General features: G+C 38.8%; 7 protein-coding genes, 1 long non-coding RNA gene, 1 other non-coding gene and 1 pseudogene across 10 annotated transcripts; 4 read left to right on the top strand and 6 right to left on the bottom strand.

Moving 5' to 3' along the window:
* Positions 1–1799: 1799 nt before the first annotated feature.
* On the bottom strand, positions 1800–1906 carry LOC129629388 (U6 spliceosomal RNA). The gene has a single exon (XR_008703219.1). It is a non-coding gene; the product is annotated as a U6 spliceosomal RNA (small nuclear RNA).
* Positions 1907–12068: 10162 nt separating this feature from the next.
* Positions 12069–13003, top strand: LOC129628202 (olfactory receptor 51A7-like). Its single transcript, XM_055547631.1, is given in 2 exon segments — positions 12069–12546; positions 12549–13003. Coding segments are annotated over 2 exon segments (933 nt in total).
* A 4095-nt stretch (positions 13004–17098) lies between these two features.
* On the bottom strand, positions 17099–18040 carry LOC129628201 (olfactory receptor 51G2). The gene has a single exon (XM_055547630.1). It carries the CDS (start codon positions 18038–18040, stop codon positions 17099–17101), a length of 942 nt encoding a protein of 313 aa, XP_055403605.1.
* Positions 18041–29536: 11496 nt separating this feature from the next.
* On the bottom strand, positions 29537–30502 carry LOC129628902 (olfactory receptor 51G1-like). Its single transcript, XM_055548527.1, has one exon. The coding sequence runs from the start codon at positions 30500–30502 to the stop codon at positions 29537–29539; it is 966 nt and encodes a 321-aa protein (XP_055404502.1).
* Positions 30503–39668: 9166 nt separating this feature from the next.
* LOC129627797 (olfactory receptor 51A4-like) lies at positions 39669–40652 on the bottom strand. The gene has a single exon (XM_055547300.1). It carries the CDS (start codon positions 40650–40652, stop codon positions 39669–39671), a length of 984 nt encoding a protein of 327 aa, XP_055403275.1.
* A 14294-nt stretch (positions 40653–54946) lies between these two features.
* On the bottom strand, positions 54947–60470 carry LOC129628203 (uncharacterized). Of its 2 annotated transcripts, none has more exons than XR_008702740.1 (3): positions 59947–60470; positions 57354–57555; positions 54947–55535 (listed from the first exon to the last, which is right to left on the bottom strand). It is a non-coding gene; the product is annotated as an uncharacterized LOC129628203 (long non-coding RNA). The 2 variants fall into 2 exon arrangements; XR_008702739.1 differs by having other exon boundaries at positions 57354–57527; positions 59947–60466.
* Positions 60471–66253: 5783 nt separating this feature from the next.
* LOC129628204 (olfactory receptor 52J3-like) lies at positions 66254–67165 on the top strand. Its single transcript, XM_055547632.1, has one exon. The coding sequence runs from the start codon at positions 66254–66256 to the stop codon at positions 67163–67165; it is 912 nt and encodes a 303-aa protein (XP_055403607.1).
* A 26828-nt stretch (positions 67166–93993) lies between these two features.
* Positions 93994–94953, top strand: LOC129627798 (olfactory receptor 52J3-like). The gene is given in 1 exon segment (XM_055547302.1): positions 93994–94953. A coding segment is annotated over 1 exon segment (960 nt).
* Positions 94954–104567: 9614 nt separating this feature from the next.
* LOC129628205 (olfactory receptor 52E2-like) lies at positions 104568–105734 on the top strand (annotated as a pseudogene).
* Positions 105735–115796: 10062 nt separating this feature from the next.
* Positions 115797–116753, bottom strand: LOC129628206 (olfactory receptor 52E2-like). Its single transcript, XM_055547633.1, has one exon. It carries the CDS (start codon positions 116751–116753, stop codon positions 115797–115799), a length of 957 nt encoding a protein of 318 aa, XP_055403608.1.
* Between the last annotated feature and the right edge of the window lie 7976 nt (positions 116754–124729).

Below are 124729 nucleotides of genomic sequence, written 5' to 3' on the forward strand. Positions count from 1 at the left end.
GGACTGTCTTAGGCTGCACCTTACAGTACTTTCCTTGCAGTCACATACAACTTACCTGGAGTAGCTAGATTGCTTCCAGGTCCCTCTTCCAATTAACATGAGGCCTTAATATCCTCTCACTTGCCCTTTCTTCCAAGACTAAATAAAGTCCTCTCCTCTGATTTGAGTCTAGTGACTAAGATGCTGTCATCCATGGCCTGACTTCTGTACCCATGTCTACCTTCCTAGTCTTTGCTTAAATGAATACACTTTACTCTTTCAGCTGATGAGTCTGCCTATTTCCCAGTTCCTATCTCACATAGATTTCCAACTCTATCCAGCATTTTCTCTAACTGTGCATGAACAACTGGACGCTTTCTCAGATGAATGGTGAATTGAAAGTGGCAATGTGTAGAACTGTAGAAAGTGTAAAAGAATTGTAGAATGCGTACAAGTAGAAAGGTGAATTGAACAGTGGCAATGGATGGCTAAAAGCATTTTAGTGCATTTTTACATTTTCATAGCTTCTCCAAATTTAAGTTAAAAGTATCTTCTTATCAGGTAAATATATCACCAAGAGAAGCTCCCCTACCCGCTTCCCCCATTGCAATCTTTTTGTTTTTGTTTTTTATCTTTGAGCCCTTCCTATGTCAAAAAGTCATCCTTATTGAGCTGCATTAGGCATTATTGACATTTATTCATCATCCTCTCTAAGGCCCAGTTCAGTTTTCATGTTTCAGACACACTCATGATACAAAACCATATTATAAGACAATGTTATGTTAGGGCCCTACTGCACGTACCATGTAACCACACAGTGAAACAGAAATGATTTTAGGCTAGAGGCTTCTCAGCCTCAGTGTACCACATCTGTTGACCAACCTTCATCTACAGATCACTCTTTGAGCTGTCTTTTGAGTTTTGTACTTATGGCACACCAATTCCTATAGCTCTGCTATCCTCTGTAAACAAATGATTTCCCTGAGAAACTTCCTAGAAATTCCCAGAAGAGAGCCTGATACAGGATTGTAGTTTTAACTCACTGGTTCCCATAAGAACATGAAAAGGTCAGACTGCAATATTCCACAGGTTTTGGAGACTTGAACATAACTAGGAGAGCCTGCCTGAGAGATTAGAGAAAGCAGTTGAAGCTACCAATACATTATTTAATTCCAAATTAACTGATACATTATTTTAGGCTCATCACTTCTTAGTTTCTTTTTATTTTCTTACAGTCAATGAAGATGTTTTCGCTTTTTAATTTTTAAAATGTAAATTACATAGAGTAAGATGGATACATCTACACATGCAACAAAGTAGCACAGAAACAGGAAAGTGCTAAAATCTCCAAATCTGATTAAGAATTTGTCTTTTTCCAGAGAAGGAGAAATATCATATGACATCCCTTATATGTGGATTCTAAAAACAAATAACATAACTTACGAAACAGAAGGAGACTCACAGACTAAGAGAAAGAATTTATGGTTGCCAGGGGGAAGGATGGGGGGAAGGGATAGTTAGTTTGGGATGGACATGTACAGATTACTACATTTGAAATGGATAACCAACAAGGACATACTGTACAGCACAGGGAACTGTGCTCAATGTTACGTGGCAGCCTGGATGGGAAGGATATTTCAGATGAATGGATACATGTATATATATGGCTGAGTCCCTTCACTGTTCATCTGCGACTATCACAATATTGTTAATAGGCTGTACCCCAATACAAAATTAAAAATTAAAAAAAAACCTGTCTTTTTCTTTTTAGTACTGTTACTTTTTTTGTGTGTATTTTGAACCTTTCCTATTACATGTATAAACAAAGGGCTTGTTCCAAGAGCTTGCATGTCATCCTTGTTCAGGGGCTATTCTAATCTTCTCTGTATGGTTCCAATTTTAGTGTATGTGCTGCTGAAATGAGTACTTATATGCTTTTAGCAGTGGTTGGAAGTCAGAGTAGGTTGATGTAAGAGGATGCAAGGGGATTCAGACAAGGGTAAGGAGGCAGGAGTCCCTGATTAAGAAGGCAGAGCAGTGTGGCCCACAGGACCATGGGCTTTAGAATCAAGTCTGTTTTCACTCGTGTTTCCACCATTTATTTACATGCTGGGTGATACCTTAGACAAATTATTGTATGCCTTCTTTCAGATAGGAATATTAGCACCTACTTTATATGATTATTTGGGTAGAAACTAATGACACATCTGCAATGTTTGAGAGTACCTATATTTGATAGCTAATATCTTAATAACAGCAAATTGTCACATAATTAGGAGATGAGACTGATGGCAGAGAGATGTATTTGATAGTACTGTATGGTGCTCACACTAGAGGTGTTGGATGAGAGGGGTGGGAGGGAGGTCTAAGAAGGAGGGATATATGTATACTGATGGCTGATTCATGTTGTTGTATGGCAGAAATCGACACAACATTGTAAAGCAATTGTCCTCCAATTAAAAACAAATTGAAAAAAAAATAGTACTGCATGGTTCTCATAGATGAGCCTCTTCAGGTGGAGAGACAGCAGACTTACATATTTGTAACTTTTGTACCCAAGTGTTAACATTTCCCAGGAAAAAGTGTATAAATAACTTAATCAGAAAAATCAGAGTATATTTACAACTAACTTTGCAAATTCCTAAAATAGTTTAATACTAGAGTTGGGGTACATTTTCTATAAAGGGTCAGATAGTGAATATTTTAGGCTTCTTTAAAATTTAGGGTCATACAGTCTTTGTTGCAACTACTCAACTTGACATTGTAGCACAAAAAGTTACATATAAGACTTAAACAATAAACATAGATGTCTTCCAGTGAAACCTCACTTATGGACACTGTAATTCAAATTTTGTATAATTTTCACATGTTATAGATATTATTTTATTTTTTTCCTGGCCACTAAAAAAGGTAAAGCCATTTGTAACTCATCAGTTGTATAAAAGCAAGTTGTAGACCATACTCGACCTGAGAACCATTGTTTGCTGATTCCTAGTTTAAGTGAAGAAAATATTTTTAGATTCAAAATAAAGATAAGGGTTTTACCATGCAATTAAGACATGAAAATCTAATTGGCTTTGAAATAAAGTAACTTTTTTTTCATTGTAAGCAACAGATATGTTAATTGTTTCATATTACCTTCACATACATTCTTTTTTTTTTTAATTTAAATTTTGGAACATTCCACTTTTTCTGCTTATCTTGGCAAATCACACTGGAAGAGTGAGCCAGAAATTAATGAAATTGATTACTTTAAGGAGTGAGGGAAATGAGTAATGGGAGTCAGGGAAGGAATGATATCTATGAATACAACTTTTATTATAATTTTGACTTTTGAAATCATTTTATATATTCAAAAAATTAAATCAACATGAGAGGAAAAACTCAATTCAAAGAGAAGCATTTAAAATGAACAAAAATTATGGGGTGAAGGGAGGAGGAGCAAGTGAGAACCTATTCCACATAACTCCTGAAGAGAAGACTTTGATCGTATACATGCATTTAAAGACAAAAAGGACATACAAACCTTGAAATCTTTTTAATCTTTTGGCCACACCACATGGCATGTGGTATCTTAGTTCTCCAACCAAGGATTGAATTCGTGCAGAGTCTTAACCACTGGACCACCAGGGAAGTCCCTACAAATCTTGAACTCTTAATAGGTTTATTTTTCAGAGTACAAATATATAGCAATTCTGAAACTATTTTGTGTATATTACAGAACTAAGGAAATGAGTAAATATTTCAATAATTTTGAAAGCAAATATTTCAGTTGGGAAGCCAAGGAAGAATAGTGCAAGGCAGGATTAGAACTGGAGGCATAATTATGAATTCATAATTTCTAAAATACATGTTTTTGAACCTCTTATATGGCACCTGAAAGGATCTATAAACAGTGACACACTGGTAGCAATGAATGCATGCAACCAGCATTCAGATCTTGATTTTGAAATACCAGTTCTCACTGAAAACAAACAAAAGAGTTCCTTGAAGACATGGATGGTTTCCCGTCTGGAGAAAAAAAGGTAAAAGATTAGTTTAGAACATCTTGTTGTACCAGAAAAGAAGGAACTGCTCAATAAAATTATGGGAGGCAGGTCAAAAGGATATAGGAGCTGTCTGGATGGGACTCCTGCAGATCAAACCTCAGGAAATTTGAGCATCAAAATAAATGATGGTAATGAACCCACTGAATGAGAAATCATGTGTCCTATACATGCTACTATACAAAAAATACATAACTACTAAGGACCTACTGTATCTACAGGGAACTCTACTCAATACTCTGTAATGACCTACATGGGAAAAGAATGTAGGAAAGAGTGGATAAATGTTTATGTATAACTGATTCATTTTGCTGTATAGCAGAAACTAGAACAACATTGTAAATCAACTGTATAGCCATAAAAATTAATTAAAAAACAAAACAAAAACAAAGGGCTTCCCAGGTGGCCCTAGTGGTAAAGAATCCACCTGCCAAAGCAGGAGACACAAGTGATGTGGGTTTGATCCCTGGGTCAGGAGATCCACTGGAGAAGGAAATGACAACCCACTCCAGTATACTTGTCTGGGAAAGCCTAAGGACAGAGGAGCCTGACAGGCTAGTCCAATGGGTCCCAAAGAGTTGGACATGACTGAGCACACATGTATAATATTAAGATTGCTATGATATCTTAATGAACTGATGCTTTTATCATTGCAAAATGTTTCCTTTTAACTTGGTGATGCAGTTCACTTCAGTTCAGTTCAGTCGCTCAGTCTTGTACAATTCTTTGCAACTGCATGGATCATGGCTTCTGGTCCCATCACTTCATGGGAAATAGATGGGGAAACAGTGGAAACAGTGTCAAACTTTATTTTTTTGGGTTTCAAAATCACTGCACATGGTGATTGCAGTCATGAAATTAAAAGACACTTACTCCTTGGAAGGAAAGTTATGACCAACCTAGATAGCATATTCAAAAGCAGAGACATTACTTTGCCAACAAAGGTCCATCTAGTCAAGGCTTTCATTTTTCCAGTGGTCATGTATGGATGTGAGAGTTGGACTGTGAAGACAGCTGAGTGCCGAAGAATTGATGCTTTTGAACTGTGGTGTTGGAGAAGACTCTTGCGAGTCCCTTGGACTGCAAGGAGATCCAACCAGTCCATTCTAAAGGAGATGAGTCCTGGGTGTTCTTTGGAAGGAATGATGCTGAAGCTGAAATTCCAGTACTTTGGCCACCTCATGCGAAGAGTTGACTCATTGGAAAAGACCCTGATGCTGGGAGGGATTGGGGGCAGGAGGAAAAGGGGACGACAGAGGATGAGATGGCTGGATGGCATCAACGACTCGATGGACGTGAGTTTGAGTGAACTCCGGGAGATGGTGATCGACAGGCAGGCCTGGTGTGCTGCAGTTCATGGGGTTGTAAAGAGTAGGACATGACTGAGTGACTGAACTGAACTGGACTGCAGCACGCCAGGCCTCTCTGTCCATCACCAACTCTCGAAGTTTACTCAAACTCATGACCATTGAATTGGTGATGCCATGCAACCATCTCATCCTCTGTCGGCCCCTTCTCTTCCCACCTTCAATCTTTACCAGCATCAGGGTCTTCTCAAATGAGTCACTTCTTTGCATCAGGTGGCCAAAGTATTGGAGTTTCAGCTTTAGCATCAGTCCTTCTAAAGAATATTCAAGACTGATTTCTTTTAGGACAGACTTGTTGGATCTCCTTGCAGTCCAAGGGACTCTCAAGAGTCTTCTCCAACACCACAGTTCAGAAGCATCAATTCTCCAGCACTTAGCTCTCACATCCATACATAACTACTGGAAAAACCATAGTCTTGACTAGATGGACCTTTGTTGGCAAAGTAATGTCTCTGCTTTTTAATATGTTGTCTAGCATGGTCATAATTTTTCTTCCAAGGAACAAGTGTCTTTTAATTTCATAGCTGCATTCACCATCTGCAGAGATTTTGGAGTCCCGTAAAATAAAGTCTGTCACTGTTTCCACTATTTGCCCATCTATTTCCCATGAAGTGATGGGACCAGATGTGATGATTTTAGTTTTCTGAATGTTGAGTCTTAAACCAACTTTTTCACTCTCCTCTTTCACTTTCATCAAGAGGCTTTTTAGTTCCTCTTCACTTTCTGCCATAAGGGTGGTGTCATCTGCATATCTGAGGTTATTGGTATTTCTCCTGGTAATCTTGATTCCAGCTTTATCCAATCCAGCATTTCTCATGATATACTCTGCATATAAGTTAAATAAGCAGGGTAACAATATCCAGCCTTGATGTGCTCCTTTCCCAATTTGGAACCAGTCTGTTGCTCCATGTCCAGTTCTAACTGTTGCTTCCTGACCTGCATACAGATTTCTCAAGAGGCAGGTAAGGTGGTCTGGTATTCCCATTTCTTTAAGAAGTTTCCCAAGTTTGTTGTGGTCCACACAATCAAAGGCTTTGGCATAGTCAATAAAGTAGAAGTAGATATTTTTCTGGAACTCTTTCTTTTTAAATGATCCAATGGATGTTGGCAATTTGATCTCTTGTTCCTCTGCCTTTTCTTACTTTAAATCCCATGTGCCCTGGAATTTATGGTCACATTCACCATTTGTATTGGAATGCATGACATTTTCCCCATCCTTTTACACTAAACTTATCTGTGTCTTTTTATTTCCCATGCAGTGTATGTAGTCAGAATGTTTTTTAATCTTGTGTGACATGAGTTCTTTGGAATCTTGAGCCCAATATAGTTAATACAATGATTAATACTTTGATTTTATGTTTGTCATTATTTTATGTTTCCTCATTATGTCATCTGTTTTCTCTTCTCTGTCACAACTTTACTCACTTACTCACTACTTTTGAATCTTTAAATCAAATCAGTTTAAGTAAGTTTTGGTATTCCATTTTATTTATTCAGTTGACTGGCTATACTTTTTTTGTTTCTGTTTTTTGTAGTTGCTCCTTGGGTTATGGTATGCAACCATAACTTATCAGAGTCCACCCATGAATTAATATATTCTACCCCACCCAAAAATCCTACTACTGGGTATATACCCTGAGAAAGCCACTATTCTAAAAGACACAATGTACCACAATGTTCATTGCAGCATTATTTACAATAGCCATGTTGTGGAAGCAAAAAAGATGTGCGTCTATGGATGAATGTATAAAGAAGCTATGGTACATATATACAATGGAATATTACTTATTTATAAAAAGAACACATTTGAGTTAGTTCTAGTGAGGTGGATGAACCTAGAATTTGCTATATAGAGTAAAGCAAGTCAGAAAGAGAAAAGTAAATGCCATATATTAATGCATATATATGGAATCTAGAAAAATGATACTGATGAACCTATTTACAGGGAAGAAATGGAGACACACATGTAGAAAATGGGCTTGTGGATACAGTAGGGGAAGAAGAGAGTGGGACAAATGGAGGAAAGCACTGACATATATACACTACGTATGTAAAACAGATCCCCAGTGAGAAGTTGCTGTATAACACAAGGCGGCCTCCAGCCTGGAGCTCTGTGATGACCTAAAATGGTGGGTTTGGGGGAGGGGAGGAAGCCTCAATAGAGAGGGGGTATATGTATGATTATGGCTGATTTGCATTGTTGCACAGCAGAAACCAACACAAAATTGAAAAGCAATTTTTCACCAATCAAAACATAAATTTGAAAAAACAAAATAAAATATTATACTACCCCATAGGTAATGTAAGAAACTTTTAACAGTATACATTTGTTTATCTCATTTTGACCTGTATGCAATTATTGCTGAGTTCATATTTCTACCTTTGTTACAAATCTCTCAATGTGCTGTATTTTTTTTTAACCTTAAAAAGTAAATCCTCTTTCCTAGCAAATGAGAAAGGATAAAAATATTTTATGTTTACTCACATATTCACCCCTTTTAATATATGTCATTCTTTTCTGTTTAAGTCTCCATCTTGTGCTATTTTACATCAGCCTGGAGTGCATATAATTTTGGAATACTTGGTTAAAATCTAACAGGAAGTGGCAAAACATGTCTATTTCAAGGCTCGTCTAATCACATTTGCCAAAAATGGGTCAAATTAGTGAAATCACTGATAAAGTATCTTATAGTTTATAAAGTGCCTTCATAAACATTTGATATTTTGTGTATTATTTTTCCATTTTGTCGATGATTAAACTGAAGTAAAAGGTAGGTGGTATAATCTCAAATTAGATCTCAAATATTTTGATAACAAATAGCCTATTCTTTTGCCTATATTGCTTAGTCTCTGTGACTGACACATATCGAGCATCCTTCATCAATATGATTTCCAGCATACTTTTAACTTGAGTAGTTTTCTAATTGTATTTTGCCTCAATTGGTCTCTAGCTCCTATTGGGGTTCTTGGGTACCAGAGTTAATGTACTATGTCAAACCCTTTCTACTTAAGTTTCCTTGGAGATTACAGAGAGCTGGCGACTTTTTTATTCCACCCAAGGGGCTGCATCCCAGAGGGAAATAGAAGTAGGTGCATCTAGATAAATTAAATGTTAAGGTTGAAATTTCTTGCTCTTGTCATTCAGGGATATACTGAGCATCCAGTATTGGTATGTGCAAGTAGTTAAAACTCCTCTTGAAAACCCAAAGCTAAGGCTTCGTGAAACACTTCATATCTGAAGAAATGACTATGGGGAGGAAGAAGTAGCATGAGAGAGAGAGACTCTGAGTGTGTGTGTGTGTGTGTGTGTGTATGTGTGTGTAAAGGGAGTATGGATGGGGTTGTGTGGTCTGAAGGTTAAAAATAATTGTATTAAATCTGATATTAGCAGGATCCCATTTATTGGATAATATGAAAAGTAATAACAAGCCTTAATGTCAACTGAAAAAATAAAAAACCTTCTTTGGCCAGTCTAGGACTTGATGTGAAGAAGAAATGGTTAGGAAATTTTTGCTGAAATATTTAATAGTAGCTGATACTTACTAATATATTCAGTATGCAAAAACTATATCAGACTTTCTAAGATAACTATGTTAGATAGATATTATTGTTTACACCAGACAGATCTTATTTATCTCCCACCATGGCAGCAAGCCTCCTGCCAAGTCCAAAGAAACTGCATTTTGGAGATGGTAGTAGATATTATTGTTTACACCAGAAGCTTACCCAAGTTCACACAGCTGGTAATCTGCAAAGATGAGACATATACCCAGATGTTTCTGTATCAGACTTGAGGGTTTATTTTTTACCTTAAAGAATGGAAATTCTAAGAAATCTAGGCAATGTTTGAACTGATTACCATCTCTTTGAAATATTCCATGGGAGTATATTATATCCCACTCTCTTAATTTTTCTTCCTGTTGTCCGGATATTCTTGAGCAAGATGCTCTCAACAATCTTGCTACTCTTCAGGGTTTAATCTGAGATTTCAATTTTGTATTTTACACAGTTTCCTAGGGGATCTCATCTATTCCAATGTCCATAGATATCAACTACCAGTTCAATATTTCTGATTTGATGACCAATATTTCTGTTGAGCTGTTTTTCCTGAAGTTCAGACTCTGTATTCAAAAGCATAGTGTGTAAGAACAAGTTTACCACTGAAAATGTACGTGAATGGACTGAGCATAAATATCCTTTGTTTACCACTACAAAAGAAAGGGAGATGGCATGAAGAAATGATTCTATGTCTTATATTTTTTCCACTTGCATTTACTCACCTCCCAAGAAACTTTCATATTCTAGAAACTATGTTGATGGCAGATATGTGAAGACAAATAAAGTCCCATCTATGTTTTACAGTATTTAGCAGTCCATGTATATGATGGGGGTTTGGTTGGGTAGGTATACATGAAAATAGTACATTATAAAAGTATAGAAGAGACTATAGTAAAAACTGCACAGCTGAAATATTCCCTGGAAGACCAAAAGCAATACCCCTTAGCCAAAAAAAGCAAAAAAGGAAAGGGTTATATGCTTTTGGGAAATGAGGACTTCTTCCTGGGGTGGAAGAATCAGCGTAAAATTTGCTAAATAGGCAAAGTTTGACAGATTACATATGGAATGAAGTTTACAGCATTTGAAAATCTACTACCATCTCCAAAATGCACTTTCTTTGGACGTGGCAGGAGGCTTGCTGCCATGGTGGGAGATAAATAAGATCTGTCCAACTGCTTAGGGGCTCCAAGTCAGCAGATGAAGCTCGTTTACAAGCTGACAAAACAGAACTGCATAGAAAATATCCCAAAATGTTGATATATAATATGAACAAAGGGCTGCTGACTATTTATTACATTTTCTTGGTTATCCTCTAAAGAACTACAAAATGAAATATCAATTCACAAACTTTAATTTAGCCAAATGATTTCCAATGTCCCCTATATTTTCCCTTGGAAAAACTGATGATTTTTAATCTGTTGCAATTTGAACTTTAAAATAAATTCTCTAATGAGGTTGATGCCTCACATGAACTCTTGACTTCCTTTGTCTCTCCCTTTATTTTTGTGTTTTGCAATTATTTTTGTGCAATTGAAATGATTACTTTAATAAGTTGTATTTACATATGCATGTATTCATTATGCTTACTGAATACAAATGGGATTTATGATGGTTATCTTAATTTGTGTATTTCTCTGGTAATTCATATAAATTATCCAACACTGGGATATCTTAAAGCTCAAAAATTTCATAAGCTGTAAGACTGTATATTTTACCTTTGAAAACATAATCTGTGAACTCTTTAATGACATTGTTCAGTTGATAAGTTGTGTCCAATTCTTTGCACTCAGGCTCCCCTGTCATTCACTGTCTCCCAGTTTGTTCAGATTCATGTAAGAGACTTTAACAATAAAATCAAAATTTAGCTTAATGCATAGGTGGACTTAAAATTTTTACCTTACAAAGGTAAATGGAATGATTGGGATATTTTTCATTTTGAATTTCTTTGACTAATTCAGTCATAGAGATAAAAATATAAGATAATTGATCAAGAGAAGAAATAAGATGAATATGATACTAATGTATGGTTTCGACATTTTCTCTTGAAATAATAAATAATAACTTGAAGTGTGGCCCAAAGGTGTTTGAGCTAGAAACTATCATATTTTGTGGAGGAAAATGAAGGCATTATGGATACATAACTCCCAGGGGAGTATCTATGTTCCATTTCTCCTAGCTTTTCATTTGAAAACCACTATATCATCAATATTAATATATTGCAGATACTTGTTCATGATTTTTTGAGCTTAGAGTGGTGTTTATGCTCATGTATAAAATAGAGTAATAAATACCAAGGTCATAAATTTCCCAGAGGGATGGTATGGGGAGGGAGGAGGGAGGAGGGTTCAGGATGGAGAACACATGTATACCTGTGGTGGATTCATTTCGATATTTGGCAAAATCAATACAATATCATAAAGTTTAAAAATAAAATAAAATTTAAAGAAGAAGAATTAAATTAGTTTATAAATTTACTTTCTAGCATTTGCTATTCACCAAAAGACTCTGATGCTGGGAGGGATTGGGGGCAGGAGGAGAAGGGGATGACAGAGGATGAGATGGCTGGATGGCATCACTGACTCGATGGACATGAGGCTGAGTGAACTCCGGGAGTTGGTGATGGACAGGGAGGCCTGGCATGCTGCGATTCATCGGATCGCAAAGAGTCAGACACGACTGAGCGACTGATTTGATCTGATCTGATAGTGTAGATATCTACAGGGATCTCTGTGTAGGAGAGCTACTGAAGATCATGTGGAAAAGCTGTAGAAAAGATTCTGAGTATCTGTCAGTAACTCAATCAAAGCAGCTCTGCTTTGACATGAGTTTCATATTTGGCTAGAAATTTTGGAAAACCACCACCTTGGGATAAATTACTGTAAGTAAAATTCCTATGTTAGAGGACATGAACATATTTAAGGCTTTTTGATAAATGTTGGCAATTCTTTTTTATTAATATTATGTCAAATATATGCTTCTGTATATAGTGTAAGAAAAACTGCTCATCTCCCTCTGGTCCTCCCCACTCCTGTCCAGCACTGAGCTTTATCCAAAAGTGTTACTGCTTTTTGTTTATGTGATTTCAGATCTGGCCAAAGAGTTCATATTCCCACTTCTCATGGCTGTTCTCAATAACTCTGAGGTCCAGCTTTTCCTTCTGATTGGAATTCCAGGATTGGAACATGCCCACGAGTGGATCTCCATTCCCATTTGCCTCCTATATCTGGTTGCCATCATGGGCAACAGTACCATTCTCTTTATCATAAAGACAGAGCCCTCACTTCATGAACCCATGTATTATTTTCTTGCCATGTTGGCTATCTCTGACCTGGGCCTGTCCTTCTCCTCTTTCCTTACCATGCTGAGAATCTTCTTGTTCAATGTCATGAAAATTTCACCCAGTGCCTGCTTTGCTCAAGAATTTTTCATCCATGGATTCACAGTCATGGAGTCCTCAGTACTGCTGGTTATGTCTTTGGATCGCTTTCTTGCCCTTCACAATCCCCTGAGATATAATTCTCTCTTCACTAGCAACAGAGTTGCTAAAATGGGACTGATTTTAGCCGCCAGGAGCCTTCTCTTAGTGCTTCCATTTCCTTCATGCTAAGGAGATTGAAATATTGTCAGAAGAATGTCCTTTCTCACTCATACTGTCTTCATCAGGATACCATGAAGCTGGCCTGCTCTGACAACAAGATCAATGTTATCTATGGTTTCTTTGTTGCTCTCTGTACTATGCTGGACTTGGCTTTCATTGTTCTTTCTTATACACTGATCCTGAAGACTGTACTCAGCATTGCATCTTTGGCAGAGAGACTTAAGACCCTTAACACCTGTGTCTCCCATTTCTGTGCTGTACTCATTTTCTATGTGCCCATGATTACACTGGCTGCCATGCACCACTTTGCCAAGCACAAAAGCCCCCTTGCTATAATCCTTATTGCAGACATATTCTTGTTGCCACCCCTAATGAACCCCATTGTGTATTGTGTAAAGACCCAACAAATCCAGGAGAAGGTCTTGGGGAAGCTATCTAACATATGTAGGAGATAAGATGAGGATGAGATGTTGGATGGCATCACCAATTCAATGGACATGAACTTAGGCAAACTCCGGGAGATGGTGAGGGACAGGGAAGCCTGGCGTGCTGCAGTCCGTGTGGTTGCAAAGAGTTGGACACAATTTAGCGACTGACCGACAACAACAAGAGAAAAGAACTGAATATTTAGACAATAAACTGTTGACCAGTATTTATTGGCATCTAAAATATATTCAAGACTCTCCTCAATGGCTTAACAGGTAAAAGAATTCACCTGCAATGCAGGAGACATGGGAGATGCAAGTTCAATCCCTGGGTCGGGAAGATCTCCAGGAGAAGAAAATGACAATCCACTCCAGTATTCTTGCCTGAAAAATCCCACGGAGAGAGGAGCCTGGCAGGGTAGTGTCTATGGCGTCACAAAGAGTTGGACATGGATGAGCAACTAAGCACACACAGTGGATTCAGTGCCACAGCATTTACCATTTAATGGAAGACTGGGGGAGAGTGAAGAGCTGTGCAGTATGGAATTTATTATAAAGTCAGGAATACATTATGAATAGAGCATTTAATTTGACAAATAGTGATGGAATATTTATAAGTAGTATGAGTGAACCAGATTTTGGTACTTTTAAATGTCTTCAGAGGAGTTTGAGCCTCAGAATTCTCACAGGAAGTTGCAGTTCATTTCTTCCCTTTTCCCATCATTTCTGGGTTACATATGTTGCAAAGTTTAACAATTACAATATTAGATACAAAGGACTTCATCCTAGGTCCCTCAGAGCATTTTAAACTCTCACAGTCGCCTAAATCAAGGAATCTTTTCTGACAGTGACCTTAAAACATCAGCTTTGCCTAGCATTCCTGTCCCCTGTATCTAATATCAAATTATTGCTTTCTAATTTTCCACTGGTTAATGTTTACTCACTTAGCTCTAGCCATACTGGCACTGGTCTTTTCGTTTTTCCTACAACCTTTCAGTTTTGGGGTTTTTTTCTTTGTCTTTGTTTTTTCCCCCACCTCAGACCATTGACATTTATTCTGCATTTTTGGAATGCTTTTCCTTTCAATATTTCATATTTCACATAATTTAGAATTTTATTGAACCCCCTCATTTGGTTTCCTTCAGAGCACTTGGTGCTATTTGAAATGGTTACTCACTGATTTTTCTATTGTCTGTGTCTCTCAGCTCTGTAACAACCTAGAGGGGAGGAATGGGGAAGGAGGCGGAGGGATTGTCAAGAGGGAGGGGACATAGGTATACCTGTGGCTGATTCATGATGATATTTGGCATAAACCAACACAATGCTGTAAAGCAATTATCCTCCAATTAAAAATAAAACAAAAAACCAAAAATATAAACCAAGAAAAAAGTCTTTCTTTAATATTTTGCCCACTGTGTTTCTAGGATGCAAACTCTGCCTAGGGAAAAAAAAAACACACACACACACACACTCAACAAATACTTGTGGACTGAGGGAATATTCCTTCACTCACACAGTTTGGGCTTCCCTGGTAGCTCAGCTGGTAAAGAATCCACCTGCAATGCAGAAGACCCCAGTTCAATTCCCCGGTCAGGAAGATCCACGGGAGAAGGAAATGGAAACCCACTCCAGTATTCTTGCCTGGGAAATCCCATGGACAGAGGAGCCTGGTGGGGTACACACCATGCAGTCATGAAGAGCTGGACACCACTGAATGACTAAGCATAGCATAGTACAACACAGAGTTTTGTCTATTTAAATTCTGCTTGTTCTTTAAGAATCACCTAGGACATTCCCCTTGGAAAATTTTCCATTTTTTTTTGGAAGGAAGTGGTTCTCCTTCACCTCAGGGCTGTTTCAGAGGTTCTTCTCTGACTCCATGGTATGTTTTATCCTGTGTCATTAGGCTTTGTTTTAGGAATGAAAGTAACTAAAAATTATATGAAGCTAAAAAACATGCTAAGAATTGTTTTGAAACTTTCATATATATGTATATGTGTGTGTGTATATATGTGTGTGTGTGTGTGTGTATATATATATATATATATATATATATATATATAAAATACTTGGACTATGTAAAAAGCCTTGTGGGATAGACATTGTTGATCCATTTTAATAGAAAAAGTTCCTAAGTTCACAGTTAGAATGCGGAACTTTCTCAAAACTGACTCCAAGTTTACTCTACTTACTGGTATGTCACAATAACTCTTTAATTCATTATAAGATATAAGAGAACATGACTCCCACTGAAGGATTGAAATTGCCTGTAGATGGCATACATATTGTTTCCAGATGTGGAGTTGTAATGTATGCTTCAGTATTTTTAGCGGCTCTGTAATTGTTTTGAAGTTTCGTGGGGGCTTCCCAAGTGAAACTAGTGATAAAGAACCTGCCTGACAATGAGGGAAACACATAAGCAGTGGGTTCAATCCATAAACCACTCATGATACTCCAGGACATATTCTATTTGCTGTCTATAAGTAATCTTGGATCTTTCAAGTGATATCATCTAAGGTTTCCACATAGCTGTCATTGAAAACAGTTTTCTTATGCCAGACTGGATGAAGCACTGGTTGGCAGTGGGGCATGACACATGAAATGTTAAATGCCAAATGTGATAGGTAGCCTTGAATAAGACTAACTTCCAGTGAGAGAGAACAGCCTCCACATAAAGGTCCTAGTAGAGAATTCTATCCTTGGCCTTCTGTCAGTCTCTTTCTAGACCCTGAACTAAAACTATGCAGGAACACAACATCCTCATGCTTCCCTCTAGATGTTCAAAACTACCCTTGGTAGTATCTTATCCAGGCCTGCTTTCCTTGAAAATATCTCCAAGTCAAAATTACAAATACTGTTTGGACAAGTATTATTCAAAAAATCCATTAAAAAAAAATCTGGAGCAATGTAGTAGAGCTGCAGTGCACAAATAGGAGGGTGTAAGAAATTCTCTCCTTTTAGTTCATTGGCTTATAACGATAGGGTCAGTGCCTCCACCTCAGTCCACTTACCACCACCCACCCCCACGTTATCTACTCTTCTCGGACTTGCTAGGGAAGAGCAATGGCAGTAAGAACAACTTCAGATATTTTCCTGAAGACAGGGTGCTCTCCCTCACCTCTGTGTCAGGTTAGCAAATGCTGTTCTCTCAGGCTGGACCATCACTTTCCAGTTTGCCTGTCTAACTTCAATACATCCCTGAAGGCTGCCTTCTATGCCAACTCAAGGAAATCTTTCATTCCATTTCTTTCCCTAGCTGGAGGAAGATATCTTTCTTTTAGCTTCTATATCAACATTTTTCACTTTAACACAGTTAACATATGGAACACAGTTAACGTATGGTTAGCAAAGGATCCCAAAAGGTAGTGTCTTAAAAACATACATACAAACAAACAAACAAACAAACAAAAAAACAGATATTCATTTAACTTACAAATCTGCAATTTGGGCTGGACTCACAGTACATTGTTGTTTCACCAGGTACAAGTGGGAAAGACAGGAAGGTTGGGTGTTAGAATAATTTGAAGATTTATTGACACCAGTAGCTGATAATGATCCAACCAAGTCTGAGGCCTCAGCTGGGTCTATTGGCTAAAACACCTAAATGTGACCTCTCCATGTGGTTTGAGCTTCTGGTCAGTATGATGGCCAGGTTTCAGAAGCAAGCACTGAGTGAGAGCTATAGATACATATCAAATGAAAGACAGAAAAGGAAGGAGAGAGAAAGAGAGTGAATATCAATGAGTAACATATCACCTCTTATGACCCAGCCTCAGAAGTCTTATAGCATTGCTACCTCAACAGCCAATCCATTGAGCTTCTGAGTCTGACCCAGTTACAAGGGGAGAAGCAACATATTCCAACCCCTTTTGGAGGAATCGGGCATTTCTGGAAGAGAATTGGGGATGAGAGGTAACCCTGTGGCCTTCTTTGGAAAATACAAGCCACCATGTCATATTGCCATGTATTTCCTTGATACCACAGTGAGGGTTCCATGACAGCTGTGACTTCTTATTTGTTCAGTAAATAAATAACAATCCTTCCACTTCATGCACATTAGATATTATAAAGAATAGAAGAGTAATGGTACATTTAAAAAAACAGTGCCTCCAAGATTAGACCCAGCTAGGAACAAAAGGCGTGGGTCACACAATCGCGGATCTGTTTGGTCTTCACACTGTAGATGATGGGATTCATCAGAGGAGGGAAGAGAAGATACACAAAGCCTAGAATCACCTGGACCAGATGGGGTGCCTGCTTCCCAAAGCGGTGGATGACAGACAGGCCAATCATGGGAGTATAGAAAAGGAGCACAGCACAGATGTGGGAAACACAGGTGTTAAGAGCTTTGAGCCTTTCGGCCCTGGATGTGATGGACAGTACGGTGCGCAGGATCAGGGCATAGGAGAAGAGAATGAGCAGTGAATCCATACCCACTGTAGAAACGATGACAAACATGCCGTAAATGCTGTTAGCTCTGATGTCTGCACAGGCCAACTTCATCACTTCCTGGTGGAGGCAGTAGGAATGTGAGAGGACTGGGGAGCCACAATATGGGAATCTTTTGAGCATAAAAGGTAAAGGAATAATGAGTGCTACACTGCGACCCAAAGAAGCCAGGCCGATCCTGCCAATGACTGTGTGGGTGAGAATGGAAGCATAGTGCAAGGGGCGACAAATGGCCACAAAGCGGTCAAAGGCCATAGACAGTAGTACAGAGGACTCCAGGAAGGACAAGCAGTGAATGAAAAAGAGCTGGGCAAAACAGGCATCATGGCCAATGTCTCGTGCCCCAACCCAAAAGATGCCTAGCACTGTAGGGAGGGTGCAAAGAGACAGACCCAGGTCAGTCAGAGCCAGCATGGACAGGAAGAGGTACATTGGCTCATGGAGCGAGGGCTTTGTTTTAATGATAAGGATGATAGTGCAGTTGCCCACGATGGAGACTATGTATATAAAGCACAGTGGGATGGAGATCCAGGTGTGCATGTGCTCCAGGCCAGGAATGCCACTCAGCAGGAAGGTGGAGGACATGCTGCTGCTGTTCTCCAGGGACCTCAATGGCATTGTGTGTGGAGGGAAGGGGAAAGTTGGGGTTCCTTCAAATTCCTGAAATGAACTGAGGAAAAGCTAGTGACTGCACCTAGGAAGATATTTTTTAAAAAACAGAAAGGTTAGAATCAAATAGATTTAACTCCTCCAGAGATCATTTCCTTCTGGTCCCTGGTTTCCTCTCAACGTTTTTTTTTAAAGAGAAAATCTTTTCTTTGAAATTTTTTTGCCTTGCTTCTTCAGGCTAAGAGTTGTGAAGCATCACGACAGCACATATAATTCACTGTAGCAGATATCTAAGTTGGTTATACTTAATTTCATTTACCTCTTATGAGTAGGTATTTAAAGAAACACTTCCTCACATCCCTCTTTCCTGCTGGGGCTCTCACTAATGTTTCAACCTTTCTTCCAGCTTCTCTTCTTTTCCTTCTTAGTTCCTTTCCTATTGCATTATCTTTTTTTCTTCCTTCCTTCCCTCCCTTCCTCCTTCCTTCCTTTTCTCTTCCCTTCCTTCCCTCTTTTTTCCTTCCTTCTTTCTGTTTAATTTCCAGTTGTGTATGATTGGTAAACTTAGATACCTTCTCACTTTCTCCCTTGAGCTTCCTACTTTGGAAGCTTAGCTTGATCCAGAAAACACATAAATGATACTCAGCTCACAGAATTCCAGAGAGAACTGGAGGGTACACGAATGTCTGTCTGTAAAGTTACTCTTGGCTGCTGGGATAAGAAATCAAAGCTCTGATGCTCAAAATAGTCAGAAACTGCCATTCCTTATAAGTCTATGAATTCAACTACTGTGAACCTAGGTGGGAGGAGACCCTGGCACACCATCAACCATGGCCATGACCCCAATCACAAGGCAGAGTCCAAGTGCATCCAGAGAACAAAAGGCAACAATGCTAGGGCCTATTCTGTCAATGAGAAGATGAAGACTTAGAAGAGGATAGTTACAGGGTGGAAACCATGTGTTAATTTTAGCTTCCTGACTTCCAGGGCATTGATCTTTCCACTACTAATCCCACTACAATGTGAACTCAAAATGGGTGAGGGTTTTGCTTTGTTGACTTCTGTCAAAACAGTGCTTAGAAGGTACCTTAGGACACAGAAAGTGCCCAGCAATTTTTTTTTTTTTTTTTATGAAAGAGTTAGAGTTCAATTTAATTTAGCTAGCTGCTACTAACTTCATGTGTGTTTTATCTCCTTAACAAATCTGTGAGTAAAGTTCTATTAACAGTACCATGTTATGGGTGAAGAAACAGAGGCTGAGAAAAATTTGACATTTCTAAGATCAAACTCAAAGTAAAATGGCCAAAATGGGAATTGAATCTAGATCTAATTTTTCTCTAGATTTCAAGCTCTAAATGATGGCTACATACAACACTGTCAACTATCAGCAACTAGCATGAAATCAAGGCTTAATGGACCTTCAAAAAGAAGGTACTGACTCTTTAGTTGAATTAATAAATAAACTTCCTGGAGAAATACACACAATTGTATACACAGACATTTTCTTTCTTGCTACAAATACCAGTGAAATGAACAGTAAGTGTCATGAACTCACTGTTCGCTTGCAGGTCAGGTTGACTCTCAGTGTTCCTCAGTTTCTTCTTTGGCCGTGATCAGTGCTCAGCACATTATTTATCAAAGAATTCAGAAGAGCTGCAGTAAACTTACACGTCAAGTAAGCTATGTGGTGACAGGCAAGTTACCTGGTGGTTAACAATGAAATTCATAAAAGCTAAGGCAGAAAATATTTTGACATGAAAATGAGGTAGGATAGTGAAGAAGAAAGAACACATTTTTTGGACATCTGCTATATGCCAGCCACTGCACAAAGAACATGGCAAGTGAAATAGGCTTTAGACCTTAGAAAAGCTTTGCAAGTTAATATTATTGCCTCAATTGGCAAATAAGGCAAGAGAAGCTTAGAGAATTTGTAATGTGCCTTGAGTCTTACAGCCAATCAGCAGCAGAAATGGGATTCAAGCTTAAATCTCTGAAACTCCAAGGCACAGTCTGCAAATTCAGAAGTGTTTAGGTTAACAAATCCAGCCTGAGACATCCTGGAATGGGTAGAGATTAAAAGAAAAATGATAAAGAGAAATATCAAAGGTATGGATGCCTACCTCTATTTAGTCAAGATGGACTCTTTGGAATCAATGCTTGTACTTCAAAATTTAAGGGAGAAGAGCAGAACAGGAATCAGAAAGAGGATTTTTGAGGAAAAAAAGAAGTAGGGAACTTGAACATAAAAGAAAATTCAGAATAGTGAAGCCAGGAGATCTCTGCTTGGAAAAGATTGGCTGAAGAGACTTTAATAAGATGACTATGCTAAGCTCTTCTTAGTTAAAGTATCTTTAGAGTATTCATCCTCAGGATTGCCGAGAATTTGATTGTTCCTGACTAGACAAAAATCAGTTGTCCAGGGTAGAGGTGGGTGGCAGATTTAACAGATGGCCTTTCTGCCCCAGTTGCTCTGCTTGGAGATCATTCCTAGAGGGACTTAAACAATTGCAGTGATCACTTCTAATTCCATTAGTCATACGTTGTGGTCATTCCAGGAAATGTCCTTTTATATCACAGCCTAGCTTTTCTTCAGAGGATCACATTACTTCCTACCACTCTTTGCTTCTTGGAAATAATCTCTGACTCTTGTGTTGAGACTAAGAGGAAATATGGAACCTATAGTAACTTAACTCATCTCATTCCTACAACTCAGTTTTGCCTACTTAACTGCCCTGTCTCCCCAGATCTCAGCAATATTCCTACTGTTGGGGGTCACACATGTGACCCAACTCTCTGAGCAGGAAACTAAGGAGCTAAGCAGATATGAGAGAGGTGTTGTAGGGCTAAACCCAGACCTGAGGTTGCCTACTAAGTCAGCAAGATCTGACGGCAGCAGTCACCTCCTTCGGCAGGCACCCTCGACAGCCTTTCCTGTCACTTTCAGCCCCTTCTCTCCTCTCTGTCTCCAAAGCTCAGGCTGAGACTTTGGGGGCCTCTTCTTGGTTCTACAGTTCAGCACCGAACACCTGCTCATTATATTGACTCCTTACATACGATGGCTGGATCCAGAAGTTCCAGGCCTTATAACAGGGCACAAGGCTCTGGGGACATGGTGAAACTAGAGGGTGGATGTTTAACTTCCTGATTTTTATGAAACTGCATGAGGCCCCCATTGCAAAACTTTTAAGGATATTTAATCTATTTCCTGCTAGGATTGGCTCCCCAGCACTCATTATCACATACCCTGGGGATACAGAAAGAGAGAAGAGAGTGTCCCTGTGAGCTATCTAGATGGGAAGCCCAGAGGATATTATGCACTGCAACTAATTTTAAAGATCTGGTAAAAATTTTGAACAACCCTCACAACTTCACAGAAGCACAGTGAGTGTAGATGACAGTGTCTTGTTAATAACATATTCTAACTCTATAGTTTATGCACATCACATGTGCATCTTTAGTGTCCATCTTTAGTTTATTTCAGTCACTCAGTCGTGTCCGACTCTTTGTGACCCCATGGGCTGCAGCACACCAGACCTCCCTGTCCATCACCAATTCTCAGAGCTTACTCAAACTCATATCCATCAAGTCGGTGATGCCATCCAACCATCTCATCCTCTGTCATCCCCTTCTCCTCCTGCCTTCAATCTTCCCAGATCTGGGTCTTTTCAAATGAGTTAGTTCTTTGTATCAGGTGGCCAAAATGTTGGGGTTTCAGCTTCAGCATCAGTCCTTCCAATGAATATTCAGGGCTGATTTCCTTTAGGATGGACTAGTTAGATCTCCTTGCAGTCCACGGGACTTTCAAGAGTCTTCTCCAACACCACAGTTCAAAAGCATCAGTTCTTCAGCACTCAGCTTTCTTTATAGTCTAACTCTCACATCCATACATGACTACTGGAAAAACCAGAGCTTTGAATAAACACACCTTTGTTGGCAAAGTAATGTCTCTGCTTTTTAATATGCTGTCTAGGTTAGTCATAAGTTTTCTTCCAAGGAACAAGAGTCTTTTAATTTCATGGCTGTAATAACTATCTTCAGTGATTTGGGAGCTCCCCAAAATAAAGTTAACCACTGTTTCCCCTGTTTCCCCTGTTTCCCCACTTATATGCCATGAAGTTATGGGACCAGATGCCATGAACTTAGTTTTCTGAATGTTGAGTTTTAAGCCAACTTTTTCACTCTCCTCTTTCACTTTCATCAAGAGGCTCTTTAGTTCTTCTTTGCTTTCTGCCATAAGTGTGGTGTCATCTGCATATCTGAGGTTATTGATATTTCTCCTGGCAATCTTGATTCCAGCTTGTACTTCATCCAGCCCAGCGTTTATCATCATGTACTCTGTGTACAAGTTAAATAAGGAAGGTGACAATATACAGCCTTGATGTACTCCTTTCCCTATTTGGAACCAATCTGTTGTTCCATGTCCAGTTCTAACTGTTGCTACTTGACCTGCATACAGATTTCTCAAGAGGCAGGTCAGGTGGTCTGGTATTCCCATCTCTTGAAGAATTTTCCACAGTTTGTTGTGATCCACATAGTCAAAAGCTTTGGCATAGTCAATAAAGCAGAAGTAGATGTTTTTCTGGAACTCTCTTGCTTTTTTGATGATCCAACAAATGTTGGCAATTTGATCTGCCAGATCAAAGGCAGATCAAATCTGCCTTTTCTAAAATCAGCTTCAACATCTGGAAGTTTATGATTCACATACTGTTGAAGCCTGGCTTGGAGGATTTTGAGCATTACTTTGCTAGCATGTGAGAGGAGTGCAATTGTGTGGTAGTTTGAGCATTCTTTATCATTGCCTTTCTTTGGGATTGGAATGAAAACTGACATTTTCCAGTCCTGTGGCCACTGCTGTATTTTCCAAATTTGCTGGCATATTTAATGCAGCAATTTCACAGCATCATCTTTTAGGATTTGAAATAGCTCCACTGGAATTCCATCACCTCCACTAGCTTAGTTCGCAGATATGTTTCCTAAGGCCCACTTGACTTCATGTTCCAGGATGTCTGGCTCTAGGTGAGTGTTCAAACCATCGTGGTTATATGGGTCATGAAGATCTTTTTTGTATATGAGTGTGCATGTTGGTATATATAAAACCATATGTAACATTAAATGGGTTTTTAAAAATTTATTCTATTTTTTGGTTAATTTTTATTGGAGTATAGTTGCTTTACAATGTGTTAGTTTGTGCTGTACAGCATAGTGAATCAGCCACACACACACACAGATACACACATATGTATCCTACTATTTTTAAAATTTTGTTCCTATTTAAGTCACCACAGAGCATTGAGTAGAGTTCCCTGTGCTCTACAGTAGTTTCTCACTAGTTATCTACTTCATACATCGCAGTGTATAGCTATCAGTCCCAATTTCCCCTTCATCCCACCTTCTCCTTTCCCTCGTTGGTATCCATATGTTTGTTTTCTATGTCTGTGTCTCTATTTCTTCTTTTTTTTTAAATTTTATTTTATTTTTAAAATATTTCTATTTCTTCTTTGCAAGTAAGTTCATCTGTATCATTTTTCTGGATTCCACATATAAGTGATAATATACAATATCTGTTTTTCTCTTTCTGACTTACTTTACTCTGTGTCAGTCTCTAGGTCATCCATGTCTATGAAATGACACTATTTCATCCCTTTTATTGTTCAGTAATATTCCATTGTATATATGTATCACATCTTTTTTATCTTCTGTTGGTAGGCATGTAGGTTGCTGCGGAAATATTGCAGTTATGCTGATGCTTATTCTTGGGGTCCCACGTAACCCCATACAGTCCTGACTCCTGCCCATGCTCAGGGACTCCATCTCCTCTTCCTGCCTCTGATCTATTCTAAGTTCTTGTTCCTATACATCAAGGAGCTAATTGGAGAAACTAGTCTATTCTTGTACCTTTGTGGGAGTATGAGTTTCTGCAAAGCATGGTTAAACTTGAAGAGGAATTTTATGTGTTAGCATAGGGTTGTGAAGAGTTAATCATCTATTTTGGGACTCTTAAAGGCTGATAGAGAAGACATTTAGAGAGAAGAATTGAGGGTCATTTCAGTGTTTTTATTACCCACCTAACTAGCATCCATCACATTGGATCTCTTTGGGGAGTACAAAGGTATAAACATTAAGGACTGCCCCAGAATCCCCAAACCAATTCACTGGCCTGTCAGGTCCTTTCAGAATATGATTTTTCTTGCAGCCACATTCCACTGATTTTTCATCAACTACATTGTTGACACATTTTGAGTGTCATGAAGCAGTGTTTTCCAAATTATAGTCTCCAGATAATCTGGATCTGAATTGCTTGTGATGTTTTCTAAAATGCAGATTTCTGGGCCTCCCCTCTATTGTACAGAGTTAGAAATGGACATTTATGGCAATGAAAGAAGTTTAGGGATTTCATATATCCTTGTCTTTATGATTTGTTTTCAACACTGATTCCAAATTTTTCTATTCTTTCTATAATTCAAAATCCATCTTCACTTTTAACATGGAATTTGTTCCAAAACAGAGTTATACCACTTGTTTTAGTTTCCTAAACTGCCATATGAAAAGACCAGACTGAGTGGTTTTAAAATAAAAAAAAAATCACATTGTCACAATTCTGGAAGTTAAAAATCCAAGATCAAGGTGGCAGCAGGTCTGGTTTCTTCTTATTCTCTCCATTTGCAAGTGACCACTTTCTTTCTGTGTCCTCACTTGACTTCTCCTGTGAACATGAAAATCCTTTGTGTCTCTTCCTTTTCTTGTAAGGGGACCAGGCATACTTGGTTAAGGACCACCCTGAAGGTCTCATTCTAACTTAATTACTTATTTAAAGACCTTGTCCTTGAATACAATTGCATTTTGAGGTACTGGGGATTGGGACAAGTTAGGGACAGAGGATACAATTCATTCCGTAGTACTTGTTTGGGCATACATCCTACCACTCATTTTTTTCATCTAGTTAATAAATATTTTAGAACAGAAATAATGCCCCCCCCCCATACACAAGTAATATTTGTTTATAACCTCTGAGTCCAAGTACTGAGAAGAGAGAGATAGTATTATCAATGGATGCATATTGGCAGAAAATAGGTCTCCACCTCAGGTGTTATGGAGAGAAAGAAAGACAGATAAGGGGAGAGAGATAGGGAGACAGAAGGACTAGATTAATCTTTCAATAGCTTTGATTAGAAGGAACATAGAGTTTGATTGTAGTATAGGGAAGACAATACTGTCTGCTGTAAAATCTCAGTTATTTAGCTTCTGCAAAGGAAACACAGGACATGATGTGTTGAGAGACAAAACAAAAGCTCCTATTTTCTAGCCCAGAAAAGAGTATGGAGTTGGGAGAGGTAGAGAGAAAAGAGAAGAGTCAGGTGAACATTTTGTATCCAAAGATGCTACCTTGATGACAGACAGAACTTAGAGAGATTGCAGGGTACCTAAAGGGAATATTATTGGACTGAGACAAACTCATGCTAAATGAGTGTTTGGTTTGTTTTTTTTTTTTTTTTATAATTTTTTTAGTTGTTGTTATTGAACAATGAGAAAATAAACAATAAGATTAAAAAATGGGTCAAAGATCTTAACAGGCACTTCAACAAAGAAAACATTTAGAAAGCAAATTAACATATGATAAGGTTCTCCATATCATATGTTCTCAGGGAAATTCAAATTAAAACAATGATGCACCGCTGGGTACCTATTTCAATGGCCAAATCAGAAACAGTGACAACACTAAATGCTGGTAAGGATGCAGAGCAACAAGAACTTTCATATATCATTGGTGGGAATGCAAAAATGGAACAATGACTTCGGAATATAGTTTGCCTAAACCTACTCTTAGCATAAGATCCCAAACTTGAAAGCAATCAGAATGTTGCTGAGGAGGTAAATGGATAAACTCTGGTACATGCAGAAAATGTAGGGATAGTTATGCAGATTCAGAGAATAGACATGCGAATACAGCGGGGGTGGGGGAGGGGAGTGAGGTGAATTGGGAGATTGGCATATATACACTGCTGTGTGTAAAATAGACAGCTAGCAGGAACCTGAGCATAACACAGGGGACTCAGCTCTCTGGGCTCTCTGGTGACCAAGATGGAGGGGGTGGGGGAGGAGGGAGGCCCAAGAAGGAGAGGATATATGTATACATATAGCTGATTCACTTTATTATACAGCAGAAACTAACACAGCATTGCAAAGTAACTATACTCCAATTAAAAAAATAAAGTACAACTCCAAAACAAACAAACAAACAGGAAAAGAGCTGTCAAATCATGAAAACATGTAGAATATTTAAATGCACAATATTATGTGAAAGAAGTCAATCTGGAAAGGCTACATGCTATATGATTCCAAATATATAATATTCTGGATAGGGCAAAGCTACAGAGATAGTAAAAAGCTCAGTGGTTTCTAGAGGATGGGTTTGGGGAGAGGGATGAATAGGCAGAGTACAGGGGAATTTTTGAACAGTGAAAATACTTTGCATGATACAATAATAATGGATACATGTCATTATACACTTGTCTAAAGCACAGAATGTGCAACACCAAGAGTGATCACTGAGCTACTGTCATGCTGACCACCATATGCAAGATGAGGGTGTAGGAGGTGAGAAGTGGACAGTATCCATGCTTAAACCTGAATCCAGTGCCGGTAGGCCATAAATGTAGGTGACAGTTATACCTGAACAGGTCAGGTTTGTGTTATTCTGGTGCATACAGCATCTTAGGAAGAAGGGCAGGGAGAGGATGAGAGTCAGGTTCCTGGCCCCAGAGTCTACCTATTGGACTCTGGAAACAATAAACAAAGAGGTCCATCTCAGTGAATGAGAAATGACATCCAGTAGATAAGGTTGTGGTAAGAACTGAAGACTCCCAGAAGGAGAAACTACACATGAAGAATTGCTGAGTGAAGTGGGCATCTATAACAACATAACAGAGATTAAACCATAATAGCCAGGGCACTAAGGAGGGTAGCAAAGGCCAAACCAAATTCCAGGAATGCCAACAGAGTCAATAATTTATACATGGGTTCACAAAAGTGATAGTCGTACTTAAAACTGTATAACATCATTGAATTGCTTAGGGAAAAGAAAAGATGGGGATGACAAGTTGCTGGTGTTATTCAGTTACTAAGTCAAGTCTGACTCTGACAGTGCATGGACTGCAGCATGCTGGGTTCCTCTGTCCTTCACTATCTCCTGGAGTTTGCTCAAGTTCATGTCCAGGCATATAATTTCTCTGGAATGACCATTAAAATAGAGGCTATGGGTTATGTGCTGTCAGTCATGGAAGACTCCATGGTTTTGGCTCTGGAGAAAAATCTCAGACCCATTAGCTCATATATATTAGCAATATTCTGTCATTACTATCATGAATATTATTAGATACTCCTTCAAAACACATTTTCTGCCCAATTCTTACCACCCTAATTACTCTGCTGTTTGTTTTTCTCATCATTTCTTGGTGGGTGTTACTACGTGATTATTATCTCCTTTATGGTCCTAGAATTTGGACTCAGTCTATTTGGGCTGTTGTAACATACTGGGTTTAAAAAACAAACATTTATTTTTCAAAATTCAGGAGGCTGAGAAGTCCAAGACCAAGGTGTGGGCTGACTGGGTTCTTGCTAAGGGTTCTTGTTCTGGGTGTACAGACAGCTTTCTTCTCTCTGTGTCCTCACATGGTGGAGAGAGATCATCTCTCTATGTCTCTTCTTATAAGTGTGCTAATCTTATTCATGATAGCTCCATTCTCATGATTAAACTTCCTTCCAAAGACCCCATCTCAAAATATCATCACATTGGAGATTAGCCTTCAAAATATGAATTTTGAGGGTGGGGGGGGTGGGATCACAAAAGGGGCCTCCAAGGTAACACTAGTGGTAAAGAACCTGCTTGCCAATGCAGGAGACACAAGAGACATGGGTTCAATTCCTGGGTTGGGAAGATCATCTGAAGGAGGGCATGGCAACCCACTCCAGTATTCTTGTCTAGAGAATCCCATGGACAGAGGAGCCTGGAGGGCTACAGTCCATGGGTTGCAAAGAGTTTGACTTAGTATGCACACATGGGAGCACAAATATTAAGTTCACAGCACAGACTTTTTTGGAATTATTTCTTTTTAATTGGAGGATAATTGTTTTACGATATTGTGTTGGTTTCTAGCATACGTCAACATGAATTTTCTTCTGTTTTCTGGCAGTTGATTGTCTTACATCTTTCCCGATATTACAGGAAAGAGATAAAAATCAAACTGATGGCAAACCCAATACAATATTGTAAAGTAAAAATAATAATAATAATAAAAAATTAAAAAAATAAAATTAAATTTAAAAAAATCGAACTGAAGCATACAAAATGAAGAAAAACAATCTCTTTAAGAAATAGTCTTATCTAGAAAGATGAATCTGTTTTGATTAATTCACTCATTGGTTCCTTTATGTGTTGATTTATTCAATCCATATATATTAAACCTTTTTTGCAGTTCTGTGTGTGTATTGTGTATATGTGTGTGTGTATGTTGTTTGTTAAGGCTAGACATCAACATGAGAAAAGCATCTTGCAAAAAAAATAAAATATGCATGTGTTTCTCTCACTTTTCACCCTTGTAATAACAGGATAACTGAAGAAAGAAATTAAATGCCTTGAATAGTTATTCAGATGATGAATGATTTCCCTAAACCTTAACTACCTTCTAAAAGGCTCAACTATGATTATTGTTTTGCCATTGTTCTAACTGGAGAACTTACCTCAAGCTCCTAGAGTGTCTTCTTTCTCTTAACTTTGTGGGTATGTGCTTAGGAAGAAGCCTTATGAAAAGTTATTAACTGAGGCATAGGCATGGGTATCTGCAAGTCTGTTGCAAGTGAATAAAAGTGATAATTAGATAAAGCAACATAAATTAACCAAAATGCAAATTTAAATATATAAATCTCTGATCAAATTCCATTGACTAGAAGAATAAAAGATGAAATTTGTGTACTTTTTTGGATTTTTTTCCAAGTAATAATAGGCAATATTTGTTGAGACTTGATAACACTTCAGGCACTGTGTTACAGAGTTACATGAATGATCTCATTTAATCTTCACAGTATTCCTATAAGGAAGGTAATATAATTATTTACATTTTCATTCTGCAATTGAGGAAACTAAAGAACAGAGAAATTGAGTAATTTTCCCAAGGTCACACATGAAGTATATTGCATAATTTATTTTCTTTTTATTGATAATTGGGAGTTTGTTACTTTTCCCTAGTAGTAGTAGTGTTAGCCACTCAGTCATGTCCAACTCTTTGCCACCCTATGGACTGTAGCCTGCCAGGATCCTCAGTCCATGGGATTCTCCAGGCAAGAATACTAGAGTGGATTGTCATTGCCTTCTCCAGGGGATCTTCCTGACTCAGGTATCAAACTCAGGTCTCCTGCATTGCAGGCAGATCCTTTACTGTCTGAGCAATAGGGACAGCTGAAATAGAAAATATCTATGGGTTTTATGCCCCAAACTTCTCTTTCTCTAAACTAATCCTGCTGAAAACCCCTGAGTGATTTTATTAACTCAAACTTCTTAACAATGCGTTGGCGGATTTTCTTGGTCTTGATGCTGTAGACAATGGGGTTCATGAGCGGTGGGGCCAGCAGATACACATATGACATGAGGAGGTGTACAGTGTGGGGCAGATGTTCACCGAAGTGGTGCACAAGAGACAAGCCAATCATGGGGATGTAGAAGAGGAGCACAGCACAGATGTGGGAGACACAGGTGTTAAGGGCCCGAAGTCGCTCGTGGTGGGAGTCAATGCTTAACACAGTGCAGAGGATAAGGGCATAAGAGAGGAAGATGAGCAGTGAGTCCACACCAACAATGCAGGCCACGACAAAGAGCCCATAGATGTGATTGATGATAATGCTAGAGCAGGCCAGCTTCATGATCTCTAGGTGTAGACAGTAGGCGTGGGCCAGCACGTGGGAGTGGCAGTACTGGAAGCGCTTAAGGAGGAATGGCAGGGGAAGGATGAGCAGCACGCTTCTGAACACTGAGCTTAGCCCCATCCTGATGATACTTGCAGGTGTCAAGACTGTGGAATAATGCAGTGGGTTGCAGATGGCCACATAGCGGTCAATGGACATGGATAACAGGACTGAAGACTCCACTAGGAACAAAGTATGGATGAAGAAGAGCTGAGTGAAGCAGGCAGGGATACCAATTTCTCTGGCATCAAACCAGAAGATGCCCATCACAGTGGGCAGTGTAGAAAGGCAAAGGCCCAGGTCTGTGAGGGCAAGCATGGCCAAGAAATAGTACATGGATTCATGGAGGGTGACATCAGTACGGATGACATGGATGATGCTAAGGTTTCCTATGATAACTGTCAGATAGATGAAGCAGAAGGGAATAGAGATCCAGTCTTGGAGATCTTCCAGACCTTGGAAGCCCGTCAGGAAGAAAGTGGCTTTCTGGAGGCTGCTATTATATAGGATTCTCATGACTTTATAACCTTGAATTCACCAACCTGCAATATAGAATGGGATTTCTGGAGAATGACAGGGTTGAATGCTCACTCACCTGTCTTGGGGTCAGTGATCAGGAAGGATCTGCAGATGAATTGGCAAAGAATTGGGGCACCTGATTTATTAGCCTTTTCTGGAAGGTCTAGGAAGGTGATTGTCATAGATGATTTCTATAGCTCATGGATGCTGTGTGATTTAGGCTTATGGTGATATGTCTGTCTGTATTGGACTCTCAGTAGTTTAATGATGTCACCTCAGATGGCACCTTTTCCATATGTTCCTCCCTGAAAAAAATAAATCTCCAATTCAATCAGCAAAATATTTAAAGCTGCACCATCTATATGTGGAACTGGTACTATACACACCGTTCTGCATAATTGTCTTCCAGAATCAGCTGCATGTCAAGAGCCTTCAAACGTATTTGTAACCTGGCTGGGGATTGTCTTTCATTCCACAGTACCTGGCCTGCAGGGGAATGCAGGGGAAGCATTGAGTAAATATTTGTTGGACTACTTAAGCTTGTAATTTGTGACCAGAGTGATCCCTTTCCTGAATTTACATAAAAGCCTTTGATGGCAGAGGAGGCAAATGTTGATGTGCAAATTTGAAGTCTGGAACTGAGAAATGTCTAAAAAGGCAGTCTTAAAAAAAAAAACAAAAAACAAAAAAACAAATACTTGTAGGACAGGGTGCTTCAGGGCTTAGTTCTGAGAGATATTAGGAGAGATATGTGTTTCTGTCATCACGGTGGTTAAGCTAATGGCACCCCACTCCAGTACTCTTGCCAGGAAAATCCCATGGACGGAGGAGCCTGGTAGGCTGCAGTCCATGGGGACGCTAGAGTCGGAAACGACTGAGCGACTTCACTTTCACTTTTCACTTTCATGCACTGGAGAAGGAAATGGCAACCCACTCCATTGTTCTTGCCTGGAGAATCCCAGGGATGGGAAAGCCTGGTGGGCTGCCATCTATGGGGTCGCACAGAGTCAGACACGACTGAAGCGACTTAGCAGCAGCAGCAGCAGATGTAGAAATGGAGATACGGAGGTGGGAAACATCAGCTCTAAAACAGTGATAACAAAAGAAAAACCTGAAATAGTCAGGAAAAGTCTCTAATCTCTAGCCTAAGGAAAGTATATCTTAAGGCTCTCAGAGTGAGCTGTGCCTCTGGGGTTTGGATAATATGGCACAGAGGTATAGGTCTGTCCTATAATACCTGAAACCAGGCTCTCCTTTACCTCTGCCTTCTGAACTTTTATATAGTTATGTTTATTGTAAGCCACACTCTAATGTGTTCTATGTATATTAATGTAGTGCGATTAGTATATTATTTATCACATGCATAAAAAGCTTAAAATAGCTAATGTTTAATATGTTATCTTTCTATCACCTTCCTAAGTGCTTAGTGTTTATTATGCCATTCAACTCTCACAATGATCACATTATCAATAGATAGGTTCTATTCTAAGCAGCATATTACAGGTGAGAAAACCATGGCCCAGAAAGATGAAGTGACCTGGGTAAATTTACGGAGCAAGTAAGGGTTGAGTATGGAATTCAAACTCTGATAGGGTATTCCAGGGTCTACATTATTGTCTTACATCGTATTTCCTACTCCTGTAGTGGGACTACTACTAGTACTGTAGGGGGACTACTACCAGTAGACATACTACTACATAGCACTTTAGGTCTTACAAAAGTCAGATAATTAAAAAAAATCAAAATACAAAACAAAACTATACCAAGCTATATGTATTGACAACCATTTCAACTATGTACATGACAGATGAGAGGAAATGTGTTCCGGGGACTAAGTTCAGTTGGGACATGCTGAATGTTAACTTAAAAAGAAATTTTGGGGGATATTTCCTAGAGGGTATTATAGGTAGTGATCTTTGGGTTGAGTGGAGGCTTAAGTTATAGGACATCTCCCAAGAACATGCAGCAATTGCTAGGAGATGCAGTGTGGAAGAAAAGACAAGGCTCTGTTCATAATACTGGAAACTATTTTACATGAGAGTAGAACACAAAATCAGAACTAGAAAAGAGACAGAGATTGGAGAAAAGAAATAGGATAAAAATAGTAGTGTATAATGTTACTGAAGTCAAATCATTACTGTTGACTAAGAAAAAGAGATGGTGTAAGATGTGGGTTTTTTAAAAGGCATTGCACTTATGATGGTGAGTTCATTATTGATTTTTCAGAGAATATTTCCATAGATTGGAGAAAGACTATACAGGCTTACACTATCAATGAATGGGGAGGAATATGTAATAAGTATATGTTACTTGTAATTTTCCTCCAGGAAAAAAAAAATCTACGTGATAGGTGAAGGTGGGATATTTTAAGGAAGAGAGATGGAAAGTTGAGGGTACTCTTTCAAAAAAGCTTCTTTTATTAATCAATAAAATGAAGAAGCATTGAACGGCTAAGAATGAAGAAAGACAACATGTCCATGCCAAGATTTTGCCATTCAAACTACAAATCAAAACAAGTAGTAAAACAGATACTAATGTAATAATTAATATAATACTGAAATTAATGTTGCTTTATGATCCCAAAGGAGAAACAAACAAACAAAAAAGATATAAAGAGGCATTTCTAGCAAACACGAGAAACGCAGGAGAAAAGTGAAGACTTGGAGAGAAGATGGGCTGTGAAGGAAGAAGGGAATATCATAAGATTTGAATAGCATGCTGTTGGTGGCACAGACAACAATGCAGTCTGACTCCAGCACTGAGAACAGTGATGGAAGAAAAAAAGTTTCAACAAAACCTTAAAAATGAATGATAATAAAGAAGGGAAATTTTTCCATATGTTAAGTGGAGACACAAATAAGAGTTTAAACATATATATGACTTTTCAGCCAGTAGACTCAGTCAAGCTGGTTTCCATCCATTCCACATTGAGAGATTTGAGAGAGTTTGAGAAATAGAAGAGGTAGAAACCATCTATTTCATCCTATATTTCCATACAGATAAGTTTCATTCTGCCTGCTTAATGAAAAGTTGCTATCTTTTGGAAAATACTATATGGAAAATACTATCCATAGTATCCCCCACCAATTATTATCTCCACTTCCTCCAGATTAATGGATCAGAGAAGTGTCAGCTGACACTAGACAACATCATACACCCTTGAACCACCCTTCAGCTCTAATTTATTGGTGTAAAAGGATGTCATCCTAGAGTCTGCAGCAGAAATAGAGAAGAGAGGGGCTAAACAGATTTCAATGACATCTGACTCCCTCTGTCTCTTATTCTTCATATAATTGCACACAATAGTATTCACAATGATCAACATCTGTGTTGGTGACAGTCTGCAAAATTACTCCAAAGGACAATTATGACCTCATATTAGTGTAAAGTGTTACACTAAATATTGGTGTTACAGAGCATGATCAAATTCATTTTAATATTTAATTATCATAATATAGTTTTAAGGTAAGCAAAGTAGAGACTGCAATTTTAATTTTAAAGGTAGAGGAACTATTAATAATATTCCTAATGAGGAGGAAAGAGATGAAAGGCAGCAAGAAGTAAAATGGACAATGAAGATTACTTTTACAGGGTCATGCTGCTGCTGCTAAGTCGCTTCAGTCGTGGCCGACTCTGTGCGACCCCAGAGACGGCAGCCCACCAGGCTCCCCCGTACCTGGGATTCTCCAGGCAAGAACACTGGAGTGGGTTGCCATTTCCTTCTTCAGTGCATGAAAGTGAAAAGTGAAAGTGAGGTCACTCAGTCTTGTCTGACTCTTCGCGACCCCATGGACTGCAGCCTACCAGGCTCCTCCGTCCATGGGATTTTCCAGGCAAGAGTACTGGAGTGGGGTGTCATTGCCTTCTCCGTTTACAGGGTCATAGACAATGACAAAGTGAGGACTGACTATTCCCAGGCCATCTGCTTCTCAAAACTTCTTTGACTAACTTGATGTGGGGATTCAGAAGTAACCAAGATTGAGAGTTCAGTGTCTGATTCTATGTGCCCCAGTAATCTTTTTTTTTTTTTTTTTTTCTTTTGCATTACATACCTGAGCAGCAACAGCTGGAGAGAAAAGTGAGTTGGGTGCATTACTTCCAGCCAGAACTCAGGAAAAATGGTAGTCCAACTACAAGAAGATTTCCTGCTTGAAACTCAGGGTTCTTTTGAAGAACCCAGCAGCTTCTCCCTTGGGGCCTCAGCTGGGGTTGAAAATTCCCTGAAGAATTCTCAAAGCACTTGGCTAGAGAAGGAGGCTGTGAGAGGCTGAGAAACCCCAATCTTGTATGTAGGCAAGGGATATATTCAAAAGGATGTTTGTACTAACAGATTTCATTTTCTGAAATTGTGTAAGAAAGCACCAGCTCAGACTGAAGAGCAGTATTACACAAGATAACGTTTTGATTCAGATTCAGATAAAACATATAGTTGATCCTAACCTTATCTCTGATACTTTATATCCAGCAACCTAGGACATATGACTTAATGTCTAGAGAGATTACCTCCTTATATCTAGAAAAAGGAACCTCTTCTCTCTCTTTTTTTTAACACACAGACCCTGATACTATTAGGCATTCTCACATGTTTTAGAGTCAACTGCTACTGTAATTTGGTTTGCATTTATGGAAAAGGATTAGTCCTTATCCACCTCAGTCTAACATTTTTTTAAAATTTTATATTGAAGTACAGTTGATTTAACAATTTTGTGTTAGTTTCAGGTGTATAGCAAAGTGATTTAGTTATACATATATATGTATCTGGGCTTCCCTGGTGACTCAGATGGTAAAGAATCCACCTGCAATGCAGGAGACCTAGGTTCAATCCCTGGGTTGGGAAAATCCCCTGGAGAAGGGCATGGCAACCCACTCCAGTGTTCTTGCCTGGTGAATCCCATGGACAGAGGAACCTGGCAGGCTACAGTCCATGGGGGTCACAAAGAGTCAGACACGACTGTGACTAAGACACACACACATACATGTATCTAGTCTTTTTCGAATTCTTTTCCCATTTAGGTTGTTGCATATTAAATAACAGCTTTAAGTCTTTTTTTTTTTTTTTTTCTTCCGTTTTTTTAAAGATCTTCCCACTTCCACTTCTTTTAAAAAAATATCTACTTATTTAATTTTGGCTGTGCTGGGTCTTTGTTGCTGCACGGGCTTTTCTCTAGTTGGAGCAAGCGGAGGCTACTTTCTAGGTGCGGTGGGCGGGGCTTCTCATTGCCGTGGCTTCTTTTGTTGTGGAGCATGAGCTCTAGGCACTCTGACTTGAGTGTTTGCAGCCTGTAGTCTCCGTAGTTGTGGCTCCCGGGCTGTGAAGCACAGGCTCAGCAGTTGCGGCCCACAGGCTTAGTGGCTCCAGGGCACGTGGGATCTTCCCAGATCAGGGACTGAGTCTGTGTCCCTTACTTTGGCCGGTGGATTCTTTACCACTGAGCCACCAGGGAAGTCCCCAGTCTTCACTCTTAAACTACAGATTTCTTAATTATGATTGACCAGCTTCTTTTAGACTGATTTAAACAATTGGAGGAAAGACCTCAACAGGATGGCTTACACAATGGATTCTCAGTAAACATCATTATTAAAACAACTGGTAGAGTGATTCTAGTTTGCCAAAAATGGGCCTAATGTATAGTTATTATCTTTGTTTCTCAACCAATTTGGATTTGCATTTCCCTGATGATTAGTGATGTTGAACATTTTTTCCTGTACCCTCTGGTCATTTGCATATTTTCTTGGAGAAATATTTATTTAGTTCCTCTGCTTATTTTTTAATCAGGTTGATTGTTTTATTATTATTATTGAGTTGTGTGTTCCTTATATATTTTGGATTATCACTTATTAGATATAAGTTTTGCAAATATAGTCTCCCACTATGTAGCTGCCTTTTCATTTTGTTGATTATTTCACTGTACAAAAGTGTTTTAACCTGTCCTTCCACCTCTTGATTTTTCTTTTTCTTCTTCTTTTTTTTTTTTTTTTTTTGCCAGTTGGAAAGATCTTCAGGTGATACTTTCCCATTGGCTCATAAACAGACTTCCTAATGGAGTTCACTACATAGTCATCAGGGGCCACAGCCCTTTAATAACCTCTGAGAATTTTATTTGTCCTTCTCCTGATATCTTTCCTCTTTTCAATCATGGAGCTTATGATTTGGTACTTTGGATGCTACATGAGAATAAGTCACTTTTGTAGTTTCCTGCACAGCTGGGGAAGCTGGGTGTCAAGTCAACCATTCTCCTTTTCCACTGCAGGGGAAATCAAGGGACTGGGAAGGTCTCACTTTGCTCTAAACTTAGCTGTCTTAGGAAGGGGTGATTCATACAAAGGCTAACTGTTCTCATATACTCTAGGACATTGAAACTCATATATTTTTTTTGCTCCAATGGCATGCTGGAACTTTTCTGGAAATTTGGACTTCCACAAAGCTCTTTCATTCATGGGGTGTCTACCCCAATCAGTGTTTTCCAAGTGCTAAAGGACCAAGGCCCAGAGAGACTGGAACTAGTTCATAGCTCTCTTAGAGACCACACCATATAGCAAGGTCTGTCTGCCTGTTACGAATGCATGGCTGTGTGTGACCCTTCTAGGTTCCTTGAAATGTGGTGTTGAATTCCACAGAAGCACTTTGCTGTTCATGGATGGGTGGTTAATTTTTGTTTTTGTTGCTGGAGGGAGGACAAATAAAAGATGCCTTATTCCACCATGATTTTCAAGTCACTCTAAAAATCAATCAGTTATATAAGTTGATGCTAAAGTCAGTCTAAAAATCAATCAGTTATATAAATTGTTTAAAAATATTATTCCAAGTCATGATTCAAAGATTTTGAACATGTTTTGGGTTCACATTTTGTTCTATAAAACATGTGGTCCTATTGAATTTTGAATTCAATTCAGGAGCTCAACATTAGATATACATTTTTAAAAATTTAGATATAAGTTCATATTTGTCAGGACAATAGTGTAGTAAAAACAGTGCTCTTGTGAAATTAGGAAACTTTGTTCACAATGTTCTTGGGATAGTTGTGGTGCAGACATAATTCATGACTACATCCAGACAATTCTTTCAGCCTATTTTCTTTTTACATATACATTTAGAATAACTGAATTAAGAAAATTTTAAGACAAACCTGATATTCAATTTAAAAAGAAAGAAAGTCTTTAGCATTATAGTGAAAGAATAAGCAGCATTCTCTTTTACTGACTAATCACTTTCAATCAGATTTTAAAGCTAGGTGAGCCTCTGAAGGAGTGTTTGGTAAATCAGACTAATTTGGTGTTCAGTTCAGTTCAGTTGCTCAGTCGTGTCCGACTCTTTGTGATCCCATGGACTGCAGAACACCAGGCTTCCCTGTCCATCATCAACTCCCAGAGCCTACTTAAACTCATGCCCATTGTATCAGTGATGCCATCCAACCATCTCATCCTCTGTCATCCCCTTCCCCTCCTGCCTTCAATCTTTCCCAGCATCAGGGTCTTTTCAAATGAGTCAGTTCGCATCAGGTGGCCAAAGTACTGGAGTTTCGGCTTCAACATCAGTCCTTCTAATGAATATTTAGGATTGATTTCCTTTAGGATGTACTGGTTTGATCTTGTAGTCCAAGCAATTCTCAAGAGTCTTCTCCAACACCACAGTTCAAAAGCCTAAATTTGTCAGCACTCAGCTTTCTTTATAGATCAGCTGTCACATCCATACATGACTACTGGAGAAACCATAGCTTTAACTAGACAGACCTTTGTTGACAAAATAATGTCTCTGCTTTTTAATATGCTGTCTAGGTTGGTTTTCCTAGAGAACTCATCCTTTAAACAATTTTTATATTTTTGTTTGAAGTAGGTTAGACATCTTTAAGCAAAGCATTGAAAAATTAGAGTATCAAAATTTTATTTTTCGTTTCTTTTAGCCAGCATAAACCATTGTCTAATTCAAAGCTTGCAAACAGAGTTGTACAAGGATAGAGATTTATTTACTTTCAGAGAAAATTTCATGTTTGAAATCGTTTTTGCTTAAAATGGTTTGATTGGCAAACCAATATTCTAAAAATATTTGCTAATGAGTATATTCTGATGTGTATTATGTATGAGATTTCATATGAAATATGTATATAAAATTATAAACAATACAAAATATGTATATATGACCTTCTACATACAATTCCATGTTTGTTTATTCTCAAAAGTGTCTGATTATTAACTCTAAATGTTTTAGTTATTAAACAAAATATGTTTCAAGAAACTTTAAAAAACTAACAGAAAATATGTGCAGACAAAATTAGAGGTAATTATCTGATAAAGTTGAAGGTGATTAATATTATTTAGAAAAATATGCACTAAAAAGGTAAATGCATACATATTACATAAATGCCAAAAAAAGAGACTATTGCAAATAGTTATTTGAGAAATGCAAATCATGTTCAATAGTGGTAATCCCATCAACATACATGTCAGTCTATGATTGTATGAAAGAAAGGATTCACAGCCATTGCTAAAGGTCTGAGTGAACTATTGGCAGTTAGTTCCTGAGTTGTGAAACATCCTTCAGTAAGCACAGCATTCCCATCTGGCATTTTCCTGACTCAAATGTAGGTAGTACAGTCTTTTCAGAAATACGTTTACCTACTAATCCTAGTTGCCTGAAGGGCTAGAGTGATTTACGCATGTCTGATAGATAGAAGAGAAGAGGAAAAGAAGACCTAAGAAAGAAAAAAAAAGTTGCATGCATTTAAATATACATGCACACAGATTCTTAAATCAGAGAACATGTATATAGAGCTTTGGAGTTCAGGAATTAGGTATATCAACTGCATTATCATGAACTAAAAAAGGAAGAAACAGTCTGTCCTCTAGTATACTTTTATTAGCTAGGAAAGTGAAAGTATGGAAACGATATCTTTTTCTTTTAACATAGGCATTGAGATAGGTAAGTTCTCTTATTGGCATGCATTTTAAAATTCAAGAAGTAGAGGCTTTCAGTCATCACTGAAGTCTTGAATTTTTAAATGTTCAATCTGAGAAAAAGAATGGAAGTAATTTTCTCAAGATCTCAGGGACACTGAGGGTACTAAGCATACTCAGTATTAAAGCCATTTACTCTATGAGTTCTAACCATAAAACACAAGACCATTCCTCTAGATCATGCTTTCCCCTGACTATACATTCAGTTTATTTATTTACCACTTATAAGTTTATTCCCTTTCTTATTGCATTGATAAACTTCTTTTGAACAAAATTTCCCCATAACCTTTTCATGGATTTGATGGGTCTTCACACAGGACACAATGGGATTCATCAGGAGAGGCACCAGTAATAAAACATCAGCCATGAGAATGTGGATCAAAGGAGACACATCACTGGCAAATTGGTGGAGCATGGCCGCACTCAGCACGGGCACACAGAAGATAAGCACGGCACAGATATGAGAGATGTGAGTGATGAGGGCCTTAGGCTGCTCTCTGGGGGTTGCAATACCCAATACTGTCTTTAAGATCATCATGTAGGAAAAAGTAATAAACTGCAAATCCAAAATAGTAGAAAGGGTAGCACAGAGTCCATAGACAACATTGACTCTGTTGTCAGAGCAGGCCACCTTCATGACACCCTGGTGGAGACAGTAGGAGTGTAAGAGCAGGTTTTGATGACAGTATGTCAGCCTTTGCAACAAAAAGGGCAGTGGAAGAATCAACATAATATTCTTGGAAGTCAGCAAGACCCCTGTTTTGATGACTTGGGAGCTGGTTAAGATTGTGCTGTATCTAAGAGGGTTGTGGATAGCCACATACTGGTCAAATGCCATTACCAATAGCACAGAGGCTTCAGTGACTGTGAATAGATGGATAAAGAATTCCTGGGCAAAGCATGTAGCTGCATGAATTCCATGGACCCCAAACAGGAACAGTACCAAAGTGATGAGTAAGGAAGACAGGGACAACCCTAGGTCAGAGATGGATAGCATGGAAAGGGAATAGTGCATGGGTTCATGGAGGCTTGGCTCTGTCTTAATAAAGAAAAGGATGGTGAAGTTACCCAGGAGAGAAAGAAAGTACACAGATGAGAAAGGGATGGATATCCAGAAGTGACTCTTCTCCAGTCCAGGGATCCCAATAAGGAAGAATCTGAGAACTTCAATGTTGGTGTCATTAAGAGGAGCCATGACATGTAAAAAAGATACTTAACCAGGTTCTTGCCACAGGGGAGATGGAAATTTCCTAAATAAAGAAGATATTCCTTTTTTTGTAAAATGTAGGTCATAGAACTAAGACAACTCAGAAGCTTCTTAAGGTAAATAGTCTATTTAAACTGTCAGTTCAGGCTGTAAGAAAAGTCAAACAAACAAACAGAAAAACAAGAAGAATCTGACTTGCTTCTTCATTCAGCTATTTGTTTCATTTTGTGAAAGTCTCAGTCAATTTGGACTTTATATAACTAAAAATTCCAAACAACCCTTTGACCACATGAAGCTACTCATGGCTTAATTTAATAAAATCAGATCTCCAATTTTATGGTTCTCTTAACTTAGTTTTATAAAAACAAAATCTTGAAAGGAAAAGCAAAGTTTACTATGGGTGGGGGGATTCATAAATTAACTCATATCTATAATCAAATCTGTATATCTATGATAGGGTATAGATTTGAAGTAATGGCAGAACTGAAAATTCATAATTATATAGTTTTAAAGTTAAAAAGTTCCTTTAGAAAATATATAGTCATATTTTCCTGACTATACAGAACCGCTTTAACCATCAGTTCAGTTCAGTTCAGTTCAGTACAGTCACTCGGTCGGTTCCGGCTCTTTGCAACCCCATGGACTGCAGCATGCTAGGCTTCCCTATTCATCACCAACTCCTGGAATATAATTAAATTCATGTCCATTGAGTCAGTGATGCCATCCATCCATCTCATCCTCTGTCATCCCCTTCTCCTCCTGCCTTCAGTCTTTCCTAGTATCAAGGTCTTTTCAAATGAGTCAGTTCTTTGCATCAGGTGGCCAAAGTATTGAAGTTTCAGCTTCAAAATCAGTCCTTCCAAAGAATATTCAGGATTGATTTCCTTTAGGATGTATTGGTTGGATATCCTTGCTGTCCAAGGGACTCCCAAGAGTCTTCACCAACACCACAGTTCAGAGGCATCAATTCTTTGGCACTCAGCTTTCTTTATAGCTCAACTCTCAAATCCATACATGACTACTGGAAAAAACAGCTTTGACTAGATGGACCTTTGTTAGTAAAGTAATGTCTCTGCTTTTTAACATGCTGTCTAAGTTGGTCATAGCTTTTCTTCCAAGGAACAAGTGACTTTTAATTTCATGACTGCAGTCACCATCTGAAGTGATTTTGGAGCCCCCCCAAAATAAAGTCTCTCACTTTCCATTATTTATCTATCTATTTGTCATGAAGTAATAGGACCTGGTGCCATGATTTACTTTTCTGAATGTTGAGTTTAAGCCAACTTTTTCACTCTCTTTGACTTTCATCAAGGGGCTCTTTAGTTCTTTGCTTTCTGCCATAAGGGTGGTGTCATCCAGCCTGGCATTTTGCATGATGTACTCTGCATATAAGTTAAATAAGCAGGGTGAAAAAAATTACAGCCTTAACATAGTCCTTTCCCTATTTGGAACCAGTCTGTTGTTCCATGTCAAGTTCTAACAGTTGCTTCTTGACTTGCATACAGATTTCTCGGGAGAGAGGTCAGATGGTCTGGTATTCCTATTCCTTGAAGAATTTTCCACAGTTTGTTGTGATCCACACAGTCAAAGGCTTTGAGTCAATAAAGCAGAAGTAGATTTTTTTCCGGAACTCTCTTGGCAATTTGATCTCTGGTTTCTCCGTCTTTTTTAAATCCATCTTGAACATCTGGAAGTTCACAGTTCATGTATTGTTGAGCCTGGTTTGGAGAATTGTGAGCATTACTTTGCTAGCATGTGAGATGAGTGCAATTGTGCGGTATTTGAGCATTCTTTGGCATTGCTTTTTGAAAAGTTGTTGCTGAACCACAAAAACGCGAGGATTCTTGGTCTCCAAAAGAGAGGAATTCAATCCAGGGGGCCAGAGATGAGGCTTGATTGCTCAGAGTTTTTGTGTATTAAAGTTTTACTAAAATATAAAAGAAATAGAGAAAGCTTCTGACAGGGACATCAGAAGGGGGCAGAAAGAATGCATCCTCGCTAGTGTTAGCAATGGAGTTATATGCTTTTTAATGTTATTACAATGAATCAAAAGAATGTCTGGAGATTGTAAAGACCTTACTAGATTCACTCCCATAATTTACATTTTAAGATAACAGGATTAGCCAGAAGGTTTTTTCCAGAAACTGTTTTCCACAGGATACATTCAGTCAGTTCAGTTCAGTCGCTCAGTTGTGTCCAACCCCATGAATCACAGCAGGCCAGGCCTCCCTGTCTATCACCAGCTCCCGGAGTTCACTCACACTCATGTTCATCGAGTTGGTGATGCCATCCAGCCATCTCATCCTCTGTCGTCCCCTTCTCCTCATGCCCCCAATCCGTCCCAGCATCAGAGTCTTTTCCAATGAGTCAACACTTCGCATGAGGTGGCCAAAGTCCTGGAGTTTCAGCTTCAGCATCAGTCCTTCCAATGAACACCCAGGGCTGATCTCCTTTAGGGTGGACTGGTTGGAAGTCCTTGCAGTCCAAGGGACTCTCAAGGGTCTTCTCCAACACCACAGTTCAAAAGCATCCTTTCTTTGGTACTCAGCTTTCTTCACAGTCCAACTCTCACATCCATACATGACCACTGGAAAAACCACAGCCTTGACTAGACGGACCTTTGTTGGCAAAGTAAAGTCTCTGCTTTTGAATATGCTGTCTAGGTTGGTGATAACTTTCCTTCCAAGGAGCAAACATCTTTTAATTTCATTGATGCAATCACTATCTGCAGTGATTTTGGAGCCCCCCAAAATAAAGTCTGACACTATTTCACTGTTTCCCCATCTATTTCCCATGAAGTGATGGGACCAGATGCCATGATCTTTGTTTTCTGAATGTTGAGCTTTAAGCCAACTTTTTCACTTTCCTCTTTCACTTACATCAAAGGCTTTTTAGCTCCTCTTCACTTTCTGCCATAAGGGTGATGTCATCTGCACATCTGAGGTTACTGATATTTTTCTCAGCAATCTTGATTCCAGCTTGTGCTTCTTCCAGCCCGGCGTTTCTCATGATGTACTGTGCATATAGGCTAAACAAGCAGGGTGACAATATACAGCCTTGACATATTTATTTTCCTATTTGGAACCAGTGTGTTGTTCCATGTCCAGTTCTAACTGTTTCTTCATGACCTGCATACAGGTTTCTCACGAGGCAGGTCAGGTGGTCTGGTATTCCCATCTCTTGCAGAATTTTCCACAGTTTATTGTGATCCACAGTCAAAGGCTTTGGCATATCCAATAAAGCAGAAATAGATGTTTTCTGGCATTCTCTTGCTTTTTTGATCATCCAGCGGATGTTGGAAATTTGATCTCTAGTTCCTCTGACTTTTCTAAAACCAGCTTGAACATCTGGAAGTTCACGGTTCCCATATTGCTGAAGCCTGGCTTGGAGAATTTTGAGCATTACTTTACTAGCATGTGAGATGAGTGCAATTGTGCGGTAGTTTGAGCACTCTTTGACATTGTCTTTCTTTGGGATTGGAATGAAAGTGGAACTTTTCCAGTCCTGTGGCCACTGCTGAGTCTTCCAAATTTGCTGGCATATTGTGTGCAGCACTTTCACAGCATCATCTTTCAGGATTTGAAATAGCTCCACTGGAATTCCATCACCTCCACTAGCTTTGTTCGTAGTGATGCTTTCTAAGGCCCACTTGACTTCACATTCCAGGATTTTTGGCTCTACATGAGTGATCACACCATTGTGGTTGTCTGAGTCATGAAGATCTTTTTGGTATAGTTCTGTGTATTTTTGCCACCTCTTCTTAATATCTTCTGCTTCTGTTAGGTCCGTACCACAGGTCACCATCAATGAACATGTCCTAGCTTATTCCCAGTATTAGTATATTAACTACTGCCTAAAGCTTTTTGCTTCATATAGTTAAATACTCAGTTTTCCTTCCTTGAATCAAACTGATACATTTTTCTAAAAATTTCTATTGCTTTTCTCTGTAGGTACAGAATATAGTCCCATTTACACAAAATAGGTTCCTTATGAAAGTGAAAATTGAAAATGAAAGTTGCTCAGTCCTGTCTGACTGTCTGTGACCCCATGTACTATACAGTCCATGGAATTCTCCAGGCCAGAAGACTAGAGTAGGTAGCTGTTCTCTTCTCCAGGGGATCTTCCCAACCCAGGGATCAAACCCAGGTCTCCTGCATTGCAGGGCGATTCTTTACCTGCTGAAACACAAGGGAAGTCCAACTATGCTGCTGCTGCCGCTGCTAAGTCACTTCAGTCGTGTCCAACTCTGTGCGACCCCATAGACGGAAGCCCACCAGGCTCCTCCATCCCTGGGATTCTCCAGGCAAGAACACTGGAGTGGGTTGCCCTTTCCTTCTCCAATGAATGAAAGTGAAAAGTGAAAGGGAAGTTGCTCAGTCATTTCCGAGTCTTAGCGACCCCATGGACTGCAGCTTACTAGGCTCCACCATCCATGGGATTTTCTAGGCAAGAGTACTGGAGTGGGGTGCCATTGCCTTCTCCGCCAACTATGCTAGATATGGCTAAAATTATCTTATGTCAATAGACTGTGGCCATTTGCATTCTGGCTTTTTTATCACTACTGATTGAAGACTGCATTATTTTTAGAGATAGTCACTATTAGATTTAATTGAAATGTATGGAATAAGCACACATAGATTTAATTATTTTATTATGTATTTATTCTTATTTTAAATTTTATACAAAAATATGCATGCCTATGTGCATGCTCAGTCATGTCCAGCTCTTTAAGAACCCATGGACTTTAGCCTGCCAGGTTCCTCTATCCATTCAATTTTCCACACAAGAATACTGGAGTGGGTTGCTATTTCCTTGTCCAGGGAATCTTCCTGACTCTGGATTAAACTCATGTCTCCTGTGGCTCCTGCATAGAAGGTGGATACTTAACCACTGAGCCACTGGGAAGCCCCTATATAGTAATATGATGCCCTGCTAAATGGTTTATATATTTTTCCTCATTTATGTTATATACGATTATTTTATTCACCTTATAATTAATAAAACAGGTCTTCAGATCAGATCAAATCAGTCGCTCAGTCATGTCCAACTCTTTGCGACCCCATGAATCACAGCACGCCAGGCCTCCCTGTCCATCACCAACTCCCGGAGTTCACATATGTCCATCGAGTCAGTGATGCCATCCAGCCATCTCATCCTCTGTCGTCCTCTTCTCCTCTTGCCCCCAATCCCTCCCAGCATCAGAGTCTTTTCCAATGAGTCAACTCTTCGCATGAGGTGGCCAAAGTACTGGAGTTTCAGCTTTAGCATCATTCCTTCCAAAGAAATCCCAGGGCTGATCTCCTTTAGAATGGACTGGTTGGATCTCCTTGCAGTCCAAGGGACTCTCAAGAGTCTTCTCCAACACCACAGTTCAAAAGCATCAAACAGGTCTTAGAGAGGTACAATAATTTGTCTAAGGCCATGAATCTACCTATGAGACATAGAGAAAATGAATCATGTGGTTTTTGAGACATACAGGCTTCCCCAGTGACTCAGACAGTAAAGAATCTGCCTGCAATGTAGCAGACCTGGGTTCGACCCCTGGGTAGGAAAGATCCTCTGGAGGAGGAAATGGCTACCCATTTCAATGTTCTTGCCTGGAAAATTCCAAGGACAGAGGAGCCTGGTAGGTTACAGTTCATGGAGCTGCAAAGAGTTGGACATGACTGAGTAACTAACATTTTCTCTTTCACCTTTCTCACACATATCATCCAGACAGGGCATTTCTAAGACATCTCTGGACACATACCCTTATCAACACATACATTCCATTTCTCCTTGGTTGTTCTATAAGATTTTCTATCTCCATGGGCATCTCCTGATTTGCTTTTAACATCTAGCATATCTATTGAGAATACAAATAGAAAATGGAATGAAAATTATCTCAAATATCCTGAATGAATAGAATTATATCTTACCGTCTTTGAGATTATTTTTTTACCAATATGATATTAGAATCTGGGAAGCATCCTTAGACTTCCCTTTTTTGCTTTGTAAGCCCTGTCTTATAAAGCCTAGAGGACCCTTGGAGTTGACTACAAGCAAGCTCTGCCTGATAAATAACACCATACTTCATGGGAAATCTTAGGGGTTGACTCAAGGGAGATGAATCTAACACCTTATAACACAGGCTTAGACTAAGGAAATTAAGTATGATTAGATCTTGGAGACCATATTAAAACCCAATAGCCATTCATCAACTCTTGCTCTTGACTCATCTGCCAAGATGTTTCAGGATAAATTAACTAGGTATTTAGAATATCAAGTTCTGAAAAAGATCAAACTATCAATTTTGTATATTAATTTTCTTCTAACATGAAAGTATACTTCTCTATTAATATGTTTACTGCTCATTTGTAATTCCTCTTTTTGAAGTATCTATTGAATCCTTTTGTCCATTTTCTATTGGATTACCTGTCTTTCTCTAATTGATTTGCCAAAGTATTTAAATAAATACAGGCTAAGCCCTTTGTTGGTGATGTATAGCATATATCTTCTCCCACTTTACTGCTTGCCTCTTTAGTTTCTTACTCAATTCTATTTATTTGGTTGGTGGAGTTAGTCATGTTATGCTGTGTAGATTTATAGTATACTTACTTGTAGGCAGATACAGGGGATACTCTTTGGAACAAATATGAGTAAAATATAGGTCAGCAATCAAATGTAGCCAGCCTGTCTTTGCTGTATAAATCATATCTACTTTCTCAAATATCATAATCTTATGACATAATTAGAAATGTGGAAATTAGAGAGAAATGAATTCTCAGTGACTATATACTTCTTGTTTAAAATCCTTGCAAGCCTTCAAACCCCACTAATACACAATCACACTAAATTCTCACACTTTTATCAATAAAGAAGTGCTTTACTAAAGTGTCTCTTAAACTTTAATGTGAAGATCAATCACCAGAAGATTTTGTTAAAATGAATATTTTGATTCAATATATTTTGAGTGGATCATAAGTTCCTGTATATTTAATAAACTCCTAGGTGATGCTTTCATTGGTGGTCCAAGGACCACACTTTGAGAAATGCAACTTTATTCTCCTAACAAACACATGATTTTGGTAGATGGAAGAAACTCTGTCCATCATGTTGGATGTGCTTCTGAGTGATTAATTTTGTCTAAAGATAATAATCAAGTAAATGTGATTGATGAAAATTGTGTATCTTCAATTAGGTTGACTAGCATTTCTGTTGTATCAAAATCAATAGGCCGTCTTACATTTTAAAATGTATTATTATTTTCCTTTTGAATTACACTACATTTATTCATTCTTCTATTTATCTATCCTTTTTTTTTTTTTTTTTTTTAATCCTGGATTATTTTCAGGGATTCTTGTATGTCTGTTCTACCTTCCATTTTGATTATTTTCTCATTAATCTTAGTGTTCTAAGACCTGAATACAAATTGAATATAGATGATGATATGGGATATCTTGTCCTGTTAATCAGTTTTGAAGGGATGCTTAAATATTTTGTCACTGATTTTTAGATTTACTATTTATTTTGAGAGAGTGATTAATTTTAACAGTGAATCAGCTATCTTCTACTTCTTACCTTTTAAGAATCTTCTAAAATCATGCTATTGCATTTTATTGATTTTTTAAAACTTTTGTTGCAACAATGTCTTTTTAGTTTATTCATATTATAAAATATTTACCTGTATATTTTTTAAAATTCTGATAATGATCTAAGAAAATTGAAAGGAGAAAGAATTCAGCCCTGTATGTTTCAGAAGCTCTCACACTGGGAAAGCTCATGCACAGACACATAGAAGCATGTATACAGATACATTACACGTGTTTGATATATGGTATGTGTAGGATTTCAAATTACTAAGAAATAGTAATGCATTCAATTATTATGTTTTGATTGTTTCAGTCTACCTATATCCAACGTTTGTGGCTGGACTGGCTCTTGTGGTTCTTATTATGAATGCAAGATGTCCTCAGCAATAGGAAACTTTGGAAAAAAATAAAAGTTTTAATATTTACAAGCCCTAGGAATTGTATAGTATACCTGGGGCCACACAGTGAGGGCACTGGGGAGGGGGGAGGAGAGAGAGACACAGATCTGGAGTTCTGCTTTTATTGGGATTGGGGATTGGACAACAAGTTTGCAGACTCACTTTTTAATGGTGAATTTAAATAGAGAGAGCAGAAATTAAATTGCTGGAAAAGGAAAAACAAAACAAGGACTCAAAATGAACAGCTATGGAAATCAACCAAGATCTCTAAAACAGAGGAGCCAGATGGGGGTAGGGAGATGGTAGGGGTTTGGCTTGGCTCTTTTTCTAGTTATGTGGCAAATGTGCTCTTCAAAGAAGGGACATCCTTCTTTGAAAATGTCTCTTGGCAATCAAAGGTCAAAGTCAGGCACTGGCATTACATAAAGAAAAATGAACTGTCAGAGCTTACTCTACAGTTAAATTAACTGGGTTGATTGTACTCAGTTAAAATGTGTTACACAAGACCTTCTCATGGGGTCAATCATTTTTTCATAAACATGTAGTAAAGTGGCTAAAGTAGGCATTTAACAAAGAGCATCTAAAGAAACTAATGCCACAAAATTAAATATGTGGCATTAAATACTCATGCTTTAAATGGGCACCCACCCTGCTTATTTAACTTCTATGCAGAGTACATCATGAGAAATGCTAGCCTGGAAGAAGCACAAGCTGGAATCAAGACTGCTGGGAGAAATATCAATAACCTCAGATATGCAGATGACACCACCCTTATGGCAGAAAGTGAAGAGGAACTCAAAAGCCTCTGATGAAAGTGAAAGAGAAGAGTCAAAAAGTTGGCTTAAAGCTCAACATTCAGAAAACTAAGATCATGGCATCTGGTCCCATCACTTCATGGGAAACAGATGGGGAAACAGTGGAAACAGTGGCAGACTTTATTTTTTTTGGGGCTCCAAAATCACTGAAGATGGTGACTACAGCCATGAAATTAAAAGATGCTTACTCCTTGGAAGAAAAGTTATGACCAACCTAGATAGCACATTGAAAAGCAGAGACATTACATTGCCTACAAAGGTCCGTCTAGTCAAGGCTATGGTTTTTCCTGTGGTCATGTATGGATGTGAGAGTTGGACTATGAAGAAAGCTGAGCACCGAAGATTTGATGTTTTTGAACTGTGGTATTGGAGAAGACTGTTGAGAGTCCCTTGGACTGCAAGGAGATCCAACCAGTCCATTCTGAAGGAGATCAGCCCTGGGTGTTCTTTGGAAACAATGATGCTAAAGCTGATACTCCAGTACTTTGGCACCTCATGCGAAGAGTTGACTCACTGGAAAAGACTCGGATGCTGGGAGGGATTGGAGGCAAGAGGAAAAGGGGACGACAGAGGATGAGATGGCTGGATGGCATCACCGACTCTATGGACGTGAGTTTGAGTGTATTCCGGGAGTTGGTGATGGACAGGGAGGCCTGACGTTCTGCAATTCATGGGGTCACAAAGAGTCGGACACGACTGAGTGAGTGAACTGAACTCAACTGAGAGAGGATAAAGAACATGTATCAACTTGCAGTACATACTTTATTTCTTAAATCTATTCCCAAAGAAGTAATAGTTTATATTTAAAATAAAAATTATATCATTAAATTGATCTTTTTAAAAAGATCACTGTTATCTTGCATAGAGAAACAGTAAGTAGCAAAAAGTAGACATTTAAAAACTAAAAAGGTTACTGGGGTATTTCACTAAAGAAGTGCTGGTGACATACTAGGATGATTAAAAGAGATAGTGAGGAGATGTAATTAAGATACAGGTTGTGTTTAGAATCAAAAGAACATAGAATGGATAAACTGAATGTGAAGATGAGGAATTCAGTTTTGTTACAAGTATAGGAGCTTCCACTTGTCTGTCTCGATTGGAATTTGGTTCTTTTACAAAAGATGACATCATCAGGCATCATTTTCTTTTTTGTTAATTTTGATGGAGACCCCCTCAAAATACACAGCATTTCCTAATTTATGCCCATGGACAGTAATCAATTTGAATGAAATAAATTTGGTGATAATAACAAAAACATATTGATGATTATTTTTGACAAATATTAGGTTTTCTCAAACACATCTTAACCTTTTATGCAAGACATCCCACCATATATTGCCTACAGCCATGAAATTAAAAGATGCTTACTCCTTGGAAGCAAAGTTATGACCAACCTAGATAGCATATTGAAAAGCAGAGACATTACTTTGCCAACAAAGGTTCGTCTAGTCAAGGCTATGGTTTTTCCTGTGGTCATGTATGGATGTGAGAGTTGGACTGTGAAGAAGGCTGAGCGCCGAAGAATTGATGCTTTTGAACTGTGGTGTTGGAGAAGACTCTTGAGAGTCCCTTGGACTGCAAGGAGATCCAACCAGTCCATTCTAAAGAAGATCAGTCCTGTGTGTTCTTTGGAAGGACTGATGCTGAGGCTGAAACTCTAATACTTTGGCTACTTCATGTGAAGAGTTGACTAATTGGAAAAGACCCTGATGCTGGGAGGGATTAGGGGCAGGAGGAGAAGGGGACGACAGAGGATGAGATGGTTGGATGGCATCACCGACTCGATGGACATGAGTTTGGATAAACCTTGGGAGTTGGTGATGGACATGGAGGCCTGGTGTGCTGCAATTCATGGGGTCGCAAAGAGTCAGACACAACTGAGTGACTGAACTGAACTGAACTGATGAATGTAATTTCCCAACAAAAGTCCATCTAGTGAAGATTATGGTTTTTCCAGTAGTCATGTATGGATGTGAGTGTTGGACTATAAAGAAAGCTGAGTGCTGAAGAGTTAATGCTTTTGAATTGTGGTATTGAAGACTCTTGAGAGTCCCATGGACTGCAAGGAAATCCAACCAGTCCATCCTAAAGGAAATCAGTCCAGAATGTTCATTGGCAAGACTGATGTTGAAGCTGAAACCCCAATACTTTGGCCACCTGATATGAAGAGCTGACTCATTTGAAAAGACCTGGATGCTGGGAAAGAATGAAGGGGACGACAGAGGAAGAGATGGTTGGATGGCATCACCAACTCGATGGATATGAGTTTGAGTAAACTCCGGGAGTTGGTGTTGGACAGGGAGGCCTGGCGTGCTGCAGTCCTTGGGGTTGCAAAGAGTCGGACACAACTGAGCAACTGAACTGAACTGAACTGAACTGATGAATGTAATAATACATAATGTATTTTGTGGCTAACTTATTTTATTTAGCATACTGATGTGTAATGCTTCAGCACTTCAGTCCTTTTTATTGCTGATTGATTTTTTCATTTTATGGTATTGTGTAAATGGATTAAAGAGAGAACCTGTTTATTGACCTGTATATTGTTTACTTCTTTATAGCAATTATGACTTTAATCTCAAGTTCACTGGCACCAAATTGAAATTCTTCACATGCATTCCCTTTCAATATCCCATATAAATATAATTATAACCACACAGAGACTGCCTGATTAGTATACTCACAAAGCTGACCCAACTTTTATTAGCTATAGATAAGACAAATCCAGAAGCTTTAAAAAATTCCAAATCACTGTTGCCCTTGAGGAGTCTCTGACCCAGTGACTACCTTCCATGAGAGTGAAAGATATTATCAGGAAACATAGTAGTGGAACTTAGTCGCTCAGTTGTGTCTGACTCTTTGTGACCCCATAGACTTTAGACCTCCAGGCTCCTCTGTCCATGGAGTTCTCCAGGCAGGAATACTGGAGTGGGTTGCCATTCCCTTCCAGGGCGTCTTCGTGACCCAGGGATCAAATCTAAGTCTTCTGTGTTGGCAGGCAGATTCTTTACCATCTGACCCACTGGGCAAGTCCCAAGAAACATACGTCCCTGCTTAATTACCCATTTGTCTCAGGAATTTCCTTGTTCTTTTCCCCTTGGAGTGGTGGCACTGACCACTACCCCTGGGAAGTCCCGCTGTGTGGGACTTCCCTTACTATACAAGCTGTCCCAGTGCTGCCCAAGAAATCTAAAGTTGTGTTACTACCATTTTATGGTTAAGCCTTTTCCTGATCCTCAAATTCAGTACAATGTATATCGTACATTTTGTTTATCATTCAGATGGCTGATAACCATTTGATTTAATTCCCCATTCTATTATAATGCAAAAACTGATCCATTGGAAAGGACCCTGATACTGGAAAGGATTGAGGGCAGAAGGAAAAGGGGACGACAGAGGATTGGTTTGTTGGATGGCATCACCGACTCGATGGACAAGAGTTTGAGTGGGCTCCGGTGACTGGTGATTGTGTCCATGGGGTCACAGGGAGTTGGACACGACTGAGCAACTGAACTGAACTCAAAGACTGAACTGAACTGAATGATTTTATAATAATAATGTATCCTGCTTGAGGACATGTTTCTCCTTTTTAAGAACCTTCTGAATAATACTGTCATCTTAAAGTGTATGTTATGGGAGTGGGTCTGGTAAGATCTTTCTATTGTTAGTTCTAATCCCATTATCTTAAAATGTATATTGTGTTATTGAGTCTGGTAAGACTTTTACAACCTGAGACATTCTTTTCATTTAATATAATAACCAATTGAAAAAATATATAGCTTCCTTGCTAAGACTAGCAAGGTGGACACCCTCTGTCCCCCTTCTGATGTCTATATCAAAAGGTTTCTTTCTCTTCTTTTGCTCTAATAAAACTCTGCTACACAAAAGCTCTTGAGTGATCAAGCCTGGTCCCTAGTCCCAAAGCTAAATCTTCTCCAGAGATCACAAATCCGACATCATTCATCATAAGCTATCTGTGACTCTAGCCACAAGATTAAAAGACACTTGTTTCTTGGAAGAAAAGCTATGACCAACCTAGAGAGCATATTAAAAAGCAGAGACAGCACTTTGCTGACAAAGATCTGTAGGGAATACGCTATGCACAGGCCTGTACTATAACTAACAGGGCTTCTTTGAAAAATAAGAATTACTTTCTCATCACCCCCATGTGAAGGGCTGGGAACAGTAAAAAGTACATCATGGAAAAACACCTTGAAAACAAGATGTTGAAGTACTAATGTGACTGAGGGAAAACCATTAGTGACTGTAACCAGAGCCTTTAGGGAGTTGCTGAGGAAGGGCTAAACAGAGTCATGAAAGGCCTGAAGGTTTGACATTGAGGACTGTGCATTGTATATATCTTTATCCCTGATTTGAAATTGTAAAGAACAGATATTTCTAGAGCTCATTCAAGGAAGTAGATGTGAATAAAAGGCATGCAAGGTTTAGGATCTGGGCTTTTGAATGCTAATGGCATCAGCTCCCTGATCCTCACTTTATTTCTGAGTCTTATTTTTCCTTATTCTTCTGGGGCACCACTCCCTCAGGTTGGTTCCTTGTTGGGCTAGTCCCAACAAGATCGATATAGTAAAAGCTCTTGTTTTTCTAGTAGTCATGTACAGATGTGACAGTTGGACCATGAAGAAACTGAGTGCTGAAGAATGGATGCTTTCAAATTGTGGTGCTAGAGAAGACTCTTGAGAGTCCCTTGGACAGCAAGGAAATCAACTCTGAATATTCATTGGAAGGACTGATACTGAAGCTGAAGCTCCAATACTTTGACCACCTGATGTGAAGAGCTGACTCACTGGAAAATACCCTGATGCTGTCAAAGACTGAAGGCAGAAGGAGAAGGGGTAGACAGAAGATGAGATAGTTGGATGGCAACACTGACTCAATGGACATGAGTTTCAGCAAATTCCTGGAGATAGTGAAAGACAGGGAAGCCTGACTTGCTGCAGTCCATTGGGTGGCAAAGAGTCAAACATGACTTAGTGATTGAACAACAACAACAAAAAATAATGAAATCTGTCTCTGTTGGAATATTTTAGACCATCAATTTCTGAAACAATAACCCAAACTATCTTTTTTCATTAAAATTATTTTATTGGCTTTTATAACAAAAGATATATTGGTCAGGTTTTATATAAGAGTTGTTTCTGGGGACCACGTTTGGTTTAATATTTTTCTGCTGAAATTCTCTAATATTGATGCTGTTAGCTCCTTTCATGGATCCAAGATATCTTTTAGCAGTTCTAGTTTATATTCACAGAGAAAGAAATATGCTTTTAAGCAAGTGTCTTAAGCTTAACTTTGATTGTGTGTAAAGACTTGATTGGACAAAAAATATTTCATTGTATATGTACAGGGAAGTGTCACGTGAGTGTATGTTCCTCGGTTCTTTGTCTCGTCACAACAAAGATTTGGAGCGACAGACATTAAAGCCCTCGGAGCGTCACAGCTCTTGGGTCTTGGACAAACCGTGCTACAGCTCTTAGGCAAATCAGTGTTACAGCTCTATTTTATTTAGAAGATAGCAGGAGAATCCAAGACTTGAAGAGAAGAGAGTGGAGGAGTGTGTGGGGAGGGAGGGAGAGTGAGAGAGAGAGAGAAAAAGAGAGAGAGAGAGAGAGAGAGTGCATGCACGCGGGAGAGAGAGTCCGAGAGAAAGCGCTTTGGCTCCTCCTTTTATATGTTTTTTTCCTCCACCTGGGCCTGCCCTATGCAAATTGGGCTTAGCCAGGAGTGCTGTTTATTCTGTTTGTTCTGCCTGAAGTCTTCACTCTGGTCCTCGGACCTTCCTTGTCTTTTAGCCACCGCCATTTTGGAATCCTTTTCCCTATTCTACCTACCTAACATTCCCCCCTCAAGAGATGGGAGGCCCAATTCTTTGGGAATAGGGGCGTCGAGGTCTTTCTGGCTACTTCCTGCTGAACTGGGACAGCGAGGGGTATTGGGCCTCCCCCTTTTGCTAGTCTCAATCCTCAGAGTGCTTATAGCGGTGTCCAAGGGTGTGTGATATTTTCCGTGGTCAGCTGTAGTTTTATATCTTTGTTGAACTGGCACTGCATGTTGTAGCTGGTTGACCTGGGCAGAGACAAAACAGGTTAGACAATTGACAGTACATAGAATAATCATAAGCATCATCAATATAGCATAACAAGGACTAGTAGGGACATTGGTCAATTTTAAATTCACATGGCCAGGATGGCTCAAGTCCCTCCTTGTTCAGGGATCAGAAGATCTATCTCCTGTCTGTTTTGGAGTACAGTCTCTGTCAAGTTGTGTTGGCTCCTTAGAGTTATTCTGAGAAATCTTATCCCCAGAAACCAGATTTTGGGAGTGTTCATTAGAATGACACTCATTGGTAGTTCTGAATAGGTATATGAGATCTCCCAGGGGCTCACAGGTGTATTGAGTGTCCTCTTCTGTTTTCTTCCATGGCTTGACTAGTGAGTAGTGAATCCAGGAGTCATGTCCTGGTACCTTGACTGCTGTGGGGGTAGAAAGTATTACAGGATAGGGGCCCTTCCATGTGGGTTGGAGTTGAACCTTTGGAGACCCATCTTTCCAGACTTTAATTAGGACTTGAGTTCCTGGAGCATATAGTGGTGACTCTTTAGAATCTTTTGGGTCCTGGTTCATACCCCACAAGCGTATATCCTGTTGGAATTGCCCAATGGCCATGGTATAAGACTGGAGGGTCTGAACCTCTGGATCTAGGAAGAGGTCATTGACATAAACAAAAGGTCTCCCATATAGCATCTCATAAGGACTAAGGCCAACCTGTTCCTTAGGGGCAATGCGGGTGTGGAGGAGAGCTATTGGTAAAGCCTCCTTCCATCCCAGGGAGGTCTCCTGGGTTATCTTTTTTATCGCCGATTTTAAGAATTGATTGGCTCTTTCTACTTTTCCTGAAGATTGAGGCCTCCAGGCACAATGGAGATAATTAGTAATGCCCAATGCTTTCGAGACTCCTTGGGTGACCTTAAAAGTAAATGATGTCCCATTGTCACTTTGTAATAACCTGGGCAGACAAAATCTTGGAATGATTTCATGGAGCAGTTTTTTTTACCACCTCCTCAGCCTTCTTAGTCTGGGTGGGAAAGCCTTCAATCCATCCTGTGAATGTATCTATCATGACTAATAGGTATTTATACCCTTGAGAAACTGGCATCTGGGTGAAGTCCATCTTCCAGTCCTCTCCTGGGTAGGCCCCATGTCGTTGGATGGGCTGGGCCAGTTGGGGTCTTCAAGCTCCTTGGGGGTTGTTTAATTGGCAAGTGGGACAAGAGGAGACCACCTGTCTTATAGTTGTTTGGAGGCCTGTTCCTCTGAAGGACCTTTCTAGTAATCTTTGGAGGGCCTTTTCTCCTAAATGAGTAGTGGCATGTAAGGAGTTAACCAACTTCCATTGGAGGTTCCCAGGCAGAAAAAGGAGTCCCTCCTTTTAGAACCACCCCATATGATCTTCTTGAAAGCCCTCACTCTTAGCTTTAAGAGTCTCACCTTCAGTATATGAAGGAGTTTCTGGCAAATTAGTCTGTGGAACTAAGATGGCAATCCCTATTAGGTCATGGTTCTGTAATGCTGCTCTCCTAGCTGCCTGATCAGCTGCTTGGTTCCCTCGTGCCACTTCCGTGTTCCCTTTTTGGTGTCCTTTACAGTGGGAGACTGAAACCTCAGTGGGCAGATGGACTGCCTCCAAGAGTCAAAGAATCTGATCACCATATTTGATTGGGGACCCTCGCGTGGTCAAGTGGCCCCTTTCTTTCCAAACAGCCACATGTGCATGTAGCACCAGAAAGACATACTTGGAGTCAGTGTAAATGGCTATTCTTTTTCCTTTTCCCAGCTCTAAAGCTCGAGTCAGGGCTACGAGCTCAGCTAATTGGGCTGAAGTACCTGGTGGCAGAGGCTTAGCCTCTATGGTCTCAAAATCGGAGACTACTGCATACCCGGCTCTTCTTTTTCCATCCAAGACAAAGCTGCTTCCATCAGTGTACCAGATTTCCTCAGGATTGGTCAGAGGATCTTCTGACAATCCCTCTCGGGGTTTTGTCCAGTGGTCCAAGGTTTCTAGACAAGAGTGAAAGGGGAGAGAGCCCTCGGGGGTAGGTAGGAGGGTGGCTGGGTTAAGAACCTCACAAGGGGATATAGTGAGGCCTGGATTTTCCATCAGCATTACTTGATATCTGAGGATTCTTTGATCAGACATCCATAAATGGCCTCTCCCATTTAGGAGTTGTTTTATTTGGCGGCTGGTAAAAATAGTTAGTTTGCCCCCAAAGGAGAGTTTTAAAGCATCTTCTATCATGATTGCAATAGCTGCAAGATTTTGAAGGCAGGGGGGCCAACCTCGGGAAGTAGGATCAAGCCTCTTGGATAAGTAAGCTACAGGCTGGGGCTCAGATCCCAACCTTTGAGTTAACACTCCCAAGGCTATTCCCTCTCTTTCATGGACATAAAGTTGGAATGCTTTTTTCTGGGTCTGGCAACCTCAAGGCAGGTGCCTGAGTTAAGGCCTGTTTTAGTGTAGCCTCTGCTCCTTTTGAGGAGTTCCCCACATCAGTGGGATTGAATCATCTCGTCCCTTTAAGCTTTCGTATAAGGGCTGGGCAATTAGACCATAGTTAGGTATCCAAATTCTACAATAACCAGTTAGCCCCAGGAAAGCTCGCAATTGTTTTCGAGTCATGGGGGAGGGCAACTGGAGGATTCCTTGTACCCGATCAGAGGACAGCCTCCTGGACCCGTGTGTAATCTGCTCCTGAGTTATTGCTGAGACTGAGCACAGTCCCACAAGTAATAGGCTTCTTTCTGTTTCCATAGGTAGACTTCCTTAGGGGTGAGTCTTTCTTAAGCTTATCCTACCTAGAACTGTTGCAACCTGAGAGCCAGGCGTCCCCAGGTCAGGGTGCAGATCCCCAGGCAGACTGAGGCGTGACAGCCTCCTAGAGATCGAATCCCCGGGCAGGTCGAGGCGTGACGGCCTCCTGAGGATTGGGTCCCTGGGCAGGTCGAGGCGTGACGACCTCCTGGGACCCCTGGGACTAGAGGATCCCCGAACAGGTTGAGACGTGACAACCTTTCGAAGACCGATCCCTAGGCAGGTCAAGGCGTGATGACCTCCTGGGTCCCCCCGGACTGGAGTTTGGACGTCCCCAAGATCTTCAGTGTTACCAATGCTGGGTAGAATTAAGAGATTTGTAACTCATTGCTAGTTTGCCCACTGTGGACAGGAATAGATACGATATAAGTTCATCTTACCCAGAACTGTTGCAACCTAAGAGCCAGGCGTCCCCGGGTCAGGGTGCAGATCCCCAGGCAGACTGAGGCGTGACAGCCTCCTAGAGATCAAATCCCTGGGCAGGTCGAGGCATGACAGCCTCCCGAGGATTGGGTCCCTGGGCAGGTTGAGGCGTGACGACCTCTTGGGACCCCTGGGACTAGAGGATCCCCGAATAGGTTGAGGCATGACAACTTTTCAAAGACCGATCCCTAGGCAGGTCAAGGCATGATGACCTCCTGGGACCCCCCAGACTGGAGTTTGGGCGTCCCCAAGATCTCCAGTGTGACCAGTATTGGGTAGGATTAGGGGGTTGGATATTATAGAGTATTTCCCTCCCAAGGCCAACTATTTTCTGGTTGTCTCTCCAGAAGATTGTAGAGGCAGTCTTGTGGATCTGGATGGGGCTCAGGAAAATAGCATGAAACAGGAGGGAAGGGGGCAGAGCACAACCTTTGAAAGAATGACATAGCACAAGGGTATAATGTAAACCAATTAAAATCAATTGGGTCCAAGATGAAAAGTCAAATTCAAGTAAACCTTAATCCCCAATCTATAAGCCAACAGACACACCCAGAGGTGGCAAGACAGCTCCAAGGCACAAGGTCAGAAAAGGGAGGAGTGGGTGGTTCCCCAATGGCTGGGCGGATCCTCTCACTCATTAACATATGAATTCCATCCCCTCACAAAACCTAGCTAGGCCTAATACCATGGTTGCAGCCCTTGCCCTCGGCAATGGTTCACACCCTGAAGGGTGGCTTCTCTCTGGATCCTAACAAATCTACCTCTTACTGCTTTGTCTCTCAATGAATTTTTGCAATGAGACATCAGAGCCTGAGTTTCATTAGTTTTGGCCGGGCTTGAGTCCCGGGAGAGAGCTGAAGGACAGGAGGAAAAAGCAGTGGGAAAAACATGCCAAGGAATCCCCTTCATAGCCCGCCAGAAAATTTGCTAAATATCTGACCGGTGCTCACAGTTACATTGGTCTGATCCTTGGCACAGAGAAGAGAAAGGACAGAAGAACCTCCCCCGACTTGTGTAACAGCTACTGGGGCTCAGCAGATAGCGCCTTTGGGACATACTGAGGAGTAGCCTCTCCAGAGTCCCTCAGTTGTGCCCCTGCTGCCCACCTGTTCCCGGGAGGTTCAAGGAAACAAGAAACGAGAGATTGTAAAGGTCCCTCCAGCCATAGGAGCAAAGACTTCTTACCTTAACCAGAGGTCTTATGGAATCTGAGACTGGGCCACGTGAGCTTTCTGCTGAGTTCGTTTTTTGCTGTCCTGGTTTCCAGCACGATGGGCCTTCCCCTGTGCTGGGTTTCTTTGCCTTCCGCTTCTAGCGTGGGAGCTTCACTGAGTTGGGCTCCTGCTGTGCTTGGCCTCTTCCACGCAGAGGTTGTTTCAGCCAGGTTATATCCGAGTCACGGCACCATAGATGTCACGCGAGTGTATGTTCCTCGGTTCTTTGTCTCGTCACAACAAAGATTTGGAGCGACAGACATTAAAGCCCTTGGCGCGTCACAGCTCTTGGGTCTTGGACAAACCGTGCTACAGCTCTTAGGCAAATCAGTGTTACAGCTCTATTTTATTTAGAAGATAGCAGGAGAATCCAAGACTTGAAGAGAAGAGAGTGGAGGAGTGCGTGGGGAAGGAGGGAAAGAGAGGGAGAGAGGGAGAGAGAGTGAGTGAGAGAGAGAGAGAGAGAGAGAGAGAGAGAGAGAGAGTCTGAGAGAAAGCGCTTTGGCTCCTCCTTTTATATGTTTTTTCCTCCACCTGGGCCTGCCCTATGCAAATTGGGCTTAGCCAGGAGTGCTGTTTGTTCTGCCTGAAGTCTTCACTCTGGTCCTCGGACCTTCCTTGTCTTTTAGCCACCTCCATTTTGGACTCCTTTTCCCTATTCTACCTACCTGACAGAAGCAAAAATTATGAATTTGCAGGAAATAGCTTTAGTGTTTGTATAAAATGATAAATAAGACTGACAAGGTCAGATGAAAAATATTACTTCTAATTTTTTGAACTCAATGCTTTGTTTTTTAATCTTAAATATTGTCTTATGGAGATATCTAGAAACTTTATTTGTTGTTAAAGAGATCTAATTACTTCAATCTATAAACTAACCTTCTAATAAAAGTCAAATTATATGTATATGATTGACTCTAAAATTAGAAAATATTTAATATCTTTAGAGATTTCAGAAGGAAAATGGGTATAGAATTGGAAGTGATTCCTTAATCAGTTTTGCATGAATAATACCTATGGACTTGTTCTTGTGAGTTTAAACCCCAAAGAGACATACAGATGGCAGTCAGATGTATGAAAAGATGCCAACATCACTAATCATCAAGGACATGCAAATCAAAACCACAGTGAAATATCACTCACACCCATTAGAAATTCTCTCATCAAAAAGGTTACAAACAACAAGTATTGACAAGGATGTGGAGAAGAAACCCTCACAGGGTTTGAATTGTAAATTGGTGCAGTCACTATTTAAAACAACATGGAAGATCCTCAAAAACTTAAAACTAGAACTGTCATATGATCCAGCAATTTCACTTCTGGGTATTTACCTGGAGAAAGCAAAATCACTAATGCAAAAACATACGTGTACCCTAATATCCATTGCAGCATTATTTATTATAGCCAAGATATGGAAGCAATCTAAGTGCCCATCAAAAGATGAATAAAGAGAATGTGGTATACAACTATAAAGGAAAATTACTCAGTCATAAGAAAGACTGGACTCTTGCCATTTTTGACAACAGAGATGGACCTTGAGGGTACTATGCTAAGTTGAACAAATCAGCACAGAAAGACAAGCTTTCACTTATATGTAGAATTTTTTTAAAATGAAATATTGAACAAACAAAACAGAAAGAGATTCATAGATACAGTGAAAAAACAAGTGGTTGCCACATGGAAGTGGCATAAAGGGATGAGTAAAATAGATGAGGGAGATGGTGAGGCAGAAACTTCCAGTTATAAAATAAGTAAGTCACAGAAATATAATCTACAACATTGATGAAAGTGAAAGTATTAGTCACTCAGTTTTGTCCAACTCTTTGCGACCCCACGGACCAAAGTCCACCAGGCTCCTCTGGCCATGGAATTCTCCAGGCAAGAATAATGGAGTGGGTTACCATTTCCTTCTCCAGGGCACCTTCCCGATCCAGAGATCAAACCTGTGTCTCTTGTGTCTCCTGCATTGGCAGGAAGATTCTTTACCATTACACCACTTGGAAAGGTTATATAGTCAATATTATTTTAATAACTTTTTATAGAGAAAAATTATAATTAGGCTTATCCTGATGACCATTTTGCAATATGGAATCACTATGTTGTATACCAGAAACGAATATTATAAATGTTATATTTTAATTAAACAAATTTGTTGCTAAAAATAAAATAATAATGATAATAATAAGATTAACTATAATTGACCACTTACAATGTACAGGATACTGTTCTGAATGTACAATAAAATTTTAATTTATTCCCAAATTTACTCAAGAAGAAAGGCAGTATTTTGAGTCCCTTTTTATTATTAGGGAAACTTAGGCATAGAAATATGTAAGTCACTCAAAGTGACATGGCTAGTATGTGACAGGGCCATGACTTAGACAATAGCACTCTTTAGTAAAATCTAAAGCAAAAGAAAAAAAAATCTTTTCATATTTTTTAAAAACATTTTAAATTACATTAGTTTATTCTCTGTGTAGAATGTAGGTAACACATAGAACTGAGCCATGTATTCACATTCACATGAAGATACAATAATATATATCTTTTCACATATGTATAGATGAACTAACTGTTTTATCTCCACTTTTTAACTTTTATTTACATGCACTTCAGTCTTCTTCTATATCCTTTGGAGTTTTTGGCCTCTAGAGTAGAATCTTGAAGTTTGTGAGCAGTCCCTGAGGACTCAGTCCCAGAACAAAGGTGTGGTGTTTTCTTAGAAATATCTCTTGAATACTCAACCTCTAATATAAATATGCCCTCCATGCCCTGTTCAGAATGAGGGGTAAGTACTGTGCCACTTGATGCTGTGCATAAGACCTCTGCACACATGAAAAAGGTGAATCAGCTGCTGATTTCTGGTGAATAGATCTCTCTAGTAAATGGGGAGACACACGGGCAGAACAGGCTGAGAATGGATCATGTTGCCAGACTGCACTAGGTAGGAAAAAATAATATGTCTTTAAATGGTGATAAGCTTATTCTTTGGAGAAGGAAATAGCAACCTACTCCAGTACTCTTGCTTAGAAAATTCCATGGATGGAGGAGCCTGGTGGGGTACAATCCATGGGTTCACAAAGAGTCAGACACAACTGAGTGACTTCACTTTCACTTTCAAGCTTATTCTTTAAAATGCTCAGAGAGACCCAGGGCATAAAATATCATCTTGTCAATCACACTACATAAGATATATTTCTCTGGAAGTAGGAAGGATTCGGAGAAGGCAATGGCACCCCACTCCAGTACTCTTGCCTAGAAAATCCCATGGACGGAGGATCCTGGAAAGCTGCAGTCCATGGGGTTGCTAGGAGTCGGACATGACTGAGCGACTTCACTTTCACTTTTCACTTTCATGCATTGGAGAAGGAAATGGCAACCCACTCCAGTGTTCTTGCCTGGAGAATCCCAGGGACGGGGGAGCCTGGTGGGCTTCTGTCTATGGGGTCGCACAGAGTTGGACCCAACTGAAGTGACTTAACAGCAGTAGCAGCAGGAAGGATTGAAGCTAGTGGTGATCTACTGTTGAAGGTGGACTCCTAGAGTTGCTACAAAATAAACAAGGACTCTGTAGCATTGGCCTTGGCCATGGCCATCATTTTTCTACTGGACAGTGGCACCCACTGTTGAGTGTGGGATCCTAGAACTGCTTCAAAATAAACAAGGACTCTATAGCCTTGGCCTTGGCCATGGCCATCATTTTTCTACTGGACAGTGGCATTTTAATTGCCCAGTTTGCTTATGTATTTATAGATCACAAACAAGAGTCAGTGCACTCAACAGCACTAGTTCTCTCTCTGTTAGACTGAATTCACAAAAAAGGAAAGTTTTTTTTTTTTTTTTTTTTCACCATGGTATGTTTTCTATATCAAAAGAGAACAAATTAAAAATGTAATAAAGTGAAACAATGACAAGGACAAAAAGGAAGGATCTCTATGCCTTATTTTGAATTACAACTGCTGTAACTACAGTGGAGAAAAGATAGTCTCTTCAATAAGTGGTGTTGAGAAAACTGGGCAGCTACATGTAAAAAGAATGAAATCAGAGACTCCCTAACTCCAATACTTTGGCCACCTCATGTGAAGAGTTGACTCATTGGAAAAGACTCTGATGCTGGGAGGGATTGGGGGCAGGAGGAGAAGGGGACGACAAAGGATGAGATGGCTGGATGGTATCACTGACTCGATGGACATGAGTCTGAGTGAACTCCGGGAGTTGGTGATGGACAGGGAGGCCTGGCGTGCTGCGATTCATGGGGTCACAAAGAGTCGGATACGACTGAGCGACTGAACTGAACAGAACACCATATACAAAAATAAAGTCAAAATGGATTCAATACTTAAATGTAAGGCTGGGCACTAAAAAACTCTTAGAGGAAAACAGTCAGAACACTCTTTGTGATAAATCACAGCAAGATCTTTTTTGACCTATCTCCTAGAGTTATGACAAGAAAAACAAAAATAAACAAATGGTACCTAATTAAACTGAAAAGCTTTTGCATAGCAAAGGAAACCATAAACAAAGCAAAAAGACAGGCTGAAGAATGGGAGAAAATATTTGTAAATGAAGCAACTGACATAGGATTAATCTCCAAAATATGTAAACAATTCTTGTAGCTCAATATCAAAACAAAAAACCCAAACAAAAATTGGGCAGAAGTCCTAAATAGATATTTCTATCTTTTTTTTTCTTAATATATATATTTATTGAAATATAGTTGACTTACAATGTTTCAGGTGCACAGCAAGGTGATTCAGTTACTCATATACATACACATTATTTTTCAGATTATTTTCCATTATAGGTTATTACAAGATACTGACTATACAGTAAACCTTTGTTGCTTGTTTCATATCTATTTTTTATTTATTATTATTATTATTTTTTACTTTACAATATTGTATTGGTTTTGACATACATCAACATGCATCCACCACGGGTGTACACGTGTTCCACATCCTGAACTCCCCTCCCACCTCCCTCCCCATACTATCCCTCTGGGTCATCCCAGTGCACCATCCCCAAGCTTCCTGTATTCTGCATCGAACCTGGACTGGCGATTCATTTCTTATATGATAGTATACATGTTTTAATGCCATTCTCCCAAATCATCCCTCCACTCCCTCTCCCACAGAGTCCAAAAGACTGTTCTATACATCTGTGTCTCTTTTGCTGTCTTGCATACTAAGGCAGACATACAGATGGCCAACAAACACATGGCAAGATGCTCAACATTCTGCTGTATTTTGAAAGCATTTCTCAAGTATTTTTCTCCACACTTTTAGTTCACTGCAGAGGTAGATTCTTCTCTATTGAGACACTTATATCCCAGAGAGCTACCAAAAATACCTCCTCTAGTACCAAAATGATCTTAGGCTTTCAGATTTTTCTACCTACTTCCAGTGTATTGAACTGGTAGGAGGAGTAGCCAAGCAAGTGTTGGCTCAACAGCAATGGTAAAATTAACTCAAGTAAAATTAACAGCTGTTCTGAGAGTACCTGATAAACTATGGACAGAGAAGAGAAGAGTGTAAATAACACTAGAAAACATTCCACTTCTCCAACTGATACTCTGTGCAGTCTGTAACTCATGAACAATGGCTGTCTCTGCTCCTGGCCAGTCATCTCAAGGGGACAGTAATTTGTCTGAGAACATGTAACTGTGTCGTTTATGATCTGATTTGGTGTCTGTGAGAGGCTACTGGGCTTGGGTCAGAATTTTTGCATGTATGTCTCTATGTGAATAATGGGGAATCAGAAGAATTCAGGCTTGAATTGTACAAGCTCCTATACACCTATAATTTATTTTCATTATGAACCCTTGAAGGCATTTTTGAATGCCTCTGTAATGCATTAACTTGTTCTCATGTGTAGTCTTGATTTTTCTAGAGTCACTTACCAGAGTGGATTTCCCCAAATAGAATCACATCCAACTCTCTTTCAAAGTGAATGGCATGGTCTAATTATTGGCATTCTGCACTGAGCTTGCTATAAGCCTTCACATTTGGAATTAGAGCTCAATCAGCAGGCAGAATAAAAACTGAATATGACTCTGACCTGGTATATTAAATGCTAGGGGGAACGACTCCATACATGTGATTCAGTAACAGGCCTACTTACCTAGTAAACATGACATAAATTCTGTGCTGACACACTGAGCTAGGAATTGATGAAACAGATCATTCTCCCTCTGATCTCTCTCTCTCCCCCTCTATCTTTTACTTTTTATGTCGACAGGAGCAAGAGAACCAGATTCACTTTCTTCGAGAAGTGACAGGATGACATATCACAATGGGAGCACTTTTCGTCCAATCACATTTTTCCTCATTGGAATCCCAGGTCTGGAAGAGGTCCATGGCTGGATCTCCATGCCTTTCTGCTCTGTTTACCTTGTGGCTTTACTGGGCAATGTCACAATTCTATTGGTCATCAAGATGGACCAGACCCTCAGGGAGCCCATGTTCTACTTCCTGGCCATTCTTTCAACAATTGATTTGGCCCTTTCAACAACCTCAGTACCCTGTATGCTGGGTATCTTCTGGTTTAATGCTCATGAGATCAACTTTGGAGCTTGTGTGGCCCAGATGTTCTTGATCCATGCTTTCACTGGCATAGAGGCTGGGGTCCTGGTAGCAATGGCCTTTGACTGTTATGTGGCGATCTGTGCTCCACTCCACTCCACAGCCATCCTGACGTCCTGGGTACTCATGAGCATCACTTTGTACATTATAATTTTTGCAGTCTTGCTTACACTTCCTATGATCTATCTCATCTACCGGCTACCCTTTTGCCAGGCTCATGTAATAATACCTCATTCCTACTGCGAGCACATGGGAATTGCAAAACTGTCCTGTGGAAACATCCATGTCAATGGTATTTATGGGCTCTTTGTGGTCTCTGTTTTTCTCCTAAACCCAGTCCCTATTGGCATCTCCTATGTTTATATACTCCGGAATGTTTTCCATCTGCCATCCCAAGATGCACGGCTAAAAGCCCTAAGCACATGTGCCTCCTGTATTGCTGTCCTCTGTGTTTTCTATATCCCCTCACTCTTCTCTTTCCTCAGCCACCGATTTGGACACAACGTACCCCACTATATTCACATTCTTGTTGCCAATCTCTATTTGGTTATCCCACCATCACTCAACCCCATCATTTATGGTGTGAGGACCAAACAAATATGGGAGTGAGTGCTCCATATGTTATTAAAAAATAAAACACCTACCATATTGTTTTACTAAGGATTTTGATCTCGTTAGGAAAATTTGTGTGTTCTTGTTTTAACAAGTATCTCCTGCTGCCAGATTGCAACACAAGTTGGTTTGTTCCTGACTGCTGACTAATGAATTTTAGAACTTGTGGAAACTCACTGGAAATTTAGTTCAAAGGTTTATGGGCTGTCCTGAAAGGGAATTGTGTGACCCCTATTTGTATGTTATCATACATTGTCCTTGGTAACCTGAAATTGCTTCTTTTCTGGAGATGATTTACTATATTGTGTTTTTATTGTTCTGTAATTAGAGAAATGGGGTGCTAAAACTTTGACCCTGTTTCCTGTGTCCACTCACTCATTCATTCATTCATTCATGTTTTACTCAATTTGTACTCATTTGTGTTTATTGTATGTCTTCAATGATTCTTATCACTGAGGATAAATCAATGACCCCAACTAACAGGAACATCTATTCTTATGGAGCTTGCATCCTGCTGTACCCTTAAAAAAAGCCAGGCTCATAGTTTCAATAAAAATTATTATCAACTCTGTATCCTGAAGTGGAAAGGTCTGCCAAACATGTAACACTCAGTGTAATGAGAAGACAAAACACACGTAAAATTTAAATACAATTTCTCACTAATGTCATCTGTGCCATTTAGGTGATTTCTTTGCACTCTAGCTCATAATGTAAATGTGGTCTTGAGGTTTATTACGTATAGCATTGCTGTCTACACGATGCATGCTGGACTTCTTCCTATCACTTTACTGCCTTGTTCTCTCAATCTACACTTGACCCTGAAATATTCCATCCTCAAATCCAAGACCTCTCTTTCTAAACCCATGATCTATCCCTAATGCCTTCACTGACTTTAACTTACAAATTATCATTTGTACTTTAACGTACAAATTATACATCTAAGAATAGTCAATTTTTTATATGACCAAGGACTTTTGATTGATTCAATAAGATTTTCCAAGACCAAACAATAAGCTTTTGCATCATCAAACTTGTTACATTACTATTTTCAAAGAATCATTTTCTTTTTCCTTCTCTTAACAAATAAAACTAAAGTAAAAATATAATAAATATCTTTGGTTCTACAACTCACACATTAATGACTTTTAACATTGCACTCATCTCAGAGATAAAGCTTAATAAATATGTATACAGAATTAAACTTGAAATCATCTTTAACACTGTTTCAATACAGCTTCTCTGCTATTTTTCCAGAGGCAAAATTTATCATGTGTTTTTCTGACATCACAGTACATAAATTTTTAGCTCTACAACCAATCACACTATTTTAGTTATTAATTCATTTAGATTAAAATATTTTGTTTTATAACATTGATTTTATTTACCTATCCATTGATTAATAGGTATTCATATTAATTTCCAACTAGAAATATGCTGCATATTGTTTTATTTCTATAAACAATTTTTAGATCATTTATCCAGGGTTTATAATTTAATATAGAATTGTTGGTCAGCAGGACTGTTAATAATTAGAACATAATTCTGCTTTCCTGACCTTTGTTTTTGATCACTTTTTTAAGTTTCACATTTTCAAATATTCCTTTTTTCTAACTTTCATGATTCCCTAATTTAACTTTGTTTCCTCACATTAACTGCTGAAGTGTTTGCTTTCTAATCACACTAAATTCTAGCTTTACTACTTTACTACTCTGAACAACAAAAAAAAATTCAGGCTTATTTGCTTTTTTCTGTTGTGCAACTTTTAGGAATTGCAATTCCAGTGACTTAACAAAGTGCATCTAACTCCTTGGAACTCCTTTTCTGACCTCCTGGCTCCTGTCTCCAGTCTAGCATTTGATCTCAGGAGTAAAGCCAGAGTGAGAATCAGAAGGCTTGGCTGGTTGATAAAATAATACTGCACTTAACATGGATATTCATCAATGTCTTCAAATGGGAGATTTTTAATTCTCTCTACAGAAGTAATCTCCATTCATTTTCCCATAACACTTTGCCATAGGTTCTGTTGTTCCTGTTCCAAATTGGAAGAAGTGGTGGCAGTACAGAACAAAGTGGCTTGAATTCACGCAGTATCACAATAAGCCTGTGATTGCCTGCTGCACCAAATAAATGAGAACATGAAAAAGACATACTGTCACACATCATGAGTCAGATTGCAGCTTCAAGCAAAACTATGAAGATTAACTGATTCTGAGGATACCAACTCCTCAACCTCCCAGCTATTTCTGAAAATTAGAAACCAATTTTTATGGTTAGAGAGACCCACTTGCTGAAATGGAAGGTAGGCTTGAGGTGCCTTGGAAGGCATTCAGAACAATCAGTGCCTACCACAATACATGTATTTTTAAGTGTGTATGAAGTTATAAGCTCATGTGTAAGTGAAGACTGTACAGTATGATTCTGGAAACTTTAACAGGCTTGTTGAAACATGAGATAGGCTCAATATCTCAAAACTGAAATGTAGGCAGTAGAATATATCAAGGGACTTCCCTGGTGGTTCAGTGGTAAAGAATCTACCTACCAAGCTAGATAGGCGAATTTGATCCCTGGGTCAGAAAGATCCCCTGGAGGAGACAACCCATTCCAGTATTATTGCCTGGGAAACCCCATGGACAGAGGAGCCTGGTGGGCTACAGTCCATGGGGTCACCAAGAATCGGACAGGAGTTAGTGACTGAACAACACCACCACTACAATATACTGAATAATAGCACAGATTTGGAATCAGACATTTGGGTTCAAATTCTACCTTTGTTGTTTCTAAAATATTCCATAGTTCAAGTTTTCCATCTGTATAAGCAAATGAGCATAGTATCTATATCATAGGGCTATTTCAAAGACTAAAAAGATGAACAAAATAAAATGCACTTTGAAGATACCTCTCAGGCTCCCCTCATAGTCCAGTTGGTAAAGAATTTGCCTGTGATGCAGGAGACCCCAGTTCAATTCCTGAGTCGGGAAGATCCACTGGATAAGGGATAGGCTACCCACTCCAGAATTCTTGGGTTTCCCTTGAGGCTCAGCCGATAAAGAATCTGCCTGCAATGTGGGAGATCTGGGTTCGATCCCTGGGTTGGGAGGATTCCCTGGAGAAGGAAAAGGCTACCCTCTCCAGTATTCTGGCCTGAAGAATTCTATGGACTACGTCCATGGGGTCTCAAAGAGTTGGACATGACTGAGTGTCTTTCACTTTCACTTTCACTTACTTAATAACACATTAAGTAAAAGCAAACCTAGCTGGGACAATGGGATAAGGGCCTCTGATAAGAAGGTCTCATGGGAAAAAAAAATGTGAAAATGTGGTTGTGTATAACCTAAAATGTATAACATTTTAGGTTATAAATAAAAAATAAAACAAACATAAACTAATCTTACTTAACTTTACTCAAACATTAACAGGAATTTTGTCTCACCCTTGGACAAAGTGCAAATGTTGGTTTGAGTACCCTGTCACCAAGACGTTGGTCTGATATTTTTTGATACCAGGGAATAAGTTTCTTACAATATTTCAGGGCTGACATTCTGTGACTCATCTTGGTTCTAAGGCTTGCTCTTGGCTTGGTCCTAAGACATCTAACCAGCAACTCCTCAGGAATAGATGCTTCCTCATTTCCAAAGACCAGAAAAAGGGGTATGATCTTGCCTAAGCTTTTTCAGTTTATGTTCTAAAATTCACTCTAACTGAACTTATCAGTTATATGCACAAGATCTCCAAGAAAATGCCATTCTCAAATGTATATATCTTCAATTGTTTTAGAAAATATATATGTGTGTGTATATATATGCACTATATATATATATACACATACAAATGCATTTATATGTATATATACATATATATTTCCACTTCATATGATGTATTAAATTTTATATTAACAGGGATTTAACTTTAAGGTTTGTGTGATACAACTGGAAAGATGAGTCAAAAGAAACATTTTACTTCACACTTTGTAGTCTGTGCTTTGTATCTTAAGCCTTTTTAGACTTTTGCTTAAGTATTATCTAAAATATCAGTTTAAATGTAATGAGATATAATTTTCACACTCAAAATAAATTTATTTCAGTGAGAATAAGAACTATGTAAATATTAGACTAAAAACTCATGAAAAAATGTTACAATAATTGAGAATTTCAGACCAAATGCTACAGACTAGATGGCTTGAGAGATTTCTCAGTGTAGTTTACATAGGTCCAAGGTTTACAAAAGTGGTGTTGTGAGCTAAATTCTACTTTAATTAACTGCTTAAAACATGCCAGGTATTATACTGAGTGCCTGATATCCACTACTTAATTTATCTTCAAAATAGCCTATGCTGTTGGTACTACTGCTATCCCTAATTTTCCAGTTGAGGAAACAAAGATATAGAGATAATTAGTAAATCATTCATAGTTTTATAGTCATACATGGGGAATCTAGTATTTGAATGGAGTCAGATAATTTCCAGGGTTGGCTATTTTTACCACTCATTTGTATGACCTCTGTCATATGTATATATGAATAACTATAAAAGGGGAACAATCTTGGACAGAGGATAGTGGGTCCAAAGACTGACAGATTAGAATTCCTAAAGCTAAGCATTCAATGAACTGAGATACCTGGTCAGTGAAGGGAGACAGGGAGAGCTAAGGCTGAAAACAGAGTGTCCAATGCTAGGTTATTATGTTCTAACTTAGAATACGGATTTTATCTAGAAAACAGAAACCCACAGAACTGAACGCAAAATCTTCCTTAGAGGACATGAATATTTCTAACTACGGCATGTACAAATGATAATATCTGTGGTTTTGTCCCACATTCATAACTTTCTCTCTATAAATTCCTATCCATGTTACTTTCTCGTGTGTTTCTCTTTTTCTAAATCATAGTATGAGGATTTTGTTCCCTGGAGGCTCAGATGGTAAAGCATCTGCCTACATTGCGGGAGACCTGGGTTCAATCCCTGGGTTGGGAAGCTCTCCTGGAGAAGGAAATGGCAACCCACTCCAGTACTCTTGCCTGGAAAATCCCATGGACGGAGGAGCCTGGTAAGCTACAGTCCATGGGGTCGAAAAGAGTCGGACACAACTGAGTGACTTCACTTTCACTTTCAGAGGATTTAATCCCAGGACACGATTTATAAGAGAAAGTGGCTGCTGCTGCTGCTGCTGCTAAGTCACTTCAGTAGTGTCCGACTCTGTGCGACCCCATTAAGGGCAGCCCACCAGGCTCCCCCATCCCTGGGATTCTCCAGGCAATAACACTGGAGTGGGTAGCCATTGCCTTCTCCTAAGAGAAAGTAGAATTAACTCATTTTTTCCAAACCTACAAGCAGCTACAATCTTAATATAAAACTTCTGTCTTTGGACTATATGAAAAAATAGGCATAGATTTTTACTGCTTGATATTTATTATGCGTCTCACTTCTTGTGGAGAATGAAGCATCATGGATGGCTTTTCTTTTGAGTTAGGTGTGTACTGAATTCAAATGAAAGAGGCATGATCTATTCAAGGTGGCTGAGAGCTAATACCTTGATATGATATGCTTGATGCAGTAATCCATTTCAGGTGGGAAATCTTGCAACTTTTATTTTATTTTTTTTTACTTTTATTTATTTATTTTTTTAATTTTTTATTTTATTTTTAAACTTTACAATATTGTATTAGTTTTGCCAAATATCTAAATGAATCTGCCACAGGTATACATGTGTTCCCCATCCTGAACCCTCCTCCCTCCTCCCTCCCCATACCATCCCTCTGGGTCGTCTCAGTGCACCAGCCCCAAGCATCCAGTATCGTGCATTGAACCTGGACTGGCAACTAGTTTCATACATGATATTGTACATGTTTCAATGCCATTCTCCCAAATCTTCCCACCCTCTCCCTCTCCAACAGAATCCATAAGACTGTTCTATACATCAGTGTCTCTATCTTGCAACTTTTAAATGGAGATTATGTATCTTCAAATATATCTAGATCAAAAGCATTTAAAATCTATTTATAATAATGGTTATGTATTTGGTTGATAAAGTAAAATTTCTGCTTCTGGAAAGGGTTAAAGGGATTGAGTGAAATGCATTAAGGAAGCTTGATGAAAGTCTGAGGTAAGCACTGACTTAATATTGAGCGTTTATTTCCGGAGACAAACTCAAGTAGGCATCACAAAGTCTAGAAGCCTTGCTCTTGGCCAGCACCCTGACAGTGACCACTGGCAATTACCTGGAAGTTTCAGTTTTCTTTCTTTTTTTTTTTTTTTAATTTAAATTTACTTATTTTAATTGGAGGCTATTTACTTTACAATATGTATTAGTTTTACCATACATCAACATGAATCCGCCACGGGTGTACACGTGTTCCCCATCCGAACCCCACTCCCACCTCCCTCCCCGTATCATCACTCTGGGTCATCCCAGTGCATCAGCCCCAAGCATCCTGTATCATGCATCAAACCTGGACTGGTGATTTGTTTCTTATATGATATTACACGTTTCAATGCCATTCTCCCAAATCTTCCCACCCTCGCCCTCTCTCACAGAGTCCATAAGACTGTTCTATACATCTGTGTCTCTTTTGCTGTCTCGCATACAGGGTTATCGTTACCATATTTCTAAATTCCATATATATGCATTAGTATACTGTATTGGTGTTTTTCTTTCTGGTTTACTTCACTCTGAATAATTGGCTCCAGTTTCATCCACCTCATTAGAACTGATTCAAATGTATTCTTTTTAATGGCTGAGTGGATCACAATAAACTGTGGAAAATTCTGAAAGAGATGGGAATACCAGACCACCTGACCTGCCTCTTGAGAAATTTGTATGCAGATCAGGAAGCAACAGTTAGAACTGGACATGGAACAACCAACTGGTTCCAAATAGGACAAGGAGTACGTCAAGGCTATATATTGTCACCCTGCTTATTTAACTTAGATGCAGAGTACATCATGAGACACGCTGGACTGAAAGAAGCACAAGCTGGAATCAAGATTGCCAGGAGAAATATCAATAACCTCAGATATGCAGATGACACCACCCTTATGGCAGAAAATGAAGAGGAACTAAAAAGCCTCTTGATGAAGGTGAAAGAGGAGAGTGAAAAAGTTGGCTTAAAACTCAACATTCAGAAAACGAAGATCATGGCATCCAGTCCCATCACTTCATGGGAAATAGATGGGGAAACAGTGGAAACAGTGTCAGACTTTATTTTTGGGGGCTCCAAAATCACTGCAGATGTTGACTGCATCCATGAAATTAAGACTCTTACTCCTTGGAAGGAAAGTTATGACCAACCTAGATAGCATATTGAAAAGCAGAGACACTACTTTGCCAACAAAGGTCCATCTAGTCAAGGCTATGGTTTTCCCTGTGGTCATGTATGGATGTGAGAGTTGGACTGTAAAGAAGGCTGAGCACCGAAGAATTAATGCCTTTGAACTGTGGTGTTGGAGAAGACTCTTGAGAGTCTCTTGGACTGCAAGGAGATCCAACCAGTCCATTCTGAAGATCAGCCCTGGGATTTCTTTGGAAGGAATGAAGCTAAAGCTGAAACTCCAGTACTTTGGCCACCTCATGCAAAGAGTTGACTTATTGGAAAAGACTCTGATGCTGGGAGGGATTGGGGGCAGGAGGAGAAGGGGACAACAGAGGATGAGATGGCTGGATGGCATCACTGACTCGATGGATGTGACTCTGGGTGAACTCCGGGAGTTGGTGATGGACAGGGAGGCGTGGCGTGCTGCGATTCATGGGGTTGCAAAGAGTTGGACATGACTGAGCGACTGAACTGAACTGAATACTCCATTCTGTATATGTACCACAGCTTTCTTATCCATTCATCTGCTGATGGACATCTAGGTTGCTTCCATGTCCTGGTTATTATAAACAGGGCTGCGATGGGGTACATGTGTCTCTTTCAATTCTGGTTTCCTTGGCGTGTTTGCCCAGCAGTGACTGCTGGGTCATAAGGCAGTTCTGTTTCCAGATTTTTAAGGAATCTCCCACTGTTCTCCATACTGGCTGTACTAGTTTTAATTCCCAACAGTGTAAGAGGGTTCCCTTTTCTCCACACCCTCTCCAGCATTTATTGCTTGTAGATTTTGGATAGCAGCCATTCTGACTGGCTTGAAATAGTACCTCATTGTGGTTTAAGTAGCAGTGCAAAATACAGCTCTCTTTTCTTTTTTTTCTCTCTTACACACACACACATACACACACACACACACACACACACACACCCCTCAACTTGAGAATATATATAACATTCAGTTTATTTTTTCAACCTGATATTGGAAATATTGGGAGATAGGGAAGTATGGAGTTATACTAAAGGTAAAACAGAGGTAGGTGCTATTTTATCCCAATCTTGAACAACACTGCCTCGAGTTGAGGACTCTGAAAAAATTCAATCTGTTTTATTATTTTATATTATGGGGCTTCTCTTGATTGCTTCTTCATCATTTTCAAGGCATTGCAACAATACCCTTCTCCATTTCCTATAGACAATGACAGAAAGCAACTTTTTTTCCTATTAAATTTTGTAATTCTAGACAGTATTGTGATGCACAAAAATGCCTTCAGCAGATTCCTAACAACCTGAAGCCTTCTAGGTTGTTCTCAACCCACATTTTCAGTGTCTTAATCAGGAGGAGTTAACCTAGTGCATGTTATTTCTGAAGCAGTGATAGGAGGTTTCTTCTGTGGAACTGATGTAGAATGAGAAGTTAATGAGGAATTGACACATACCACCATAAACAACCCCAATCATAACAATCTAGAATGAGCCACTAAGAAATGGAATGGCCTTGGGAAAACAGAGATATCAATGAAAATCTATGCAGGTTTAATATTATCTTTCTTTTTGGGCTCCTTTGAGTACAGAGGTATGTGACCAGACTATATCTGCTCTTGGGCAGGCAAGAATGCCTCTGTCTTTGTTTGTGATAATATATATTTTTTTTAATTTTTTTAAATTAAAATACTATACATGTGTTCCCCATCCTGAACCCTCCTCCCTCCTCCCTCCCCATTCCATCCCTCTGGGTCATCCCAGTGCACCAGCCCCAAGCATTCAGTATCGTGCATGGAACCTGGACTGGCAACTCGTTTCATACATTATATTTTACATGTTTCAATGCCATTCTCCCAAATCTTCCCACCCTCTCCCTCTCTCTCAGAGTCCATAAGACTGTTCTATACATCAGTGTCTCTTTTGCTGTCTCGTACACAGGGTTATTGTTACCATCTTTCTAAATTCCATATATATGCGTTAGTATACTGTATTGGTGTTTTTCTTTCTGGCTTACTTCACTCTGTATAATATTTTTCTTAAATTTGTTTCTGTCTTTTGGACTGGATAGTAGGTATGATGTTGGAATCTTCTCTGTGTCAGTAAGGATGAATGAATCTTTAGAGAATTTTCACATTTTCTAATTATGGAAGTGTGTCCATTCATGCCTTTCACTTTATTTTCTCACTTGCCTATCTCCTTTTGGGTTATGCCTGCATTTTCACAAGTGTATCCTTGATTATTCACGTGTCCCTCTTCAGACAAGGACTTCATAAAGGGTATGGGAAATACTACATTATTTCATACTTCATGTTATGTTTTATAGTTCTGCCATGGATTTGATGCTAAAACTTTTGTGTTAAAAAATAGGATTAAATCTGTATAAAGATTATGTGCATTCTTTAAGACTGGTCCATTCAAATGAGATTGACTTCCTTTAGAATTTAAAAAAGAAACAAACAGATAAGTCCTACCATATAGGAAACCTTTCCATTTTCACTTAGTACTGAAGCACTTAGCTGATCATTTTTATAACCAGTTCTTATTAAATCTTTTTTTTCCCCCTGCTTCTAGGAGTGGCAACTTCTCCTTATCTGTGATTTGGAAGAATGTTTTATCACAATAGGAGCATTTTTCACCCAACCACATTTTTCCTCATTGAAATCCCAGGTCTAGAAGAGGTCCATGGCTGGATCTCCCTGCCTTTCTGCTCTGTATACCTTTTGGCTTTACTGAGCAATGTCACAATTCTTCTGGTTATCAAGATGGACCAGACAATCCAGAAGCCTGTGTTCTACTTTCTGGTCATCATTTCAACAATTGATTTGGCCCTTTTGATAACCTCAGGATCCCATATGCTGGGTATCTTCTGGTTTAAAGCTCATGAGATCAATTTTGGAGCTTGTGTGGCCTAGATGTTCTTGATCCATGCTTTCACTGGCATAGAGGCTCAAGTCCTGGTGGCGATGGCCTTTAACTGCTATGTGACAATTTGTACTCCACTCCAGCACATGACCATCTTGACATCCCAGGTGCTTGTGGGCACCAGTTTGTACATTATAATGTGTCCAAACCTGCTTACACTTCCCATGATCTATGTCATCTATTGCTTACGCTTTTGCCAGTTTCAATAATAATAATACCTCAAACCTACTGTGAACACATGGGAACTGCAAAACTATCCTGTGGAGATATCCAGTTCAGTTCAGTTCAATTGCTGTCAAGTCCAGCTCTTTGTGACCCCATGGACTGCAGCATGTTGAACTTCCCTGTTCATCACCAACTCCCAGAGCCTATACAAGCTCATGTCCATTAAGGTAGTAATACCATCCAACCATCCCATCCTCTGTCATCACTGTCTCTTCCTGCCTTCAATCTTTCCCAGTATCAGGGTCTTTTCAAATGAGTCAGTTCTTCGCATAAAGTGGCCAAAGTATTGGAGTTTCAGCTTCGGCATCAGTCCTTTCAAAGAATACTCAGGATTGATCTCATTTACAATGGACTGGTTGGATCTCCTTGCCATCCAAGGCACTCTCAAGAGTCTTCTCCCACACCACAGATCAAAAACATCAATTCTTTGGCTCTCAATTTTCTTTATAGTTCAACTCTCACATCTACACATGACTGGAAAAACCATACTGGAAAAACCATAGCTTTGACTAGACGGACGTTTGTTGGCAAAGTAATGTCTCTGCTTTTTAATAAGCTGTGTAGGTTGGTCATAACTTTTCTTTCAAGGAGCAAGTGTCCTTTAATTTCATGGTGGCTGTCACTATCTGCAGTGATTTTGGACCCCCCCTGCCGGGGTCCAGCCCCGGCTGATCCAGGGTATTCGAAGCGGGGACGGCGTCGGCGACTTATTTATATTTATTTATTCATCAAAGATTCAAAGAGTAATAGAATGAGGATAGCTCAGTGAGGAAATTCAGTGGAGAAAAGCGGCTGAAATAAAGATAGCTCAGTAGGAAAATTCAGTGGAGAAAAGAAGCTGAGTGGCTTGGTTTACGCGGAAAATCAATATAACCCGTGACACCAGGTTAGCTCTGACCACGGAGGCCGCAGGCGCCCTCTCGAATAGCGGAAGGTGCCCCACCTTAGACACCTTCTCGAGTGGGTCTTAGAAGCCCAGGCAAATAAATGGTCGCAGAGGACATCCACGCTCCAGATGGACGCTCAGCCGGAAGTTAAAGGGAAGAATGACATGGGGAGACCAAGTTTCAGTGAACAAGGCCCGCACTTTATTTTCCAAAGTAGTTTTTATACCTTAAGGTATGCATAGAGGATAATGGGGGAAGGGGTAGAGTCATGCAGCAAGCCAGGCTTTCTTCCTGCAAACTTATCATATGCAAAAGTTCAGGTGATTGACATCATCTTCTGGCCCGGAGGCCTGTTAACATTTTAAGAAACTTATCTTTCTCTAAAGGTGATTATTCCAAAGTCAGGCGCCAGCCTTCCAAAAAGCATTGGACAAAGCTGCATTTTACATTTCTATACACCCATTATATCAATCAATACACTGCCAAAGACACAGTAGGTAAGGAGTATGGAGACTTAGCAGCAAACATTGGCCCAACAAGTGAAAAACCCTTCACCAATACATTTTCTAATCAATCTTTTAACTACTCAAAGGAATCTGTGTTTAGGCAGTTTAGAACATCTCCTGCCTCTCACAGTTGGGAGGCTCTGAACAATCACATGTGGCCAGAAAAACCTATTCAGGCAGGCTAGAGGATTTCCAAAGGAGTTTGTAGGTTAAACACTGTCACATCCAAGAATTATTAACTGGAGCTGTAAGCTAACTCTTTTTTCAGAGAGAGGTAGTGGGAGACAGCCCCCCGTAAAGTCAGAGGTGTAGGTGAAAGCACAAAGCAGAAAGTAGGCAGACTCTGGTTTTGGGGGTAGATGCTCGAGAATTTCCAGGGGGACTCCTGAGGCTCGATCCCGCCTTTGCGTATGCCGAGCCTCCTTCCTCATGACCTTTGTCATGGGTGGAGTGCCTCACGCTGGCTCTCAGCAGTGATAGAATTCCAGTTGAGCTATTCCAGATCCTCACTCAATATGCAATATGCCGGCTCCCAGCATCTCCCCCTTTTTTATTTCTTAAAACAGCCAGAGGCAGCTCAGTCGCGAGCTTCTGAATGTTCTGCCGAAGAATCCTGACAATACAAGGAAGAATGAATATGAGAAGCAAAATTAAAGCACCAGCAGCGATGTATCCAAGGATATTAGACAGAATGTTTTTTCCTGAAATGAAAGTTAGAGAAGGTGTGAAAAAAGTCATTAGCTGCGGTAAAATCCAGTCGAGAGTGTTTCAGGGTCTAGATTTGATTATGAAGTTTCCCTAAGTCCAGGCCAATGTCAGGGCTGTTCCAAACACCTGAGATATGATTTTTGACTTTTTCCCATTCATAATCTGTCTCATTTACCTTTAAAGATGTCACGCATATCCACCGGTAATCAGCGTGGCAAGACAAAGCCATTTTCACTTTTAAAGCCTGTAAATCAGTCCCAATATGCATTATTGCCTCTTCTAAGGCGTCTACTCTCATCTCTAATTTCCTATCTATAGCTTCCTGTGTTGTTAGAGTTAGTGAAACATTTTTAGACATGGTATCAACATATTGGGCAGTATGCACTTGTTGAGTCAATGATATTGCTGCCACAGTAACAGAAGTAATTGCGGTTATTAAAGCTGATATTCTTAAAATAAGTAAGCCCACAAATCGTCGCAATCGCATTAAATCCTGAAGTTGTTGTAATACAGCAAGACTATAGTTATATCAATAAGTGGTTACATTATAAGATAAGGTGGACGTTGTAACACTACAAAGGAGCAAACATTATATTGAGGGTTTAAACAAGATGAGAGCATACATTATTCACAGATCACTACATTGGGTCCACCAGTTTAAAGTCACATGTACATTAAGTTTTCCAGAATCATTGGTAAAGAGAAAAACATAAGGAGAGGGTAGACAAGCCAAATCAGAATAAGTAGAATTATTTTCTGGTTGGAGTTCGCGCTGCAGCAGCCCCGTCGGTCCCGCCGGGATCTCGATGTTTATCTTGCCTCCCCTTCTGGCGGGCTCCTCTTTTGTGATCGAAGCAATGGGGGAACTGGATATCTGGGGGTCTGCAACATGGCGAATCAGCCTGTCTAAATTGGAGAATCTGCATCCTGTGGAAAAATACACGCACATCCTCGACCGCTAGTTAATAATGGGTCAGGACCCTTCCATTGTCCTGAGAGGGCCTTCCATTTGACTAATGGTTTTGCATTTAATTGCTCCAGGCACCAATGAGGAAGCATTGCAGTAGTTCCAGCCAGATCAGTATTTAGAATATTTATTATGAAAAGAGCATATTGCAAGATTTGATGGGGAGAGCTATACTTAAACTCCCCTTCTTTTAATTTTTGAATTTGGATTTTTAATGTTTGATGTGTTTTTTCCACAATGGCTTGTCCCTGTGGATAATAAGGGATGTCTGTATTATGTTTAATTTGAAACTTTATACAAAATTCTTGAAAAGACTTAGAAGTGTAAGCAGGAGCACTGTCAGTTTTCAAAACTTTTGGCAGGCCCAAATATGAAAAACAAGTAAAGAGATGTTGTATCACATCTTTACCTGCCTCTCTGGTACGAGCAGTTGCAATAATAACGTGATAAAAGGTATCTACAGTTACATGAACAAAAGACAGTTTTCCAAATGAAGAGACATGAGTTACATCCGTCTGCCAGAGTACGTTAGGTTTGAGACCATGAGGATTAACTCCCATAGGTATATTATTATAAACAGTGGGGCAGTGTAGGCAAGAACGCACAATCTCTCGAGCAGTCTCTCTGGGAATTGTTTTGGAATTGTTATCTCTCTTTGGAATTGTTATCTTAAGGCAGTAGCATATTGATGATGAAGTGAGTGAGAGGCTCTGGCCTCCTCAATCACAGTAGCCACTGTATTTCTGGTTAACAAGTCAGCCAAATCATTAAAGGCATTTAAAGGGCCAGGCAATCCGGAATGAGCCCGAATGTGTCCAATGAAAAATATTTTATTCCTTTTCCAAATTTGTTGTTGTAATTTAGTTAACAAATGAAATATGGTAGTTTTATTTTTAGGCAAAACCGCAGTCTCAATGTGTGTAAACAGCCTGACCACATACTGAGAATCAGAGTAAAGATTAAATTCCTCATCTGCAAACATAGCAAAAGCCTCTATGACTGCTGTTATTTCAGCTCTTTTAGCTGAAGTTTCTTGTGTTTCTAAAACCTTTTGGTGATTTTTAGTAACTATGGAGGCTTTACCATTTGCTGACCTGTCAGTAAAGGCTATCTGAGCATTTGGAATAGGAGACTGTTTACATCTGACAGGAAAAATAACTGGATGTCTGGATATAAAATTCAGCAAATGTGAAGGTAAACGATGCAAAAATTTGACCAAAATAGTTTCCTATAGCAATCTGCCAATTCTCATCAAACATTAGAAGAGCATCAAGTTGTTCTTTATTATATGGAATTAGAATTTTTGATGTCTCTTTACCAAATAATTCAATGTTCTGTTTTTTTCCTTTAATATCAAAGTAGCTGTCAATCCTGAATAAGAAGCCGCTACTTTTTTAGTTTGAGCGGGAAGATGGACCCACTCTAGGGGGCCGTTTTGCCATAAATCCAATTTTTTGTCTGGCTTCCCCAATTACACCTATGGGGGTTTTATGGCAAAGGAATTGTCAAGAAGTTGTCAATTTAATTTTTAAAATTTACATTTTAACAACATAAATTTAGAGATATGTTAATTTAGGTCTAATGTTTAGTTTAGGTCTCTGTATAAATTTAAATAATAAATGTATAACCTCCTTATCTCATTTTAGTATACAGATATACCTAAATGCAAAATGTATTTATATAGTTTATACTTGTTACCATATAATATATATAAATCGATATACTTGAATTAATCTTTATAATTAATATATTAATATATATATTACAGCAATACAACACGTACACAGCTAATACCAACCAACACAAACCAATGCACTGCAATAATACATGTCACACATATATATAATAATACAGTATATAGAACATATATCACAGTACATCAATCCATACCAATTAATATCAGCCATTCACACATTACATTACTGCAATATATATTCAATTATACAGTATATATATAATATGCATATATAGTATACATATTAATTTATATACAAATTAATTAAGTATAGATCTATAAATAGAATTAGGTATACCTTCATTATATTTTATTTATACCCATACCTAACTAGGCAAACTGTAATTATGTAAATATATTTATATTATGTATTTATAACAACATATAAAGTATTGTTAATTGTACCTCCTGTTGATAACTAAGAAATTGAGAAAACTCTTTCTCTGAGTATCTCCTATTTGAGACAGCACGTCCCTCTCCCATAGGGTAAAGGGGAGCGTAGGAACTACATAGGGTTGGAAAGTTCCACACGTATCCTCAAACTTCCAATCTAACATTTTTGAACTTTTAACTACTGTGGGGGCTTGAGGGCAAATGAAACAAAATTTGACTCCTGAAATCTATCAGGGCAACTTGCCAATCATCACTATTTTGTAAAAGACTTGTAGTTGATCCTTATTAAGTGAAATTATTATATTTGTTACTTGTTTTCTAAAAAGTTCTACACTTTTTTTTTCCTCCTTTTATAATTAATTGTGTCACCAAGCTGGGAAAAGATAAAACTATTTTTCTTGGGGTCACTGATAGATGGAACCAATGGGCCTTTTTGTCTCAAGCATCCTGTAGGTGTATGTTTTGTGGCAAGAATAATTTAATCTCATCTTTTGGTAATATTAATCCTAATTAACTGATCATTTAAAGTCTCATCTATTTTAACAAGAGCCGTCTGTCTCATTTAGTCAACTTTGTCTTAGAACTGGAATTAGGATTGCTTTTTAAGTAATCAAAGGCTTTAAATCTGTAGTAGTCAGTTTTAAATGTGGGCGTATCTAATTACTGTCCCCTAATAACCCCTAATAATTTTTGGAAATCATTTAAAGTTAGTAAACAATCTTCAAATGGGCATTATCAATTTTCAAAACTTTTGGCACCTAAATATGAGAAGCAAGTAAAGAGGTGTTACACAACATCTTTATAAGCTTTTCCAATTATCATTTTGTAAACTAAATCTGGTCTATAGCTTTTTATATGACAAGTAACCATCTAACTTTGCTTGAATACTTCCAGGGGAACTCACTACTCCAAGGTTTTAAACTCTCCCTCACCTTTTTCTCTACAGCATTCCCACTCCGCTTTTTCTAATCTCACCAACTCATTTTCAGTAGTATGTGTTGGCCAGGAACTGGGTCAGTCTTTTCCAGAAATGTTAAGAGACGTCTGTTCTTGTGTCTAATAGCCCTGACATTTTGTTTTCTTGAATTAAAAGATCTTTTAAAGGCCTTGGAGCTGTAATTTCCTGGCACCCAAAAGGCTAGATCACTAGATCTAAATGTTTTGTGGCTCTTAGCTTGAGAAGTCAAATTTTTTCCTGTCTGATAAGGTAAAAGCAAAGACTGTGTTATTCTTTGACCTTTATTAATTTGCAGTTTTGGTAGGCTGCGAGATCAAAACTTTAATTTTTCCAATATAATCAGAATCTACCACACCATACACCACCGAAATTTCTTGACAAGAAAGCGAGCTACGCCCTAGCACAAGTCTTACAATGCCCTCAGGTAGGGGGCCAGCCACTCCCATTGGAATTGGAGTAACCAGCTCGTCAAGGGTTAATATTGTTGCTAAATCCCCTTACCGTTTTTCTCTTAGCCTGGGTGAGAGCCCCCCTGAGGGGGTTTTTCTTAGGAGCATGCTCCGCATATTGTGCAGTCTGTTTTAAAAGCTCCACTGTTTAAAAACTTTTTATCTTCTTCAGGCTTAGGTAACACTTTGAGAGGCTTTGGGGGCAAAGTGGGGAACTCTTGGGCCCTAGAAGGCACAAACGGAGGCGGCGGCGATGGCCTTAAATCAGAAAGTGGTGGATAAGTTTTTTGTTTTTTAAAGGTTTGTGCAGAGCGGGAGGGAGCTCGCCAGGGCACCTGGTCACAGCGTCTCTTACTGTCTTTTTCTCTCTCTTCCTGCCTTTCTCACTTTTTTCTCACCCTTCTTTTTTCGCTACCCTTCTTTCCTTCGTTTCTTTCTCTTTACCCTCTTCTCTTCCCTAATTTTTTTTTCCCTATCTTTTTCTGTGTATCTCCTTTTTTAACTTCTTTTCTCTATCTTGATGCGTTCCCTGATTCCTTTTTTTTTCTGTTCCTCTCCTTTTCAGTCTTTAGCTCTTTTTTTATCTTTACATCTTTTTTTATTTTCTTTACTTTTTTTTTTTTTCACTTTTTTTTTTTTTCTTTTTTTTTTTTTTTTTTCCGCTTGGGTGAGGCCCCCCTGAGGGGGTTTTCTGCAATGAGCAGGCTCTGTATATTGTGTATTCTTTAAAAGTTCCTTTGTTTAAAAGAAATTTTTTTTTTTTTTTTTTTTAAATCTTTTTCAGCCTTAGGCAATGGTCTGGGAGGCTTGGATGTAAACTGGGGAATTCCTAGGCCCTGGGAGGTGCAAGCGGAGGTGGGGTAGTCTCCTTAAATCAGAAATTGTTGGATAAATTTTTAAAGGTTTGTGTAGTAGAGGGGGAGGGGGCTTGTCAGGGCGCCCGGCCGCAGCGTCTTGTAAGCCCTCTCCTTTGTCGGGAGGTAGAGCACAGTCTCCCTCCTTTTCTTCGTCAATGGCAGAAAATATGATCTGCGCAGAAGGTGGAGACCCACTACCATCTACCGCTATAGCCTCTCCCATAGGCTATCCCACAGCCTCATGACGAGGGTCCAGAACATTTTTAATCATATTTATAGGATAAGTTTTTAGTTGTTTTTTACCTTCACCCAAGTATCTAAATTAACAGTAGCCTCTTTATCAGTTTGAAGATTACTTGTATAAAGAGTTGCCATTCTTAGTTTCAGTGTTACCCATGTCAGAAAATTAAGTATAATAGAAGATAAAGCTTTTAGCTTTTAAAAGATCAGGCTTTTCTTTGGCCTTTTAACTTCAGAAACCGTTTTTTCTCTCTAACTCTTTAACACTTTCAACACTTCCCACTCCTACTCGCCCTGTCTATCCTACAGGGGGGTCCGCGGCACCCTGAGTGGGGTCCTATCCGTCCCTAAAATTCAACACTGGGGGAAAGGGTTGGGGACCTACCTTCGAATGTCCCTGTTCGGGCGCCACCTGCCGGGGTCCAGCCCCGGCTGATCCAGGGTATTCGAAGCGGGGACGGCGTCGGCGACTTATTTATATTTATTTATTCATCAAAGATTCAAAGAGTAATAGAATGAGGATAGCTCAGTGAGGAAATTCAGTGGAGAAAAGCGGCTGAAATAAAGATAGCTCAGTAGGAAAATTCAGTGGAGAAAAGAAGCTGAGTGGCTTGGTTTACGCGGAAAATCAATATAACCCGTGACACCAGGTTAGCTCTGACCACGGAGGCCGCAGGCGCCCTCTCGAATAGCGGAAGGTGCCCCACCTTAGACACCTTCTCGAGTGGGTCTTAGAAGCCCAGGCAAATAAATGGTCGCAGAGGACATCCACGCTCCAGATGGACGCTCAGCCGGAAGTTAAAGGGAAGAATGACATGGGGAGACCAAGTTTCAGTGAACAAGGCCCGCACTTTATTTTCCAAAGTAGTTTTTATACCTTAAGGTATGCATAGAGGATAATGGGGGAAGGGGTAGAGTCATGCAGCAAGCCAGGCTTTCTTCCTGCAAACTTATCATATGCAAAAGTTCAGGTGATTGACATCATCTTCTGGCCCGGAGGCCTGTTAACATTTTAAGAAACTTATCTTTCTCTAAAGGTGATTATTCCAAAGTCAGGCGCCAGCCTTCCAAAAAGCATTGGACAAAGCTGCATTTTACATTTCTATACACCCATTATATCAATCAATACACTGCCAAAGACACAGTAGGTAAGGAGTATGGAGACTTAGCAGCAAACATTGGCCCAACAAGTGAAAAACCCTTCACCAATACATTTTCTAATCAATCTTTTAACTACTCAAAGGAATCTGTGTTTAGGCAGTTTAGAACATCTCCTGCCTCTCACAGTTGGGAGGCTCTGAACAATCACATGTGGCCAGAAAAACCTATTCAGGCAGGCTAGAGGATTTCCAAAGGAGTTTGTAGGTTAAACACTGTCACATCCAAGAATTATTAACTGGAGCTGTAAGCTAACTCTTTTTTCAGAGAGAGGTAGTGGGAGACAGCCCCCCGTAAAGTCAGAGGTGTAGGTGAAAGCACAAAGCAGAAAGTAGGCAGACTCTGGTTTTGGGGGTAGATGCTCGAGAATTTCCAGGGGGACTCCTGAGGCTCGATCCCGCCTTTGCGTATGCCGAGCCTCCTTCCTCATGACCTTTGTCATGGGTGGAGTGCCTCACGCTGGCTCTCAGCAGTGATAGAATTCCAGTTGAGCTATTCCAGATCCTCACTCAATATGCAATATGCCGGCTCCCAGCACCCCCCCAAAAAAACTCTCTCACTGCTTCCACTGTTTCCCCATCTATCTGCCATGAAGTGATGGAACTGGATGCCATTACCTTAGTTTTCTGAATGCTGAGTTTTAAGCCAACTTTTTCACCTTCCTCTTTCACTTTCATCAAGAGTCTCTTTAGTTCTTCTTTGCTTTCTGCCATAAGGGTGGTGTCATCTGCATATCTGAGGTTATTGATATTTTCCTGGCAATCTTGATTTCCGCTTGTGCTTCATCCAGCCCAGCATTTCACATGATGTACCATGCATATAAGTTAAATAATCATCAGGTGACAAATTACAGCCTTGATGTACTCCTTTCCTGATTTGGAACCAGTCTGTTGTTCCATGTCTGGTTCTAACTGTTGCTTCTTGACCTGCATACAGATTTCTCAGGAGGCAGGTCAGGTGGTCTGGTATTCCCATCTCTTTCAGAATTTTCCACAGTTTATTGTGATCCACACAGTCAGAGGCTTTGGCATAGTCAATAAAGCATAAGTAGATGGTTTTTCTGGAATTCTCTTGCTTTTTCCATGTTCCAACAGATGTTTGCAATTTGATCTCTGCTTTCTCTGCCTTTTCTAAATCCAGCTTGAATGTTGGAAGTTCACAGTTCACATATTGCTTAAGCCTGGCTTGGAGAATTTTAAGCATTACTTTGCTAGTGTGTGAGATGAGTGCAATTGTGTGGTAGTTTGAACATTCTATGGTATTGCCTTTCTTTGGGATTGGAATGAAAACTGACCTTTTCCAGTCCTGTGGCCACTGCTGAGTTTTCCAAATTTGCTGGCATATTGAGTGCAGCACTTTCACAGCATCATCTTTTATGATTTGTAATAACTCAGCTGGAATTCCATCACCTCCACTAGCTTTGTTCGTAGTGATGCTGCCTAAGGTCCACTTGACTTCACATTCAAGGATGTCCGGCTTTAGGTGAGTGATCACACCATCGTGGTTATCTGGGTCATGAAGATCTTTTTGTATAGTTCTTCTTGGTATTCTTGCCATCTCTTCTTAATATCTTCTGCTTCTGTTAGGTCCATACCATTTCTGTCCTTTATTAAGCCCATCTTTGCATGAAATGTCCCCTTGGTATCTCTAATTTTCTTGAAGAGATCTCTAGTTGTTCCCATTCTATTGTTCTCCTCTATTTCTTTGCACTGATCATTGAGGTAGGCTTTCTTATCTCTCCTTCCTATTCTTTGGATCTCTGCATTCTTGTCTATTTGTAAGGCCTCCTCAGACAACCATTTTGCCTTTTTGCATTTCTTTTTCTTGTGGATACCTTGATCACTGCCTACTCTACAATGTCACAAACCTTTGTCTATAGTTCTTCAGGAACTCTGTCTATCAGATCTAATCCCTTGAATCTATTTGTCACTTCAACTCTATAATCATAAGGGATTTTATTTAGGTCATACCTGAATGGTCTGAGCACCGAAGAATTGATGTTTTTAAACTGTGGTGTTGGAGAAGACTCTTGCGAGTCCCTTGGACTGCAAGGAGATCCAACTGGTACATCCTAAAGGAGATCAGTCCTGGGCGTTCATTGGAGGGACTGTGTTGAGGTTGAAACTCCAATACTTCGGCCACCTGATTTGAATAGCTGACTCATTGGAGAAGACCCTCATGCTGGGAAAGATTGAGGGTAGGAGAAGAAGGGGATGACAGAGGATGAGATGGTTGGATGGCATCATCTACTCGATGGACATGGGTTTGGGTGGACTCCGGGAGTTGGTGATGGACAGGGAGGCCTGGCATACTGTAGTTCTTGGGGTCGCAAAGAGTCAGACAAGACTGAGTGACTGAACTGAACTGAACTGAATGGTCTATTGGTTTTCCCTATTTTCTTTAATTTAAGTCTGAATTTGGGAATAAGGCATTCATGATCTGAAGCACAGTCACCTCCCAGTCTTGTTTGTGTTGACTTTATAGCACTTCTCCATCTTCTGCTATAAAGAATATAATCAATCTGATTTTGGTATTGACCATCTGGTGATGTCTATATGTAGAGTTTTCTCTTTTGTTGTTGGAAGTGGTTGTTTGCTATGACCAGTGTGTTCTCTTGGCAAATCTCTGTTAGCCTTTGCCCTGCTTTTTTGTACTCCAAGGCCAAACTTGCCTGTCAATCCAGGTATCTCTTGACTTCCTACCTTCACTTTCCAGTCACCTATGATGAAAAGGACATCATCTTTTGGTGTTAGTTCAAGAAGGTCTTTTAGGTCTTCAGAGAACTGTCAACTTCAGTTTCTTAAGCATTAGTTGTTGGGAAACAGACTAGGATTACTGTGATATTTAATGATTTGTCTTGTAAATGAACAGAGATCATTCTGTCCTTTTTGAGATTGCACCCAAGTACTGCATTTCATACTCTTTTGTTGATTATGAGGGCTACTCCATTTCTTCTAAGGGATTCTTGCCCATAGTAGTAGATATAATGGTCATCTGAATTAAGTTTGCTCATTCCAATCCATTTTAGTTCACTGATTCCTAAAATGTCAATGTTCACTCTTGCCATCTCCTGCTTGACCACTTCTTATTTACCATGATCCATGGACCTAACATTCCAGGTTACTATGCAATATTATTATTCATAGCACTGGACTTTACTCCCACCATCAGTCATATTTACACCTGAGTGTTGTTTTCGCTTTAGTTCCATCTCTTCATTTTTTCTGGAGTTATTTCTAAACTTTTCTCCAGTAGCATTTGGGCACCACCAACCTGGGGAGTTCATCTTTCAGTGTCATATCTTTTTGACTTTTCATACTGTTCATGGGGTTCTGAAGGCAAGAATACTGAAGTGGTTTGCCATTTCCTTCTCCAGTGGATCACATTTTATCAGAACTCTCCACTATGCCCCGTCTGTCTTGGGTGGCCCTATGCAGCTTGGATCATAGTTTCATTGACTTAGATAAGGCTATGGTCCATGTGATCAGTTTGATTCATTTTCTGTGATTGTGTTTTTCATTCTATCTGCCCTCTGAAGGATAAGAATAAGAGGATTATGGAAGCTTCCTGATGGAAGAGACTGACTGTAGGGGAAACTGGGTCTTGTTCTGATAGGCAGGGCCATGCTCAATAAATCTTTACTTACTATCTCTTAATAACACATTAAGTAAAAGTAACCCTAACTGGAACAATGGGATAAAGACCTCAGAGAAAAGGTGCATGACCTTAGCTAATGTTTCTCGGCTTTTGTTCTGAAATTAACTCTTACTAAACTTATTGGTTACATGCCCATGATTTCCAAGATATTGCCATATTTGAATATATGTATATGAAAGTGATTTAGAATATATATATATATGCTATGCTAAGTCACTTCAGTCGTGTCCGACTCTGTGCGACCTGATAGACGGCAGCCCACCAGGCTCCCCCGTCCCCGGGATTCTCCAGGCAAGAACACTGGAGTGGGTTGCCATTTCCTTCTCCAATGCACAAAAGTGAAAAGTGAAAGTGAAGTCGCTCAGTCGTGTCCTACTCTTAGCGACCCCATGGATTGCAGCCTACCAGGCTCCTCCGTCCATGGGATTTTCCAGGCAAGAGTACTGGAGTGGGGTGCCATTGCCCTCATATATATATATATATATATATATATATACATATATATATATATATACACACACACACATATACACTTAAGTATGTCCATGCAGATACACATATATGTTTGCACTTCATATCATGTATGAAGTTTTATATTTCCAGAGATTTAACTTTAAGATTTGTGTGATATAACTGAAAGACAAGAGTCAAAAGAAACATTTAACTTCATTCTTTGTAGTCTATGCTTTATATCTTAAACCTGATCATGCTCTGTTTTAAGTACTATCTAAGATATCTGCTTAAACCTAAAGAGATTCAATTTTTTCACTCAAATACATTCCAGTCAGAATAAGAACTATGTGTACATTTGACTCAGCACTAATGGATAAGTGTTACAATAAATTAGAACTTTCACCAAATGTTACAGACTGGTGGCATAAGAGATTCTCAGTATAGTTTACATAGATCCAGTGTTTACAAAGGTGGTGCTGGGAGCTAAATTTTATTTTAATTAACCACTTAAAATATGCCAGGAATTATACCAAGTGCCTGATATCTAGTACTTAATTCATCTTCAAAATGCCTTATGCTCTTGGTCCAATTATCATCCCTAATTTTCCAGTTGAGGAAACTGAGACATAGAGATAATTAGTAAATCACTCATGGTGATATAGCCATACATGGCAGTCCAGTATTTGAACTGAGTCAGATCAATCCCAAGGTTGGCTATTTTGACCATTTGTCTCTATGGCCTCTATGACATATATATGAACAACTGTAAAAGGGGAACAATCATGGACAGAGGATAGTGGGTCCAAAGACCCCTAAAGCTAAGCATTCAATGAACTAAGATACCTGGTCAGTGAAGGGAGACAGGGAGAGCTAAGGCTGAAAATGGAGTCTCCAATGCTAGCTTATTATGTCTGAACTTGAAATATGAATTAGGTGCCATTTTGTCTAGAAACAGCAACCCATAGAATTTGACTACAGAATCTTCCCTAGAGGAACATGAATACTTCTCTCTATGGCATATACAAATGATAATATCTGTGTTTTTGTCCCACATTCATAACTTTGTATAAATCCCTAACCATGTTACTTTCTCTTGGGTTTCTCTTTTTCTAAATCATAGTCTGAGGGTTTTGTCAGCAATCTCAGAGGAGTTAATCTCAGAGCACGATTTATAAGAGAAAGCTGAATTAACTCATTTTTTTCCAAACCTATAAGCAGCTACAACCTTAATATAAAACTTCTCTCTCTGGACTGTATGAAAAAACAGACATAGAGTTTTACTGTTTGATATTTATCATGTGTCTCTCTTTCTAAGGAAAAATGAAGCATCACACATGAATTTTCTTTTTATTTAGGTGTGTACTGAACTCAAATGAAAGAGGCATGATCCATCCAACATGGCTGAGAACTTCTGCTTTGATATGATATGCTTGATGCAGTAATCCGTTTCAGGTGGGAAATCTTGCAACTTTTAAATAGAGATTGGGTATCTTTAAAAATATCTAAAAGATCAAAGGCATTTAAAATCTACTTACAAGAATGGTTATTTAGTTGGTTGATAAAGTAAAATTTCTGCTTCTGGAATAGGTTACAGGGATTGAATGAAATGCATTTATGAAGCAGGATGAAAGTATGAGGTGAACAGTGGCATGTTATTGAGCATTTATTTATAGAGATGAACCCAAAGTAGGCATCACAATATCTAGAAGGTTTGCTCTTCACCTGCACCCTGACAGGGGCCACTGGCAATTACCTGGAAGTTTCTGTTTAAAACACACACACACACACACACACACACACACACATATAAAGGAGCATTGCAAAATACAGCTGTTCTCTCTCTCCATCTCTCTTTTTTTTCTTTCTCTCACAAACACACATACCAACTTCAGAATGTATACAACATTTATTTTATTCATTCAACCTGATATATTTCCCATGGAAATATGGAGTTATACTAAGGTTAAAACCACTCCAGTACTCTTGCCTGGAGAATCCCATGGAGGGAGGAGCCTGGTAGGCTGCAGTCCATGGGGTGGCTAAGAGTCGGACACGACTGAGCGACTTCACTTTCACTTTTCACTTTCATGCATTGGAGAAGGAAATGGCAACCCACTCCAGTGTTCTTGCCTGGAGAATCCCAGGGATGGGGGAGCCTGGTGGGCTGCCGTCTATGGGGTCGCACAGAGTCAGACACGATTGAAGCGACTTAGCAGTAGCAACAGCAATGCTACTTTATCATGAACTTGAAGCACTCTGCCTCAAGTTGGGAACCCAGAGAAAGTGTCTTAGCTTCATTTTTTGAGTTTATGGGGTTTCTCCTGATTGCTTCTTAATCATTTTGAAGGCATTGCAAAAGTGCTTATATTTCCTTTAGACAATGATGAAAAGCAATTCTCTCTTCTGTTAGATTTTGTTGTTCCAGACTTTTTGTGATGCTCAAAAATACCTTCCACAGATCCATAACGACCTGAAGCCTTTTAGGCTGTACTCTACCCACACTTCCAATGTTTTAGCCAGGCAGAAGGAGTGAATAGAGTACCTGCCAGTTCTGAAGCAGTGATAAAATTATCAGGTTTTCTCAGAGGAGCTGATGTAGAGTGAACAGTGAATGCAGAATTTATCACATACCACTGGAAACCAATATATTCATAACAATCGAAAATGAACCATTATTAAATGAAATGACTGAGAAAATAGAGACATCAGTGAAAATCTACAGAAGTTTATTATCTTTTTATTATTATCTTTCTTTCAGGGATCTTTCAAGTACAGAGGTATGTGTCCACTTGAGTCTGCTCTTGGGCAGGTATCTCAGAATGTCTGTATTTTTTTTTTCTTATGATAATATATATCTCTGATATTTTGCTTCTGTCATTTTACAGAAAACTGTTTGATCTTGGAATTTTCTGTATGTCAAAATGATAAATAAATCTATAGAGAAATTCTGCCTTTTCTAATTATGGAAGTGTTGTGTGCATTCATGCCTATGACTACTTTCTCATCTGCCTCTCTCTTTTGGGGTTATGTCTGCATTCTCATATGTGTATCCTTGGTTTTTCATGTGTCCCTTTTCAGTATGGGATTTCAAAAAAGATATAGAGAATATTAAATTATTCCACACTTCATGTTATGATTTATGTTTTCTATTCTGCCCAGGGTTTGACGATAAACCTTAGATGATAAAAAAAAAAAAAATAGGGTTAAATGTTTATAAGGATTACATATTTTGAGACTGGACCATTCAAAGGAGTATGGCTTGATTTAGAATACAAAAAAGAATTAATAGATCTTCCAAAGCAAAATTTTTCATTTCACAATATATTGAAACTTTAAGCTAATCATTTTCATAACCAGTTCTTACTGAAATTTCTTTTTTTCTTCTTCCTTCTAGGAGTGACGACTTCTTCTACTCTGTGACTTGGAAGGATGTTTTATCACAATAGGAGCATTTTTCACCCAACTACATTTTTCCTCATTGGAATCCCAGGTCTGGAAGAGGTCCACGGCTGGATCTCCCTGCCTTTCTGCTCTGTTTATCTTGTGGCTTTACTGGGAAATGTCACGATTCTGCTGGTCATCAAGACAGAGAAGACCCTCTGGGAGCCCATGTTCTACTTCCTGGCCATCCTTTCAACAATTGATTTGGCCCTTTCAACAACCTCAGTACCCCATATGCTGGGTATCTTCTGGTTTGATGCTCATGAGATTAATTTTGGAGCTTGTGTGGCCCAGATGTTCCTGATCCATGCTTTTACTGGCATGGAAGCTGAAGTCTTACTGGCGATGGCCTTTGACTGTTATGTGGCTATCTGTGCTCCACTCCACTACACGACCATTTTGACATCCCGGGTGCTCATGGGCATCAGCATGTGCACTGTAATTCGTCCAGTTCTGCTTACACTTCCCATGATCTATCTCGTCTATCGCCTACCATTTTGCCAGGCTTATATAATACCTCATTCCTACTGTGAACACAAGGGAATTGCAAAACTGTCCTGTGGAAATATCCGAATTAATAGTATCTATGGACTTTTTGTTGTTTCGTTCTTTGTCCTAAACCTAGTCCTTATTGGCATCTCCTATGTTTATATTCTCTGGGCTGTCTTCTGTCTCCCATCCCAAGATGCATGACTAAAAGCCCTAAGCACATGTGGGTCCCATATTGGGGTCATCTGTGTTTTCTATATCCCCTCAGTCTTCTCTTTCCTTACCCACCGATTTGGACACAAAATACCTCACTATATTCATATTCTTGTTGCCAACCTCTATTTGATTATCCCACCCTCACTCAACCCCATCATTTATGGTATAAAGACCAAACAGATATGGGAGCCTGTGCTCCGTGCCTTTATTAAAAATAAGACACTTACCACATTGTTTTATTAAGGATTTTGATCTCTCAAGGAAGATATGCATATTCTTGCTTTAACAAATATCTCCTGGTCCTGGTCTATTGCTGCCAGATTGCAACACAAGTTGATTTATCCCTAACTGCTGACTAATGGGTTCCAGGACTTGTGGAAACTTTATTGGAGCTTCAGTTCAAAGGTTAATAGGCTAACTTGAAAGGAAGCTGTTGTGGTCTCTATTTGAATGTCATACTTTGTTCTTGATAGCATGAAACTACTTCTTTTCTAGGCAAAGAATGTATATATGGTGTGTTTTTAGCTATTTAATTAGAGAAATGTGGTACTGGGACTTTGACCCAGTAGCCTGTGTCCATTCACTCACTCATTCATATTTTTTATTCTCCTAATTTACATTCATTTTATGTTTATTGTATGTATTGAATCATTCTTATCATTGTTGTTCAGTCGCCAAGTTGTGTCCGACTCTTTGTGACCCTATAGACTGCAGCATGCCAGGCTTCCTTGTCCCTCACTATCTCCCAGAGTTTTCCCAAGTTCATGTCCACTGATTCCATGATTCTTATCACTAAGGATGATAAATGAACCAAAATAAAATGAACGTCTGTTCTTATGGAGCTTGCTTTCTCTTGTCCCTTAAAAAAAGCCAAGTTCGTGGGCTTTGGCAACCTATGAGCTAAGGAAGGAGAGAGGTGATCACCACAGGATGACGGACTTCTACTGCACGTGGCCAGGACTGCAGATCGCCTATGCTCTGTCCAATTCAAAATAAAATCATTACTAAATTTGTAGCTGAAGTGGACAGGTCAGCCAAATATGTAAGATTCAGAGAATTGGTAGCCAAAACAAACATAAAATTTCAACACTCTTTCTCACTAATACCATCCATGTCTCTTCAGTGAACTTCTCTCTATACTCAGACCCATAATATAAGGGTGGTATTGTAGTTAAATTACATATAGCATTTCTATCTATGTGATACATGCTGGTCTTTATCACTTCATTGGCTGTTCTCTCAGTCTACACTTTATCATAAAATACTCCATCATCAAGTCCAAGACTTCTCATCTTAAACCCATGATCTATTTCTAGTGCCTTCCTGATTAACGTTCAAGTTATCCAATCAATTGATGATTAGTCAACTTCGTCATGACCAAGAACTTTCAACTGATTCTACAATAAGATTTCCTTAGACAAAACAATGGGGTTTTGCAGCATCCAACTTGTAACATTATTTTCTATAGTTAACAAATTATTTTCTTTTTCAGACTTTAAAAGAATTAAAGTAAAAATGTAATAAATATATTTCTTCCTACAACTCATGAATTAATTAATTTTAACACTGCAGTAATCTCAAAGGTAATGCTTGTTAAATTAAAGTTTAAATCATCTTTAACACTGTTCCAATAGATCTCTCCTATTTTTCCAGAGGCAAATTTTATGGTGTGTTTTTTGACATTACAGTATGTGAATTTTTTGCTTTATAACCAATCACACTATTTTAGTTAGATCATGTTAATTTAGTTAGAAACCTTACTATATATTTTTTAAATAGCATTGATTTTATTTACATATTCCTCTATGAATAATGATATTCATTTTTAAGTAGACATATAGTACCTATGCTTTCATTTTCTTCTTGGTACATTTTTAGATCATTTATCCAGGTTGTATAATTTAATATAAAATTATTGGGTAGAAGGATTGTAATCAATTATAACATAATTCTGCTTTCTTGATCTTTGCTTTCGATCACTTTTTAAAAATTTCACATTTTCAATACTTTCTTTTTTTCACATTTTTATGCTTTCTGATTTAACTTTCCTAAGATTAGTTAATTAAGCATTCATTTTCTAAGTACACTGGTTTGTAGTTCGCTTCAGTTCAGTCGCTCAGTCATGTCCGACTCTTTGCGACCCCATGAATTGCAGCATGCCAGGCCTCCCTGTCCATCACCAACTCCCGGAGTTCACTCAAGCTCATGTCCATCAAGTCGGTGATGCCATCCAGCCATCTCATCCTCTTTCGTCCCCTTCTCCTCCTGCCCCCAGTCCCTCCCAGCATCAGAGTCTTTTCCAATGAGTCAACTCTTCGCATGAGGTGGCCAAAGTACTAGAGTTTCAGCTTTAGCATCATTCCTTCCAAAGAACACCCAGGGCTGATCTCCTTCAGAATGGACTGGTTGGATCTCCCTGCAGTCCAAGGGACTCTCAAGAGTCTTCTCCAACACCACAGTTCAAAAGCATCAATTCTTCTGTGCTCAGCCTTCTTCACAGTCCAACTCTCACATTCACCCTACTCTAAACAAAACAAAAATTTTAGGCTCCTTCGATTTTTTCCCATGCTTTGACTTTAGGAATTGTCATTCCAGTAGGTTAGCATAGTTCATTCTACTCCCTTGGAACTCCTTTCTTGACCTTAAAGCAGCACTGTCTTCAGTCTAGCACTTGATCTCAGTAGTAAAGCCAGAGTGAGAATCAAAAGGCTTGGCTGGTTGAAAAAATAACACTTCACTTGACATGGACATTCCATCAATTTCTTCAAGTGAGAAATTTTAGTTATCACTATATAAGTAATTCTCATTCATTTTTCCATAATACTTTGCCACAAGTTCCAGAGTTCCTATTCTAAATAAGAAGTGGTGGCAGTACAGAACAAGGTGGCTTGACTTCAGATAGTATCAGAGTAAAAAGCCTGGAATTGTCTTCTGCACCCAATAAGTGAGAACATGAAAAAGAGATACCCATACATCATGAGTCAGATATCAGCTTAAAGCAGAACCATGCAAACAAATTAATTTTGTGGATATCAACTCCTCAGCCTGGCAGCTATATCTGAAAATTAGAAACCAAGACTATTCTTATGGTTAGAGATACCCAAACACTGAAATGAAAGGTAGGTATGAGGTGTGTTCTTAGTAGGCATTCTGAAGAAGCACTTCCTACCCCTCATATATGTTTTTCAGGTGTTAGTACTGGAGTGGATTGCCATTTCCTTCTCCAGGGGATCTTCCCAACCCAGGGATTGAACCCTGGTCTCCCGCATTGTAGACAGAAGCTTTACTATCTGAGCCACCAGGGAAGCCCATGTATGTAGTTACATGCAAAGGTATAAGTGAAGACTTTATAATACACTTCAGTAAACTTTAACATGCTTTTTGAGACATGAAATAAGCTCAAGATCTAAATACAGAGAAGGAAGGCAGTATAATACATTGAATAATAATATAGATTTTGGAATAACACATTTGGGTTCAAATTCTTTGTTGTTGCTAAAATTATCTATAGCTCAAGTTTTCCATATGTATAATGGAAATAAACATAGTATCAGTGGAAACAGTGTCAGACTGTATTTTTCTGGGCTCCAAAATCACTGCAGATGGTGATTGCAGCCATGAAATTAAAAGACGCTTACTCCTTGGAAGGAAAGTTATGACCAACCTAGACAGCATATTCAAAAGTGGAGACATTACTTTGCCAACAAAGGTTCATCTAGTCAAGGCTATGGTTTTTCCTGTGGTCATGTATGGATGTGAGAGTTGGACTGTGAAGAAGGCTGAGCACCGAAGAATTGATGCTTTTGAACTGTGGTGTTGGAGAAGACTCTTGAGAGTCCCTTGGACTGCAAGGAGATCCAACCAGTCCATTCTGAAGGAGATCAGCCCTGGGATTTCTTTGGAGGGAATGATGCTAAAGCTGAAACTCCAGTACTTTGGCCACCTCATGCGAAGAGTTGACTCATTGGAAAAGACTCTGATGCTGGGAGGGATTGGGGGCAAGAGGAGAAGGGGACAACAGAGGATGAGATGGCTGGATGGCATCACCGACTTGATGGAGGTGAGTCTCAGTGAACTCCGGGAGTTGGTGATGGACAGGGAGGCCTGGCGTGCTGCGATTCATGGGGTCACAAAGAGTCGGACACGACTGAACAACTGTTCTGATCTGATCTATGTTGTAGGGCTGTTTCAAAGACTAAAGACACTAAGAAAGTAAAATACACTTTGAAAATATCTCTTACCTAAAACCACATTAAGTAATATCAGTCCTAACTATAACACTGTGATAAAGGCTTCAAATAGAAAGGTCTCAAGGGGGAAAAAATACTTAAGTATGATCAATGGAACAAAATAGAAAGCCCAGAGATAAATCCACGCACATATGGACACCTTACCTTTAACAAAGTAGGCAAGAATATATAATGGAGAAAAGACAATCTCTTGAACAAGTGGTGCAGGGAAAACTGGTCAACCACTTGTAAAAGAAGGAAACTAGAACACTTTCTAACATCACACACAAAAATAAACTCAAAATGGATTAAGATCTAAACATAAGACCAGAAACTATAAAACTCCTAGAGGAGAACATAGGCAAAACACTCTCCGACATAAATCACAGCAGGATCCTCTATGACCCACCTCCCAGAATATTGGAAATAAAAGCAAATATAAACAAATGGGATCTAATTAAAATTCAAAGCTTCTGCATAACAAAGGAAATTATAAGCAAGGTGAAAAGACAGCCTTCAGAATGGGAGAAAATAATAGCAAGTGAAGCAACTGACAAATAATTAATTTCAAAAATATACAAGCAACTCCTGCAGCTCAATTCCAGAAAAATAAACAATCCAATCAAAAAATGGGCCAAAGACCTAAACAGACATTTCTCCAAAGAAGACATACAGATGGCTAACACATCAAAAGATGCTCAACATCACTCATTATCAGAGAAATGCAAATCAAAACCACTATGAGGTACCATTTCACACCAGTCAGAATGGCTGTGACCCAAAAGTCTACAAGCAATCAATGCTGGAGAGGGTGTGGAGAAAAGGGAACCCTCTTACACTGTTGGTGGGAATGCAAACTAGTACAGCCACTATGGAGAACAGTGTGGAGATTCCTTAAAAAACTGGAAATAGAACTGCCATATGATCCAGCAATCCCACTGCTGGGCATACACACCAAGGAAACCAGAAGGGAAAGAGACACATGTACCCCAATGTTCATCGCAGCACTGTTTATAATAGCCAGGACATGGAAGCAACCTAGATGTCCATCAGCAGATGAATGGATAAGAAAGCAGTGGTACATATACACAATGGAGTATTACTCAGCCATTAAAAAGAATACATTTGAATCAGTTCTAATGAGGTGGATGAAACTGGAGCCTATTATACAGAGTGAAATAAGCCAGAAAGAAAAACACCAATAGAGTATACTAACGCATATATATGGAATTTAGACAGATGGTAACGATAACCCTGTATGCGAGACAGCAAAAGAGACACAGATGTATAGAACAGTCTTATGGACTCTGTGAGAGAGGGCGAGGGTGGGAAGATTTGGGAGAATGGCATTGAAACATGTATAATATGAATAAAAACTTATTGGTACTGAAAAAAATACTTAAGAATGTATCTTTACATAATTTTGAATTATAAGTTAAAAAAAATCAAACAAACAAAACCCCCACTAATCTTACTTAACTTACTTAAATATTAAGGGAGATTTTCTCTCACCTTGAAACAAAGTACAATAAAAATATTCATCTTAGTTCCTTGTCACCAAGAAGTTGTTCTGATATTTTTTGATAACTAGGCAATACATTTTTTAAAGTATTTCAGAGCTGACATTCTGTGACTCGCTTGTGTCTAAGGTTGCTCTTGTCATGATTCTAAAACATCTAACCAGCAACTCCTCAAAATAGATGCTTCTTCATTCCCAACTAGCAGAAAAAAAAAAAGGGGGTATGAACTTCCCTAATATTTCTCAGCTTATGTTCAAAAAGTAATTAGGACTGAACTTATCAGTTACATGCCCATGATCTCAAAGAAAATGCTATGTTTGAATATTCACATACTAAACTATTTTAGAACATATATTTATAGAGACACATACACACATACACATATACATATATACATATATAGACTTCCCTGGTGGCTCAGATGGTAAAGAATCTGCTTGCAATGAAGGATACCTGGTTTAGATCCTTGGGTCAAGAAGATGCCCTGGAGAAGGAAATGACAACCCACTCCAGTATTCTTGCCTGGAGAATTCCTTGGAGAGAGGAGCTTGATGGGCTACAGTTCATGAGGCTGCAAAGAGTTGGACACAACTGAGTGAATATATTTACACTTCATATTATGTGTGAAATTTTAAATTTCATAACAGTCAACTTTAAGGTTTGCATGATATAACTGGAAAGACAAGAATCAAAAGAAATATTTAATTCAATGCTTTATATTTGCAGCCTTTATATCATCTGCTTTATATCTTAAGCATGATGTTGTTTTTTTCTTAAATATTATCAAACACGTCTCCTTAAACGTAAAGTGATATAATTTTTGCACTCAAAATAAATGTATTCCAGTGAGAATAATAACTATGTGTACATTCAATTCAAAACTAATGAAAAAATGTTTAAAATAAATGCAAACTGTCAGATCAAATGTTACAGATTCTGTGGCATGAGTGATTTCTCAGTAGACTTTATATAGGTCCAAGTTTATGAAGGTGGTGTTGTGAGCTAGCTCTTATTTTAAGTAATCATTTAAAATATGCCAGGTATCAGACTTCCCAGGTGGTTCATTGGTTGGAAATCTGCCTGCCAACGCAGGGGACTTGGATTCAATAACTGGTGCAGGAGGATTCTACATGCTTCGGGGCAACAAAGCCTGGACTCCATAAGTACTGAGTTCATGTGCTTCAGTTAGAAAGCAGCCTCTGCTCACTGCAACTAGAGAAAGCCAGTGCAGCAAGGAAGATCCAGTGCAGCCAAAAATAAATTAATTAATAAAAAAACAAGCTAGGTATTATACTAAATGCCTGATATCTGATATCTACTACTTAATTTACTCTTCAAAATACCTCTAGGCAATTGGTATTATTATCATCCCTAATTATACAGTTGAGAAAACTAAGATATAACTAATAAATCACTCATGGTGATATAGCTGGTACATGGGAAGTCCAGTATTTGAAGTGAGTCAGGTCAGTTCAGGATTGACTGTTTTTACCACTTCTCTATGGCCTTTGTGATATACATATGGATCATTGTGAAAAGGAAGCAACCATGGACAGAAGATAGTGGGAGCAAAGACCCACAGATTGGAATCCCTGAAGCTAAGCATTCAATGAACCCAAAACACCTGGTCAGTGAAGGAGGCCAGAGAGAGCTAGGGCTGAAAATGAGGTCTTCTATGCTGGGTTATTTGGAGAAGGAAATGGCAACCCACTCCAGTGTTCTTGCCTGGAGAATCCCAGGGACAGGGCAGCCTGGTGGGCTGCCGTCTATGGGGTCGCACAGAGTCGGACACTCCTGAAGCGACTTAGCAGCAGCAGCAGAGTGACTTTCACTCATTCACTCACTCACTTGTGTATATATATATATATAGACACACACACACACACATATACATATATAACACAACAGCAGAAATAGAGAAATAGTCTGGTGCATTTCTTTCTGATCACTGCCATGTGCCAGGCAAATGAAGGATCAACCCCATATTCAAAGAATATTGTGCTGTATAAACAGTTCCCAGCATGTATGGATACTAGAGGGGAAAAACAACAAACAAAAATTATGTCTCCAAAGTCATAAGGTTTTGCTAATGTATTTCCCTGTACACTCTTGGCTTTTGACACTACTGAGGTCCAGAGTTTTCAGGTTCTAGTTCCTTGGAGGGGCATGTATTGTATATCAGAAAACTAATGATTTCCTGAAATCATAAGGAATTCCCCACATGAGTTAAAATTCCTGAGACAGGCAGTAAACCTTGGGTCTACTTCATAATTATCTCCATCACTCAAAACTTAAGACTCTTTCAGGAAACTAAATATTTAAGGTATATCTTTCTTTTTATCAAATAAATCTTATAGAGTACTTATATTTTGTTTATTACTTATTTAAACACAGATACAAAAATCTCAATTAAAATAATTTCTAAATTGCACTTTAAGTTCACCATTCAAAAAAATTCCTTAAAATATGTGTTTAAAATTCACTAACCCATATGCCAGGCTCAGTACTATATCTCTTCCTGTCTCTCTAAATTTATAAGATATTTACTCCTTTTTTTCTATTTACCTAAATCTACTTCTGAATCTTTCTGAATTACTTTTCTCTTATCTTTAAAAAAATTATTGTAAACTGCTCTAGACCATATCTATGAGAGATGGGAGATTCACTTTTGCTGTCGTTTATTATTCCCCAGAATTTAGACTAATACAGATTCTCCTTAAACACCAGAAAAAATATTCGTTAACAATAATTTATGTAAAAACTACTTGTATTTATTTTACCATTTGCAAATGTAAGTAAACTTTTACCACAGCATATATGTGTTTGTCTGTGAGTGCATATAGTTGATCCTTGAACAACATGGGTTTCAACACGGTCACTTATTTCTGGATAGTTTTCAATACATATGTGCTATAGTACTACACCACCTATGGTTAATTGAATTCACAGGTGCAGAACTAAAGATACATATGGTTGCCTACAGAGTGATAAGTGTCACATATGGAATTTTGACTGCATGGGAGTCAGTGCCCCTAACATATGCATCGTTCGAGGGTCAAATATAGTTAGCTGTGTATACATACGTATCTATCTTCATAGAGAGAGAAAGAGAGTTATATAATTATATATGTATATATATATTTATATATACTGTTATACAGTTATATTTTCCATATATATATGTATATATACAAATTTTCAGCTAGCCATACCTCTCGATAAATCCATCATAAGTCAAAAATGCATTTAATACATCTAACCTACCAAACATCATAGTTGGGCTTAGCCTACCTTAAACCAACTCAGCACACAGTTTCATTAGCCTACAGTTGGACAAAATCATCTAAGACAAAGTGTTTTTTGTAACAACATGTTGAATATCTTACATAATTTATTGAATACTAAACTGAAAGTGAAAAACAATGGTTGTGTGGGTACAGGATAGTTTTAAACACATAAGTTACTTCTATTTATATATATACACACATATTGAGAGAGAAAATTGGAAGATCTCACTGTTTACAACATCATATAACTTCTGCATAAATATCTATTCAGTTATAAAGAAGATATTTGAGATTAAACAAGGAGTTATTTGATAAGAAACAATGTTTGGTTGCCACTCCTGTAACTTTTTCTGCCCAACAATAATTGCATTTTTAGTCCTCCAGCCTCCTTTCTTAGCTCTCCATGCTCTTGGCAGAAAGCACACATTTTAAAGCTATGGGGCATAATCAATGATGTGTCACAAAGAAGAAATTCTAGTAGAATTATTCTCAAGATTATTCAATATCCTACTTTTCAGTCTCATCTTCCTTCCCTCCCTCTCTTGTTTCTATGAAACAAAGATTTAGAGTAATAAAATTCAGTTTTCTTTAAACTCCAATTATAAGTTTTGTTAAAGTAGAAGATTTCAATCAATCTGGTAAAACAACAACAACAACAAAAAGTTTACTGAGGAGTTTTTTTTTTTTTTTTTTTTGATATTGGGATAAACAGATAATTGCTTCTTTCCAGTACTGGTAAACATCATGGTAACAGACTGGGACCTCCCAACATGGATCAGCACACATTTGCAATGAACGCATTATATGAAACCACAAGCAAGATGCCTCTTTCCAATGACACCCAGCTTCACCCCTCCTCCTTCCTGTTGCTGGGAATCCCAGGACTGACAAACATTCACATCTGGATTGGCTTTCCTTTTGGTGCTGTGTATCTGATCACACTCATAGGCAACTTCACCATCCTGTTTGTCATTCAGACTGAGCACAACATTCACCAGCCTATGTTCTGCTTCCTGGCTATTCTGGCTACCATTGACTTGGGGCTGTCCACAGCCACCATCCCTAAGATGCTGGGCATATTCTGGTTCAGGGGCAGGGAGATAATTTTTGATGTCTGCCTCACTCAAATGTTTTTCATTCACATCTTTATTGACATGGAGTCCTTCTTGCCATGACTTATGGCCGTTATGTAGCTATTTTTAACCTTCTTCATTACACCATTTCTGACTGGTAGCTTCCCTGGTAGCTCAGTCAGTAAAGTGTCTGCCTATAATGTGGGAGACCTGAGTTCAATCCCTGGGTTGGGAAGATCCCCTAGAGAAGGAAATGGCAACCCACTCCAGTACTCTTGCCTGGAAAATTCCATGGATGGAGGAGACTGGTAGACTCTGGTCCATGGGGTTGCAAATAGTCAGACATGACTGAGTACCTTCACTTGTTCACTTGTTCATTACAGCACAATCCTTACTAACAAGAGAGTATCTCTTATTGGTTTGGGGGTGATAGGGAGATCAGTCCTCTGTGTATTTCCTTTTGTATTCCTCACCTTGCAACTGCCCTTTTGCGGACACCAAGTCATTCCCCACATGTACTGTGAGCACATGGATCTTGTTCGTCTGGCCTGTGCAAGGATCAGGGTCAACATCATATATGGTCTGGGGATCATTGCTCTCCTGGGATTTGACATAATGGCCATTGCTCTCTCCTGTGTTCGAATTCTTCATGCTGTTTTCCATCTCTCCTCCTGTGAGGTCAGACTCAAGTCTCTCAGCACCCGTGGTTCCCATGTATGCGTAAGTCTAAGCTTTTATACCCCAACCCTCTTCTCTTTTATGACACATTGGTTCGGCTGAAATGTTCCCTGCTACATCCATATTCTTCTGGCCAATCTCTATGTGGTTATTCCACCAATGCTTAACCCTGTATTCTATGGAGTTAGGACCAAGCAGATTCATGAAAGAGTGCTCAGAATATTCATCCCAAAATAAATAGCAAATGAATACCTCCAGTTTTGGTCCAAAAGATTAAATGTTAACATGTATACATCTGAGAAATGAAGAGAGGCCTTGAAAATGGCAAATAGGTGCAGCCATGATTACTTACTGGAAAGGACGTCTTTCAAATGTGGATCTCATCTATCTAGGGAGTGAGAGAATAACCTTTGAATTCTAAATAGTGTGAGTGAGTGAACATTCTATATGATTATTGGAAGGTGGACAAGAGAGATATGTTCATGATTTCCAAGATATACGTCATGTCTTTTGTGACTAGGTCAAATTACAGAAGATATTTTTCTATTTTCACTATGGGTACCAGGTATTCCTCTTCCTCTTCTCTTCGTTTTTCTCTCTACCTCTTTTTTTTCCCTGGAAAAAGTCATTTTAATTTCAGTATTCAAGTGAGTTTTATGACCTCTTGAAAAAATAAATGTTCTTTTAAATTACATATGGGTGTTGAATTTTGTCAAAGGCTTTCTCTGCATCTATTGAGATAATCATATGGTTTTTCTTTTTCAAATTGTTAATGTGGTGTATTACATTGATTTGCAGATATTGAAGAATCCTTGCATCCCTGGGATAAAGCCCACTTGTTCATGGTGTATGATCTTTTTAATGTGTTGTTAGATTTTGATTGCTAGAATTTTGTTAAGGATTTTTGCATCTATGTTCATCAGTGATATTGGCCTGTAGTTTTCTTTTTTTGTGGCATCTTTGTCAGGTTTTGGTATTAGGGTGATGGTGGCCTCATAGAATGAGTTTGGAAGTTTACCTTCCTCTGCAATTTTCTGGAAGAGTTTGAGCAGGATAGGTGTTATCTCTTCTCTAAATTTTTGGTAGAATTCAGCTGTGAAGCCATCTGGACCTGGGCTTTTGTTTGCTGGAAGATTTTTGATTACAGTTTCAATTTCCGTGCTTGTGATGGGTCTGTTAAGATTTTCTATTTCTTCCTGGTCCAGTTTTGGAAAGTTGTACTTTTCTAAGAATTTGTCCATTTCTTCCACATTGTCCATTTTATTGGCATATAATTGTTGATAGTAGTCTCTTATGATCCTTTGTATTTCTGTGTTGTCTGTTGTGATCTCTCCATTTTCATTTCTAATTTTATTGATTTAATTTTTCTCCCTTTGTTTCTTGATGAGTCTGGCTAATGGTTTGTCAATTTTATTTATCCTTTCAAAGAACCAGCTTTTGGCTTTGTTGATTTTTGCTACAGTCTCTTTTGTTTCTTTCACATTTATTTCTGCTCTAATTTTTGAGATTTCTTTCCTTCTACTAATCCTGGGCTTCTTCATTTCTTCCTTTTCTAGTTGCTTTAGGTGTAGAGTTAGGTTATTTATTTGACTTTTTTCTTGTTTCTTGAGGTGTGCCTGTATTGCTATGAACTTTCCCCTTAGGACTGCTTTTACCGTGTCCCACAGGTTTTGGATTGTTGTGTTTTCATTTTCAATCGTTTCTATACAAATTTTGATTTCATTTTTGATTTCTTCTGTGATTTGTTGGTTATTCAGCAGCGTGTTGTTCAGCCTCCATATGTTGAAATTTTTAATAGTTTTTCTTCTGTAATTGAGATCTAATCTTACTGCGTTGTGGTCAGAAAAGATGCTTGGGATGATTTCATTTTTTTTGAATTTACCAAGGCTAGATTTATGGCCCAGGATGTGGTCTATCCTGGAGAAGGTTCCATGTGCGCTTGAGAAAAAGGTGAAATTCATTGTTTTGGGATGAAATGTCCTATAGATATCAAGTAGGTCTAACTGGTCTATTGTATCATTTAAAGTTTGTGTTTCCTTGTTAATTTTCTGTTTAGTTGATCTATCCATAGGTGTGAGAGGGGTATTAAAGTCTCCCACTATTATTGTGTTATTGTTAATTTCTCCTTTCATACTTGTTAGCATTTGTCTTATATATTGCGGTGCTCCCGTGTTGGGTGCATACATATTTATAAAATTGTTATATCTTCTTCTTGGATTGATCCTTTGATCATTATGTAGTGACCATCTTTGTCTCTTTTCACAGCCTTTGTCTTAAAGTCTATTTTATCTGATAATAACTCTTCAGAAAGCAGGAATAGAAGAAACATACCTCAACATAATAAAATCTATATATGACAAACCCACAGCAAACATTATCCTCAATGGTGAAAAATTGAAAGCATTTCCTCTAAAGTCAGCAACAAGACAAGGGTGCCCACTTTCACCATTACTTTTCAACATAGTTTTGGAAGTTTTGGCCACAGCAATCAGAGCAGAAAAAGAAATAAAGGGAATCCAAATTGGAAAAGAACTAAAACTCTCACTGTTTGCAGATGACATGATCCTCTACATAGAATACCCTAAAGACTCCACCAGAAAATTACTAGAACTAATCAATGATTATAGTAAAGTTGCAGAATATAAAATCAACACACAGAAATTCCTTGCATTCCTATACACTAATAATGAGAAAACAGAAAGAGAAATTAAGGAAACAATTCCATTCACCATTGCAAAGGAAAGAATAAAATACTTAGGAATATATCTACCTAAAGAAACTAAAGACTTATATATAAAAAACTATAAAACACTGGTGAAAGAAATCAAAGAAGACATTAATAGATGGAGAAATATACCATGTTCGTGGATTGGAAGAATGAATATAGTGAAAATGAGTATACTACCCAAAGCAATCTATAGATTCAATGCAATCCCTATCAAGCTACCAACAGTATTCTTCACAGAGCTTGAAGAAATAATTTCACAATTTGTATGGAAATACAAAAAACCTCAAATAGCCAAAGCTATCTTGAGAAAGAAGAATGGAACTGGAGGAATCAACCTACCTGACTTCAGGCTCTACTACAAAGCCACAGTTATCAAGACAGTATGGTACTGGCACAAAGACAGAAATATTGATCAATGGAACAAAATAGAAAGCCCAGAGATAAATGCATGCACATATGGACACCTTATCTTTGACAAAGGAGGCAAGAATATACAATGGATTAAAGACTATCTCTTTAACAAGTGGTTCTGGGAAATCTGGCCAACCACTTGTAAAAGAATGAAACTAGAGCACTTTCTAACACCATACACAAAAATAAACTCAAAATGGATTAAAGATCTAAACGTAAGACCAGAAACTATAAAACTCCTAGAGGAGAACATAGGCAAAACACTCTCTGACATAAATTCACAGCAGGATCCTCTATGACCCACCTCCAAAAATATTGGAAATAAAAGCAAAAATAAACAAATGGGACCTAATTAAACTTAAAAGCTTCTGCACATCAAAGGAAACTATTAGCAAGGTGAAAAGGCAGCCTTCAGAATGGGAGAAAATAATAGCAAATGAAGCAACTGACAAACAACTAATCTCAAAAATATACAAGCAACTCCTACAGCTCAACTCCAGAAAAATAAATGACCCAATCAAAAAATGGGCCAAAGAACTAAATAGACATTTCTCCAAAGAAGACATACAGATGGCTAACAAACACATGAAAAGATGCTCAACATCACTCATTATCAGAGAAATGCAAATCAAAACCTCTATGAGGTACCATTTCACGCCAGTCAGAATGGCTGTGATCCAAAAGTCTACAAGCAATAAATGCTGGAGAGGGTGTGGAGAAAAGGGAACCCTCTTACACTGTTGGTGGGAATGCAAACTATGTACATAGTACAGCCACTATGGAGAACAGTATGGAGATTCCTTAAAAAACTGGAAATAGAACTGCCTTATGATCCCAGCAATCCCACTGCTGGGCATACACACTGAAGAAACCAGAAGGGAAAGAGACACATGTACCCCAATGTTCATCGCAGCACTGTTTATAATAGCCAGGACATGGAAGCAACCTAGATGTCCATCAGCAGACGAATGGATAAGAAAGCTGTGGTACATATACACAATGGAGTATTACTCAGCCATTAAAAAGAATACATTTGAATCAGTTCTAATGAGGTGGATGAAACTGGAGCCTATTATACAGAGTGACATAAGCCAGAAAGAAAAACACCAATACAGTATACTAACGCATATATATGGAATTTAGAAAGATGGCAACAATAACCCTGTGTATGAGACAGCAAAAGAGACACTGATGTATAGAACAGTCTTTTGGACTCTGTGGGAGAGGGAGAGGGTGGGAAGATTTGGGAGAATGGCATTGAAACATGTACAATATCATGTGTGAAACAAGTTGCCAGTCCAGGTTCGATGCACGATACTGAATGCTTGGGGCTGGTGCACTGGGACGACCCAGAGGGATGGTATGGGGAGGGAGGAGGGAGGAAGGTTCAGGATAGTGAACATATGTATACCTGTGGTGAATTCATTTCGATGTTTGGCAAAACTAATACAATATTGTGAAGTTTAAAAATAAAATAAAATTTAAAAAAAATAAAAGAAAAAAAAAATTACATATTGGGTTGTCATCCTAATCACTTTAGTATTTGGATCTTATAAAATTCTTAACCCAGCCCTGAAGACAAAGACTCTAAGAACAAAGGGTTAAGGAATCAAAGATGAAAAATAGTATACTCACAACTATTTATACCCCAAAAGTTTTGACATTCTGCAAGAGCATGCTGTTTCCCAAACACTAACTTAACTACAAGGTTATGATTATTAGCTGGGATTTGAAGCTCAATAATGATACTGCCAGTTAATGTGAAACTCAATCATGAAGACTTGAGATTTTTGTTTTATGAAAACAGATAATTGAAATTCTTTTATGCCATAAATGTGCATTCAGAGTCCATGAATTATGCTTTGCTTTTATTTACGGATAGAATATTTTCCTGTCAGACCCCATTCTTCCCATTTCTTGGTAGAAACATGGTATGGAATGCGTCTCTTGGCTTCCTGCTAGTGCATAGGACACTATTGCACAACCCACTCGCAGTGCCTACCAGCCCTGCTGTAGGACATGATTTCTCCTGGTGCTGTTTTTCACTTCATATCCTGTACTTGATGGGAGTATGTGACATGCTGCTCCGACACTATTCAATTAGTGTTTGTCTTTATACTGGTGCCCTTGCTTACTGCATATGTCGCTTACAGCAGCAGTTTAAGGGAGAAAGCAGAGCTGGAGAAACCATGCATTCAGGAGGCATGTGCAGTTGATAACAGACCAGTTTACATGCCTTATGAAGGTAGTCAGGAGACAGATCTGTAGGCTTGCCTCTCCATATTCTGATACCATGAGCTAATGAAAGAACAAGGTTGAGGGGGTCTTGCTCTACTAATGGGATTCCCAGGTGACTAAGTTCATAAAGAACCTGCCTACAATGCAGGAGACATCAGAGATATAGGTTCAGTTCCTGGGTTGGAAAGATCCCCTGAAGGAGGGCATAGAGACCCACTCCAGTAATCTTCCCTGGAGAATCCCATGGACAGAGGAGCCTGGTGGGCTACAGTCCATAGGTCACAAAGAGTTGGACATGACTGAAGTGACTGAGCAAAAATGCTGCTCATCCTTGGGTCAACTGACCTTGCAATTTCTTTTTAAACTAGTTGCCCTAATAATCATATGGTAAGTAGGTTTGATCACTCATCTTTCTGAGGTCAGGTACTTGATTTAAACACAGAGTCACATATTTCTGAAGTCTTTCAGCATCATGATGATTGGGACATAAACTCTGGGTTGAGAAGTTTGAAAAAAACCTTTATACATCATTTTCACTTCCTGGTTCTTTTTATGAAACTAAAATTCCTGATTGGAAAAGCAAAATTTTTTCTAGATACAAGGATGAAATTTTAAGAGGTGTTTTGAATTAATTGTGGAAGCTATAAACAATTTCATTGTCCCCAATGTCAGAATTTGAAAAAAAAAAAAAAAAGATTTTGCTTTACCTCAGTCTAGCTCGCTCTTTATTCTCTTTCTTCTTTTCTTTCTCCTCTTCCTTCTTCTGATGCTCATCTTTACTCTTTTCGTCTATCCTCCAAATTTCTGTCAGTCAGTTCAGTTCAGTCACTGAGTCTTGTCCAACTCTTTGCAACCCCATGGACTGCAGCACACCAGGCTTCCCTGTCCATCACCAACTCCCGGGGCTTGCTCAAACTCACCTCCATTGAGTCGGTGATGCCATCCAACCATCTCATCCACTGTTGTCTCCTTCTCTCTTGCCTTCAATCTTTCCCAGCATCAGGATCTCTTTCAATGAGTCAGTTCTTCACATCAGGTGGCCAAAGTATTGGAATTTCAGTTTCAACATCAGTCCTTCCAAAGAATATTCAGGACTGATTTCTTTTAGGATTGATTGGTTTGATCTCCTCCCTGTACAAGGGACTCTCAAGAGTCTCCGCCAACAACACAGTTCAATACAGTTCGGCGCCCAGTCTTCTTTATGGTCCAACTCTCACATCCATACATGACTACTGGAAAAACAACAGCTTTTACTAGATGGACCTTTGTTGGCAGAATAATGTCTCTGCTTTTTAATATGCTGTCTAGGTTGGTCATAGTTTTTCTTCCAAGGAGCAAGTGTCTTAATTTCATAACTGCAGTCACCATCTGCAGTGATTTTAGAGCCCCCCCAAAATAAAGTCTGTCACTGTTTCTGGTGTTTCCCTATCTATTTGCCATGCAGTAATGGGACCAGATGCCATAATTTTAGTTTTTTGAATGCTGAGGCAATGGCAAACCTCTTCTTGCCTTGAGAACGCCATGAAGAGTGTGAAAAATTTCTTCAGCCTTTTTCAGTATGTCTTACTATAGCTCTCTCTCTCTGCCTTACCCACCTCTTCCTAACCTAATTTAGTTCTCCATTTCATTTACACTCAAAGTACAAACAGCTTTTTTCTTATTGGTTTTAATGAGTAGTTGACTAATTGGGTTAGTAGAGTAATTAGACACAGGAAGTATAAGTAAAGGAAAGCAGTCAAGTAAATGAAAAATTCACTTCTATAAATACTAGAAATTCTGTATGTTTAAAATTAAATACATATTCATCTCATTAAAATATTTCTTATACAGTTTATCTCATTTCACATGCTAGCAAAGTAATGCTCAAAATTCTCTAAGCTGGGCTTCAACAGTACCTGAACTGAGAACTTGTAGATGTTGAAGCTAGATTTAGAAAAGGCAGAGGAATCAGAGATCAAATTGCCAACATCCACTGGATCACAGAAAAAGCAAAAGAATTCCAGAAAAACATCTATTTCTGCTTCATTGACTACACCAAAGTCTTTGATTATGTAGATCACAACAAACTGTGGAAAATTCTTAAAGACATGGAAATACCAGACCACCTTACCTGCCTCCAGAGAAACCTGTGTGCAGGTCAAGAAACAACAGTTAGAACTAGACATGGAACAATGAACTAGTTTAAAATTGGTGAAGGAGTTCATCAAGCCTGTCTATTGTCATCCTGCTTATTTAACTTATGCAGAGTATATCATGTGAAATGCCAGTCTGGATGAAGCTCAAGCTGGAATCAAGATTGCTGGGAGAAATATCAACAACCTCAGATATCAACGCCACCCTAATGGCAGAAAGTGAAAGAGGAAAAACAGAGCCTCTTGATGAAGGTGAAAGATGCTTAAAGTTGGCTTAAAACTCAACATTCAGAAAAATGAAGATCATGGCACCCACTCCCATTATTTCTTGGCAAATAGAAGGGGAAACAATGGAAATAGTAAGAGACTTGATTTTCCTGGGCTCCAAAATCACTTAGGATGGTGACTGCAACCATGAAATGAAAAGACACTTGCCCCTTGGAAGAAAAGCTATGATTAATCTGGATAGCATATTAAAAAGCAGAGACATCACTTTGCTGACAAAGGTTCATATAATCAAAGCTATGGTTTTTTTAACAATCATGTACAGATATGAGAATTGGACCATAAAGAAAAAGGCTAGGCGCCGAAGAATTGATGTTTCAAACTGTGGTGCTAGTGAAGACTCCCTTGGACTTCAAGAAGATCAAACCAGTCAATCCTAAAGGAATCATTCCTGAATATTCATTGGAAGAATTGATGTTGAAGCTGAAGCTCCAATGCTTTGGCTACCTGATGCGAAGAGCTGAATCACAGGAAAAGACCCTGATGCTGGGAAATATTGAGGGCAGGAGGAGAAGGGGCAACAGAGGATGAAGTGGTTGGATGGCATTAAAGACTTAATGGACATGAGTTTGAGCAAACTCCAGGAGACAGTGAAGGACAGGGACACCTGTAGTGCTGCAGTCCATGAGGTCACAAAGAGATGGACATGACTGAGCGACTGAACAACATCAATACAAATTGATGAATGTGCTAATTAACTTGACTTTGGTAATCATTCACAATGTGTACATATATAATATCATCACATGCATACATATAAAAATCACATTGTATAAGCTAAATACAGACAATTTTTATTTGTCAAGCATACTTTCATAAAGCTGGATAGCCTGAGTTAATTTAGAATTTGATGTCCTCCAGATAGCCTTAAAAATAAAGTGGGATAAAATTATTTTTAGCAAAGAAAAACAAAAACTCACCACCAACAGAACTGCATAAAGGAAATAAGACCTAAGTTTATGTAAGAAGGAACACATACCAGTAGAAACAGTAGGTATCAGGAACATTTAAATGGAAATTTACTGTCCTACATACTTATATGTATATGAGTTTTAAATTTTATAAGAAGTAACTTAAACCAACAATAGTATATGTCAGAAAGCACATACATGGACTAAATTTTTTCTAAAATCATTTACTAAACAGAAAGTGATAAGATTGTTCATTTATATTAAGATTTGATAAGTTGTTTGGGCATTTGTAGGGCAATGGCTAAAATAATTTTAAAGTTATTTATAAAATAAATGCAAATGAGACTCACGATAGTAATAAACATAATTTAGAGAGCAAAAGTTTTGCTGTGAAAAATTTATAGTTCAGGTTGAAGTAATAATGGTAAACATAAGATAATAATTTAACAAAACAAATAGCTGTAATTGTGTCAAATGTGCTTGAAATAGTAGCATACTTAAGATACTAAAATTGCCAGACTCGTTTAAATATAAATTGTTTCATATGTGAAAAATGAAACAATTATCAGGATATTAAAAGGCTGAAAGAAAAAGGATGACTAAATGAGTTTTTATGACTAATTTTAAACTCTGCAAGTTCCACAGTCATAAAAAGTGACACAGTCACCATTTTATTCCCCGTAGTTATGAAAATAGACACACAAAGTGATTATAATTATACTGAGAGAAGAAAGAAGCTCAGTAAAACACCAAATGACCCACCAAAAATGGATACATTAAAAACCTCTGACATAAACATATCAACCAGATATTGAGAAAAATAAAGAAAAATGATATAATCTACTCGATGCAACTACAAGGGACAAAGAATATGCAGCACTGAATGCTGATAAGTGGTCTGAAGAGCTGATGGAAATTAAATGCAATTCAGTTCAGTTTAGTTCAGTCACTCAGTCGTGTCCAACTCTTTGTGACCCCATGGACTATAGCACGCCAGGCTTCCCTGTCCATCACCAACTCCCGGAGCTTACTCAAACGCATGTTCATTGAGTCAGTGATGCCATCCAACCATCTTATCCTCTGTCATCCTCTTCTCCTCCTGCCCTCAATCTTCCCAGCATCAGGGTCTTTTTCAAAGAGTCAGTTCTTCACATCAGGTGGCCAAAATATTGGAGCTTCAGCTTCAGCATCAGTTCTTCCAGTGAATATTCAGGACTGATTTCCTTTAGAATTGACTGGTTGATCTCCTCCCTGTACAAGGGACTCTCAAGAGTCCTCTCCAACACCACAGTTCAAAAGCATCAATTCTTCTGTGCTCAGCTTTCTTTATAGTCCAGCTCTCTCATCCATACATGATTCCTGGAAAAACCATAGCTTTGACTAGATGGACCTTTATAGGCAAAGTAACTTCTCTGCTTTTTAGTATGTTGTCTAGGTTGGTCATAGCTTTTCTTCCAAGAAACAAGCATCTTTTAATTTCATGGCTGTTAAATATTTACAAAAGAGACCCAATATAGATGCATATTTAGCATAATTTTTATGAAAAAAGTACTTTTCTACATTTCATGAAATTGCATATTTATCCTCATAAGATTTAGATGTCATTCTTTTTTCTTTGTTTCAGTTTTAATATTTTCTTTACATGGTCATACATCTGCTTAGTTCTGACTCCATATATGACAGGGTTGAGCACTGGCGGTACTATGACATAAAGATTGGCCAGGAGTATATGGATATAGCGGGGAACATTTTGTCCAAAGCGATGTGTCATGAAGGAAAAGAGGGCTGGTGTATAGAAAGCAAGAATCACAAAAACGTGAGAACCACAGGTGCTAAGGGACTTGAGTCTGGCTTCATGGGAAGGAAGACAAAAAACAGCACGGAGTATCTGAACATAAGAAAGGGCAACAGCTATGATGTCAAACACTAGATTACAAATTGCACATAAGCCATAAATAATATTGATCTTGATACTGGCACAAGATAGGCGAGCAAGACCCATGTGTTCACAATATGTATGAGGGATGACATAACTCCCACAGAATGGTAATCGCAAAATGAGAAATACAAACGGAATCACAAAAATACATGCCCTCCCTAAAACAGCAAGGCCAATCTCAGAAACAACCCTGTTGGTGAGGATGCTGCTATATTGGAGGGGGTTGCAGATGGCTACATAGCGGTCATAAGCCATTGCCAAGAGGACTGCTGACTCCATAAGTGTGAAGCTGTGAATGAAAAACATCTGGGAGAGACATGCTTCAAAGAGGATCTCCTTGAGACCAAACCAGAAGATCCCAAGCATCTTAGGGATGGTAGCTGTGGAGAGACACAAGTCAATGGTAGCCAACATGGCCAGGAAGTAGAACATAGGCTGGTGTAGACTGCTCTCAGCCTGGATCACAAATAGGATAGTGAAATTCCCTATCAGTGCTGTCAGGTACACAGCACAAAAGGGGAAGCCAATCCAGATGTGGAGTGTTTCCAGTCCTGGGATTCCCAGCAACAAGAAGAAGGAGGGGTGAAACTGGGTATCATTGGGAAGGGACATCCTGCTGGACAATGCATATGTCTTCAGAACTGTAGACTCACACAGTCTATAGGCCACCAGATAGTTTTCTGTAGCTTTGACTACCTAAAGGTAGTATAAGAATACTTCATTAGCTACCTTCTTTCATTATTACTGTCATCACCAACAGACAACCCTCATTTTGACCATTTAAAAACTCTGCAATCTCTAAATACAGTTATGCTATGCTAAGTCACTTCAGTCATGTCTGACTCTGTGCGACCCCAAAGACGGCAGTCCATCAGGCTCCCCTGTCCCTGGGATCCTCCAGGCAAGAACACTGGAGTGGGTTGCCATTTCCTTCTCCAATGCATGAAAGCGAAAGGTGAAAATGAAGTTGCTCAGTCATGTCCAACTTAGCATCCCCATGGACTGCAGCCTACTAGGCTCCTCCATCCATGGGATTTTCCAGGCAAGAGAAATGGAGTGGGGTGCCATTGCCTTCTCCACTAAATACAGTTATGGACATGAATTCCACTTGATTGAATGGCAACACAAGGCTTAATACACAGGATGGATAATAACATTTCAAAAAGCATGTGGATTCATCAAAATTTATAACAAAATATTAAAAATTACTTTAAAAATTAAATTGATTCATTCATTAGTATTTAGTCATGAATATTATAAAATAAGGTAGGGATAATAGTGAAAACAGCAACATCAACTACCAATTATTGAGGTGCTCCTACTATTTGTAGGACTCTGCAAAAATTACACTTAATATTTTTAAAAAATACCTTTGAAGAAGAATACATTTTACATGTAAGTTGTCTAAAATTCAATGTGTTTAAAAGATTTATGAGAAGTTTAAAATGTTTTCAAAGGAATATCTGGGAGATTAAGCTAGAAAGAAAAGTAGTGAAAGAAAATGGAAGAAAAATAGAAATAAAAGCTATGCCTTATCTATGTTTTACTGCACACAAACATATAATATTCCACACATATTATACAAATACACATTTTTAAAACACACAACATCTACCTGAATAAAATATGTTAGTATTTCTCATTTACAGCTGAGTCAGTTACAATTTTAAACTCTATGTCAAAATGCCAATCAAAAATGAGAGAGACAAAAAATTAGGAATATTGTTAAATTAGGCACATGACAATTCAATCATTTTCAAGGTTCCCTATATCTTTCTTTACATCTTCATGCAGCTTGCTTATAACATTTGATAGGAGATTTCCAAAGCATCTATGCATTCATGTGTTTAAGTATTTTGCAGTGAAAAGTTGCTCTTCTGAGTATTTGAAGATTCCATGGCAGCAATACTAATTACGACCATATTTTCAGTAAGTAAGTCAGGATATTATCTAGGTGCTGATATAAAGAGGGGAAAAAATAGTGTAATAAACATTTCAGGAAGCAGTTGAGTATGAATGGTAAACCTGAAGAGAAGCAAAGTTAGCAGAAGGAAGCACTCTGTGGCAGTTGTGACAGAAATAAAGGCTATTTCCCTGGGGTTATGTCATTATGACAGACTTGTAAGTACTTTCAAAGGGTATGGCAATGAATGGCAGGAGGAGTGAAAGTAGAATTCATTTATGGAGGCAAGTTGTTCTGTGAATCCCATGGGTGAGCAAAAAATCAAAAACATTTTCCTTTCTTTTCCAGTATACAAATATGCAACAGTTTAAAAGCTAATGAAAGTTTACTTTGAGTACTAAAGGATAGATTTGATGGCTAAAGGGTAAAAATAAGCTACTTTTCTGGCTTTTCTAAGAAGGAAGGAATAATACTATATTATTCCTATAATACTATATTATTTCAAATAATATAGTATTATAATTATATTATATAATATAGTATTATATAATAATCAAATAATACTATATTATTTGATTGATAATAATTTAAGTGAAAATTATATCTCCCTGGACATATATAATCACACCCTATGGTGGTACAGAAGGTAAATATCAGGGAAGTAGCCAGAAAGTGGTATGATTAAACCAAGTGGAAGACACATATAGACAAGGAATACACATACACACACACACAAATTAGAGTAGAAACAAGGAAAATACAGAAAGGAGTAAGATCTGTCTTGTCAGCTATATAAACTTTAATGTTCCTGTGGACATTAAATAGTTTTGCTTCAGTCAGTCAGTTCAGTTGCTCAGTCATGTCCGACTCTGTGCAACCCCATGGACTGCAGCACACCAGGCCTCCCTGTCCATCACCAACTCCCAGAGTTTCCTCAAACTCATGTCCATTGAGTCGAGATGCCGTCCAACCATCTCATTCTCTGCCGTCCCCTTCTCTTCCCTCCTTCAATCTTTGGGATTCTCCAGGCAAGAACACTGGAGTGGGTTGCCATTTTCTTCTCCAATGCACGAAAGTGAAAAGTGAAAGTGAAGTCGCTCAGTCGTGTCCGACACTTAGCAACCTCATGGACTGCAGCCTACCAGGCTCCTCCGTCCATGGGATTTTCCAGGCAAGAGTACTGGAGTGGGGTGTCATTGCCTTCTCTGAATCTTATGTTTAAACCATCTTAAACTTTCATTCCTGCCCATAGGTATTCTATCCATTTGATGTTACCATGAGAACACCCTGATATTTTCTCCTTGACTCCCTTGGATTTAAATTGGTAAAAATATCAGTATTATGTCCAAGCGTCTGACGGACAAAAACACATAAACAGTAATGGAAAGTTCCATCAAACAAATTTTAAAAACTCCCTTCAAGACATAATTGAGATATATACTCAAGGTAATGGTGAATGACCTCATACAGGGTAAATATCCTTTTCTTCTGTGTCCTTAAACATTGTAGGCTAATAGTGTATGTAGTGAAATACTGTACATATGAACAATCTACAACTGCATGTCCTAACATGCATGCATATTACCAAATGATGATGAGAGAAAGAAATTGGCTATTTATATAAAAATTAAAAATAGTAAAAACTATTCTAGATCCTAAGAAGTCAGGATAATTGTTACTTTGTGGAATACTGGTAGTCAGCATGAGTGAGACTCCCAGGGTGTTGATAATGTCTGTTTATTTACTTATGTACTGGCTATACAAATGTAATCACTTTGTAAAATATTGAGCCATGCTTTTATGATGTGTACCTTGTTTATGGATATGAAAGTTCAACAAAATATTTACAAAGTATGAATTCTTTAGTGCTGACAAAATATGTCATTTATTTTTATATCCCTGACATAACTTAATACAGTATATTTCAGAAAGTTAAAAATCAATATTAAAATGATACATGGTTATAAAGACATCCTAGGCTAGATATAATTTGTGCTCTAATCTTGTTAATAGTTTCATGCATGTTATGTGTTATTCATTAAATACACATTAATAGATGTGTTCTGTGTTGGAAACTGTCCTGAAACATTTCAAATTTGAGGTTTGTGCAATCATGAATAAAATGTTATGCAGTTGACCCTTGAACAATTTGGGGGTTGTGGTACCAACTTTCCTTTCAATAAAAAATAACATGTAACTTTATTGTTACCTTCCATTTCTGCAATTTCACATTCTCTGATTTAACCAACCTGGGATCATGTAGTACTATAGTATTTATCATTGAAAAAAAATAAAGGTACAAAGGCAATGGCACCCCACTCCAGCACTCTTGCCTGGAAAATCCCATGGATGGAGGAGCCTGGTGGGCCGCAGTCCATGGGGTCGCTAAGAGTCAGACAAGACTCAGTGACTTCACTTTCACTTTTCACTTTCATGCATTGGAGAAGGAAATGGCAACCCACTCCAGTGTTCTTGCCTGGAGAATCCCAGGGACGGGGGAGCCTGGTGGGCTGCCGTCTATGGGGTCGCACAGAGTCGGACATGACTGAAATGACTTAACAGCAGCAGCAGCAGAGTTACAAAATTCAAAGATCAACTGGATATAATCTGATGCAGTACTGAAAAACAAGGATATTCAAAGGAAATGAATTTCTAAAAATTCATAAAGCTATTCCACAAATAGGGAAACAAGTTCTACATCAATGTTTGAATTCAATCATGTAATCTACTCTTAAAGGGCTTTCCTGGTAGCTCAGATGGTAAAGAATGTGCCTGTGATTCAGGAGACCCAGGTTTGACCCCTGGACCAGGAAGATCTCCAGAGAAGGGAATGGCAATCCAGTATAGTATTCTTGCCTGGAGAACTCCAAGGACAGACCATAGGGTATTAAAATAAAATGGAATAGAGTTTCTCAGAATTATAAGACATCCTTAGTCATACATACATAGCATCTCTCAATAGCAAGATCAAATGCTTCCCGGTAATTGTCATCATTGTGTGAGGCAATTCTATAAATGTATTTTTGTAAGCTCTAGAAAGATAAGTCCTGTGATATTGAACATTTCATATTTTATTTCTATTTTATCTTCACATTTTCCTTTAAAGATGTTTGTTCCTCTGATTATTTAGTAAATACTGGTGATTCTTAACCATCAGCTTTAGCTCCTGTTATTTCTCATTTAATTTAATATTTCTAAATAATCTTATCCACATCCATTGCTTTAAAAACTTCCTTTATAATAAAGATTACTAAATAAATGTCACTAGTCCTCAGGACTGTGACAAATTCAGATTCATATAACCGAATTCCCGAGTAACTACCTTCACATTTTCACATGCAAAAATATTACAAATAGAATATTTCTATAATTTAGTCCCCAATCCTGCTTCTACAAAACTCTAACTCTAACTTCACCTTAATTGTGCTGTTATCAGCCTCAGTAAATGGTATTACTCTTCAGTGATTTGGCGCATCCAGAAATATGTGCATTGCTCTTTTCCCTTCTCCACCTGTGGAAAAAAGATCAACACTTGATTCTATCTCTAAAAATGTCATTAAATATAGTACCTTGTCTGCATCCTAACCGGGATGATTTAAGCCATCTATATTTTCTATAGCACAGTACTTTCCAGTGTATAAGAGCATGAGCTCTCATTCAGACTGGGTGTGTTAAAAGCCAGCTTCATGATGTATTCACTCTAGAGCTGAAAGTAAGAAGTATTACTTATTAGCTAGCTGTGTGGGTCTGCACAAGAACTTTAACATCTCTGTACCTCAGTTTCTTCATGTAGAAAATAGAAATAAGAAGTGTAAATAAATCCTTAAAATGATTTAGAACATATAATTCTTTCAAAACACTTTGAACTGTATTCCAGAGATACTAGCTATCCACCTTTCTTTAGATATCAGATATCAGGCAGACTTTTTTTTTTTTTTTTCTGAAATGTATGTTGAATAGATTTAGGCTGAAATCCAAATAAATGCCTAGAATTATATGGTCCTTCCTAAATGTGATAATATTCTTTCCCTAAACTCCACCATTTGTCTCCTTTCCTCAAAACTTATCCCATATCTCTTTTCTTTCTCTTCCGTTCTTCTTTCCTTTCACCTATCACTATGTGTCCTATAGATGCAGCCTGAGTTGGGGGACAGAGAAGACTCACTAACTAAAACTATCACAACATTGTTAATCAGCTATACTTCAATATTAAACAAAAAGTTAAAACAAACAAACTGACCAGACTGAACACCAGGATCAAATTCTGTCTGTTTTGTCTCAGTCTGCTCAGTCTTTATGAGGAGATTTTCATGAGGAAATCTCCCAGAGCCAGTTTTGTAAAAGGACATAAGGTCTCTGAGGATTCTAGTTTCTAATCTGGTCCTGAGTCATGATTAGAAAGCCATGATTACTAAGAAAAAGAAGACAGAAAAAAGTGAGGTTTCTTGATTACCTTGTGAATCTCCATTAACCTTTCATTAACCTGCTCCATCTTACATCATACAATAATAAATGGAGCTCATTCTCTTACCATCTCAGATCTTCATTTAAGGAGATAGTACAATTCTGTGTTCAAAAACAATGACTCTCACGCCAAAACACTTCTGTTCTACTATTTATTTATTTATATGTTTACCAATCAAAAGTGATAATGGATCTATTATTTAACCTCTTCATTTTATTTTACTTCTTTTTCAATTGTTCTTATGTTTTACTATAGCAACTCACTTTTCATTCATAGTTAATCTCAAACCTAATAATTTACTCCAATTCTTTTTTACTGACTTTGCTTGCTTGCTTGGTAAGGCGCTTTAGTCATGTCCAACTCTTTGCGACTCTGTGGAATGAATCCTGCCAGGCTCCTCTGTCCATGGAATTCTCCAGGCAAGAATACTGGAGTGGGTTGCCATCTCCTTCTGCAGGGGATCTTCCCGACCCAGGGACTGAACATGCATCTCTTGCATCTCCTGCCTCGGCAGGCAGGTTCTTTACAACTAGCACCACCTGAGACTCTTGGTCTTATTGACTTTAACACTGCAATCAAATTTTAAGTTATATTCAATAGGTATAATTAATAAAATTTTAATGAATTTTTCAAATATATCAATAATTTTAAGCAGATGTTCATAATGTGTTTTAGATGTTTCAGCTATGTCTAATTATTATATAAAAATAAAAACATTATTAGTGCATTTATTGACTTACACAGTCCTTTTGCCTTATTTTTTTCCCAGAAATAGCACCTAACTAATATATTACAATAATTGGACTTGCAGAGGCTATGTAATGCCAATAAACTTTTTGTGGATATTTGGCCAATACCCACAGTACTTAAGATCTTGTTTTTAAAAGAGGGTCCAATGTGCGGGGGTTAATAATTTGCTGTGCTTGAGTTTTTAAAACACTTTTATCTTTGAATTTGGAAAGAGTGACAGACTTTATTTTTTAGGGTTCCAAAATCACTGTAGACAGTGACTGCCACCAAGAAATTAAAAGAAACTAACTCCTTGGAAGGAAAGCTATGACAAACCTAGATAGCATATTAAAAAGCAGAGACATCACTTTGCCAACAAAGGCCCATCTAGTTAAAGCTGTGGTTTTTCCAGTAGTGATGTACAGATGTGAGAGTTGGACCATAAAGAAGACTAAGAGCCAAAACATTGATGCTTTCAAACTCTGGTGCTGGAGAAGACTCTTGAGAGTCCCTTGGACAGTAGAGTTCAAACCAGTCAATCCTAAAGGAAATCAATCCTGAAAATGCATTGGAAGGACCGATGCTGAAGCTAAAGCTCCAATACTTTGGCCACTGGATGCGAAGAGTCGACTCACTGGAAAAGATCCTGATGGTGGGAAAGATTGAGAGCAGGCGGTAAAGGGGGTGACAGAGGATGAGATGGTTGGATGGCATCATTGACTCAATGGACATGAGTTTGCGCAAACTCCCCAGGACATAGTGAAGGACAGGGAGGCCTGGAGTGCTGCAGATCATGGGCCATGGGATCCCAAAAAGTTGGACACTGACTGAGTGACTGAACAACAGCAATCTTTGAATTTATATTCTGGAATTGAAATCTTATGTGAAAATGAGGCAGATGATAGGGTTTGAAATCAGACATATACCTTCATACCTGCTATACCCATTGTATCAGACTCATATACATTCACACCTGCTATACTCCTATCTTCCAAGAATGATATTTTGCCACTTGTTACCCTACCCTGGCCCAGAGACTGCTGCTGCTCTCCCTTGCCCTTGGCCTACTTCAAATTCTGAAGTTATCCACACTGGTAACCAGTACTCTACTTCATAAGACAGGGGCCCTGTGTTCCCATGCAAGTTTTCTCTTACCCGACAGTTATCTTCACACCCTAAAGAAAGAATACCAGAAGATAAAAAAGAACACTATAAATGCTTGAAAGAGAGAGATCGTTATGAAATAAAAATATCTCCTGCCGTTACCAATAAATATGAAATGTCACCACCATCAGCAATTTCTGGCCTCCAAATGTGAATGAGGGATCCCCAAACTGTGATCCAGAGGGATCTGCCACCACCACCCCAAGATGCCTGCGGAGGAGCTGGGGGAATGCAAGAGAAATCCATCTGCCACTTCAAAATGTGAACAGGGAAACATGATTGGCTTCAGATAGCTGAGGTGCATATGAAAGGAATAAATTCAGTGAG

The sequence above is a fragment of the Bubalus kerabau genome, chromosome 15, assembly GCF_029407905.1.
Source record: "Bubalus kerabau isolate K-KA32 ecotype Philippines breed swamp buffalo chromosome 15, PCC_UOA_SB_1v2, whole genome shotgun sequence".
Lineage (NCBI taxonomy): Eukaryota > Metazoa > Chordata > Mammalia > Artiodactyla > Bovidae > Bubalus > Bubalus kerabau.

What these genes read in the sequence shown, in the direction of transcription:
- LOC129628204 (XM_055547632.1), top strand. Translation starts at nt 66,254, where the DNA reads ATGACATATCACAATGGGAGCACTTTTCGTCCAATCACATTTTTCCTC.
- LOC129627797 (XM_055547300.1), bottom strand. Translation starts at nt 40,652, where the DNA reads ATGGCTCCTCTTAATGACACCAACATTGAAGTTCTCAGATTCTTCCTT.
- LOC129628902 (XM_055548527.1), bottom strand. Translation starts at nt 30,502, where the DNA reads ATGAGAATCCTATATAATAGCAGCCTCCAGAAAGCCACTTTCTTCCTG.
- LOC129628206 (XM_055547633.1), bottom strand. Translation starts at nt 116,753, where the DNA reads ATGTCCCTTCCCAATGATACCCAGTTTCACCCCTCCTTCTTCTTGTTG.
- LOC129628201 (XM_055547630.1), bottom strand. Translation starts at nt 18,040, where the DNA reads ATGCCATTGAGGTCCCTGGAGAACAGCAGCAGCATGTCCTCCACCTTC.